General features: G+C 44.6%; 2 protein-coding genes across 2 annotated transcripts; one reads left to right on the forward strand and one right to left on the reverse strand.

The window, feature by feature from the left end:
* Positions 1–9,831: 9,831 nt before the first annotated feature.
* Positions 9,832–58,706, reverse strand: MIS12 (MIS12 kinetochore complex component). Its single transcript, XM_086950281.1, has 2 exons — positions 58,571–58,706; positions 9,832–12,317 (listed from the first exon to the last, which is right to left on the reverse strand). Exon 2 carries the CDS (start codon positions 12,285–12,287, stop codon positions 11,610–11,612), a length of 678 nt encoding a protein of 225 aa, XP_086806407.1. The 5' UTR covers positions 12,288–12,317; positions 58,571–58,706; the 3' UTR covers positions 9,832–11,609.
* A 475-nt stretch (positions 58,707–59,181) lies between these two features.
* DERL2 (derlin 2) lies at positions 59,182–113,821 on the forward strand. Its single transcript, XM_086950278.1, has 7 exons — positions 59,182–59,417; positions 63,424–63,489; positions 86,685–86,758; positions 93,128–93,221; positions 96,798–96,993; positions 101,420–101,510; positions 113,334–113,821. The coding sequence occupies exons 1-7, from the start codon at positions 59,325–59,327 to the stop codon at positions 113,437–113,439; spliced, it is 720 nt and encodes a 239-aa protein (XP_086806404.1). The 5' UTR covers positions 59,182–59,324; the 3' UTR covers positions 113,440–113,821.
* Positions 113,822–144,179: the final 30,358 nt, after the last annotated feature.

Here is a 144,179-nt window from a genome sequence, read left to right on the forward strand (position 1 = left end):
TGAATATGAAGCACGACCGTTCACGAGGCGGAACTGGCTGGTGCCGACTTCATTAAGTTGAAAGGCCAGGCTGTGAAGTCCACCAGGAAGTGAAACTGATGTAGTGGCAGGTTGTAATCGCACTCTATGGTGTGAAATCGCACTAAGCTGCTTCACCATCACCTGACAGACATGTCCCCATGTCAATTAAGTGTTAAGCACCAGGACGGTGCCCGAGAGGTAATAATCGTGAATTCGGCTGTAGTGCTCAATTATGCAGCATTGCTAATATTCACATAAAATGCCTTCCAAAGGAGCAGAAAATCCTTTAGTTCTGCTCGATTCCTAAATACCCTGTTTACACCAAGTGCAGTTTATTTTCTAATAAAACACTGATGGAAAATTACAGTATCATGTCACGAGCAAGCAGGGCAGTATTGTTTATCTGGTCCTAGTTGTGCTTACACATCATGCCTGTTCTGATAGCAGGGACATAAAATACAAATGCAAGACCTCGTCAAAAATGTTCCAGTCATACAGTTACTTTTGTTCCAAGCCATGCTGCTATCTGCCCTTTCCTACGCCATGTTCTAGTATGTTTAAGGTACAGCGGTGTACAAGATTACTGGGAAGAGTGTTTATCTGGGGCCGTACTCTAATATGTTTAAGGTACAGCGGTGTACCTGAGGACTGCTAAGAGTGTTTTTTTTGTTGCAGATTTGTATAGCGTTTACTTGACATAAAGGTATTGGAGCGCTTTACACGAGCACCAGTTACATTACACAAGGACACACTCATTTGGGCACTGGGAGATTACATGATTTTCTCAGAATTACAGGTTGCTGAGCCGCCGGGGGGTGCTGTAGTGTGTTTAAGGTACAGGGGTGAACCCAAGTACTGCGAAGAGTATTCATCAGGGGCCACGCTCTACTATGTGTAATGTACAGTAGTGTACCGGAGTACTGCTAAGAGGAAGTACTTTTTTGTGGGTCAAGTGCATTGATATTAGGTCGAGTAGAAAATTCTAGTCACTAGACCTGCAGGTCAAGTAAGATTTAAAAGATTTGTCGAGCCCTGCTGAATTTAAGGAACAGTCAGCCCGCATCAAATTGTATGTAGCTGTTAAAGGTGTCAATGTGTTGGGATGGCGAGATCAAGACAAACTGAGTATCATTTTGAACCCCAGGAGTAAAGAGCCGGTATCTGTTGTTACAGATTGTTTTCTCAATGTTGCTTTTTCCCAAGCTTTATCCTAACATTTTTTTCAGAAAAGCTTGGAAAGTTGGTTGGTTTCAGCTATAAAATTAAAGTCAAAGAAGGCTCTGTGCCGGTCAAACAAAAGATTAGAGGGGTGCCCATTATCGTACGAGAATAAATGAAGAACATGTTAGATGAGATGAATCAAGTGGGTATCATTGAAGAGGTTGAGTCCTCAGAGTGGGTTGCCCCAATTGTTTTAGCCCGGAAACCTGACAAAAGCTTGTGTGGACTTTAGAGCACCTAATGCAAACTTGGTCATTGATTGTCATCCTCTTCCTAATATCAATGAGATGGTATGCATGTTAGAAGGGCTCGTATTTTCTCCATGTGGATCTCCTTTCAGCGTATCATCAAATTAAACTTACAGAAGATTCCAGAAAGTTCACAGCCTTCATAACACCACATGGTCTGTTCTAGTTAAACGGGTGCCTTTTAGTTTGGCCTCTGCGGCCTCAGTGTTTCAGACAGCAATGCACCATATATTTAAAGGTCTGTGCGTTTTTGTTAAATGCTTTCAAGATGATTCTTATTTTTAATAAGAACAATGAAGAGTATTTAATTCATGTCAAAATTGTGATAGACTAGAAAATGTTGGTTTAACACTCATGGCTGGAAAGTGCAAATTCTTCTGTCAATCTATTGAGTACCTTGGTCATACTCTGTCAGGTAATGGAGTTGTGCCCAATAAATCACTGGTTAATGCTACTGTCAAGGTACCATCACCTACAATAAAGAAAAGCATTTGTCTTTTACAGGCCTGTGCTAATACTACAGCAAATGTATAGTTAATTTTGCTACCAAAAGAATCGTCTTTTCAGTTGATTAAGAGGGAGATCGTGGAGGCCCCCACTCTAAAAAATGTATGTCTTAACAAGTTGTGTGAGATTATGGTTGATGCGAGTTTATACGGTTTGGGTGCTGTGTGCTAAAGATGAGTGGTGTGTAGCGTTTGCTTCAAGAACTCTCCCAGAAACTGAAAGAAGGTATGCCGTTATTGAGAGAGAATGTTTGGCGTGCATTTGGGCTATCGAACACTTCAGAAATTATGTTGGGGTTAGCAGGTTCTTACTTAGAACTTAACACAAACCTCTTGTTGGGATTTTGTCACCTGGGGTAGGCTGGAATTCCACTGCACGCATTGCTTGTCTTACTTCTAGTCTTCAGGAATACAACTTTGAGGTTGAGTTTGTTCCTGGTAAGAGTAATGTTACAGCTGATTGCTTGTCGAGGTTGCCCTGCTCTGCTAGCCCCATCGTTCACACTGAACATGATTTTGATGATTGCTTCTGTCAAGGATTTTGTATCCTCTCAGTTTTTAGGCGTATCTGAAGTTGAATAGAGAAAATAAATGGATAATGATCCTGTTTGCTGATCCATTTTGCAATATTTGAGATTAGGTTGGCCCAAGCCCAGATGTGCCTCACCAGACTTGAGTCCTTTCTGTCAGGTTGCTGAGGAAACTGAGGAAAAGGGTGGTTTACTGTTTAAGGGTGGTAAGATTATTCCCCCCATAGTCTTGCAGAATAAGATTTTACAGCTTGCCATGATGGGCATTTTGGCATGTATTCTATGAAGCACCTCATTAGGGCCTATTTTTGGTGGCCTGGTTTTGATAGGATGGTGGATAGAACTGCAAGAGAGTGTTCTGTGTGTATTAACAATGACAAGATGCTCAGGGTTTTTCTGCTCCTCTCAAACCTGTAACTTGGCCTGAAACCCCTTGGCAAAAAAGTAGCTTTTGATATTTCTGGTCCTTTCAAATGTTTACCGTTCTGATGCTCGTTTTGCTCCTGTTATGGTGGATTACCACTCTAAGCGGCCTGAGGTCAAGTTTGTTGCCAATGCCACATCCCTAGTCATTTCAAAGAGGTTTTTGCCAGGGAAGGATGTCCGGAAATTTTTGTTTCTGACAATGGAGTGCAACTTGTTTCTCAAGAGATGGAGGAATTTTTCACCAAATGTGGGATCAGACATATCACCACTTCTCTTTATGAACCTAGGTAAAATGGTTAAGTTGAAAGATTTAATCAGGTTCTTAAAGAAGGGATTGAGTTGGTCAGTGTGTCCAGTGAGCCTTGGAGAGATATTTTGAGGAGATTATGGATGTGACGTATTACTCCTCACTCGGTGACGGGTGCGAGTCCTTTTAGACTTCTGAAAGGGAGAGATCCTGTCTCTGATATTTGTCCCAGGTGGATAAAGAAATCCAGCAAGCAGGTTGATGATATTGATTTGCATATCATTGCTGGTAGAGTGAGAGAGAAGCAGAATAAAATGAAGGAGGTTTTTGATGGGAAATAGAAGGTAAGAGTTCCTGATTTTGTTGATGGAGATTTGGTTAGGATCAAGAAACCCGGCTTCTTGGTCAAAGGTAGTTCTAAATTTGGCCATCCCGTTAAAAGTATGGAAGGTTTGCAAGAACAGTATGGTTACCCAGAATGGTAAAGTGTGGAATGTAAGAAGAGTTGTCAAATGCAGGTCCTGTGAAGATTTCAAGTTTACTGCTTAAAGAGTGAGCGCTCCTTTATAGGGAGCCAATGAAGGGTTTTGAGCAGAGGGGTGATGTGACTGGATTTAGGGAGTCTAAAAATGAGGCGCGCTGCTTGGTTTTGGATAAGCTGCAGACGACAGCATTCATAGGCTGGAATGCCCACATATAGGGCATTACCATAATCTAGTCAGGAGAGGATCATTGCCGAAATAATGAGTTAGAGAGCCTCAGCCGAGAAGTAACGTGAGACTTTCCGGAAGATTCTAAGGGAGAGGAAACAAGAGGAGACTACTGCGCTTATCTGGGGACGTAGAGAAAGGTCCTGGCTGACCTTGAGGCCAAGGGTTCTCACAGAGGCAGAGGAGGACGGGGGGGAACCGAGGATGGGGGGCCAAAAGACAGGGGACCAAGGGTTAGAGGGGCCACCGATAAGAACCAGCTCCGTCTTATCTGGGTTCAATTTAAGATGATTGAGGTTCATCCAATTATAGTTGAAAGTAAGAGTGGAATGAACCCTGAAAACTTAGTCGGGGGAAGAGGAGAGTTTAAAAATAAGCTGGAGGTCATCGGCGCAAACGCCGTGACCTCCATGTCCTGTAAAGCAACAATGAGGGGGTGTATGTAGAGGTTAAACAAAAGAGGGGAAAGAGAGGAGCCTTGGGGTACCCCACAGGAGACGGGGCGGGTGGGTGCAAGAAAGCCCTCCAGTACGGCCTGTTAAAAAGGAGGTGAGCCAGGACAGGGCTGGCCCCCGTAGGCCGGCACCTCGGACACGGTCGAGTAAGATGGAATGTTCGACCGTGTCAAAGGCCGCAGATCGAGTAGAACTAAGGCCTGGGGGGAATTGGTGTCTGCACTACGTCTAAGCTCATCAACCACTGAGAGGACCACAGTTTCCGTAGAATGTACCGGACGAAAGCTGGCCTGGTTGTCAGCCAGGAGGTGATGAGCTTCAACGTAGGTAGAGAGCGAAGAGGTGATATGGCTCTCTAGGATCTTGCTCAAGAGTGGAAGGAGCGAAATTGGTCGAAAGTTGGAGGAAACTGTAGGGTCGGCACCAGGTTTCTTTATAATGGGGATTACCATGGCTGATTTAAAAGCATCGGGTACAATTCCTGAAATGATAGAGGTGTTGAGCAAGGTAATAGGGGGGGCTGGACAGCGAGAGAAGATCTCCCTCAGGACATGCGCCGGGCAAAAGTCAGCGGGAGAACCAGTCTTAACTTTGCCTAAGAGGGTGTGAAAAGCTTCTTCTGAAATCAGCAGAAATTGGTCAAAGAAGGAAGGGGGCGGGGGAAGTGGAGAGCAAACAAACAGAGAGGGTGCTGAAGGAATATTCTGTTATATGGTAGTGATTTTCTCAATTAAATAGTCATTGAGAATATTGCAGAAGGATGGGTCTGGGCACCACTCTATTAGAGGCAGCAAGTTTGTGCACGATCGTGAAGATCTCTTTGGATTTGTTTTTGTTTGCCACCTGATTGATTTTCTGAGAGAAATACTCTAGCTTGGCGGTGAGTATCGCTTTTTTGTAGGCCCGAAGGAGGATCAGATAGGATGTCTTGAGGTCAGGGCAGTATCTGCAACGCCAGTGGCGCTCAGCCTGTCGAAGTGCCAACTTCTGATTTTTCAGGGCATTGGTAAACCACCTGTTGGCGTCGTGTAGACGGCGCGTTCTAATTAATCTGAGTGGAGCAACTGGGTTACAGGCCTCTGAGAGCCAGTTATCAAGGATTTCGACCTGCCTATTAGGAGGCAGGTCAGTCAGGGGAGGGGCGGAGGAGGCTAAGGAATTGCCTAGACCAACCAGGTCAACCCTATTCCAGTTGCGGGTGTATATATTTTTAGGAAGAGGAAGGGTGTTGGTCTCCCTCGAAGGGGCAGAGAATGTGATCAAAGAATGATCAGACCAGGCACAGGAGGCTATGGTAGGTGTGGAAATTGACAGATTGGCAGACCAAACCTGGTCAAGAGTGTGCCCGTGAATATGGGTGGGAGCAGTTATATGTGGCATGAATTTAAGACAATGAAGGGTTTCGGAAAAATCCCTGGACAGGGTGGTCTCATGAGGATCACCTGGCCAAAAATTAAAGTCACCCAACAGGAGGACGGCGGAATTGTTAACTACCAGTGTGGCTAGTAGGTCCTGTATAGCTGGAATGAAGTGGGGCATGGGTTGAGGGGGACGATAGAAGAGCACAATAGTGAGGGGGGGACGCAAGATTCGTGGAGCGCACCACTAAAAGGTCAGTTGAAATAATAGGATGATGAGTGAGAGTTTGAAATTGAAAGTTCGAACGTATCATCATTGCTACTCTGCAGCCGGTCTTCCCCTCCAGGCGATCGGCGCGAAGGATGTAGTACGAGTCAGGAAGGGAAGGGAGGATATCGGGCAGGGAAGCGGCTGTTTCAGTGAGACACAAAATCTCAGGTTTGAGGGTGTCAAGAAGGTCAAAGAGTTCCAATTGATGCTTGACCACAGACCGGGTATTAAGAAGGGAAACTGAGGCCGTGGGTGGAAGGTTAGCCGTGAGTTTGGAGCAAGAATGAGGAGACGCCGAGCGTGGCAGCTCCTTGTGGAGACTGGAATAATAGCGTGCAGGATTAGAGTAGTCATACCGGGCGATTTCAAGAGAAGTAATCCAGGTCAGTGTTGAGGGTCTAATGGGCCAATCGTCATGGTATGCCAGGAGTTGGTTAGGTAGGTAGGAAAGGGGACAGACAGGGTGGGGGGCCCCGGTGCCCGGCCTGGCGCAGACGGGCTTGCCTTTGGCGCGCCTTCGCTGCGCGGCCGGGAAAGGCACATAGATCTTAGCTGGGGCATTTTTGTTTTGTTATTTTATTGTATTGTTAATTTTGTTTTATTTTGTATTATGGGGTGAGCTGTGTAGCATCCTTATCTCACCGAGTTCTGCCTTCCTATGTCACACATAGAATTTATGGAGTATGCTTGTTCTTCCTGCCGTTCTTTGTTCTGCGTTCACTGAACTGCAGTTATCTGTTAGCGGTTTCCTTGGTCGGACGTTCTGTGCTCCACCACCATAAATCTTTACATCAAACTACTTAACAGCTTTGCTTCGTATATACATGTGTCTTGATATGATAATGTTCTCCAACATAAGGGGTGGGATAGAGGAAAAGAACGGAGGCAGTAATGTCCAATTACTTCAGGTAATGCACATTCTAGGCCTTGCTCCTTCCCACCCTACCTACTTTGAACAGCTTTATCCATAGGCATAGGCAGTTGTCCCAGGATGTGGAATGGAATATGGGCCTTTGTGTAGGGCAGTGTATAAGAGGGATTATAGATATTTTCTTTAGTTGGTACTGCTTTAAAGGTGCCTGCAGACAGGCGAGCCTTCTTTACAAGGAGGCCTGGGATATGAAAGAAAAAACAGTAGTAATGACTTTACCTCAAGTGATCTGGACAATACAAATTGGTACAAGGCCAACTTGGAAAATGGCAAATATACACTTGCAGTAGGCTATGCCTACTTAAGGGTTTATGGTATTTGTGAATGTCCATGTGCAATTTCTTGGCAGAAAATAAAGTGAAAGTTGTCCTCATCATTGGGTTAAATAAAAAACACAGATACAAAAGCGCGGAATGCATTAGGATGCACAATGAGTACATAGTAAATTGTTATGACAATGCAAAGTCAATAATCAATAACTGGGCAATGATTTGTACTATGACTACAAAAGAAGAGGAATAAATGTTACTGTGTTTCAAAACAGCCCCTTAAGAACTACACTCCTGGGAGGAGGAGCTACGACTGCAAACAAGATGGCTGCTTAGGTTCCCGGCTCCGCCGATCTCCGTATTCCGCCACAAGATCCTGTACGATATCCTGATCTTACACTCAGCCTCTGCCTGGATGAAGTGTTCCCAATTCCAGCGGTGAAATCCCCAAGCTTTTATCGGTTGATTTCACAGACTTACACAGTGTTAAAGATCGTGGCCTGTTCCAGCGGTGAAGCCGGGGCCTCGAGTGACTGCATGGCCAGGTTGCAGTGCAACAACATCGGCTGAGAGACCCCGGCAGGGTCTGGTCCATCGTAGTGGAGACTTTGTCTATGCCCGAATTTGAATCTGTTTCCTTGCCCAGCGTTGAGAGAGAGGTGACCAGCTGCTGCTGACTGTGTGTGGGAATCCCCGTTCCGCGGACCCGGTATTGATTCCTGCCGGGGTTTGGCGGTTCGGGACCCCGGACTGCGGTGCTGTACCGGGTTTTCCCGGCTGTGGATAACTACGGGTCGCCATCCACGCTTGCCCTCTCATTATCCTGTTCGCGCCCCCCCCCCCCCTCCCACAAAAAAGCCGGATTCACCCGGGGAGTCGATTGGGCCTGCTATCGAATTTGACATCATGGATCGAACGGCGTCTGGGTCAACGCGAAGATCAATTTTGGCAAAACTTTGGGCGTTTCAAGCACAAGTGGATGTGTTCATGACTAAAATGGATGCAAGTCTGACTGGGATTCTGTTCGAGGTACCGGACCCTGCCCCACGGTTGAACCAGCAAACAACAGCCTCTCAAGCCGCGGCCATTTTGACTTTGTGCGAGGACCCCGTATGGGACCGTGAATGGATGCTAATGTCGAATCCAACGTATGGCGCCCTGGAAGATGGTGTCCCCGGGACCATGAGTGTATCACCGTACTTTTCATCATCGTTGACTTTGGGGGTATCAAATGGCGTCCCCCACCACCCCCCCCCCCGAACCCTGTGTTGTAAACTCTTCCCTCATCTTGGGGTTTTATCCCCCGTTTCTTGACGTTCCACGGTTCCTGGGCAAGAAACATCGGAACGGTCCTATTTGGAGAGTGGAATTTTCCACGTGTGAAGTCCTTGTGGAGTTACCAGCGACGTGGGGTAACTTATTGACTTTCGATGCTTTCCCCCTCGTCTATGTCCTCATGGGTCTCGCTGGGGAGGGTTAGTGTGCTGATTCGAAAGGGACAAGGTTGAGTCAATTGAATTGGGATGGTTTGGAACACTCATTATGGAAGTTTAAATTGTAACCGTTTAACTACAGAGACTGGGCGGTGTATCACGGTGCACCTTATTGTCTTTTGAAAGAGTTGCTATACGTCTGTCTTTTGCTGTAAGGGGTGTCTGTGTTCTGGCGGGGGAGCCAAGGGGCCGGGAACATTGTATGATTATGCCCTCCTCTATTCTTCTTCTTCTCCCTTCTTTTAGGGTTTAGGTTAAGGGGTGACTGGCACGCTGCTAGTGGGGTTGGGCTATAGCCATCGGCAGGGGTGCAGGGTGAGGGGTTGGTTTATTTTTCCCTATTTATTTTCTATGGCCTTTTTCTCCCTTCCCATATCTTCCTTTAGGATCGGAATGGTTTGTGCTTTGTTTTGATTTCACTGTGACCTGAAATTAGTGTCCATGCTTCTCAGGTTAGTCAACTTTTTGGGCGGGCGGGCCCTGAGAACTGGCGTTCACGAAAATGTATACTGTTTTACTGTCTATACTGATATATGAACATTGATGCCAGAGTTCTGCGAATGGTAATTTCTACATGCATATCCTGTTTTCTCGGCCTGTCCCCCGTACCCTTTTGTTAGACTGTATGGCACCTTATCCGATCATTTAAATAATATAAAAAGAAGACCTTTATTTTATCATGTGACCTATCAATGTGTTTTAATACAAGATCCATCTTGAATCGCTGCCGGACCTCAGGGTTGTCGGCTGAAGAGCTGTGTTGGGTCATGACAAATCGAATTTTACTTCTGTTTAGCGGCCGGCCCCTGCGGTTGTAGGCCCATACTTGTATTTTATGAATGCTCCAATAAAGGTTTTCAAAAAAAAAAAAAAACTACACTCCTACAGTACAGAAAATATAAGCATGTGAGCACTTATGTGGACGTACTGCAATCCTGATTCAAAGTCTCTATATTTTAAAAGTAAACAGCAAACCTCTCAAGCTGTCTGCATGGGTGCCCAAGCTAAGGAATTTGTGAACACAGAAAGGAAACTATAGGTCTCCTTTAATTCAGCAGGCGATATGAGACTTAGTGGAAAGACTCACTCTGCAAGTCTAGCCTACATTGCACAAAGGCTTTAGTTAATAAAACATTCAAAATCACTTGAACAAAGTTCATTACATTTATTAACATAAATACTGTATGCAGCTTTGCTTTGTTAAGCATTATAAAGGCAGTCAATATGACAGACATATATATATGGAACCCCTATTTTTTATATCCACTAAAATTAATAAAGTTCTTGAGATGCCACAAATAACTCAAGTTTCATTAAAGTGGTTAACAATTAACATAACTCACCTTAAAAAGAAAAGAGAGGAGGCAAATAAAAAGTGTACTTGCTCCTGTAAATGAATTCTGGGATAAATGAACTTGATAAAATAGGTAGTAGCATTAATCATCCTCACTGTGCTTTGAAACAACTGCTCAAGTGAATGTTGCTTTGGAAGAATTTAGTATTGGTTGTACAGCCAAGGGCAAGGAAATGGCGCCAGCTGCATAAGTGGTACCATAACACTGTCCTGAAGCAGGAGAAAATACATGTTGGGAGAGCAGTATGCGGCACATGAGGTACGATGCTTGTCTTGAACAGCAAAACTCCACATACATGCAATGAAAAAAGATGGCTCCGTGGGTAGAGATCTGCTGCACAGACTTGCATGTACCCTAAAGCTCACAAGTGCAATGCCACCAGAGGTGACTGAGCCATCTCACCAACATCAGAAAATGTGTTGAAATTGTGTGGAGTACTAATAAAACCTATTATTTAAGCAGCAAGAGACAAATCATTTTATGGAGCGCCCTATGTTGTCATTATGATTTACAATTTAAAAAAAGGTTGTTTTGAAATGCTTTACCTTTCCTACAATGTTTACCAACGATCATTTTTATCAAAACTCGAGTTAAACATATGAAAACTTTAAGCAATGCTGAAAATGCATTTGGGTAATCGACATTAAATTTTGTAATTATTACTTAAAGGTCACTACCAATGTAACCAGTTATGTACTACCTGTGGTCACATTATAAATGGAATTGATGTATGCCTGTCTTTCTAACATAAATAATCACTGTTCATGATAGCAAACATTGCTCCTACATTCGACAATCCAAAACCTAAAAACAAGAACGAGAGAAATATATGTACAGCCTTACTGATATATCAGTGTTTTCTATAACCGGGTGTACACTCAGGCTAACACAATTCCATCATTTATTTTCTTTTAGACATTTGAAAAAATTCCTGTATCAATACATTCAGGATACTAATCATAAAATGTACAAAAAGTGTCTTTCGAAATGTTTACAAATTGTTTTAAAAAAAGAGCTTTTATAACTTAATGTAGTTAAACATTTTCTGGATCGTACAACCAAATATAAATGTGAAAACATTTTTGTATTGGATTCTTACAAAGAACGCCTTTCTTGAAACAAATTTCACATTAACTAAAACTTTGTTTTTTGGACGTCCATCATCGTACAATGAGGCACTGGGGCTGAAAATGATTTTCAATGCATGTTATTTTCATGACTTTGTTCCACTGTAAAGAGTGATTCTCTCTCATCACATGCCAGCGCACATATGCATTACATCTTGAAAATATTATTAATCAACTGTAGTCTCCAGGTCCCAAACACTAAAATGCACAGTGCAGGAGCGAACAATACAAATGTTCTTCTCATGATCTTTATTTGTTGTGTGGTCTGTAAGTAAAGAAAGCACTAGGTCATCAGTGCATCACTCAAACTGTGCACAGAAGCAAGACGACTGACAAGCAATGATTTACTCCATTTCTTTTCCGCTCTTGCCAGGGCCTGGCTGTTGTTGTACCACATTCAAAATAAAAAGGATAAATGTATTGTAACTCAAACACCAAAGTTTACTTTTTACAATCGTGTCTCAGAGGCCTTGTTTGTATGCTCGTTTGGCTGGAGGACGATTCATTACTTTTTTGTCTCTTGTTTTTAATGTCAACCTCTTCTCGTTTTTGTTTGAGGCTCCTAGAGGTTTCAGCCATTAAGAGTAAGCTTTCTTTCAAACTGCTCACGCCATGCTCCCTGCAAACAGTGCCGAGTCCATCCATCCACTGCACCATCTTTTCTAGTTCTGCCTGGACCACCCTCTGCTCTTCCAATTCAGCCAGAAGGGCCTGTTTTGCCAGCGTTTCGTTCCTGCATTGCTGCTGCAGTTCCTCGGTCTCCTTTTGGAGAACCTCTACCTGCTCCTTGGTATAAGGATAGCGCTCATGAACCTTGTCACCAGGAAGGAGAGCATTTGTAGGGAAGCTAAGCAGATTCAACAGCGCATTTTCCAACTTCCCAAATAAGTGATTAAAACAGTCGTTCATGAAGCAAAGATACTTCTCTGTGCTTTCTCGGACCTGGAAAGGGCTAATTTTGCAGCTCGGTAAACCTTCCAATTTCTTTAGGATCACTTTTTCAACCACCAACATTGTTTCAAAAAGGTAGCCCTCTAAGGCAATGTAGATTCGATAAACACATGTTTGAGGTGTGAATCCAAAAAACTGAGCCTCATAGCACATCGGATTCACAGACATTGTGCTTGAAAATGAAATCAAATACGAGACCTGTAAAGAAACAAGGAATAAAATAAATATTCGCAGTAAGCAAACAATTTCACAATGTACAAGTTTTAGTCTATTCAACAGTTTATAAAAAGCTTAACATGGAAACAGAAATAGCTCATTACTACTCCGGAATAGTACTACAGTAGGACTCCAGGCCAGTGGTCAAAATTTAAAAGTGAAAGTTTAGGAGGAGATGCCTCCGGACACCGCTTGACATGCAACTTATTCCAATGCCTATACCGTGGTGGTTCCTATTAAAGTGTGTTGCAAAGGGAGCGCCTTTTGAATGCATGTGAACATATCCTGTAGAATCATAAATTATTGCAAACTTTTGCTTTTGGTCCTTAAACAAGCTATAATCAAAACTTTAGCATGTAGCGTTCTTACATTCTAGAACCATGGTCAGTCGTGGCATCCTAACAAAACTGAGGATGTTAGTGGTGCCAACATACTGCTTGGTCTTCTTTGATGAAAATACTTTTGGCATACAGGTTCAACTCTCTTAAATGTGTTTCACCTCACATGTGTATGCCACTCATCCAAAACCTGGATGTTTTTCTTCTATTTGGAGGCGTGACACTCAATGTTGGTTCTCTGGGTGTTTAGGTGGTTAGAGCTCAAAATAAAGTAAAATCGATTTTTGAAGGAAAGAGCCAAACAGTCAGCAAATGCTGGTGACTTCAGCAATGACAAAGTCATGGTTTATGATACAATTTAAGGGTGGAAACCCAGCATGGCTGTCTCCGTATTTTTTTTTATTTGAAATTAATAAACAGGCTTTGAAGGCCAAAAGGTCTGGGATTGACTTTTTTCAATGCTTGTTTGCTGCTGCTTTTGCAAACCGTCCTGGCCCCTCACCAATACTAAAAAAGTTCAAAGGACAAAATATCCTTTTAGTCTCAAAAAGCACACATTTCCCTAGCACTCCTAGTATTACGGGTAGTAGTTTGTGTGTGGATGTGTTCCTTGTGAAACTGAACTGGGCAGACCAAGAGCCCCAACAACAGACCAACGGATTGAAGTGAATGATTAGCTCACAATAAAAAACAAAATTAATACACGCATCATGGTGCATCGCTAAGGCCAGCTCAATTAAGCACCATAGAACACTAACATCACATGTAAAACAGAAAAAGGCAAGCATGCAGATGTATTAATACCATAATAATTTGTGTACTCAAACTTGAAACAATCAAACAACTCAAAATGATTCAACGCTTCTGGCCCTCTAAAGTCGTCGACTTTTCAACTCGCCCAGTCAAAGGACAAAGGAGAAAAAAACAGCAAAAAAACACAAGGGTTATAGGTTCCTCCTCTCCTTGGACTCCTGTCCAGTTTTTAATTTCAGAGGAGTGTTTGCCATAACAATGAAATATAGCTAACAGGATGATTGTTGCATCCTGTCTGAGTCTGGGTGGTAAACTCCACTCCATTCGCAGAGTTTCTGCACTCAGCAGAGCACGCAGAGTTCCCAAAATCTCAGCTCTGCATAGCGGGGTGGAGATTTTTCCTCACTTGAGCTCCCCAACATCAAGTTGGCGAGCGCAAGCGAGGAAAATCCACCTCCCAGCAACATTTCTCAACGCAGGCGGTCGGATTTCTCAATGCGAGTAGTCGCAAACCCGCTCACGTAGAGAAACCTTCCGTTCTCGTTGAGAAAGTTGCCGCTCGAGTAGAAAATCTACTTGAGCAGCAGAAAAGAAGCAGCGCCCTCTTGCACTGCTCATACTGTCATTCGCATTGAGTTTCCAGTGCAGGACAAACATCCGGTGCTGGAAATCAACGCAAACAGGCGAGACCAAGATCACTCTGTTTTTGGGTCACTTCGCGAAGGTCCGCTCAGTATTAATTCTTTATAGGTTGGTTCAAAATCTTTAACATTTTTAATTTGATTTATTACAGAAATTTAAAGTTGTATTAAACAAACTGGGAGGCTGCTATTTTTTTCTATATTTATTGTGACGAATCCTGTTTCTCTTTTTATAGGTATTTTAAATATATTTTACGATACATTTTTGTATCATGTGCTTTTATATCTTTTAAATCAAATAGAGATTGTTAAACTAACTGAAATGAAATATATTGTTTTTGTTTTACTTATGTGATTGCAATGGCAGTGGCTGCTAAAACTACATGGGTAAACATGGATTTCACTTTAATTATTATTCCGTTGGAAGAAATCCTACAGCAATTATTGTGTATTTCTCCTGTCACTTTGACCCCCCAATTCACATTTTCAGTTGTTTAATCTCACAATTCCCTCAAACAGCATTTCGGATATTGATGCAAACATGCATTTCAAAAATGTTTTGTAGGAAATTGTTGTTTTAGTTGAGGGGCTAGGTGTCCACCTCAAATAATAACGACAATCCTAGTTAGGACGAATCACTAAAGTCAATACCTTAACCTGGCCTCAAATCCCTGGTAACTTTGGCACAGGGCAGCCAGTTTGAACTTACATATAATATGTAAAAGCATTCATGCAATACCAAAACAATAATAAGGTCAAAACATAACACAACACAAAAAACCCTAAACCAATTTAGAAAAACAGGTCATTTTTTAATAAATAAAAAGACACCAAATTGACGAAAATCAAATAAGGAGGACCGAAGATATACATTTTTCAAGTGTATGGTTAAAATAGCTCCAAAGAGTGATAAGCACCAACGTGGTCATCTGGTTGCGCTTGACCGGTAATTAGGAGCAAGTTAAGGCCCCGGCCTTGATAGAGCATGGGACAAACACAGAAACCAGGTTCAACACTGTCAGAAATTTTACCTTTGAACTTAGTCTCCGAGAAGGAAGTCAAAAATCCTCAGTGAGGCAGGGAAGCAGGCTTTGGCCAAAGAGGGCTCCACAACGTCAAACAGCAGCTGGATGGGGTCATGATGAAGCCATTGACTTTTAACTGGCAGCTACAAGCTGGAAACATATATTTTGTGCCCTCAACGACAAAATACTTTTACCACATTAGCCTGCTGCAGATTTTTTTTTTTAAGCTTAGATTCTTCCTTAACGGCTAATCTGCAGCTGATCCACAAGGCAGGATACCTTCTCTGCAAGGTACAGCTGTATCGGATTTGCTGCTACTGAAAAGCTCCGCATGGTACCAACCTGAATCTTAAGCCCAGAGGCAACACACTTTTGTTAGATTGACTTGGCAGGTTGGTCTCGATCATCCACAGGTCTTTGAAGCCAAAATGTTTCTACGTCTCAGGATATGTTAGGAGGAGTACACTTTGACATGGCCCCGGGTCCCAGGACCTCTTAAAACAGCACTTGGGGGTCAAGACTCACTCCAGCAGTAGCCAACAACAGGGTCCAGAGCAGGTCCAGTGGAACTGGTCAGCTGGACAGTTGCAGGAAAGACCTCTTGTAGATTGTGTGTTCCAGTAGCTTGAAGAGGAGGTAAGCGTAATGCCCCCTGGAGTCCACTTCTAGGTACAATGGGGAGAGCAGGCCAGTCTTCTAGGCTCTTGTCAGATCTCAAACAGCGGGTTCAGTCCTCTTCCAATATTCCACAGTCCAGTAATATTCTGAGGGGGGTACAGTGATTGCCACGTTTATGCCTGGCACCAGTTTTGTTGGTGTGGGTGATTACTGCCCTCTCCCATACCAATAGGGTAAACGTTGCCAAGGGTAACCTTGCCAACTTTTGCAGCACTTCCTGTGTGCCCTACAGAAAACAATTCCACAGTGTCCCTCCCTGCTTAGATATGAGAATGCGAAACCTTTCATCCCCAGTGCAGAGCTTGTGTGCCCACACCAGAGATGCGGCCAGGGAAATGAGCCACCCCTCCTCTGTAGTAACTCAAAACCACTTTTGGATGCAGATTCTCTTCCATTGGGATTGGGTCTTGCCTGACTAGGGGAACAAAGAATGTCCCTGCCCAGGTTTCAACCTACATTAGCATGTCACAGGGTAGGCTTCTTTGAAGTAAATCAAGTTCCTAGTTGCCACTAAACAAAGAACCACATTTCAGTGCTTGACTAATTAAGTATAGGAACCCAAAACTGAAGTTAGTTGCACTTCTAGAGATGCGGCTGAATACCTAGAAGACATAAATGAGTTTATGCATAGATAAAATTAGATCCTGCACATGCAGGGAGAATGGGACTCTGTCATAAACAGACCCCATCTGCTTGTAGAGTAGAGCTCATTCACAGATCGAGTACATTTTTTTTAAAAAAAGTTTTATATAGCACAAACTTGACCTGGAGGTAACGGGGTGCCTTAAATGGGCACCAGTTACATTCACATGGTCACATTAGTTTTTTAGGCATGGGGAGAATATGAGGCATATTTATCAAGGTTTTACATCTCCCTTGCTTCACGCAAGGGGGCACAAGGGCAAAGCAAAATCTAGAATTACAATTACCAAGCCACGCAAGGCTACTTTACCTGGCCTTGAATGGCTTGGTAAATGTGGAGCAACGCAAGAAGCTCAAGTCACTGCATTGTGTTACTCTGTTCCAGGGGAAGTGTTCCATGGGTGGAGAGTGGGTACTCTCACTTCATTTTCTCCTCTGAAAAAATTCTGCGTCTCTCCGATACAATGTCTCTTGCCAAGGTGACACGGACACCATTATAAATAACCTGTTCTTTGATTTCTTAAATTATCCATATGTTACAACTTATACATATGGTCAGAGGTTCTTCTGGGAATTATATTTGGTCTTCAGTCATCTTAGGTGTTATTTTTGAGGTTTGACAAGGGCAGCAAGCAAGGCTCAAATGGCACCTTTTCTGAATGAGTTAAGGGAACCTAACATTCCATGGAAGGATTGGGTAAAATGTTTTTGAATCCTATCTGATAGCCATTGGATGAGAAAAGCTCAGTCCCATAAGGACACAACATAGATTACTTCATAACTTGGGCACACATGACAGGAACATTTTTGATATACTACCTGATCCCTATCAGGGTCATAATGTAGATGGCGAGGAAGGTGATCTATACGAAGTTTCCCTACTTAGTTTAAAAAAACGTTGCTGATAAAATTAACATAGTCCTGGAAAGCTATAGATTTTTCAGTCGGTCCCAAGGAAAACAAGAAAGTATTGCTAGTAATGTAGCAATCCTAAGAGTCTTAAGTGAGTTGTGTGAATTCAGGGAACTCAACAATTCTCTCAAAAGAGAAAAATTGGTCCGATGCATGAACAATTCCAAGATACAAGAAAAGCTATTACAAAAACAGCCTGACCTTCACGATACTACAGAAATAGCAAAATCCATTGAGCATACAACCATGTGTATCAAAGAAATGCAAGCCACCTCCAATACTGAGCACATTTCGGAGATTACTAACCAATCAGCTGACAACACCATATGTAAAATAAAATCTGGCAAGTACGCCGCCAAACCCATGGTCCGAAAAGCAATAGCCTCAAATGTTACAGCTGTGGTAGCAGTAACCACTTAGCTAACCATCCCAGTTATCAAGCCAAATCAAGCATGTGCAGGAAATGCAACAAGAAAGGACATCTAACGAGGATATGCCGGAGCCTCTCCAGGAAGCCAGTGGTGAAGATAATTCTTCCAATGAAAAACCACAAACTGTGAAGTAAATAGTATTTCAAATACCAAAGCATAACGCTAACAACCAATTAAAACACCCTAAATGCAAAGTGTGTTTAGATAGCAAGCAAATTAAAATGTTCGCTGATTCTTGCTCCCCATTCACCTTAATTAATGCTAGTGATTTCAATTCCATCAATATCTGCAAAGAAAAAATTTAATGACAGCAGATATTGCACCAAGCGGATATACAAGGGACCCAATTTTCCTTAGAGGCATTGTTAGAAATTGGATTTTTGGTAGGCTAGGGCATGTGCCAAAACCAGGCAGAAACCACCACTCTAGTGAGGATAAGGGAGTTACACTCCAAAATTAACCCCTGCTCACCCCCTTGCTAGCTTGGCACGAGCAGTCAGGCTTATCTGTTAGAGCTCTCCCTAGCGGGAGGACTAGGGCTGCGAGCTACCTTCACGAGCATTATTAGAGTTTCTGCTGTACTTGTGCTGCCTAAATTGCTTTTTAGATCGCGTTTTTTAACCTTGAAGTGTTTTTATTCTGGGGGGGCTTTTAATCACTAAGACAAGTGGGAATTTATTACAGGCACTCTAACACCCCTACCCACACTACATACCTTCTGTGACAGCCTCGCCCAGCCGTTTTACTTTCCGGTTGAGGCGGCGGCGGGCGCCATCTTGGGTGTGGGCTGGGGCTGCGCTCTAGTCGCGCCGGCCTCCCGCCCTCCCAGACTACTTAGCAGGGCTCTTCCTGCTGCTCGCTGCCTGTTAGAGCTCTCCCTAGCGGGAGGACTAGGGCTGCGAGCTACCTTCACGAGCATTATTAGAGTTTCTGCTGTACTTGTGCTGCCTAAATTGCTTTTTAGATCGCGTTTTTTAACCTTGAAGTGTTTTTATTCTGGGGGGGCTTTTAATCACTAAGACAAGTGGGAATTTATTACAGGCACTCTAACACCCCTACCCACACTACATACCTTCTGTGACAGCCTCGCCCAGCCGTTTTACTTTCCGGTTGAGGCGGCGGCGGGCGCCATCTTGGGTGTGGGCTGGGGCTGCGCTCTAGTCGCGCCGGCCTCCCGCCCTCCCAGACTACTTAGCAGGGCTCTTCCTGCTGCTCGCTGCCTGTTAGAGCTCTCCCTAGCGGGAGGACTAGGGCTGCGAGCTACCTTCACGAGCATTATTAGAGTTTCTGCTGTACTTGTGCTGCCTAAATTGCTTTTTAGATCGCGTTTTTTAAACTTGAAGTGTTTTTATTCTGGGGGGGGGGCTTTTAATCACTAAGACAAGTGGGAATTTATTACAGGCACTCTAACACCCCTACCCACACTACATACCTTCTGTGACAGCCTCGCCCAGCCGTTTTACTTTCCGGTTGAGGCGGCGGCGGGCGCCATCTTGGGTGTGGGCTGGGGCTGCGCTCTAGTCGCGCCGGCCTCCCGCCCTCCCAGACTACTTAGCAGGGCTCTTCCTGCTGCTCGCTGCCTGTTAGAGCTCTCCCTAGCGGGAGGACTAGGGCTGCGAGCTACCTTCACGAGCATTATTAGAGTTTCTGCTGTACTTGTGCTGCCTAAATTGCTTTTTAGATCGCGTTTTTTAACCTTGAAGTGTTTTTATTCTGGGGGGGCTTTTAATCACTAAGACAAGTGGGAATTTATTACAGGCACTCTAACACCCCTACCCACACTACATACCTTCTGTGACAGCCTCGCCCAGCAGTTTTACTTTCCGGTTGAGGCGGCGGCGGGCGCCATCTTGGGTGTGGGCTGGGGCTGCGCTCTAGTGGCGCCGGCCTCACGCCCTCCTCCCACCTATAACATGTGTGTAGGGACCAGACGGCGCAGCGGGCTGGCGCAGCGGGCGCGCCGGATGCGCGCCGAAGCCGCGCCATAGCCAAGCCCGTCTGCGCCCGTCCGTGGCAGATCGGGGCCAGGGGCCATGCCCCCTGCTTCTCCATCGCTCCACCGGCTCTACTACACTAGTAAGAGGCTGAGAGATCTCTGCCCCCCTCCTCTCACTGCCTGTCGCCACATGATGGAGGCATTAGACCTGGGTCCATGTCCTCATTGTACATTCAAAGGGAGGTTTTTGCCGTTGGATGTCCCTGACCCTGAAGCGATTATAGTAAAAGGTGGGCTCTTAAATTGTAGATCCTTAAGCAAACACTCCCTCCAGCTGTGGGATCTTTTACTTGATGAGGCCCTGAACATATTATTTCTAACTGAAACTTGGTTAGGAGAACACTCTGATCCGGATATATTGAATGCAATACCGCCAGGATACATCCTCCATAGACTTGATAGAGAAAATGGAAGGGGAGGTGGTATTGCCATCATTGTTAAACACCCTATTGAGTGTGTCTTGAAACCGGTAAAAATGGACAACAGTGAAGCCGGCGAATTCAACATTAAATTGACCCAGCACGAGGCAATTTCGGGCATCCTAATATATAGACCTCCGGGGTCTCTGGGTAACTTTTGAAGTAGTTTACTCGAAGGGGTTACTCAGACTGCGATCAAACACAACAAAGTACTGGTGTTGGGGGACCTAAATTTACATCTAGAGGATCCTCTACAGAAGGAGGCAGCGGATGTTCGTCTAGTCTTAAAAGAACTGCAACTGGACTTGTTAAGTGTAGCTGCCACACATGAGCGGGGTCATTGTTTGGACCCTTTGTTCGCCAGTTGGGATATGATAAAGGCACTCACCCCCCTTCAGCTCCCTTGGACCGACCATTTCTTGGTCCCTTTCCATTTCTCGTACCAGCTACATAAGTCAACTAAGACTGGGCCTTGCAATGTCATGAGACGTAAATGGAGACAATACTCTCAAGAGAACTTTGTTCGAGCCATTCACAAAGCTCAACCACCGCTTGCCACTGATAGTGACCAGGCCAATAAGGAATTCAATCAGCTTGTGGCTGCTACCCTGGACGAGCTAGCACCCCTGAGTAAGGGTAAAGCCAAGGAAGGTAGACAACGTACTGCCCCTTGGTTCACTCAGGAACTCCAGCAAACCAAGTCTTACTGTAAAAAACTTGAAAGGAGCTGGAGAAGGAACCCTAGCGAACAGGGAAAAAATAGCTATAGCTTAGCACATAGAAGCTATCTGTATGCGGTACGCAGAGCAAAAGCTAAATATTTCCAGACACGCATTGAGGTAGCCGAGAGCTCCTCACGCGAATTGTTTAAAATTTACAAGGAAATATCGCTAGTTTCCAGCTCAAATATCCCTGTAAGTGCCACCACGGAGGGATGCAACAGAGTTGCTAATTTTTTTTCAAATAAAGTCAAAGCTATTTAGGCCTCCTTCTCTCAACAGCCGGGAAGGGGCATAGACTTTAGAGCCGTTGGTTCGCCTATGGCTCTTGACTCTTCCCTGCTAACCTTCGAGGTCCCTTCCGCTGATAGGCTAATAAAGATCTGTCGGAGTGTGAAGTCTGGGTCCCCCAATGACCCGGCCCCTCCCTGGGTCATTGCGGAGGGTCTTGCTGGACTGGAACCACACATAAGACATGTCTTACAGACCTCTTTCTCCACTCAACGAGTTCCAGAGGAGTGGAAGAAGGCTATAGTACTCCCAATAAAGAAAAAATCAAATGTAAGCATCGAGGTGTTGGAAAACCTCAGACCGATTTCATTACTACCGTATGTGGCGAAAGTGGCTGAGAAGGTGGTCAATGCTCAGCTCACTGAGCACCTGGAGAGAGGGAACCTATTTCACCCCTCCCAATCAGGATTTAGAGCGGGCTTCTCGACGGAGACAGCTCTCCTACGTGCCACTGAGACTTTAAGAGCAGGAGCGGATGCAGGACATACAATGGCCCTGATCATGCTCGACCTCAGCGCAGCTTTTGGCACTGTAGCTCATTCCATCCTGCTACAGTGTCTTAGTGAGGCTGGGGTCGCTGGTCCCGCGCTGTACTGGCTGCAGTCGTTTCTCACAGGAAGATGCTTCCAGGTACAACAAGGGGCATGTCGATCGGTAGAGATGCCACTAGACCAGGGAGTGCCTCAGGGCTCAGCTTTGAGCCCAACTCTTTTTAATCTGTACATGGCCTCCCTGGCGAAGGTGGTACAGGCTTTCGGGGTGGAATTGGTATCTTATGCCGACGACACCCAGCTGCTGATCTCTCTATCACAGAACACCTCCTATGCCTCCTCCAACTTTAAGTCCTGTATGCAGGCGTTAGCTGAGTGGATGGACTCCCACTGCCTAAAGCTCAACGGCTCCAAGACAGAGGTTCTGGTAGTGGGGGAAAGAGTAAAAGCTGGTCAGCCGAGTGGTGGCCTTCATGTCTTGGCCCTACTCCCACACCTTGTGAGGAGGCTAAGAATCTGGGAATATGGATTAACCCCACCCTCTCCTATGAAGGCCATATAAGGCGTCTTGTGGGCAAGTGTTTTGGGGTACTGAAGACCCTAAACAAAACTTTAGACCTGCTACCTCTAGCGGCCAGAAGGACGCTGACGCAGGCATTGGTGACCTCTCGGTTGGATTATGGAAACATTCTGTTCCTTGGGTCCAACGAGGGCAGCCTTGGTCGCCTGCAAGTCATCCAAAATTCCGCCGCCAGACTGGTGTTAAGGAGACCCAGGAGAGCTAATTCTCAGCAGGCATTGGATGCGCTTCACTGGTTGCCAGTGAAGAAACGCGTGCTGTTCAAATGCCTCCTCTTCTGTCACCGTATCGTCTGGGGCAGGTCGCCCGCCTATCTTGGGGACTTAGTCAGCCGATACGAACCGCCAAGGGCCCTCCGGTCGGATGGCACCGGGCTGTTGACAGTCCCAAGGGTAAGGAAGGCCAGAATGGGCGGACGATCTTTTTCGCTCCAAGCAGCGCAGCACTGGAACAAACTTCCTCCCGCCCTGAGATTGGAGAGTAGTGAAACGGTGTTTAGGGCTAGGCTCAAAACTTTACTCTACACTTTGTAGGGCTAGGGACTCTATAATGGTGGTTGTTAGTAGCTTCTCAGCGCGGGGACACGCCGGGATGGCGTTACTGTGCGCTTTATAAGCTCTTTATTATTATTATTATCTTAGAGGCAGTGTGTAAAGCATTGTGTCAAATGTCAAAAGTTCTTATATTGCGCAGCTTATCACCGTGAGGTATTAAGGCGCTTGCAGCATAAGAAACCAGATGGAGAAGTGGCAGTAAAGAAGAGCAGCTAGACAACAAGGGGAGTACAACTTGGGAAAAGCCAGGTTTTCAGGGCTTTACAGAATTGCTGGTGCTCCACAATGGAAAGAAGATGAGAGGGCAGTTTATTCCAAAGTGTCGGGGCAAGGCAGGAAAAAGAGCGCTGCCCATACCTAGAGGTGCGCGTGCGGGGTTGTGTCAGTAAAGACTTAATCCTGGACCTTAGGGACCTCTTCGGGACATACCAGTTGAGTTTTTTTTTAACCCCTTCGATGCTTGTGACGGAACCATTCCGTCATCAGTCACGGTTGAGCTGTGCTGATGACGGAATGGTTCCGTCACAACCACACCCAGTTATGGAATGTCCAGCACCGGGGGAAATCGGGGCAGCACGCAAGGTGTTAAGGTAACGAGGCCCTTTGTTGTACAGTGAGTTGAATTTAAATTGGCTTCTTTGCCGGATGGGGAGCCAGTGCAGTTTTTCCAGACACGGCGATGAAGCAGTTCTAGGCGGTAGGTCCAGCACTAGTCTGGCCGCTGTATTCTGCAAAGTTTGCAGTTTTGCCAGTAGGTCCCCATTCAAGCCGTGGTACAAGGCGTTACCGTAATCAAGATGGCTAATGATAAGGCCCTGCACCAAAGGTTTTCTGGCTTCAATAGGAAGCCATCTGAAGATCTTTCTGAGGCTGCGCATTATGCCGTAGCAGGTACCCATCACCCTAGCGACATGATTTTTCATAGACAGAGTGCTGTCAATTATAATTCCCAAGTTGCGGACTGCCAGCTTAGGGGTCGGGCATACCCCCAATTCAGCAGGCCACCACTCCTGCGTCCAGCACCTCTCTGCCTTCCCGAACAAGATAATTTCTGTCTCGCCCGCGTTCAGTAGGAGTTTGTTCGCCCGCATCCAGCTGCTGATCTCGACCATACAGTTTTTACAACGTGTGCAGGTGCCAGAGGAATCTACACCGCACGTGATCAGCAGCTGGGTGTCATCAGCATAGGACACAGTTTCAAAGCCAAACGATTTGATGATTTTAGCCAAGGGTGTCAGGTACAGGATGAAAAGCAACAGGCTCAAGATCGACCCTTGAGGTAAACCCAGAGTTACAGGACGACTGCCGGAAACCAGGGTGTCAACTCGAACAGTGGTAAGGCGGCTAGCAACCCAGGGCCCCCCCTCTGACACCTATCTCCCACAGCCGATGTTTCAAAATGCCGTGGGAAATGGTGTCAAATGCCGCGGAGAGGTCCAGGAGGATGAGAACGGCTGAGTCGCCCCTATCCACTGCGAGTCTGATGTTATCCACAATCTCCACCACAGCCATCTCTGTTCTGTGTGTGGCCTGAAAACCGGACTGAGAAGGGTCAAGAGCTCCACCCGCTTCTATGTAGGCCGCTAGCCGGTTGTTGACAAGAAGTTCCAACACTTTCCCAAAGAAAGGTAACAACGATATTGGCCGATAGTGGGATGGCAGAGTAGGATCATCAGATGGTTTCTTCAAAATTGGCTTTACTTGAGCGTGCTTCCACTTAGAGGGGACATGAGATTGCTGGAGCGATGCATTGAATATGGCCGTAGGGGGCTCGACTAGTAGGGGCATAATTTTCGTACAGCGGCATGCAGGGAACGGGTCCATAGGAGATCCTGATTTTATTTTGCTAAGGCCTTTCAGGGTCTCCTCGACAGTGATGGGAGTGAATTCAGTCAGTTGAGAGGCTTGGCTCCATCCCCCCCCCCCCCCCCGGGTGACGGCGAGGGGACGTAAATTCCTTCAATATCTTATATAGTTCTGTACTGGAGCTAGCAGAGGTATTTATACGCTGAGTCAAGTAAGCCTTCTTTGCCATTTTTATATTTTTCATACAACTAGAGTAAAGCAGCTTATACTTGGCTCTGTCCACCTCCGTTCTGGTTATCCGCCAGTGACGCTCTGCTAGCTAGTTTGGCTTTCTTTAGATTAGTCGTAAACCATGGGGAAGCTGCTGATTTTGCTTTGACGGTAGTTTCAGGGATGACTCCATCTAAGGTTTGTAAAATGGAGGACTCCAAATTAGTTACCCTTTGCTCTAGAGAGAGGGCCGGGCAGTTTCCAGGTTTAAAGTGGGCAAAAAATGCTTCCGGTGTGAGTTTATGCCATGGGCGGATCCGCCCTCTAATGTCATTCACGGGATTGGTCGAGATCTTATACGGAAAACTAAACTTTAAAAGATAATGATCCGTCCAGATCATAGGGAGAGGGTCTTCCATACTGAGTTTAGGAGAATAGGTAAAGAATAGGTTAAGGGTGTGGCCCGCACAGTGGGTGGAGCCCATGACTCTTTGGGTCAGACCCAGGCTTTCCATAGTACTAATTAGGAGACACGTCTCTGGATCTCCAGAAAGTTCCGCATGGTAATTAAAATCACCTAGTAGGATGAAATTCTCAGTGGCCAGGGCATGGGTGACTATTGTTTCTAATATTTGGTTAACAAAACCTGTTTTACTGCCCGGAAGCCTATACACTAGGGCACCGCGCCAACTGTCCGTTTGGGAGAGTTGTATATTCACTATCATGATTTCAAGCGTGGGACTGGACAGGGAGAAGTGTGGCTCACTGGTTAGAGCAGGTAGACCCTGAAGCAGAGGTCAGACCCGGGACCAGGGTTCAATTCCCGACGCGGCAGGGTCTTGATCTCAAATGTCCACGGACTTGATCATTCTCGCTTCGGTGCCTGACCTAATCATGGGTTCACACTCTGCAACTCTGGGCATTAAGCTTGCTTAATCTCCACAACGGCGCCCCGCGGCGGGATGCCTGGCTTTCACCTTGGGGATGCCCTGTAGGGGCTCTCTCACAGGGAAAAGCCAGGACGGGTTCCCAAGGCAAGCGCTTAGAGACCCCTGGGTGATAAGCGCTATATAAATCCAATATACAATACAATACAATACAATTCCAGTAGCTTGATCTCAATGGGGCTTCTGGCTGCGATTGCTAGACCACCTCCCCTCTTCCCTTCTCTATCTACCCTTGTTACAAGATATTCCGAGGGGAAAGCAGCCACTAAGTCCGGTGAAGCCTGACTGTGCAGCCAGGTTTCTGTGAAGAAGCAGATATCCGGTTTGTCTGCCTCAAGTAGGCTCCATACCTCCGTAGCATGCTTGGGTATCGAGTGAGCATTCAGGTACAGTGCCGAAATGATCGCGTCTTCTACCGGGCAATTCCTAGCAGGTATGGTTGGTGTGCTTGTTAGCTGGGTGGCCTTTGCTCTGCCCTTTGTTGTGGCTATGGGGGGGATTTATAGATGTCGCAATCTGGGGTAACCCAATGGACGGTGTTGATACCTGAGTTTGTTGGGAAAACAATTGTAACTCTCCTAATCCCCCTGAATTCAAGTGTTTCAGTTCCCCACTAGTGTAGGTTAGCATTGTAACACAGCTCACCTCCAGTCTGTACTGCCGACGTGAAGGAAAACGGGCAGGGGTTCCGGCAACAGGGGACAGTCTGGAGCAGACGGGCTTGCCTTTGGCGCGCCGCTGCGCGCGTCCGCGCCACTCGGGTCTTTAGAGGGGGGGCGTGGCCGTGGTATGACGCTGGCCAATCAGGGCCTCGATAGGCTCCTCCGGTATTCCTTGTCCCTCCGCTCAAACGGCACACGCCGCGGCGGAACGGGGACCGGAATGACGATTGATGGGTGTATCAAGTTTTTGCAGGTAACACACAAAATACAATATTAAAAGTCAGTGAAGTGAGTTTTAAAAGCAGCGGCCTCTAAATCAGGCACACATTAAATCAAACTCGATGTTATACTGCTGACCCCAAGAACGCTAGCGAAACAGCGGAGAACAGAAACAAAACAAATGCCGGTAACTTAGCTGCGCGCGTCCGCGCCACGCGGGCCTTTAAATGGGGAGGGGGGCGTGGCCGTGGTATGACGCTGACCAATCAGGGCCTCGATAGGCTCCTCCGGTATTCCTTGTCCCTCCGCTCAAACGGCTCACACCGCGGCGGACCGGGGACTTGGATACACTGCTGACCCCAAGAACGCTAGCGCAACAGCGGAGAACACAAACAAAATAAATGTCGGTAACTTAGCTGCCATTTGCACATAACCAACAGTAATACAGTGTAAGCACTAAAAAAGGACACCACACCAGTTTAGAAGAATATCCAATATTTTTATATAATTAAGACAAGACCAAAAACAATAAAAATCCACAATTCAGTACTTAAAAGTCTTCAGTTATCCTAATATGCTTGAAAAACAGTTCCTTGATATCGGTGCAGGATGGGGGCGGTGCGTCATGTAACTTTACGAGCGGTGCTCTCGAACCACGGTGCAAGCAGCGCCGTCGATTTCAGCGTGGAGCGTCGTCGTCAGGGATACAAAGGCGTTGTCGTGAAGCAAGGCGGTGCAGAGTCCGGTGCCCACAGGTCACGTACGAGCAGCGGCTCGGTGGTGGCGGCGTCAGCAGGCGTCGCCGGTGAGACCAGGGTCGCAGTGCGGCGTAGCAGCAGTGCCCTCAGTAGCGGCGTTGTAGACTGCATTGGGTTCCCATTGGGTTCCCAGTGCTGAGGGCAGAAGAGCTTGAAGTCTTTGTTGTTCCAGAGACTTCTTGAACGTGGAGCAAGCTCTACCTCAAGCCCTTGGAGAAACTCACAAAAGTAGATTGCAGAAAGTTCAGTCCAGTCCTTTCACTGCCCAAGACAGAAGCAACCACTGCAGGCCAACACAGCAAAGCACACATCAAAGTGGTAGTTAGTTCATCCTCACAGCTTCTCCAGCACTTCTTCTTGGCAGTCTTCCTGATCCAAAAGAGTTCTAAAAGTCAGGGGTCTGGGCCCCAATATTTATATGCCAAAATCCTTTGATCTGTTAGGCAGAGAGTGTCTGTGCCCAGATCCTTCTGTCATCCAAAACCCAGACAGGCAATCTACATTCCAGCAGAGGCACACTGGATGACTGAGCAAGAAAATACCTACTTTCTAAAAGTGGTATTTTCAAACACAGAATGTAAGAAGCATTTACAATGCAAATGCTGGAGCTATTGGCATTGTAAATGAGAAAATGTTTATTTGTGTTGGTTTTGAAAACAGATAAATAAATGGCATTGTCATTTACAATGCCAATAGCTTAATCTCTCGCAAATGCGAGACCTATTGCATTTGCAATGCAAGAGGTCGCGTATTTACGCGAGTTTGAGGTATTCACATTGCGAATAACAATGTACACAGTCAGAGAGCCATTCACACACATACACACAGAGCCACACACACACAGAGCCACACACACACACGTATTGAAAATGCAATAAGTCTCATCTTTAGTAAATTTAAGCAATTCTGTTTGTAATTAGGTGGGTTATTAGTTTTAAAGTTCCATGTACATAACATGCATATGTGTGCATCTATGTAAGCATATACTTATCATTCCACAGCAAGCATTAGGTGTCATTCGGCAGCGTACTAATATTGTGCTGCAACGGAGGTACGTTACAAAACAATGTGCAGAGATGAAAGCTTTTTCTCGAACGCCAACTCTAGAATGCTTGCAGCACAATATTAGTACGCTGCCGAATGACACCTAATGCTTGCTGTGGAATGAACGCGTGTGTGACAATTACATGAATGCGATTGAACGCGTTTAAAATAATTACACGAATGCGTTTGAAAACCGACACTTTTAACCACATGCCACTCGAACCAAAACGTCTATAACTTGCCATTTCCATAAAACCAATGGAATCATTAAAACCACAATGCCAATTACGAGTGAGTCGACCCTATTCTTAAAGTAGGGCAGTCAGTGCTAAGTATTGCCATTTTTTAGTTGCTACGCAAATGTGCGTTTTATATGTTCCTGGTGCATTCAACCAGTGTGATAGTCTTATATGTTCCCCCTCACCCTTACCCTTGTCTTCTATGTTATTTTTTGCAGGTACTTTTTGACCTCTTATGGAGCAACATAACGCTATGTTCCATTGAATCCCTTTTTTCCTTACCACTAATAGAGGCGTGAGAGGTCTCTATTTTCACACCACGGTCCTGAAGAAAGCCCACATGACCTATTAGGCATAATGAAGGGCTGAAACATGTCGACCTTTTTTCACTTAGTGTGAACGAGTCATAACAACTCGTGTTCACCTACTTAATTTTTAAGTCATTGCCTCCAAATACAGAACGAATAAATAATTTTTCTGATTAAGAGAGACAATTTTATGCCATCACTTTTTCACAATCACTAATCACTACTGTTTTTAACAATGGGTAATGCCTCCTGGATGGAGGTTGCATGACAAAAACAACCCAATGATTATGCACACACGTGCGAGGGACGGCGGATAAAAAGATATACCGCTCTATACCACACCTTTTACCAGCACGTGCATGAGGGTTAACATTGGGACGATTCGGAACAGTTACAGCATACCCAGAGTTATGCAGGACAAGTGATCCTTCCCCCCCCCCCCCTGATAAGTATATATAACTCAAGGAAATTGGTTGGATCACAAATTCCTTCTTTCCTCTACATTGATATAGGCATCTATGTAAGCATGCATTAAGATGTTTATGTTTACATATATATATGTATATATACACAAAAGAATTCTGCAGCACCTTCGGGCAATTGGGAATCAGGATAATACTTATCCTGTAGCGAGGCATTTTAAGTTAAAACACAACTCCAGAAGCAGTGACCTCAGATACTATGTGATTGATTGTGTACAGGCCAGTAGGAGAGGAGGCAACAGAGAAGATAAACTACGCCGCCTCGAGACGCAATATATCATTGAGCTTAATACCAAGCATCCGACAGGTCTAAATATCACAGAGGACTTATACACCTGCCTATGATAAAATGTACACACAATATGAATATCCCTCAATATACAATCTATTTAAATGCTATATGGGCCTCCTTAACATAGAGAAATATTTTAGACTATTTATGTCCTTTTGTACTTTTTTATCAAACATATCAATTAATTTGTTATTTTAACAAATCTATTTATATGAAGATTTTAGACATATAACTCATATTCATTTATTTTAGCCTCTTTCAAAAACAACCATTTTAAGGTTTTTTATAGGTTTATGTATGAATTATGAATGGTTTTATGTCTCTTAAATCACTGGGCTACCTTCGATATATTGTACAAATGGTTTTACATGAATGGTATTATATTTTATCTAGTACTGTACATACTGTTAATGTTATTATTGGTAGGACGACGAGCACTTGGGCAATATCATGTATTTTACAGAGATTATTTTTGTATACCTATGGTGCAATATCGTTGCTACTAGTGGAGAATGTGTCCTCAGATATTTGGAAGCTGTCCAGTTACTATGCATTAGCACTTTATAGCACTCTCCATGACTTTAAAGTCTGCATACATTACTTGGCAATGTATGAACATGTGGGGCTCCACATGGATACTTGCTACAATAGTATGGTTCCTATGATTAAAGTATTATACTGATAGTATTACAAGAACTTGAACATCATAGAATACCGCATTCTAACCGACAATGAATTTTAAATTGCTTTTCTGTCTTAATCCACAAACACTTTTTGGGTTTAAACTCACTGTCAATTTACCATCACCAAACATTTATTTTGCATGTTTCTTTATGTCTACAGTTGGTCATTTAAAATATTAAATGCTGAAATATATTCCACCTTTTATAAATGCATTAGCAGGTATTAAAGTAAAATGTGAGTAGTCCTTAGGGGGCTAACTCTTCTATTTCCATCGCAATTGTAGTCTGACCTACATTGGTAGAATGTATTTAAACGTGTGTCAGGTGATTACCTGTGTCATGTGATCAAGCGCTCTGTGAAGCGCGAAACGCGTCGTGATGACTATGGGAATACCACTTGCTGAATAAATCATCTTTGCACCGAATTTTGGGTTCGAGTCCGTTTTTGGGAGCTGACAGAGCTCTGCGCTACACCGGATTATTCCTGGAATATATGTGTGTGTATATATATATATATATATATATATATATATATATATATATATATATATATATATATATATTCTCCACAGCTCCCTCGCAAAGGAAACAAATGGGTCGCACTCCACGGGTTATCTTTTGCAGTTTTTTTTATTTTTTCCTTACATTCCACAGGCAGATGTTACGATCTACGCGTTTCGGTATTTCAAATACCTTGCTCACGTATTTGAAATACCGAAACGCGTAGATCGTAACATCTGCCTGTGGAATGTAAGGAAAAAATAAAAAAAACTGCAAAAGATAACCCGTGGAGTGCGACCCATTTGTTTCCTTTGCGAGGGAGCTGTGGAGAATATATTAGCAGCGTGGTTCAGCTGCAGGGCGCCGCACCCGTCTTGAGCACTGTCTAAGTGGCAAAAGGAACCGGCAATGGAAAATATATATATATATGCGCCACGAACTTCGCCAAATCCCCCAAGTCAGACTCCAAAGGAAATAACGAAACCGGACCCAAGTGGATGTTTTGCAAGTTGATTTATTTCATCCTTAGTGCACGGAACACGCCGCCATGACGCGTTTCGGGACCTCAGTCCCTTGATCACATAACATGGTCGGTTACACCCCCATCATCTTTAAAGTGCCAGTACATAGTCAGCTGACCCCACAGCCTGTGGAAATAAAAAACATACTTCAGCCTGGTTAAGTAGCGCTTACGTTTGACAGTATGATTGTGCATTCAACACCTCAACCACACTTAAATGGTAGTTCACCATATATAATAACAAACAAAACAGATCTAAAAGAGAATGTCCCTCTCGGCTCATCGGTTCAATTTGATGTTCCACTTAATTCATCGTGATTCATTCCCAATAAAAATATTGATTAAAATCTGTAACCAACAATTTTCTATACATCACATTAAAATCATGTACAAAAATATATTATTAATTTTATGTATTTTCTTCTTTTTTGTGCAAATCCGCTATATATTGTGCAAAATTCGCTAAACGGGACACCATCACTGGCTGAATGGGAACAAATGGTTTGGTGTCAAATTTCCCAAAATTTCAAAATTGTGCCCAAGTGGGCATTTAACCGCTACACATAACCACTGCTTCCACACTGCTGTATCGAGGGTACAAAAGCTGGTGCACTTTAAAAAGAATATCGCAAACATAATTATGATACATCATAAAAATGACTCTCTAATCAAGTGATAAAAATTGTTTTCGCTCCCTTCACCATAAATTGAAGTTAAAAACAGAAGGCAGACTGTTTACATGTTTGACTATGATACATATTGCCCCTCAATTTCTCTGCAGTTAATGACAGATTTTGGTCCAACTGGTCTAAATATTAGATCCCTAATAAAGACAAGAGTGTAAGTCTTCCGTTTGATTTAGACCATTGGGGGCCTTGGAATTGAGTTCTAGAATATATCGTGTTTCCAGAACTCTCAATCGGGCCTCCCTATCGCCGCCCCTACGAAGTGGCGGGACCATGTCAATCGCACAATACTGCAAGCATCCTATGTCCCCCCCATGGCACATATTTACATGTCTGGCGACAGGGTAAGCCTCGTCCTTGTTGGTCACTGCTCTAAGGTGCTGAAGAATGCGCTTGTGCACCTGCAGCTTGGTGCTGCCCACGTAGCGCAGGCCACAAGCACATTCCAATACATAGACCACGAAGTCAGATTTGCAGGTAATTTTCTTTTTAATCGAGACCACCTCCTTATTGAAAGCTGTCACATAGGTGGTCCTGTTCTTTCCTATCCTGCATGCCTTGCAGACTGCACACTTTAGGAAGCCCTTACTCTTACCCAGCCAGTTGTCATCGGCTACTTCCGGGCTACTCTTAACTATCATGTCGCTCATAGACCTCGCTCTGCTGTAAGTAATAGCTGGTCTCTCGGCAAGGGTCCCACCAATGACCGGGTCTCCCTTGACCACCTGCCAATTTCTGCGAATGATGTTGAATATTTCTTTGTGCTGTCTGCTGTATGCTGTTATTAGTCTAGGCTGACCTGACTCCTTCCCTGCGGTCCGTATGGGCCCAACATCTGTTATTGGACTGTGCCCTGATGTTAAGTTAACCAATAAACTACTAGGGGTTGGCTCTAATCAGTATGGCTGAGCCTGCATAGAACATAACAAAAAAGGAATTGCCAGTACTGAAAACACCACAGTAACATAAATTCGAAACACAGTACTTGAGAAAAAATTCAAGACTGGATGCTAGTTAATAGCTTTTTATTTTTATTGCTGATTTTATCAAAAGATACTTTTTCATTTTATGAAGACAGACATGTAAGAAACAATTCAATGACCAAACTCAAAACTAAAGGTAATCATTCATCATACCACTCATATCACAACCAGACGATAAACAATCATTCAAGGGGAGAAGGGGAACACTGGATAGAAGAACTACAAAGTTTATCAAAACATACAATATTTACAATATAATACAATACTATACATGAAACAAGAGAAGCCAAGTGTCTGCAAAGACACTTAAATAAATTCTTTAAATAAACAATCACTTTTAACGTACATTCCTATAACTAAAAGTATAAAAATACTTTTGGGTCTTTAGAAAAAGGGATAATGTACAAAGATTAGTGATAAGCAACAGTTGTTATAGCATTTACGCTTATCACTAGAGCAGACAGTAGGATGGCTGAGGCCTACGCGTTTCGAAACCCAATGATTTGTAGGGATTCTCTTCAGGGCCTTTCGGGTTCTCTACAAAAGTGGAGAAAAGAAGTGAGAAAAAAAAGGGAGGGATTAGAAGAAACTCAAGACACAAGATTCATTTAATCACAAGATCAACATCAGTCACATACACTCAGTGTTTACCCAGAATACCTCAGACTGACCGCTGGTTTATGCGATTACAACTGACTAATATTTGAAAGTTTTCTAGGGTCTTAAAAATACCGCAGGCGGAGATCTCTGTCGGAATTGACAAAGCTTTACTCACCTTCCGTGTTTATGAAGAAATGAGTAATCTCAGGCGGGGCTGAGTTGACACAGTAGAATAGTGGCGGACCTGTGCAGGAGGATGGAAATGTATTCAGAATGGGGGAATATGTATTGCATTTAAAAAGCTGACGGTGTTAAAAAGAAGTCTCACCTGGTAAAAAATGTAGAAAACCGCGTATATAGAAGCTGTCAAATTTATGTCATTGGACGAGTCTTTGAGAGAAATGAAAAAATGCAATACTCAGTATGACCTTCCACGACGTATGCGTGGTCAAAAGACACAGTTAATGTAACTTATTACCAATAAGCGTTGTTGTACAACGAAGTAAAGTAGCACTTGTTCGCGGGAAACGTCTGTCAAAGAGGGGCTTTCAATGCGTTGTTCATCTGAAAGAACAGCGCACAACATTAACCGCCAGCACGCATTGATTTTCGGAGAAATAGGTTAAAGAATGAATGGAGGCGGCGGCTTACCGGCATCACAAGTCGGCTACGTGTGACCTCGATGGGTAAAGCACACGGATATTCTAGTTTACAAACGCCTCGAGGCTGGAATGGGAAATGAAGCGCGTAAGGGTCAATTACATTACTGAAGCCGCAGGAGACAGGCGCGTGCAGCGCGTTAGTTAGTTAAAGCTCAGTTACAACGTGATCTCAACGATTAAAGCAACTCGGGGCTTACCAGCACATCTTTCTTCAACGTGGTCAGCGATAAATATTTAACTAGGAAAAAAGAAGAAAAGCCAGATTGAAAAACTACTTCTAAGTGTTTAAACTAAGAGTGGCTTTCGCGCATTTCCAGTTCTGAGTACTTACTAATTAAGTTGGGGCAAGTTTTCAAACGAGGCAGCGTCCAAAACAGCACTACACGGCGGCTCCTGCGCAGTAGCAGGCTGAGGTGAAACTGCTCTGCCTATATACCTGACTAATAAGCAGGGGAACCGCCCAGTCAGTGTTCAGGGTTACATGAAAAGACTGGACTGGATCCAAGGTGAACTATGGATCGGAGTTTCTCAACAGCACAAACAGCACCAGTCTTTGCCTGAATACATTACATTACAGGGCTAGTAGATAGAAATGATGCAGATCATTTACAATTTGAAGATTTCACTTAATTCGTTAAGTCCAGATACTGCTGTATCGAACTTCACGATAAGGAAAGCTTCACGTTTAGATAGCGTCAGATTTAAATCGCCACCCCTGGGATTTCGCTCTATTTTAGAGATTACTGTCCACTTCAGGTCACTCACGGTATGCTTAGAAAAGCAAGTATGTGTCACAACCTACTGCCCCAATGCCAATCGTCTAAAAAAGGTGATTAAACAGAACTGGCACTTGGTCAAGAATCTTGATGACAGTCTAGCAAATGAACCACTATTTGCCTTCAAGAAGGAAAATAATATTGCAAACCATATTGTTCGGGCTGCCATGCCCATTGCCAAACCACAAACGTTACGCCAAATGATGGGGATGCCACCCATCCTTGGACACCACAAATGTGGAAACTGTTTGTGCTGTGAATCTACTATGGAAGGTTCCTTGTTTCAGCACAACGGAGTGTCATGGAAACATGACACGATGAGTAACTGTAAGAGCAAATATGTGGTATATGGTATTATATGCCCATGTCAATTGCTATATATTGGCAAAACTAATCAAGAGATCCGACAACGGATCTCGCAACATAAATCACGGATCAATAGGAAAGTTGAAAATGCCCCCTTAGTGCAACATTGGACGCGATTTCAGCATACCGTGAGTGACCTGAAGTGGACAGTAATCTCTAAAATAGAGCGAAATCCCAGGGGTGGCGATTTAAATCTGACGCTATCTAAACGTGAAGCTTTCCTTATCGTGAAGTTCGATACAGCAGTATCTGGACTTAACGAATTAAGTGAAATCTTCAAATTGTAAATGATCTGCATCATTTCTATCTACTAGCCCTGTAATGTAATGTATTCAGGCAAAGACTGGTGCTGTTTGTGCTGTTGAGAAACTCCGATCCATAGTTCACCTTGGATCCAGTCCAGTCTTTTCATGTAACCCTGAACACTGACTGGGCGGTTCCCCTGCTTATTAGTCAGGTATATAGGCAGAGCAGTTTCACCTCAGCCTGCTACTGCGCAGGAGCCGCCGTGTAGTGCTGTTTTGGACGCTGCCTCGTTTGAAAACTTGCCCCAACTTAATTAGTAAGTACTCAGAACTGGAAATGCGCGAAAGCCACTCTTAGTTTAAACACTTAGAAGTAGTTTTTCAATCTGGCTTTTCTTCTTTTTTCCTAGTTAAATATTTATCGCTGACCACGTTGAAGAAAAATGTGCTGGTAAGCCCCGAGTTGCTTTAATCGTTGAGATCACGTTGTAACTGAGCTTTAACTAACTAACGCGCTGCACGCGCCTGTCTCCTGCGGCTTCAGTAATGTAATTGACCCTTACGCGCTTCATTTCCCATTCCAGCCTCGAGGCGTTTGTAAACTAGAATATCCGTGTGCTTTACCCATCGAGGTCACACGTAGCCGACTTGTGATGCCGGTAAGCCGCCGCCTCCATTCATTCTTTAACCTATTTCTCCGAAAATCAATGCGTGCTGGCGGTTAATGTTATGCGCTGTTCTTTCAGATGAACAACGCATTGAAAGCCCCTCTTTGACAGACGTTTCCCGCGAACAAGTGCTACTTTACTTCGTTGTACAACAACGCTTATTGGTAATAAGTTACATTAACTGTGTCTTTTGACCACGCATACGTCGTGGAAGGTCATACTGAGTATTGCATTTTTTCATTTCTCTCAAAGACTCGTCCAATGACATAAATTTGACAGCTTCTATATACGCGTTTTTCTACATTTTTTACCAGGTGAGACTTCTTTTTAACACCGTCAGCTTTTTAAATGCAATACATATTCCCCCATTCTGAATACATTTCCATCCTCCTGCACAGGTCCGCCACTATTCTACTGTGTCAACTCAGCCCCGCCTGAGATTACTCATTTCTTCATAAACACGGAAGGTGAGTAAAGCTTTGTCAATTCCGACAGAGATCTCCGCCTGCGGTATTTTTAAGACCCTAGAAAACTTTCAAATATTAGTCAGTTGTAATCGCATAAACCAGCGGTCAGTCTGAGGTATTCTGGGTAAACACTGAGTGTATGTGACTGATGTTGATCTTGTGATTAAATGAATCTTGTGTCTTGAGTTTCTTCTAATCCCTCCCTTTTTTTTCTCACTTCTTTTCTCCACTTTTGTAGAGAACCCGAAAGGCCCTGAAGAGAATCCCTACAAATCATTGGGTTTCGAAACGCGTAGGCCTCAGCCATCCTACTGTCTGCTCTAGTGATAAGCGTAAATGCTATAACAACTGTTGCTTATCACTAATCTTTGTACATTATCCCTTTTTCTAAAGACCCAAAAAGTATTTTTATACATTTAGTTATAGGAATGTACGTTAATAGTGATTGTTTATTTAAAGAATTTATTTAAGTGTTTTTGCAGACACTTGGCTTCTCTTGTTTCATGTATAGTATTGTATTATATTGTAAATATTGTATGTTTTGATAAACTTTGTAGTTCTTCTATCCAGTGTTCCCCTTCTCCCCTTGAATGATTGTTTATCGTCTGGTTGTGATATGAGTGGTATGATGAATGATTACCTTTAGTTTTGAGTTTGGTCATTGAATTGTTTCTTACATGTCTGTCTTCATAAAATGAAAAAGTATCTTTTGATAAAATCAGCAATAAAAATAAAAAGCTATTAACTAGCATCCAGTCTTGAATTTTTTCTCAAGTACTGTGTTTCGAATTTATGTTACTGTGGTGTTATCAGTACTGGCAATTCCTTTTTTGTTATGTTCTGATGTTAAGTTGGCACGTCTCATGGCACCCTCCACCATTTCTCGTGAGTAGCCTCTTTCAATGAATCTACTCCCGCTTGCTTTTTGTGCCTGTTCACAGCTCTCCTTTGTGCTACAGATCCTCCTGATCCTCAGCATCTCCCCATAGGGAATGCTTCGAATCAGGTGCGCCGGGTGGTGGCTGGTGGCGTGCAACACCGTATTTCCAGCTGTTGCCTTGCGATATATATATATATATATTCTCCACAGCTCCCTCGCAAAGGAAACAAATGGGTCGCACTCCACGGGTTATCTTTTGCAGTTTTTTTTATTTTTTCCTTACATTCCACAGGCAGATGTTACGATCTACGCGTTTCGGTATTTCAAATACCTTGCTCACGTATTTGAAATACCGAAACGCGTAGATCGTAACATCTGCCTGTGGAATGTAAGGAAAAAATAAAAAAAACTGCAAAAGATAACCTGTGGAGTGCGACCCATTTGTTTCCTTTGCGAGGGAGCTGTGGAGAATATATTAGCAGCGTGGTTCAGCTGCAGGGCGCCGCACCCGTCTTGAGCGCTGTCTAAGTGGCAAAAGGAACCGGCAATGGAAAATATATATATATATATATATATATATATATATATATACACATACATATATATACGCATATATCTACGCATATATATGCATGTTGTGTCCATGAAAGTTTGAAAAACAGTAATAAAGCTAAAGCTAAAAAGCCACCTGATTACAAACAGAATTGCTTTATGTGTAATAAAGATGAGTCCTATGGCATTTTGTTCACTAGTGCCTTTAGGCAAAGAGTAAAGGGTTGGAGTAAGGTCAGGTGTTTTTGCAGATTGAGTGATTAGAGAGTGAGTAGTACAGAGTGAGTAGAGAGTAGTAGAGAGTGAGTACTAGAGAGTTAGTAGTGTGATTAGTATAGTGAGTAGTAGAGAGTGAGCAGTAGAGAGTAGTAGTAGCAAGTAGTAGAGAGTGAGTAGTAGACTAATAGAGAGTAGAGTAGTAGTGAGTTGTAGGCAGTAATAGAGTGAGTAGGATAGAGTAGTAGAGAGTATTATAGAGTGAGTAGGATATAGTGTGTAAGAGATAGCGAGTAGTAGGGTGAGTAGTAGAGATTAATGAAGAGTACTAGATAGTAGGAGAGGGCAGTAGAGAGTGAGTATTAGATAGTAGAGTGAGTAGTAGATATTAGATTTAGTAGAGCGAAATTGTAGGGAATGAGTTGTATAGATTGAGTAGAGATTAGAGAGCAGTAGTTAGTGAGTACTAGAGAGTTCTAGAGTGTAGTAGATAGTGGTAGAGTAGTAGAAAGGGAGTAGTAGATAGTGGAAAGTGTAATAGAGTTGTGAGTAGAGTGAGTAGTAGAGAGGGAACAGAGAGTACAATAGGGTAGTAGAGAGTGAGTAGAGTGAGTAGCAGAGAGAAGTAGTAGTGAGTAGTAAAGAGTTAGTAAAGTGTACTAGAGAGTAGTAAAGAGTCAGTAATAGAGAGTATTAGAGTGAGTAGTAGAGAGTAGTATAGAGTGAGTAGTAAAGAGTTGTAGTAGTTAGTGTAGTAAAGAGTAGTAGTGAGCAGAGTAGTAGCGCAGGTATTATAGTTATTAGAGTTGAAAAGAGTGAGTAGTAGATAGTAGAGAGTGATTAGAAGAGTGTTATGAGAGAAGTAGAATGTTAGTAGAGAGTAGTCGAGAGAGAGTAGTAGAGTGAGTAATAGTGAGTAGTAGAGAGTGAGTAGTAGAGTGCGTAGTAGGGTATGTAGTAGAGTGAGTACTAGAGAGTAATAGAGTGATTAATAGAGAGTGAGTAGTAGTGAGTAGTAGAGAGTAGTAGAGTGCGTAGAGAGTATTAGAGAGTTGTAGAGTAAGTAGTAGAGTGATTAGTGAGTAGTGAGAGTATTATAGGGTGAGTAGGAAAGAGTGAGTAGTGGAGTAGTTGAGTGTGAGTAGTAGAGTGAGTAATAGAGTGAGTTGTAGAGTGAGTAGTAGTGAGTTGTAGAGAGTACTAGAGTGAGTATAGTGAGTAGTAGAGAGTTAGACCCTCATGCCGCTCCAGCGCCTCGGTCCTCGCTTCTCCTCCAAAGCCACTGTACAAAATGCCACTGCACTCTATTCTGCTGCACGTCACTTTAGTCTATCCCACGCCAATGTTGTGCAACATGCACAAATAACATTGCTACAGATGGAGTTCGAGAATCAAATCTTCATAATTAATGATTCGTAAGTTATTAATGAGAACGTGTAAACCGGTGTTACCATCTCTTAAATGACAATCTATGCCTGGAATGCAAATAAATGTTACTCAATTTGAACTGCAGTATTGTTCGCCGAGTGCCCAAACAGATAGCTCAAGTTCAAGTTCAGAGATTTGTATAGCGCACTACTCACCCAGAGGGTCTCCAGGCGCTTGAAGGAGAGGGGGGGGTGCTTTACTTATCGAATATCCAAGTTTTTAGTTGCTTTCTGAAGGCGAGGTGGTTCTGTGTAAGGCGGAGGTGGGTGGGGAGAGAATTCCAGGTTTTGGCCGCTAAGTAGGAGAAGGATCTTCCCCCCATGGTGGATTTATGGATGCGCGGAATAGTGGCGAGGGCTTGATTGGACGATCGTAGTTGGCGGGAGGGGGTGTAGAAGGACAGTCGCGTGTTGAGGCATTCAGGTCCTTGGTCGTAGAGGGCTTTGTGTGCGTGGGTGAGGAGGCGGAACGTTATTCTCTTGTTGACGGGGAGCCAATGGAGGTCTTTTAGGTGGTCAGAGATGTGAGCTTGCCAAAGGAAGTCCAATATGAGTCTGGCTGAGGCGTTTTGGATTCGTTGGAGTTTTTAGGTCTCGCGACCTATCAATGCGCGCATGCGCATTGAGCGGAGCGAGAATTCGAGTGCTCAAAATAATCGTGAAACCAAGGGTTTTGTTCGTGCGGTTTTCTTTGAGTTCACGTGAATCACGTGACCAAACAAGCACGCGCATCAGCCTCCCTCCCTCCCTCCTAATTGCATTTTTTTCAAGGACGCACAGCACATCAAAGGGCTTCTCCCAGCGTGTGCTGTGCGGCTTCTCCTCCCCTAATTATTCATGGCTGGCCGGTGGCCGGCCGTACTTTCAGTTTCCCATCATGCTAGTTTTAATCTAATGAAGCACTTCATCGTTTCGGGTTGGCCCTTATCACACCGGCTGCCGCTCATCGACATTTATAGCATCTATTCCAACAATAGTTTTATAAAAAAAGCTTGCGTCTTTATGGGGTTAAAGACCATCGCTAGCCTGTTTACCTTGCTTTACAAAGTGCGTACCTCTGGCAGCGTTTGTAGTCTATCCGTGTCACCGTTTGCTTACGTTGTTTTGTCCTTGAATAAGCTTTTGGTTGGATGTGTTGTCAACTCCAGTGTTCTGTACCCAGGATTGTCCGGGTTCCTTTCGGGCTGGCCCTTATCACACCGGCTGCCGCTCATCGACATTTATAGCATCTATTCCAACAATAGTTTTATAAAAAAGCTTGCGTCTTTATGGGTTTAAAGACCATCGCTAGCCTGTTTACCTTGCTTTACAAAGTGCGTACCTCTGGCAGCGTTTGTAGTCTGTCCATGTCACCGTTTGCTTACGTTGTTTTGTCCGTGAATAAGCTTTTGGTTGGATGTGTTGTCACCTCCAGTGTTCTGTACCCAGGATTGTCCGGGTTCCTCCCACTCTGCCTGCTTGTCTGTCTGAGTTTTAATTTGCAGATGGTTTAGAAGACCATTTCAGGAACGCCCTGCATGCCGCACATATTAATAAAGACAGTTCGCCCCAGAGACCACTGCATCTGAGACTGTTTTATTGTGCACATTGACATGTTCTTGGCTTCGGCTGCCTCCTCGCTTTGTTCTGCTCCTGTTGAAACCGTGTTTTCCATTCGAAGCAGGTGACTAAACACCCGCTGCGTTAAGGATTTATTTCATGATCTTCGTCTTTGTCAACCGCTTCTTTCTGCCCTGCCCAGCTTCTGTCATCTCACTGTCCTGATGTGTCCATGAACATATCATTCTTTAAATTTCAATGTGAACATAGATATCTGAACCGGAGACCGATTTTACAGAAACTACATTGAAACACTTTTAAAATGTGTATATGGTGCAGCACCATTATTTATTATTCCCACAGCGTCTCTACGGGTGTTTTACTCCCTCATTATTTTATTATTAATTTTACAGTATCATAAACTCAGTCTACACGTTCTTCCTAGGTTCTTTATCTTTCCCTGGTGTTTTATTCCTCAGTTCACTCTTTACTTGTAGCCCAAAGACTGCTGTAGCTGTTTGGCGAGGGCTCATGTTGTCACTCACACCATGATACGCTTTTGGCTAGCCCAGGCAGGCATTGGTTGCAACCATTCAGCAGGCTTTTGACAATGGGCAGCGGTGCTGTTCGTTGTTGCTGGAATACGCCCAACACATTTTGCAGATGTGAACACTTTAATAGTAGTTCACAAATGGAATGATTTTGTTCTAGTTTTTATTTTCTTCATTTTTGAAACTTTTTTTGTAAGCCCTGCTCCCCCACTCACTATTTGAATGCTTGTTCACTCCTCTCCAGCGCATCCTGCTCTGGGCACCCTCTCTGCATGTTCTTCTTTCTTTAAATGTCTCCTTCTTCGACCATTTGTGTCCTCTGCTCAGGCCCGCTGCTCAATCTGCATACGGTAATCGGCCAGCCCCAGTGAGAGAGCGGGAATGACACCTTCACCCCTTTGGTAAAACGGAGTTAACAAGAGGTCCATCTGGCTCCGGAAAGGCCTCTGGCAACATGGCTCGATTTTGAAAATAAAGTGCTTTGACACGGCCAGCACTGACTGGCCAGCGCATTCACTGTTCTGTGAGGCATGCTGTATTGAGGTATGGCATAGAAGCCCCGCCCATTTCCCACCCATTTTTTCAATTGGCTCCTGTTACTGTCCTTGTGAAGTCGCTGCTTTTCATTTATGAATAAGCTTAGTAGTTCCTCTTTGGTACCACCTTGTTCTATTTTGCCACTATTTTATCTACTTCGGACCATTGCCATTGTAAATTACAATCACTTTTATTTAAGTATTAATTATTTAAAAAAATTAAAAGCCATTGTTATTTGTAATATCAATACATCTAAGTCACGTCAATACAAAACATGTGGCATTACAAATGCTAAAAGTGTCACAATTGCTAAAGTTAAAAGTATTGGCATTGTAAATCACAAAACATAAATATAAAATCTCATTTACAAAACCAATAGCTCCAACTTTCCTACTGCGAGACCTATTGGCAACGCCAGTGCTTGTTTTTGTAGTTTGGCTGTGGTTCCGGTGTAGAGGGTGTTTCCGTAATCCAGTCGGCTGGTGACCAGTGCGTGGGTGACCGTCTTTCTTGTTTCGGTGGGGATCCAACTGAAGATTTCTTTGAGCATGCGTAGGATGTTGAAGCAAGATGATGAGACGGCGTTGGCTTGTCTGGTCATCGAGAGGGAGGAGTTCAGGATGAAGCCAAGGTTACGTGCGTGATCCGTAGGTCTGGGTGCGGTTCCCAGGGCCGGTGGCCACCAAGAGTCGTCCCAGGCAGAGGGGGATGATCCGAAGATGAGGACTTCCGTTTTGTCCGAGTTTAGTTTTAGACGGCTGTTCTTCATCCACTCAGCTACGTCTTTCATCCCTTCGTGTAGGTTGATTTTGGCGGTGTTTGGGTCTTTGGTGAGGGATAGGATCAGCTGAGTGTCGTCTGCGTAGGAGATAATGTTGAGGTTGTGTTGGCGTGCAATGGATGCGAGGGGACTCATGTATACGTTGAAGAGGGTGGGACTGAGTGATGATCCTTGTGGTACGCCGCAGATGACTTCAGTGGCCTCTGATCTAAAAGGGGGGATGCGGACTCTTTGGGTTCTTCCAGCGAGGAACAAGATGATCCAGTCCAATGCTTTCCCTTGTATTCCGATGTTGCTGAGGCGTTGTATGAGGGTGCTACGACAGACTGGGTCGAAGGCTGCGGAGAGGTCGAGTAGGATGAGGGCAACTGTTTCGCCGTTGTCCAGTAGTGTTCGAATGTCGTCTGTTGCTGCGATGAGGGCGGTTTCGGTGCTGTGTTTGGCTCGGAAGCCGGACTGTGAGGGGTCGAGGGATTTGTTGGATTCAAGGAAGGCGGCGAGCTGATTATTGACGGCTTTCTCAATGACTTTGGCAGGGAATGGGAGGAGCGAGATGGGGCGGTAGTTCTTAAGTTCAGTGGGATCTGCTGTGGGTTTCTTCAGAAGGGCGTTGAGTTCGGCATGTTTCCAGCTATCCGGGAAGGTGGCGGAGTTGAAGGAACAGTTGATGACATCGCGGAGATGGGGTGCGATGATGGAGTCTGCTTTGTTGAAAATGTGGTAGGGACATGGGTCGGTTGGCGATCCTGAGTGGATGGAGTTCATCAGGCAGATGGTGTCTTCGGTGGTGATTGGGTTCCAGGCGCAAAGGTTGTTAGAGTGCGGTTTTGGTTCGGAGGTGGGTGGAGTGGGCAAGTGTTCGGACTGGTTTTCAAAACTGTTATGTATGCCGGCGATTTTGTTGTAGAAGAATGAGGATAGAGAGTCGCAGAGGTCTTCGGAGGGAGTGATGTTGTTGGTGCCGGCGGTGGGGTTGGTGAATTCTTTGACGATGTTGAATAGTTCCTTGCTGTTTTGGGCATTGTTGTCAAGTCGATCCTTGAATGCTGATTTCTTGGTGGATCGGATCAGTTGGTGGTGTTTGCGGGTGGCGTTCTTGAAGGTGGCCAGGTTGTCAGTGGTTGGGTTTTTTCTCCAGGCTTTCTCGAGAGTACGACAGATCTTCTTGGATTTCTTAAGGTCCTCGTTGAACCAGGGGGCTTTTTTGCTACTTTGCTTGAAAAGATGGTTCTTCATGGGTGCTAGCTCGTCGGCGCTGTGGGTGATCCATTGTGTGAGGTTGGTGGCTGCTTGGTTTGGGTCCGAGGATATGGTAGCGGGGTTTTGGTGGAGCGAAGTGCAGAGCTGGTCGGTGGTGATTTTGTTCCAATTTCTTCGAGGAATAGGATGTGGGGGGTTGTGGGTCGTGGTCTTTTTGTAGCTGAAGTGAACGCAGCTGTGGTCCGTCCAATGGAGGGCTGTGGTGTGGTCGAAGGAGATGTGCTTGCTGGAGGTGAAGATAGGGTCGAGCGTGTGTCCGGCAAGGTGGGTGGGGGTGTCAACAAGTTGTTTGAGTCCGAGATTGTCCAGGTTGTCCAGAAGGGAGGTGGTGTTGCTGTCGTTTTTCTTTTCCAAATGGAAGTTGAGGTCTCCCAGTAGAATGTAGTTCTCGGAGGTGAGGGCATGTGGGCTGACAAAGTCAGTGATGTCTTCACTGAATTGTGTGCGGGGTCCTGGTGGTCTGTAGATGAGGGTGCCTCTGAGTGTGGTCTTGGGGTTGGTGTGGATCTGGAAGTGAAGGTGTTCGGCGTTAGCGAGGTTATCGTCGGAGCTGGTTGTGATGCGGATGGTGTTCTTATGGACAATGGCGATGCCTCCTCCTGTTTGGTTGATGCGGTTCTTTCGGATGATCTTGTAGCCGTCCGGGATGGCTATGGCGATGTCGGGTGCTGATGAGGTGTTCATCCAGGTTTCTGTACGGAAGGCGACGTCCGGTAAAGTAGTGTCGAGTAGGTTGCAGAGTTCAATGGAGTGTCTGTGGACCGAGCGGGTGTTCAACAGGATGCACTTCAGGTGGTTAGAGTCGGGATTATGTCTGGAGTTAGAGGATTTGGTGTGGGTCCTGATGCAGTCGAATTTGCAGGAGTGGCAGGAGAAAGGTCCATGGGTGTGTCCTGGGGCAGCTTGGTAGCATTGTGGTGTGCGGCCGGGGTTCAGGGCTGAGAGGGTTGCGGCGTTGTATGTTATGCGGGTGGAGTGGGTTTTGCGAGGACTAGGGTGCCTGGCGCTGGACGCGGTCCGGGCGTAGACGGGCTTACCTTTGGCGCACCTTCAGCGTGCATGGGGCGTGAACGCTGCGCGCAAAGGCATCTGTCATATGTGGATGGTGGAGGGGCGAGGGAGGAGCAGCTGGGAGGCGCGGGCGGGGTGGAGAGCCGGGCAGGGAGGCACAACAACAAACAACAAAATGGATGGCTGCGAGCCAAAAGCGAAAGAGGATTGGGGCACAAACAATTAAAACGCGAACAAATTGGCAATGGCACCGGCACAATCAGGCACAAGACATATAATTAGGCAAAGGCAGCACAGTACAATGATATTGAAAGCGCACTTTCGCAGTATAGCGCTATTATAGAAATATAATGAGCAGTCAGGCACTATTAATTTCGAGAGCAATGCGAGCTAGCAGATATTAATTTGGCAGTCTGGCGCTACGATACCAATCAGCAGGGAGCTGGGAGCAGCGTGAGGAGCGACCGCTTCTGATCGGATCAGGACGGTCACAGCGCTACCACGGGAGAGCGGAGCCTGCAGTATCAGTGGGAGAGAGGAGCAGCCTGGAGGCGGGGGCGGGGTGGAGAGCCGGGCAGGGAGGCACAACAACAAACAACAAAATGGATGGCTGCGAGCCAAAAGCGAAAGAGGATTGGGGCACAAACAATTAAAACGCAAACAAATTGGCAATGGCACCGGCACAATCAGGCACAAGACATTTAATTAGGCAAAGGCAGCACAGCACAGTACAATGATATTGAAAGCGCACTTTTGCAGTATAGCGCTATTATACAAATATAATGAGCAGTCAAGCACTATTAATTTCGTGAGCAATGCGAGCTAGCAGGTATTAATTTGGCAGTCTGGCGCTACGATACCAATCAGCTGGGAGCTGGGAGCAGCGTGAGGAGCGACCGCTTCTGATCGGATCAGGACGGTCACAGCGCTACCACGGGAGAGCGGAGCCTGCAGTATTAGTGGGAGGGAGGAGCAGCTGGTAGGCGGGGACGGGGTGGAGAGCCGGGCAGGGAGGCACAACAACAAACAACAAAATGGATGGCTGTGAGCCAAAAGCGAAAGAGGATTGGGGCACAAACAATTAAAACGCGAACAAATTGGCAATGGCACTGGCACAATCAGGCACAAGACATATAATTAGGCAAAGGCAGCACAGCACAGTACAATGATATTGAAAGCGCACTTTCACAGTATAGCGCTATTATACAAATATAATGAGCAGCCAGGCACTATTAATTTCGAGAGCAATGCGAGCTAGCAGGTATTAATTTGGCAGTCTGGCGCTACGATACCAATCAGCAGGGAGCTGGGAGCAGCGTGAGGAGCGACCGCTTCTGATCGGACCAGGATTGTGTTTAGCACTCATTACAGGGCAAAGAACAGTGTGGGCATAGCAAGTGCTGAGTGAGCTTGTATCACTGAAACTCTGATGCTGAGGAATGCGTGAGGTGTGACCGTCTGCAGCCAAAGGGGAGGGGGAAGGGAGTGAAACCGGAGCAGCCACTGCAGGAGTGCACTAATGCCCACCGTGCATCCCTTTCAAGGAGCTCAAGAGCCCATGAATTCACATAACTAACTATTTACATACCAATTCAACCAATGTTTTGTGTAGTTTTATATAGCTCGACCATGACCCGAAGGTATTGGAGCGTGTTCCATGAGCAATGGTTACATTAAATGATGCCACTTCTTCTTTTGGGGATGGGGGTATAGTTGGGGGATGCACAGTTTTAAGTGATTTGCCCAAAACCAGAGGACGCCAAGACTCTAACCTGGTTAGCCAGTTCCAAAGTCGGTGGGGGGAGGGGAGTATATGTTCCTTCATAGGAGATGGGATGGAGGAGAGCGTGGAAGAGGCAAAGAAGGGGAGGGAGAGATCGCGCCGGAGCTTGTTCTGTAGGTTGACTCTGCCCCGTTCTTCCCATGTCCCTGAGATGCGGCTACCTGGGAAAGGCCCTGCTCTCCCCCGGGATTCCGAGATGGTCGGCGGCGTGGTACGGTGGACAGAAGACCATGGATGGGGATGAAAAGAAGAGGCTAGCCCTGAGGCAACATGAGTCTGCAGCCTTATATATGCACGTGAGTGAGTCAAACAGAGATAACTTTGTGACTGCGGGAGGTGCATGCGAAGAAGCAGCACAGAAAGGGGTCATGGGCAAAGCGCAGCTGCAAATATGTGTGGAGGGAGTTGTAAATACGGCCTTTTTACGAGCTAGGGTTGTGTGGTGCGCGGAAAGAGGGTACTAACAAGAGAACTAAGGCAAGATGTAGGTATCCAAATACCGGTCGGTAACGGTCGAAAATACCGATTTTCGGCTGTTACCGACCGGTATTTGGATACTGAGATGTAGGGCATGAAAAATTACAGATTCTGTAATTTTACTGCATCTGTAATTTTACTGATTCGGTAACTTTACCGATTCGGTAAATTTACTGAATCTGTATTTTGAAATGTAGGTAGCACTGTAAACAGTGCTACAGGGCTTTATGGATTCGTTATTTACTACCAACTATTAGTTGGTGGTAAATAACAAATTCCTATGTAAATACAAATATGTGCATTTACACCTACCTACGGGCATGTATGTGTGCCACATGGCACACAAGCACTAATCAGGGGTGCAACAGGGTGTCAAAGTGACACCCTGCCACCCTTGACTATTTCACAATTTTACCGAATCGGTATTTACAGATTTCGTAATTGACATTCATTCCTATGGGTCTCCAGGCCCATAGGAATGAATGGCAATTACCAAATTGGTAAATACCTATTCGGTAATTACCGAATCTTAACGATTCGGTAAAAAATACCGAATAATTACCTACATAGGTTTTACCGATTCTAAAATACCGAATCGTTAAAATTCAGTATTTTAGAATTGGTAAAACCTTTTTACCTACATCTAGCCCCTAGTGCACTGCGGGAAGGACATGCGAAGAAGCGGCGGAGAAAGGGGGCATGGGCAAAGCGCAGGTTCAAATATGTGTGGAGGGAGTTGTAAATACGGCCTTTTACTAGTTAGGGTTGTGTAGTGCATGGAGAGAGGGTACTAACAAGAGAACTAGTGCAGAGTCGCATCAGGGGCAAGTAAGGAAGTTTAAGGAAGGGAACCTCGTTGTGCCACGAAGGAAGGTATCTTCTACATAGTGGAATGGGGAGTAGGAAATACAAGCTCAACTTGCAAAGTCGTACAATTGTCCCCTGACAAGGAATTGATGGCATTGCATGAATATTTTGAGCGTTTAATGCAGAAACAGACTGTTTTGAGCGAACATGAGTTTAAATCAGTACTTTAAATAGCATGAAAAAGGTGGGGTGGGCTCTAAACGAGGGGGGTGGGGGGCTGTGGGGGGAGAGGGGACGGCATGGAGGAGAGCGTTGAAGAGCCAAAGAAGGGAGGAAGAGATAGCACCGGAGCTTGTCTTTATGAGGCCATGTGTTTACAACACATGGCCTCATAGAGATAAGGCTCTGTCTGAAGTAGACTTTTTTCTTCCCCCGACTTCCTTCTGCTGTAAAAGGTTTATAATCATTATGGGGCAGGCCCCATAAAGATAACAAATCTTTTACAGCAGAAGGAAGTCAAGGAACCCAGTCTGAAAAGGACGGGGCTAAAAGACAAAGAAGTACGTCACTAACACCTCTTTTCTATTGGCTGGCCACTGTTTAGCATGAGCGGTGATGCCAGCCAATGTAAAAGAGGGGCGGGGCTTAACCTCGCTAGTGAAACTCACTCTAAGTCATTAAGTCTCGCCAGCAAGACTGCGCATGTCTGTGCAGCCATCGCAGGCCGAGACCTAAAAATCACCTTCACTAAAAGATGCATCTTTAGATTCTGAGTTCAGGCATACTAAACGTTATTTTCCTGCCTAACTCCCCGGGTCAGTTATATTTATAAGATGCTATAAACCAGGGGTACTCATAGTATGGCCCGCGGGCAGCCAGCACCCTGGCAAGCCTTCCTTGGCAGCCCGCCGGACCTTGCAGACATGTACCAGTTTAAAAAAAAAAATTCAAGACTTTTAGTAAACACCGCCGGTTGATGCAGCCTGACTTGGTGAGGCTCTGCTCTAGGGGGGCCGGGAAATTCCAGCCATAGAGTGGAGCTGCAGGGGCCTCAGTAGAGGTGAAACAGAACAAAGCCTCATTAACGATTTAATGGTCTTTTAAAGACCTGTGAAGTGCTCTGGCTGTGTGCGCGCCAGGCAAGCTGACTCATCCCGGGGCCGCCACAGGGGGGGGGGGGGGACAGGGGAGGGGGGATTGTTGGACAATTACAATGACCAGGACAAACCCTGTGACTGATTGAACCGAGCCGAGCATGAACTTGGAGATCACTCTGCGCAGCCTCGAGTAGCATTTGTTTTATCGACACTGAAGGGATGAAAGTCTGAATCAGCCCAGCCTTATTTGGAATCTCTGCCCTCCGGATTACACCTGATCTCTGCTGCAGTGGTCCAGCCAGCTCTCGTGCACCCTCTACATTAGGGTGTTACTAATAATGTGCTGCAGATTTTGGGAAGGCTGGGGAAGGTTGTTCGATGTGTGCAGCAAAGAGCTCTTGCTTTTCGTGATATTTCTAATAGAATTAATACACCTTGCCTAGACAGAGATAGGGAGACGGAGATGGAGGGAGAGAGAGAGAGTCAGGGGAGGGCGAGGGAGGGAGAGTCAGAGGGAGGGAGAGTCAGGGGAGGGGGAAGAGTCAGTGGAGGAAGAGACAGAGGGAGGGAGAGACAGAGGGAGGGAGAGTCAGGGGAGGTTCAGGAAGGGAGAGAGTCAGGGGAGGGAGAGAGATGGAGAGTGAGGGCGAGGGAGGGAGAGTCAGGGAAGGGAGATAGAGGGAGAGCCAGGGGGGGTGAGGGAGGGAGAGAGAGGGGCCTGTGTTCAACCTCATGGTCACAGGTTTTTTTTTAGCTCTAGCCCGCCCCACTCTCTCACTGACCACGCCCCCACCGGTCCGGCCCTCGGCCACAAACTACCCTGTAAATTTGGCCCCTGAGAGAAGGTTTGTGAGTACCCATGCTATACACAAACTCCTCATTCTGTCCTATGGGGAACAGGTAGCCCTGCAATAGCGAAAAACGAAATTGGCCCTAATTCACTATCAGGACATGCCACACACAACAGGGCAGGTCCGCCCTTTCACATACACTGAACCCGGCCCACAGGGGTATCTTGAGCCTACTGTAGGAGTGGCTGACATGTAAGAAAAGGGAAGGTGAGGGACTGGCACGTGTGTGTGTTGCTCAAGTCGACATGGCAGTTACAAACTGCGCACAGACTCTGCAATAGCGGGTCTGAGTTACCTTTTCAGGGCTACTAACATGGGTGGCACAATCAGTGCTACAAGCCCGCTAGTAGCATTTGATTCACAGGCCCTGGCGCACTCAGTGCACTTTACTAGGGAATAACAAGTAAATCAAATATTCAATCATGCAAACACCAATCCATAACACAATTACCACAGGGGCACTTGCACTTTAACACTGATCAGCAGTGAGAAAAGTGCGCAGAAACACTATGTCAGCCAAAACAGAGTCAAAACCAGGAGGTCAGAAAGCAAAAACTCAGGGGAAACACGCCAAAAGATGCCAAGTCTAACAGGAATGATCAGTACCTGCATCACATTTAAAGGCCATTCTATCCTTTGTAAGGTGTATGTAGTAGGGGAAGATTCGAACCTTCTAGGGAGGCAACATCAAAGAGTTAGAAATTAAACTAGGTCCTAATAACCCTGAACTGGTACTAACCATAGACCGCTCTATAACAGGCAAATCTGTATGTAATAAGTTCCCTGAAGTTTTCACAAACAAACTGGAACTCCTTAAAAAAAATCAATACAAAATAAAACTTAGACCAAAGGTCTAGCCAGTAGTTCACAAAACATGGCCCATACCTCATCTCATGCGGGAACCGTTTAAAAAACAACTTGCTAAAAGACATGGGTATCATCCATCCTGTTGCTCTGATTGAGATGCTCCAGTGCATGGGTACTCACAAACTTTCACTCGGGGCCAAATTTACATTGTGGTTTGTGTCCGAGGGCCGCACTGGTGGGGGCTGGATCAGTGGGGGAGGGTGCGGAGCTAGAGTAACAAAAAAAACTGTGAGCATGAGGTTGAACACAGGTCCTTGCAGCGGACACCTTCGTCCACTGAGCCACCAGACCCGGCATATACACATCTCTCTCTCTCTCTGTCTCCCTCCCTCTATCTCTCTCTCCCGCTGTCTCCCTCACTCTGTCTCCCATTCCCTCCCTCACTCTGTCTCCCTTTCCCTCCCTGTCTCTCCCTCTCCCTGTCTCTCCCTCTCCCTTTCCCTCTGTCATCTCACCCTGCCTGTGTGTGCCCGGGGATGAGACAGCTTGCCCAGTGCGCGCACACAGCCACACCCGAGCACTTCGCAGGTCTTTAAAAGACCTTTTTCATGTTAATCAGGCTTTGTGGTATGTCACCTCTTCGCCCCTGGAGCTCCACTCTATCACCGGTCACCCGGCGCCCACAGAGCAGCAGAGTCTCTCAGACTCGCGCTGCGGCAACCGGCAGTGTTTGCAGTGGCAGTGTAAAACATAGGTACGATGTCTGAAAGGTCCGCGGGCCACCAAGGAAGGCTTGCCAGGCCACGGGCCGTACTATGAGTACCCATGCTCCAGTGGTTATCGGTAAAAAAGCCCATGGGGATGACATTAGATTATTCATTGGCCTTAGGAACCTCAATAATAATATTTTCGTTGAAAAGCACCCATTAACTGGCGTTCATGAGATTCTACGCACGATGGGGAGAGGCGACCTGCTTTAGTGTCCTAGACCTTTCCATAGTGTATCAAATGGAGCTACACCCGCATCAGCAATCAAACCAAACTTGAGGAAAGGAGTCTGGAGATCCCATTTTAAAACTTTATATTCAAAGGCCCTAGATGGAGATGTAGCTGCCAGGGAACCAGCCAGAGATAATACCCCCAAAATATTAGCGCACCTCCTTGTACTATGAAAGAGGTTACTGTGGCATTGGGTAAATTGCTTTCAAGTAAAGCACCAGGGCTGGATAGAATTCCTGGTGACCTATTTAGAAATGAACAAGTAGTTTGGGTACCTTATTTAAGGACATTATTTAACACTATCCTTCAAGGTTTGGCATTGCCCCCGACCTGGGCAGGAGCAGAAATTATTCCTATCTATAAAAATGGCTCCCCGCTCAATCCGGTAAATTATCGCCCAATAAGTCCTATTGATGTCACTCAAAAGATATTTGCCTGTGTTCTCCTGGGCCGATTGCAATCATGGATGGATGAAAAGAACGTACTAACACCTTTGCAAGCTGGTTTTAGGTCTAAAACCTCAACTATTGATCAGATCTTCAGATTGCAATTGATCCATTGGAAAACTGTAATCTTGGAGGGTGGCAGTCTTTATCTAACCTTCGTGGATCTTAAATCGGCATTCGATATGGTGCAGAGTGATCAGGTATGGGGCCTACTCCACGACATGGGAGTACCAGCATACCTATGCCACCAGCTGAAGCGCTTACACCAGGATACGTATGCGAGAATAAGATATGATAAGATAGGGGAATTGACAGCTCCCTTCCTTGTAGAGAAAGGGGTCAGACCGGGATGTGTGCTAGCCCCAACCCTGTTCTCCCTCTTTTAAAATAGTTTAATTGAAACTCTACTGGCAGTAAAAGACATAGATTCACCAAGGTTAGCGAACCTTAAAATACCAGCTTTAATGTTCGCTGATGATACTCTGCTACTGTCCAAGTCCTCTATGGGTATGCAGCGGGTACTGGAGGAGTTCTGTTCATTTTGCAGGAAGAGAGATTTGGAGATAAACCTCCAAAAAACAAAATATATTGTCTTTCATGCTAATAATAGCAACTGCCCACACCCCCAAATGGAAGGCAGGCCCCTAGAGAGGGTGTTCATCTTTGATTACTTGGGTCTCACACTTAATGACAAGATGGACTGGGGGACCCAAGCAAAGAAAGTTAATTTAATATTGACACAGTCCATAGGGGGCATTCTAAAAGTACATAAAAACTGCACTCAAAAAGTGGTAGGCCCACCTGCAGAAATATATAAAATCCTGGCAAGGGGAGCGTCATTATATGGAGCAGAACTCTGGGGCCATTGCCCGTCCATTACATTATCTATAACAGAGAATATCTTCCTTAGGCAGCTGTTGGGTTCGTCTAAAGAGCAACCCCCTAACACCTTTTAGGATGGATTTGGGTATTGGCCCCATTGCTGATAGAATTGCTTTCCGACCACTTCTATTCTGGCGCCGGCTATGGAGCACGCCTGAACTAGAAAACTATAGGGAGGAATTGAAGGATGTTATGTCCATTTTGGGAGCAGGGAATATCCCATGACTGTCCCATATTAAGAACACATGTCACGCATTGGAGAGGGCAAATATGTGGCTATCACCGGAAGCGACTTGCCCCTCCATTCCCAAAAAGTACCCATTCCTCGGTTATAAAGAACATAAATTTGCCCAACTGTCGCAGAGCATCAACTCAGGCAGTCTGATCTCCAGGTTTCTGGATGTCAAACAGCAATACAAGCTAGAGCTGGCCCTGGATAGCATTCAACCTCTTATGGCAAAGAAATTGTTTCTGCAATTTAGACATGAGGTGCTCCCACTGAGTATACACAAATACATGGAAGGGAGCCACTAAACTAGACTGCCCTGGGTACACTCTGACCGAAAAAACAGAACTCCATGTTCTACTCTTCTGTCCTGCCTACAGAAGGTCAAGGTCTAAGTGGGTGCTCCAGCTTTGCAAAAATGAGGGGATTAGAGACCACACTGAGGCCTTTAGGCTATTAAAATATGAGACACACCCACTATTTGTACTTGCCACTTCTAGATTTTTATTTGCGATGTGGTGTATATGTAGAGGTATTATAAAGAAAAAATGAGTTTGGAAATAATCCAACTGTGCCCTCCTATTAACTATGTTGCTGAGCTAATGTTTGCACACTCTCCCAACTAGAAAAATAGCTCTGACTTTTCTTGCTAAGCTATTTTATAATTTTAATTATTTTTAAAATGTATATATTGTAAATGTTTTTAAATTGTGTACTTAGAATACCTGGTAATGGCTGATACCTAAGGTTATTAATTACGGGTTGATGAGTAGTAGTAGTGTCAGAAAACACTCTAAAAATCTGTAATATACCACCTCTCCCAGTTTTTTATGATACTATGTATTATTTTTAAGTGTGTAATTGTCATGTATTATTAGTTTTTGTAATACATGTAATGCTATAATCATTTGTGTTGTTATGGCTGTATAGCCGAAATAAAGTTTTCTTGACTGACTGACTGACAAAGAGGAAGAGTATGAGACACCTAAGTACTCCATATTGGAAATCCATTCTTGAGCCATAAACTCTACAGAGTGTTTGGAGAGTTCTGCCCATGATGCTACCTTAGTTCAACTCAACGCATACATGTTACAAGGTTGTTGAAAAACACGCAGTAACGTCAATGAACATTCATCATGAAATCAATTTGAACCAGGACCTTATATTAAGGAACGATAAGATAATACACCCAGAGGAATTGAAAGACAAAGTTGTAGATCTGGTACACGGAGGTCACGTGGGGAGGAGTTTCACAAATCTAGACTACAGGAACGCTATTGGTTTCCCAACATGGATTCATTAGTGGAACCAAAAGTAAAAAATTGCATTATATTTGCCAATAGCGATAGGCCTAAAGCATTCATAAGGTTCAGTTATCTCCAGTTTCCATACCGGATAACGCTTGGGAGAATCTCACACTAGACTTTATAGGTCCTTTCTCCAAAAAAGGCGTTGTTAAATGATTTGTATTTGTGTTAATCAATTACCAATCCCATTGGCTTGCTACAAGAATTCAGGGGTTTGGAATTTATTAAAATATCTACTTGTCCATGGGGCAGGCTGCTTCATAAATCTACTTGTCCTGTAACAAAATCCACTTGTCCCTTTGGTGCCGTGTAGTGCGGCGACAAATTATGGCAGCAAACTCATTATATAAGATATCTTATATAGCCTCTCAGATAATGCCAGGGCTCATACCATAGTAGTGTTTGAATACTAGCAATCCCTTTATGTTGCCACGTTTTTGCAGATCTACATACTGGGACTGAAGGTAGTGGTAAGCAATAGTCCCAGGGTTGGAATGTCCTTTTGAGTATGTGCAAACCTACTAACTTGCATGTTTTAAAGGTTTTCAACAACTCTTCTCTAATCTTTCCTCATACGGAGAAATGCTGGAAATGTACTCCTGATAATGGCAGACGTAAACCTTCTTCCAGAGTTGGGGAAAAAAGTGTTGGAGGGAAATAAACTGGCAAACACTCAGGTTTTCGCATGAGCAAATCTACCCATGCATATTTGCTCATGCTAAAATGCAGTTCACAAATATTTTCTAGGAGTACCATTTCTTGCTCTACGTATGTAAATTCTTGGGAATTCATGAAAGCCGTATAGCTGCACTTAATGTAAGGACATATACCATGGGTGCACTTTTGAGACTTTCTTTAATAATTGGGCCTGTAATTTGTTCTGGCGTTAACCATGACTTTTTGTGTTTATTGAAATTCTCTCTCTGTATCGGCTGGCTTCACTGTGAGTGACAGCATTCTGCTCTTTTTCCAAGGAGTATCGGCACACAGAGTAGTTTTGTTCAGTCCCAGTAACTAATGTGGCAGTGTGTGCTTTTTTGACACCAAAAATAATTGTTGCTTTTGCCAGTGTTTGTTATAATGGTGAGGGCCTTGCAGCTCTCACATCAATAAGGTTTTATAAAAACCATGCCAAAACAAGTCATGCATTGCCTAAACTAAAGGCTGACCACCATTTCAGACCTACTGGCATTGGCAATGCTTGTTTATTTTTGTTACTCAAAATCCTATTGAAACTGGTTACACTGATTTTCCAATATGGATATTTTTGGGAAATACTAGCATGCATCAACCCATTTTACTAAATGATGCTGCAAAGAAATGGTACCTGAAATTTTACAGTAGTTTAGCAAAATGTTTTTTTCCCTACTTTCATTTTTAGGAACATTTTATATTTAAAGCAAAGAATCATTAATCTTGCTTTCAAGCTTGTGCAAATATTTGCATCTAATTAGAGAGCATTCCGCTTTGCCTCATTTTGCTAAACTTTGAAACCGTGTGTACACATTTTTATACTGGAACCACTGTCAGTAGTGCAGTCAGAACTTAAATTTACTTAGAGGCCTTACCCTAAAAATAATGGCTTTCAATTAATGAACCATAAATACAAGTTCGCATAGCATTAAGAATATGCACACAAATATTAACTTAACTGCAGGCAGTGCCTTTCTCTGATCCTTAATGTGGTACTGTAAACTGGCAGCCAAAGGGTTTGTGCTGCAGGGGATTGGGCCTACTTGCACCAAGGACAAAATACACATTAAAACTTGTTACCCTTGACCCCAAACAATATGTCCAGGGCATCGGGCTATAGGAATTCCACATCCCTGTAAGAATGGTAAACCAGATCACCACTGAGACCCTAATGGACTTTCTGAGAGACACTTTCGCCACAGAGTGCGTTCCATCCACCATAGTTACGGATAATGGAGTGCAATTCACCTCTTCAGCCATAACAGACTTCTTATCCAAATTAGCCATAATACATCTCAGGACTGCTCTATATTGTCCATGTGCCAATGGCTAGGTTGAAAGAATAAATAGAATGGTTAAAGTAAACATTGAACTTGTGTTTGTCAATCGCTTACCTGTAGATCGGAGAATGCAAAAGATGTTGTGGGCATACCATACAAACCCTAACCAAGTCATGAGAATTTCCTCCGTTTCTTCCCTAAAAAGGAGGAAACAAAGTACCAAAATCTTCCCTAATTGAATCTGAGGAGGTGAGAGTGTGGAACATGATTTAACTATGGCTAAAGACAAGATTGCCTATCACCGAACCAAGTACAAGACTTTCTATGACCGCAAACATGGTGTCAAGCCTCAGAAATGGGCAACACTCCGTTTCTCCCCAGCAAAATCTGTGCTATAACAATGTAAACACATGCCAATCATCTTTTTACATTAAGTTATCTAGTTTATTCCGGTCTGTGAATGCCCCTTCCTTTTGCATTCTTTGTGAACCCCCTCATTTTCTGACATTCACTGAATCACCATATCACTTTCTCTATCCCGGTACATGTGCCACATCTTTAATAGGGTTCACACAAGTCTACTTCTCGATGCCTGAGTAGGGAACTTTCATGTGTTTACTGGACGATCCCCCATATACATCCTCTTGTTCCCTGAAGTATTTATTAAGGGGCTTATGTTGCTTTTTGTAAGAAAATACACTTTTACAAAAAGGCTTTCTTTTCTGTGTGACGTGCATACAGGGACAGGATTCAATGGGTATGAAACATCCTGCAGATGTCTAATGTACGCAGGCCTGCTGGATACTCTCGACGCTCCAGTACTGCTCAATGTATATGAAATTATTGGCAAAGCCAATACAATAGATCTAGCTTTAACGTGCTGAATCATGAAAATACGGGTGTGCACAAATGCTGTTCGGATAGCTTAGCCAGACTTATTGGTAATGTGCGCTCTCATACTGATTCTGAGAATGTTCGGTACCCATTTCGTGAAGTGGAAGCCCCACCACAGCCTCTTGAAAGTACTACCCCCAAATTTCAGGTCTAGTTGCGCCCCCACACCACGTTGGTGCAACCTGAAAAGACAACACGCTGTCTCTTTTAACAGAACGGAGAGTCGCAAACATAAAACATAATTTTAGAATGACCAACACAGCCGTAGCCTAACACTGAACTACCATATCTGCCATCGCCCTACGATCGTCTGTTATTACACACTTGTTAGACCTTACCTTTGGGAGTTGAGTGGTCGAAACTCATTTAAAGGCGACTTCCGACGTCTGCTGAGCGGCACCGCGTTCTACGTCCAAGGAAAGCGCGCGGAATAGTCCGTCGTCTTCGGAGTATACGCGGCGTCCATGTTAAAATGAAACACAACTGGGGAGATCCGTGAACCTGACTACATTTTATAAAACAAAGCACATTGCTTCTGCTAATAGCTGTTTCTAAATATAACACCCAAAATACTTATTTTGTCATTGTAATTTTAAAAAAAGAACGTTTTGTCTACTCATTTTTCAAACGTAAATGTTTTCAAACATTTTGCGGGTAATCTATGTAATAAAGGCGAGAGCTTTAGGATCTTTGAAATTTTAAATCGGGTTCACAGCTTTAAATGTTAGTCCTATCTCCTGATCATTGCGGCCGATGCCATTTTAGATTGGGGGTGTTGTCTCATGAAGCTGACAACGTTGATCCATTTAGTTCTTTACTTATGTGAACCATGGCAACCCCTTTTATTGACTGTGACATTATCCAATCAAAAGCCAGCAAAGTGGTTCGTTTACCAATGTTCCTGTCGAATGAAAACCCGCCTTGAGAAACACGCGGACCAATCGCAAATATCCAACATGTCCTTTTCGCATGGCTTAATCACACAGGCGGCTTTATGTGAGACCACGCCCTTTGTCTCAGACTGTCAGTGAGAAAACGTTGCCCCTAGAACTTTGAGGATGGAGCGCCGGAAGTAAAGGTGACGTGCCCAAGATGGCGTATCAATCGCTGCGGCAGGAGTACCTGGACATCCCTGTGGTGACAAGAGCCTACACCACAGCCTGTGTGCTCACCACGGCGGCCGTGGTAAGAAGCGTAAGATGGGGAAAACCTGGTGCAGCTGAAAGTGTTGTTGATTTTGTACCTTGGCCACTTGTAGCAGTGTGGAGGGCACGGATTTCCTCATTCAGAAGAGAGGGAACTGTTCTATCTGACTCTACACCCTGAGAATCGCGTATGACCTATTCGGCTATTGATCGATGGATGCCAAATTGCATCCCGTATGGCTGTCTGCTTTCTGGGCATTGGCAACCAGGCACCTCTCAAAGAGGTGCACTACATAAGTGCCGCCTGGGGTAGGTAAGAGAGCAGCTTCAAGGGTTGGAAATGAATTAAGATAACACCCTGATTGCTCCTGTGTGAAAGGTTAGGGTTGTCACAGAACAGCCCAGTTCTATTGGGATGTGACGTCTTGTGCTTAGTGTGGCATTGCTGTTTGTCTGTCTGTCGTTAGGGCTTCCTGCTGTGGTATGTGATGACACCATGTAATGGAATACGATCCGTAGAGGGTTTAGTGAGTAGTGGGACGCAGAAAATAAAATTACAAGTGTGACAGTGGTGGAGGAAACAATGCAAACAAAATGTGCCTTTTCTTTTGTGTTTATCTGATTTGCAGCAGAATGTTTAAGACTGTTCTTAGCATTAGACTACTTTTATAGTTTTCTGTAGAGGAGACATCTTAGAGATTTAGATACCAAATTTTGTCGAGGCATTAAGGTGTGGCGGTCTTGCAGCATTGGACTGTCCGTGGCGAACTTGCAGGAAGTCCCTGGAAGACTGGACTGACTTGCCATTCAGCAAAGCAGGCCATTCTAGGCAAGAGCCCTATGAAGATCCTGGCCACGAGGTGCCAATCACCGACGGATAAGCAGCATGTGCAAGAGCTGTATGTTTATGTTTATGTTCATGAAATGAGTGGGGCAAGATGCAGACACATTAATTAGCAAGAGTGCATGGCATGTTAAGGAATGGAGGGTGTATTACTCAATCGAATTAGCCATGCTGGAGACTAGAGAGATGCAAGAGGGCTGAGCAAGTCACGGATGATGATCACCCAACCAAAAGACAGAAGTAGGATGAGAGTGGTGGGGAGGACTACTGTCAAAGTAGCATACACAGGGAAAGAGTAGTCGTTCTGTTTTTTTTTTTAATGCTATTTGTACAAACAATGCAGGTGTAATGGCATTTGCAGATAAGGAATAAGTGGGGGGTTGAGAGCAGGTTGTCACTGTGCGTGTGGCAACAAAGGACTGCTAGCGTAGCGGGTGCATGGATTAATTTGGCAACACCACGGCACGGGCATCAGGCAGTGAATTGATAGGCCATTTGCAGATGATGGATCAAATGCACAGTGATGAAGCTCTGGTGGTTCTCGTAACAGTATTCAATAACATGTCACTGGAGCTCGCCGGTAGGCTTTCCATTTTCTTAAGTGCTCCCCTTTAAATGTATGCTTTATATTTGAGAGCAGAGAAAAACAGTCTGGTGTGGCATCCCAGAAGAGGAACTGTGTTCCAATAGCAAGTTAATACAAGTTTGCCGTAAGAGGTGTTGAAAAAAATGTGTCTATACGTTAAAACTGATAGCAGTGGTTGTATCAGGGACGTTGTTTAACCCCTTCGCTGCTCATGACGAGCTCAGCTCGTCATGCAGTACACTGGTCGTGTGCTCATGACGAGCTGAGCTCGTCATGAAATAATGTATTTCAAGGATCTGCAGCACAGCAGGGGAATTGCCTTAGCAGTCATGTGCCGCATCGCTGCTGCGGCGATTTTTGCGGTATGCTGCATTTTTCATTATCCCGCTTTACATGACGAGCTCAGCTCGTCATCAGCACACGACACCCGTGGCTGATGACGAGCTGAGCTCGTCATCAGCATCGAAAGGGAGAGCTTAAGGCAGTTGTTATTTTTAGCAATTCAAAAGGCAATCTAGGACCCAAGAACTGTTAGCTAATTAAGATGACTGACTCGTACCATTGTTTTGCTGGGCAAGGATTTTTTAAGAAAGCTGGATGCCTTGACGGGTGTTGTGAATGTGATTGGGCACACTATTGGGCTGCTAGTCATTCAGTTTTGCAGCTGGGTAGGAGAGACTGCGGTTGTGAGGTGCTATACCATGTCTCCTGCAAGTGCTGCTGATATGTGCGTTTTTCACTAGGTCAAGCATTCGAGACCTCTTGTATATACTTTAGTATATACTTATGTGTGTATGTACTTTGTGGGCTCTGCTTCCGCTTAGGGACTTTTTTTTCTGTTCAACTGCCTCTATTTAACTGTCTTGATAGAAAGCGACCAGTAGAGGTCAGTAAAATACCAGACTTGCTTTCTACTGAGGGACTTTCTTTTTTTAATTTTTCTGACAACCGCCTCTATTTAACTTTCTTTATAGTAAACAACCATCAGAGATCAGTAAAATGCCAGAATCACTTTAGCATTCTCTAGATTCCAGTCCATAGAAATTGTCTTCCCCAAGCACCCGTAGACAATATTTTTTTCAAATCTTTTATTTTCAGTGATATGACCACCAAAGGCCCTGATTTTATATTAAAAACAGAGTGATTTGGACTATACCATTTCCAGCTGAAAGGCAATACTTCTCTCAATGTGTTCCCATACCAGAAGTGTCGGGCAGTTTGGTGCTTACTTTCCCTCCATGTTAAAGAACAATAGATGTTTCGGCACCCAGCTTAATGTGCTGGATAGCTATATACATATAAGGTCCCAAAGTCGAGACCGATTGGATTGTTCCACAGTGCCATTTCAGACATGTCCCTTTCAGAAATCGGCTTTATTTCCTTCTACAGTCTTTCTCGTATGCTGCTTCTTGTCTGGTAATGTGTGCATTTTCAGACTTCATACAACTGTGTGCTTTGCGAAACTGCTTTGTTAAATTTATGGCAATACTGCTGAAAAGTATGAATAATGACCTATGAAGTGTGCGGCATCTCAACCCACACATTTGATAGATCACAAACTGATTTGTGTTTGATCCTGAAACAGTAAAAAAGGCCAGTTGGCCATAACTGAACTCCAGAATAACTTCCATGTAGGAAGGGGATGGAGAGCTAAGAAAGAGGGTTTATGTAATTATTTCAATTTCCAATAAAAAAAGGAAAATGTATAGAAAAGAAACATACAGCTCTTCCGAGAAGCTCATACTCTCCCGCTAAAAGTTTGTTTCTTCTGAGAAGAGCCAAAACTAGCTCGTTAAACGTTTGGAAACTGCTGAGCTGCCCTCACGTTGACTTCTTTAAGCCTAGCAGCATTGTGAGAAGTGCTCGTAGTGCTGAGACGCTCATTGCTGTCCCACTTAAAGTATAACATTTGTGCTAAGAAATTTACAGTTGGAAACCACCGTTCACTTTTGGCTGTATGCACACAGTTCTGTCTAAATGCTTAAGATGTGCAAAATGTCAATAAAAAAGATTCAAACAAAAACATTTGTGCTAAGAAATGCATGTATTGGCCACTAAAGTATTTTTGTTTGCGTCACTACATTGTAGCAGCACTGCTGAGAAATGCCAGTAGTTTCCATTACATTATTGCGGCTCTGGTGAGTGGTACTCGAAGTGTACAATAAATTATAACAGGCCTTCTAAGACATTCCACCAGCTTCCCAGCCCACTCCTATCTTCTGTGTGTAGTAGGGTACCTGCTGATTAAAGAGAAAAGCAGTTTAGACTGAGATAGCATATTTCTTTACGTTGCAGAATGTACTTCTATAAATGGATATTTTCTGTATGGGTGATATGCTGGAAACAATCCAAGCATGTGATTTCTTTCCTGCCCTAACTGTGTTTTGAGCTGGACCCGTACCTTCCTGTCACATGGCAAATGTGTGGCTTCTTTCTAGAAACAGAATTTGAATGTTGTTTCTTTGAAATTTGTGTTTAGCTAGTGGTAAAGTGAACTGTTCTCTCTTTGGAGGTCAGCAAGCTATTTAGAGAAAATGCAGGAATGCACCACTATGCTGTTATAACAAAATTATTTTAAAGCCAAGGCATTAATCATATTTTCTTTTTTGATTACAGCAGTTGGAGTTAATCACACCTTTCCAACTCTACTTCAATCCTGAATTAATATTCAGGAATTATCAAGTAAGTTAAGTTTGCATGTTTTCTCCATATATAGAAACAGGAAAATCTACTTGCTGCATAGCAACTTTGTTTGTAATATTTCTGTATTTAAGTTGATTTTGTTCAAACGTCCTTGTGACCATCACATTTCCACATGTGTTTCAGTCTGGTTAACGTTTTTCTCCTAATTGTTGTTGCTTTGACATTGTGTATGTGTGCCCATTAACAATGATGGATGGCCGCTCATTTATATGCTTTTCAGTATGTACTAGTTTGCTAACGTCTGCTTTCTTAAATCTTTTACTGGTACATACTGTCTGCTTCGTTTGCACAGGTGCAGCAAATTGCATGGTGTATCAGTCCAGCGTACTTTTGTAGGGATTTCTTCCTTCAGTGGAGTGAGATGAGTAGTAAAAGTATGGAGAGAGGAAATGTTCATGGGTAAACTGCTCTCCGGCTCTTTCTGCTAGCAGAAATAATAAAGCTAGGCGGTAAAACTGGCCAAGGGCCAGCTTTGTCACCTCCGCTTGCAGAGCTAGATTTTCTTTTGTAACGTCTCTACCCCTGCTATTACCATTGGGCACCACCCAACCTGTTGTATATCTCTATAGGTTAATTTTTGTAGATTGCCGATTGAGTTTTGGTTCAGAAAATGTGTGATGTCAGAACTTGTATATAAAGGAGCAGGGATTGGTAAAGTCAAGAGGTCTGGTTTTATTGTGCTAACACGTGCAAACCTACGATTACTCAAATGTGCTCAGACTATTTGTCCCATGCCGGTGTGTACTCTGCAGTCAACTCTAAAGAAACCTTCTTTGCCATGGAAATCAGTAATTGTTTTTATCCGGAAACCTCAGTTCATCATGGTAATGTAGGTACAAATCAAACAAGCTTCTTAGATGCTTTGTCTTCAAACATATAAGATCACCGCATAAGAAAGCAACAAGAAAGGCTTAAACAACTGTCACGACGAGCCCAACACAGCAGCCCGAACCCTACACAGATGGTTCTCCGACTGCGCCAACACCATAGTCCCCTCAAGCAAATCCAACAACACCCACGCCAAGAAAGCTACCTCGAAAAAGCCTGGAGAAACACCAAATCCACAGAATCTCAAGACAACTTCAAAGCCGTCACCAACACCCACTACCTACTAATCAGGAAAACGAGGAAAAAAACGATTGAAGACAGAATCTCCACACACGCACACCATAGCAAAGAAATATTCAACATCATTAACACCTTGGCTGCTAGGGGTTTTCCCCTCCTGTGCTGAAAATGCTTCAATACTATAGTTTCATGACCAGGTCAGCTCGTCATAAGCACAGCTCAACCGTGCCTCATGACGAGCTGACCTTGTCATGAGCATGGAAGGGGTTAAGGAGTTCGCCCAACCCACCAGCGAATCGACTGACATCCCCCTCACAAGAACTCTGCGACAAACTCAGCACCTTCTTCCACCACAAAATCAAGAGCATAAACAACAACTTCGACGTAGACAGCCAACACACAGAACCCACAACAACCACCCCCGAAACCCGTAAGCCAATCATGGACAGCTGGACAGCCCTCACCACCGAGGACACTCTGAAAACAATGAACTCAATCCACTCCGGGGCCCCCTCGGACCCTAGCCCCCACCACATCTTCAACAGAGCCGCCGACACCATTGCACCCATGCTCCGTTACACCATCAGCAGCTCCCTGGTGACTGCCTCCTTCCCTGACGACTGGAACCACACCAAGGTCAACCCCCTTCTGAAGAAACCCTCGGCGGACCCCACCGACCTCAAAAACTACAGACCCATTTCCCTGCGAAAGTCATTGCGAATGCCATCAACAGCCAACTTGCCACTTTCATCGAATAGCACAACATCCTCGACTCCTTCCAATCAATCTTCAGGAAAAACCACAGCACGGAAACCGCCCTCGCCACAACAGACGACATCTGCACCCTACTGGACAAAGGGGAAACAGCAGTCCTCTTCGCCCTCTCACCGGCCTTCGACACAGTCTCCCACCGCACCCTAATACGCAGACTTCACGACGCAGGGATCCAGGGCAACACCCTCAACTGGATCAACTCCTTCCTCTCTGGCAGAACGCAGCGAGTCAGAATCCCCCCCCCCCCGCCCTTTCACTTCATACCCTACGCCAATCTCCTGCGGAGTCCCTCAGGGATCGTCCCTCAGTCTGACCCTCTCCAACGTCTACATGGCGCCGCTTGCCACCATCGTCCGATCCTACGGACTCAACATTGTGTCATACGCTGACGACAGCCAACTCATCCTCTCCCTAACCAACGAACCAGACACAACTTCGAGAAGGCATGGAAGCCATCGCCAAATGGATGAAGAACAACTGCCTTCAGCTCAACACCAAGACGGAAGTACTCATCATGGGACCAAAACCCAAATCCTGGAACGATACCTGGTGGCCTCCGGCCCTCAGAAACCCTCCCACCCCCACGTACCACGCATGCAACCTGGGAATTATCCTGGACTCCGAGCTCAAAATGGTCCTCCATATCAACTTAGTCACGTCCTCCTGCTTCCACACCCTCCGCCTCCTACCTAAGACGTTCAAATGTATCTCCCCTGAACACTGAACTTCTCCTGTTTGGCAACAATCCTGCCTTATGGGGACCCTCTCACTGGCCTGTCCAAATGGGCACCCCTCCTAACCCTTCGAAAACAGCCCGTAACCTGGGAATAATATTTGATGACCAGCTGTCCATGAGACAACATGCCGTGAGAGTCTCTTCCATTTGTATAACCATCCTCAAATGGTTGAGGAAAATCACCTGGATGCTACCTCTGGAAACTCAGAAAACCGTAGTCCAGGCGTTGATAACATCTCGCCTGGACTATGGTAATGTTCTCTTTCTGGGAGCGGGCAAAGATGTAATCTGGAAATTAAAACGGTCCAGAACATGGCAGTCCGTCTATTGTGTAAATTACCTTATAAATCTTCCACATCCCTGCACCGTCGTAACCTCCATTGGCTATGCATTGACAGTCGCTGTAAATTCAAGGCTCTCTGTCTTATACATAAAATTAACACTGGCAAGGCCCCTCAGTATTTGTAATCTCTAATTCATCCGTACCTTCCCTCTCGCACTCTTCGCTCATCCAGTCAACATAAACTTCAGATCCCTAGGACGAAGAGAGCCAGAATGGGTGGTCGATCTTTTGCTTTTCTGGCACCATCCCTGTGGAACTCTCTCCCTTTGTCTATTCGGATTGAACCCAACTATCTAAAGTTCAGAAGAGATGTAAAAACTTGGCTTTTTGATCAATAATCTATGCAACTGTACACCTTCCTTGCTGGTTTAGCGCCGGGAAACCTCCGGGTAGCTGTGCGCTCTATAAAATTAAATATAAATAAATAAAACACAGGAAAACCGTCACGCACGTCTTGGTCACCAGCACCAGACTAAACTACGGCAACGCACTCTACGCCTGAATAAACAAAAACCTCACTCACAAGCTACAGAACGTCCAGAATACCGCTGCAAGACTGGTCCTCAACCTGCCAAAACACAGCCACATCTCCCAGCACCTTTGCACACTGTGGTGGCTCCCTGTCAAAGCAAGAGTCACTTTCAAGATGCTCACCCACGCACACAGGCCCTCCAGAACACCGGACCAGCATACATTAACAGCAGACTGAAATTCCATGCACCCCAAAGAGCCCTGCCATCAGCCCAGCTCCACTATGCCGTGGTTCCACGCACCAGAAAAACCAGATCGGGAGGCCGCTCCTTCTCCTTCCTTGCAGCCAAGGCCTGGAACGCCATTCCGCTCCACCTCAGACAGACAGCAGTGCTCCCCACCTTCGTAAGAAACCTCAAAACCTGGCTCTTCTAACCCCCCCCCCCCCCACCCCGCCGAGGCACTGGAGCCTGCTACCCCGCACCCCCAGCGCCAAGAGACCCTCACGTGTGAGTAGTCGAGCTTAATAAACGCCTGATTCATTGAATGATCACACCATGTGGGGTCTTACATCTATACCACCACAGACACCGTATGTCAATTGAAGCATCAGAATGTGTGCATAACAATGTGCGAATTAAACACACAGAATCCATAAATTGCAACACACAGTACATGGTGTACACAATTTGGTCCTATGAACCCAATCACCACTGAAGACACCATCCGCCTGATGAACTCCATCCACTCAGGATCGCCAACCGACCCATGTCCCCACCACATTTTCAACAAAGCAGACTCCATTATCGCACCCCATCTCCGAGCCGTCATCAACTGCTCCCTCAACTCCGCTACCTTCCCGGACAGCTGGAAACATGCCGAACTCAGCGCCCTTCTGAAAAAACCCACAGCAGACCCCACTGAACTCAAGAACTACCGCCCCATCTCGCTCCTCCCATTCCCTGCTAAATTCATTGAGAAAGCCGTCAACAGTCAGCTCGCCACCTTCCTCGAATACAACAAATCCCTCAACCCCTCACAGTCCGGCTTCCGAGCCAAACACAGCACCGAAACCACCCTCATCCAGCAACTGACGACATTCGAACACTACTGGACAACGGAGAAACGGCTGCCCTCATCCTACTTGACCTCTCCGCAGCCTTCGGCACAGTCTGTCATAGCACCCTCATACAACGCCTCAGCAACATCGGAATACAAGAAAAAGCATTGGACTGGATCATCTCGTTCCTCGCCGGAAGAACCCAGAGAGTCCGCCTACCCCTTTTAGATCTGAGGCCTTCGAAGTCATCTGCGGCGTACCACAAGGATCATCACTCAGTCCCACCCTCTTCAACGTATACATGTGTCCCCTCGCATCCATCGCGTGCCAACACAACCTCAACCTCATCTCATACGCAGACGACACCCAGCTGATCCTCTCCCTCACCAAAGACCCAAACAGCGCCAAAACCAACTTATACGAAGGAATGAAAGAAGTAGCCGAGTGGATGAAGAACAGCCGTTTAAAACTGAACTCGGACAAAACGGAAGTCCTCATCTTAGGTTCATCCCCCTCTGCTTGGGACGATTCATGGTGGCCACCGCACCCATACCTACGGACCACACACGTAACCTGGGCTTCATCCTAGACTCCTCCCTCTCGATGACCAAACAAGTCAATGCCGTCTCATCATCATGCTTCAACATCCTACGCATGCTCAAAAAAATCTTCCGTTGGATCCCCACAGAAACAAGAAAAACGGTCACCCACGCACTGGTCACAAGCCGACTGGATTACGGAAACACCCTTTACGCCGGAACCACAGCCAAACTACAGAAAAAACTCCAACGCATCCAAAACGCCTCAGCCAGACTCATACTAGACATCCCCCGCCAAGCTCACATTTCCGGTCACCTGAAAGACCTCCACTGGCTCCCCGTCAACAAGAGAATAACGTTCCGTCTCCTCACCCACGCACACAAAGCCCTCCACGACCTAGGACCCGAATGCCTCAACACGCGCCTGTCCTTTTTCACCCCCACCTGCCAACTACGATCGTCCAATCAAGCCCTTGCCGCAATTCCGCGCATCCATAGATCCACCATGGGGGGGAAGATCCTTCTCCTACTTAGCGGACAAAACCTGGAATTCTCTCCCCACCCAACTCCGCCTTACACACAACCACCTCTACTTCAGAAAGCAACTAAAAACTTGGATATTGGATAAGTAAAGTACCCCCCCCCCCCCTCCCCTCCTCCTCAAGCGCCTTGAGACCCTCTGGGTGAGTAGTGCACTATACAAAATTTGAACTTGAACGTAATTTACACTGGAAAGATGACCAAAAATAGAACTTTCCAACATAAATCCAGGAAAATGTTCAAGGTATCCTGTGTATCCCTAGAGTAACATTTACACTTTGTAAAACATTACAAACAGGACATAAAAATGGACGGTCTTGAGACAACTCTGAATCCAAGAGGAGCTGCGGAAAGAACTCCTTAAACTGGAAGCATGCATTATTCTAACATTTGAAACATGTCTTGATTATTGCTGAGAAAAGGCATAACCACTTCTAACTCGTACATCATGAAACAAGTATCTACATGCCTGATTTATTTCTTGTGTTTCCTGGAGTTATATGAAATGAAATAAAATCGTTTCCTGGATCCAAGAGTTTCAAGTCATACCGGGTGTGCCTTTGTTGAAATACACATTTGAGCAGTACAATGGTCCACTGCTTCTTAAACCTGTTAGCAGAACGTCATAAATAGATATTACAAAGAATTGGAGCTTTTACATTATATATGTATCTCTAATATTTAACACAAAAATAAAGTTTGTAACTGAACCCTTGTGTTTTCAAGCATACCTGATATACCTTTACTTTAATGAGGATGAATGTAATTATTGGTTTGGCTTTTTGTAACTGCATGAAAAGCTCCAGCAGCTTCATTGGAAAATGGCCTGGAATAACGCTAGTGATGTGTTAATTAACCCCTTCCATGCTGATGATGGGTCATGGCACACAGTGCTCGTGTGCTGATGACGGCTCCCAGCTGTCCTGACCACGCCCGCGATCGGAATGTGCCGCACAGGAGCGGATTTCCGGCCGCGGGCAAGGGGTTAACGGTTGGGCGAAGATAACCCCAATCTAGAATCAATCCTTCCTCTCAGTTTGTACATACTTCACTGGTGTCTCCGCCTTGCTAGTAACTGCTGTTGTCCTTTCTATGATGACCGCTGTGGTTCATGCTGTGGAAAAAGCTTTTATAATTTCTATAGATACTGATCTTGTCAGCAGTGTAATTTCTGTTTTCTTTATTATTGTTTTCACTGCTGTTGTCTCTGCTCCTCTTATGTGTAAAGTATTTTTGCTGTACCAAAACAGGAATAGAGTTAAACTGTAACAACAATAAACCCCAAAACAATTTGAAAACATGAAGTAAAATTTAACAAACCAAATAACAAAAATCCAATAAAGGGGACAGGAGATAGGATTTTTTTGTTTTGTTTTAAAAGAAAGTGTTTTTAGTAGGAATAGCACCAAGAAGTGGCAATGATAATCAATGGTCGTGATAGACCGGAATCTAGATGCAGTTTGATGCTGACCTTAATGGAGCGTGTGTTGTAGTCGAAAACAAGGATCATCCTGGTCAAAGATTTTACCTTCTGACTTTAGTTGTTCCAGTCCCAAGCTATTTGTTGGGAAACTCTTCTGGGTACACCCTAACCAATGGGGTAAAAGTTTCGAGGGCAACCCTGCACACTTTTCGCATTTTTTATTTATCTTCATGTTATTGTTTTCATAGAAACATACATTAACTCGTTCTGTGCTCATATCGGCCGACGCAAGCATTACCTGCCCAGTGCTGCGCACAACCTTTGGCTGACGCAGCCCCGCCCACTCTTTAGAACTTCCGTCCGCGGCGAAATTTGCTCCGCAGTTAAGGAATTAACATATCTTAGCTTTCTACCGCCATCCTGCCCCACCATCCAAAGAGCTCACTTCCAGTCCAACACAGCTTGTTACATTGAAGATATAAATCTTAGCCGCATGTATATGTAGACTGTCCATTCTCATTAGTCACTTCTTTACTGTGTATCACATTGGTCAACAATTAGAATTTTCATTTAACTAGTTATCCAGTATTTCCTTATCAGGAGTTCATTTTTCTGTCCCATCCAGCATCATATCCCATTCAATCAATCATGACATTTGTATAGCACGCTACTCACCCGGAAGAGTCTCAAGGCGCTGGGGGAGAGGGGTCCGCTACTGCTCGAAAAGCCAGGTCTTGAGTAGCTTCCTGCAGGTTAGGTGGTCCTGGGTTCGCCGAAGGTGGATGGGGAGGGAGTTCCATGTCTTGGCTGCCAGGTGTGAGCAGGATCTTCCTCCAGCGGTGGCTCTTCGGATGCGTGGAACGGCGGCGAGGGCGAGGCTGGTCGACCGTAGCTGGCGGGTGGGCGTGTAGAAGGTCAGGCGGTTGTTGAGGTACTTGGGGCCTTGGTCGTGGAGAGCCTTGTGTGCGTGGGTGAGGAGTCTAAACGTGATCCTCTTGCTGACGGGGAGGCAGTGAAGGTCTCTCAGGTGGCCGGAGATGTGGCTGTGACGGGGAATGTCCAGGATGAGTCGTGCGGAGGCGTTCTGGATGCGTTGGAGTCTTTTCTGAAGTTTGGCTGTGGTTCCGGCGTAGAGGGTGTTTCCGTAGTCCAGTCGGCTGGTGACGAGTGCCTGGGTGACCGTCTTTCTGGTTTCGGTGTTGATCCATCGGAAGATCTTTCGGAGCATGCGCAGGGTGTTGAAGCACGATGATGAGATGGCGTTGACTTGTCTGGTCATCGAGAGGGAGGAGTCCAAGATGAAGTCCAGGTTGCGTGCGTGGCCCGTTGGCTTGGGAGTGGTGCCCAGGGCAGGGGGCCACCAGGAGTCGTCCCAGGCGGAGGGTGATGACCCCAGGATGAGGACTTCCGTCTTGTCTGAGTTCAGTTTCAGGCGGCTGTACTTCATCCACTCGGCGACGTCTTTCATCCCTTCATGTAGGCTGGTTCTGGCGGTGACTGGGTCGTTGGTGAGGGAGAGGATCAGCTGGGCGTTGGAAATGATGTTGAGGTTGTGTTGGCGTGCGATGGCTGCGAGGGGGCTCATGTAGACGTTGAAGAGGGTTCGGCTGAGTGATGATCCCTGTGGTACGCCGCAGATGACTTCTGTGGCCTCTGATGTGAACGGGGGTAGGCGGACTCTCTGGGTTCTTCCGGCGAGAAACGAGATGATCCACTCCAGTGCCTTCTCTTGGATTCCGACGTCGCTGAGGCGTTGCACTAGGGTGCGGTGGCAGACAGTGTCGAACGCTGCGGAGAGGTCCAGGAGGATGAGGGCCGCTGTTTCCCCGTTGTCGAGCAGGGATCTGATGTCGTCGGTGGCTGCGATGAGGGCGGCTCGGTGCTGTGGTTGGCTCGGAAGCCGGACTGCGAGTGGTCGAGGGATCCGTTCGTCTCGAGGAAGGCGGCAAGCTGTCTGACTGTCTTCTCGATGACTTTGACAGGAAAAGGGAGGAGCGAGATGGGGCGGAAGTTCTTGAGGTCGGTGGGGTCCGCTGTTGGTTTCTTCAGGAGAGCGCTGAGTTTGGCGAGCTTCCAGCTTTCTGGGTAGGTGGCGGTGTTGAAGGAGGCGTTGATGATGTCCCGGAGATGGGGTGCGATGATGGAGTCGGCCTTGTTGAAGACGTGGTGGGGGCATGGGTCGGTAGGGGATCCGGAGTGGATGATGTTCATCGTGCGGGTGGTGTCTTCGGTGCTGACTGGGTTCCAGGCGCAGAGTGTAGTGGTGGTGGGCGTTGGATCGGTGGTTGGGTGCGTGGTTGGTGCGCCGAAGCGGTTGTGTATTTCGGCGATCTTGCGGTGCCATTCTACTCCCCCACTTTGGGCATTTCCAAGATGAAGAAGTCTTCGGCTACTCTAAACCTGGGCTGTGGGTTTGTCTGTCAGGAGGCGGGGTATGCTTGTCTGGGGAGTGTACTATGATAATCCTAGTGCCTTCCTACAGCCATCCCCAAAATCCAGTTTGGAACAATCCCTGTACCTCCAGTAAACCCAGCGATGAAAATCTGGTTGAACAAAGCAGTGTTTTCCTGCAACCAGATAGTGGTAACACAAGAGTTACTTTGGTGTCATGCTTCCCATCCTTTGAGGTGCGCTCCAAGTGTTATATTTAAAATCTTAGCAGGCCTGTCAAGCAGGATTCAACATTCAATCAGGGTTTGAAGCTGTAATATCAAAGGATGCTTACTGCCACACAATGCATATTCCGTCTGGTTCAGAGGGGTCATCGGTACCCATTCAGGTCCGCCTGTTGCTTGCTTCTAGGAGACATTTCTCACCTATTCACACCTATTTAGATGCCAAACAGTGAATGGAAGAAGCGGGAGAACGATTGTAAATAGTCCTACATAGGCTTTTTAACCAGGGAAAATGTAACATTCTGAAAATACCTTTTCCTTAATATTTATTTTTAAAAAATTGATGCGCAACATTGAATTGGATTCTTAATACTTATTAAATAATTGTTTTAAATATATTTCTACTAGTTTCCTAACCAAAAATATGCATTATTAGATGTAATATAACACAGTGTTTTTCTATGGAACAGTCAACCTTGCTACATTGAAAATAGCTTTTGGGCCTTTCACTCAAAAGACTTGTTTAACATTACATTCCAAAATGTCATACTTTTAAATACCGTACATGGTGCCTTTTGGACAATGAGGCCTACATAGTGGTGAGTTATAACTATTTAACAGAAAGATGTTGCCCTGTCAAAAAGTGTTATTTTGACAAGTGGAATTTGCAGTTTATAACTGCAACAGCCAGGCTACAAATCGCAGGCATGTAGTCATGTTTCCAATGTCACTGTAGCGGTTGGCACAACGAATGCTGCAGTTCAGTAGTGACATTTAACTTTGAGGCCCTGGATGCCCTTTGTACTATATATTACAGACTTACAGGTAAGCTAAATGTGCCACTCGGGTGTGTGCCAATTTCACCATGTTAAAAGAAGTTATCACTGGACAGCAGGGGTAAAGCTCACAGAGTTCTATAGCCAAAACAGTTGATGGACAGAATGCAGAACAATGTCATCCATTCACCCCAGTACAGAGATCTGGGCCTAAATCCATCTTTTTTTTTGCTCACCATGCCATTCCAGTTTGAACCCAGCCATATACAAATCAGTCTTGACCCTGTGGCCAATGGGAACAGTCCAGCCTGAACTGCCAAGCCAGGTCCTCCCTGGACTGGAAACAAGCATCCTAGGACCGGTTTCGGGCTTACAGCCCTCATCAGCCAGGATAGCTTGATTCCAGTGGCATGGAGAGCACGGGACTCACGTCTGAGCATACCCGTCCCACTCCGGGTGACAAATGCCAACACAACAGGGTGCACTCAACCAGTACAACCTCCTCACTCAGTGGCCAATCAAGTGGCTCCTGCTGTCCAAGGCAATAACCAACATACTTGGGCCATGACTCTGCGACCTGTGATTTGTGCTCCCTGATGCAGCCGAAGGCAAACTGGGAGCGTAGGATTCCGGTTTATTTTTGACCAAAGCCTGCATGGAAATGACACTGTCTCTGCAGGCAAGTCTCCTGTGAAGGAACGATCGCCCCAAAGCTCTTCTCACAAAAAGCGTGATAAAAGAGAGAAATCTTCTCATTCCTCTATGGAAACAATCCAATTCCTGAAACCGTTTGGGGCAATGTTGCTGTCCATCATCACCGGGCTATTCCTCAACATGAAGCTGATTCTAAATCCCTTACTTGGTTGGCGATGGCTGGAGTATGCTGAGCATTTCCTCATCTTCTCGGAGTTGAGATCGTGGGAGAAGACTGAGTCGACCCGCCTGCTCCGGACACCTGGCTGGCCCTGATCATCGGTGAAGCTTGGGACGGGGCCTGCTGGGGCGCTACCTGGAGCCCTCGCGGGGCCCCTGATCGCTCCGTCGGAGGCTGGAACAGAGCTTCTCTAACCATCAGAGGCGTTTGATACGCCTGTAGGTACCGCCACTGGGTCCGGCTTCAGGATTCGGTTTGCGGGCTTGCTCTACCACTGCGGTATCGGGGAGATATCTGCGAGGACCGGAGGGACGACGTCTGGAGCTGCCCCCATCGGAACCAGGAGTAGGAGGTGATCGGAGGTGTGGCGCGCGCCGCCACAGGAGCTGTCGGAGCGGTGCCCTGAGGCGGGCGGGAACGGGAGGGTCGACAAGAGCTGCTCCCGTCTGCGCCGAGGGCTGGAGGCGGACTGAGTGGAGGCGCCGCCGCTCAGGAAGGTGCCGGAATGGAGCCCTGAGGCGGGAAGGATCAGCGGGGTCTACGGCCATCAGGAGCTGCCCTTTTTCGAGGCGGGAAGGATCAGCGGGGTCTACGGCCATCGGGAGCTTGCCCTTTTCGAGCCGGGAGCTGGAGGTGACGGCGCCGCTCACGGGGGATGCATGATTGAGCGCTGAGGCGGTCGTGAGAACACAGGGGAATTGCAAGTAAGGGGAACAGGCAATCGGGAACCACGCAAAAACGCCCATCGAGACGGTTAGAGGCTGCACCCCTGCTGCTCTGCCATGCACGTTCACTATCCAGCAACCTGCGATGCACACTGCAGATGTTTACACTCTGGCTAGACATGTGATAGATAACCTTACTATCAACATCGACGTGCTTGTTGAGTAGCACCCACAAATAAGGTATTTATTTTCCCCACTCGCTTGCACACATTTTTGAAAAGCTTCCTTTGTTCAAAATGGCTGGAGCCATAACACTGTAGTTATAAATCCCATCCTGTACCTTCTTTTGGTCACGAGGCTCTGCAATTTAACTCCCCCACACAAGACCTCCACAGCAGAGATAAGACTCCCTCCAGCAAGCTAGGGACTGGACTGGCTTGAATAGAAACTGAAACTGCACCTCCCTGCTCTCAAAGCAAAACAACAAAAAGAGGACTATCTATCTTCACTATTTGGCGGCCATTTTAGATTGGTCTCTCTCTCTCTTTTGGGCGGCCATCTTGGACTAGTCATTCTCTCTATCTGACCATTCCCTAAGACCTGGCCTTGTTAGATAGCACACTTTACATAGCTTTGTATTTAAACCCTCATGGGACTAAGAGTCTACCTTTTATTGCAGTACTATACCTCTACTTGTATTTTCTACATTTTGTGTAACCTGCACAAACCTCCCTTTTCTTACTAGTAATGTACAGATCGCTACCTCAATTATTTCTGGCTGCTCGCTAATGTCATTTCTGCTTCATGCAGCTTTTGGTTGCACCGGTACCTTATATCAGTAGATCATTCTTTGATTTGTTTATTGTACATTTTGTAAGGTGCACCCATTTCACTTTTATGCCTGGATTGCAACGATTGATACCTCACATATACCATCATGCAGCTTTTTGGTTGCACCAGTATCCTGTCTCAGTACATCATTAGTACCATTCTTGTAGTTGTCTATTGTACATTTTTGTAAGCTGCACCTATCTCACTTTTATCCTGGAATATCTCACTTTTATCCTGGAATGCACCGATTGATACCTCATATATTTACGTATATTTTTGTACATTGTGTAAACTGTATCGTGTGCTACCTCATATTTTTTGTATCCTGCCCTTATACACTATCAGTATTATACCTACACTTACACCTTGTACTTTGTAATTTACCGTATATACCGTATGCTACCTCATATTTTTTGTATTCTGCACTTATATACTATCAGTATTCTACCTACACTTACACCTTGTACTTTGTAATTTACCGTATGTATTTGCTCTACTGCACACTCTTATACCCTGGTTTTGCTGGTTGATCACTAGTGCCACTTTGGTTTTTTATAACTTATTACTGTGTAACCTACTGTATGCATTTGTTTTCTGCACATTTGTACCACTATAATGCATTAGTGCATTCTCCCATTGTATCCTACCCTTATATACTATCAGTATTAGACCTACTCTTACACCTTGTACTTTGTAATTTACCGTATGTATTTGCTCTACTGCACACTCTTATATCCTGGTTATGCTGGTTGATCACTAGTGCCACTTTGGTAATTTATAACTTATTACTGTGTAACCTACTGTATGCATTTGTTTTTCAGCATATTTGTACCACTATAGTGCATTAGTGCATTCTCCCATACCCACCTAATCCATCAACGCAACATGGATCCTATCGGCAAACACACATACAAAATCAACTACCCACCATCACTCACCAAAAAAAGCAGCCAAACGCTTTAAACACAACTTCCTTAGATCACACCCTGAAACCCCCTTTGCTGACACCTACTTCTCACCGGTCAATGGATCCCTGAACACTGATATCATCTTCCACACCACACGCAGAGCTCAGTGGAGAAAAGCGTTCCTCACCCTACTCACCGTCTCCTCCACTAGGAAATCCGCTCACAGCCTAACTCTCTCCATCACACCATCACAAGTCTTTCCAGGCAGAGCCACCATCACTATTTACAATAACGGGATTGTCCTATCACAATCCACAGACAGGAACCTGGAACTGCTAGACAACTTGTTCCCCACTTTCAAAGAACTCCTCTCCATTTCACGGACCAACACTCATATCTCCTCCAGTTCCACCAACCATGACCTCACAGCTACATACTCCTCAATCAGGGACACACCTACCACCCCTACCACCCTTGACCTCCCATCCCCCACCCACAACCCCACTATCCCAATTCAGCACTCAATCACACACACTGATCGCTCCCCCTCATACACCACTCACAACCCCCGCCCCTTCCACCAACTCGCGGACCTCCACACATACCTTCAGCACTACTTTCACACCTACAGCGGGCATTAACACCCCGCTCCCCGCTGACAGCCCAGCTCCCACCAATAACACACCTAACTTAGTCCAGCACCAGAATAACACGCACTCCGACAAATCCCCCCTTTTATCCCCCCCCCCATTCTCAGTCCCCATTACCCTCTAACCAACTACGCAGAACATACCTCCTCTCTTAATTTAACTCCCCCTTCCGTCAACAGGACCATCTCCAATCCCACTTCCCCTCCTACTCTCAGCCACCATTATCCTCCCTGCACCCCCACCACGGCTATCAGTCTCCCAGCCTACACCTTGACCCCCCCCGCCTACCACCAATGCCCTCACTCATACCACCAACCTCCTCTCCTCCCTACCTCATCCACACCCCTCCCGCCCAAAACGTCTCGCCTCCCTAACTCCATCCCGCACACCAACACAACGCAGACCTGTTCGAACACCAGCCCTCTCTCCCACCTGCACACAAATTCCCTGGTCAGCCATTCACCCCTGACTGCCACCCCCACCTCCACCACCTACCCCACGATGGAATACATCATGGCCTCCCTCACTCAGATCAAAGAAGACATACACGCCATCAAAGAACTACTCTCCACACACCCCATACACCCCCCACCCCCCACCCACCTCCACCTCCCCTCCCAACTTGTCCCCTACTCCGCCGGCTGACTCCCTCATTCATCACGCCCCACACCGGGCGTCAATCCCTGCTCATAGGCGCAGCAACTGCCCTGGTCCCCCACATCGCCCCTGCAACCCCTCACACAACTACACCTCCCCGCCCAACTTGTCCCCCACCCCTCCGACTAACTCTCTCACTCAGCTATCCCCCAATCTGACCTCGATCCCAGCTCGTAATCGCAACAATCGCCCTCGTCGCACCCACAACTATTCTTCTGACCTCGACACACTCACCCTCCTCCGCTCCTATGACCCAGCCCCCCAAATTCACACAACCGCCCCACACCGCAACATTCCCACGATACACTCAAATCCCCTTAGACCACCCACACTAAACAGCAGATTCTCCATTCCCAATAACCTTAGAAAAGTCCCTCTCTCCCTAGAACCATCTACCACCCTCAACACACCCCGTCTCAAATGCACTCTTCTCAACTGCAGATCGGCCACGAAACATTCCGCCGCCATTGCTGACCTCCTCTTATCGCGGGACCTTGACCTAATCATCCTGACTGAAACGTGGCTAACTGAATCTTCGACACCCATAATGGACATTCTGGTTCCTCCCAACTACCACATTATCAGGCTCGACAGAACAGGCAAAATAGGTGGTGGAATCGCATGCATCTACAGGAACAACCTCTCTGTTCAGAAAGTCAATTCCACCTCCCTACCATCCCCAACATCCTGGGAATACATCTGCCTCAACATCATTAGTGAGGGCAAACCGATATGCTCTCTTCACAGCATTTACCACCCACCCAGGGACAACTTCACCTTTTCCCAACAAATCATGGATATGATCTCAACCAATTCCGGACGGCAGCTCACCCAAATATACCTTGGTGACTTCAACCTCCACTGGAATGACCGCAACGACGCGGTGGTAAATAGTCTTAAAATTTTCCTCGATGCCCTTAACCTCACCCAAATATGCAACAGCCCGACCCACGAGAAAGGTTCTACCCTCGACCTAATCATCTCCAAAGAGGACTCTATCCAACTCGAGTCCATCCAACCCTGTGACTGGTCAGATCATCATATTGTCACATTCTTTATCAATGAAAAAGTCAGTCAACCCGGCTCAACTCTCCAAGCCCAAAGTCTGGAAAAGAGACTCAAAAAAGCTCAACCCAGGCTCTTTGCCCCCTAACAGTTGCAATCTCCTACTCCCACCGACAGGCGCTACGGACGTCCAAACTCTGACTGACCACTATCTCAACGCTATGACCTCTATAATTAATGAGGCTGCACCTATGCAGCTAAAAAGAGTCTCTACTAAAATCTCCAAACCATGGTACGACGGGAGCCTCAATGAGGATAGACGAGACATGCGAATGGCAGAGCGTACCTGGAGATCAGCTCCCTCTGCAATGCACCTAAAAGATCTGAAGAAAAAGAGAAACGCCTACTTCAGGAAAATAAAACGCTCAAAATCGGACTTCTTCAGCCTCCAACTCGACCAAGCAAAAAACCGCCCGAGAAAACTGTTTGAGCTAATCAATTCACAATCCAAGGAGCAACCCCAACTACTCAACACTGGGCGTGAGGCACCCTCCTGTGAAGACTTTGCTGCTTTCTTTATCCAAAAAACTGACAAAATAAAAAGCGATCTCCTCATTGACGCAAGCCTCTACTCCAAACCCCAATACCTAGCACCCACTGAACCAAAAAACAATGCTACATGGTCAACCTTCGACACATACTCGGAAGAAGAAATTGGCAAACTGCTCAGCACCCTGAAACCATCCAATCACCTCACGGATCCCCTCCCTGCCTCCGCAGTAAAAGACTTTACCCCTTTGCTTCTCCCTCTCTGGACTAAAATTATCAACAGCTCTCTCCAACAAGGAAGCATACCTGACTCCCTCAAAGTTGGTCAGGTCACACCTCTACTGAAGAAACCTACAGCCGACCCCTCTGATCTCACCAATTACCGTCCCATCACCAATATCCCCACTCTCGCCAAACTGCTGGAAAAATGCGCACAACTACAATTGACTAAACACATTGAGCAATTTGATCTCCTCAACCCTCACCAGTCAGGCTTCCGAGCAGGACACAGCACAGAAACTGCTATGACTCACATAATTGACGACGCACTTCAAATGCTAGACCAAAACGACACCTGCCTCCTCATCCTTCTTGATCTCTCTTCAGCATTCGACACCGTTAAACATGAGAATCTACTAGAACTACTAAACACAAGAATGGGCTTATCTGGAACTGTTCTCAAGTGGTTCACTTCCTTTCTTCACAACAGATCTCAGAAATTCAAGAGCAACAACCTGATGTCCTCGCCAATACCTGTAACGCTAGTGGTCCCCCAAGGATCCTCTCTATCCCCAACTTTGTTCAACCTAGTCATGGAACCTCTCACCACCTTGCTACAAGCATCCAATGTACACTTTCACATGTACGCCGATGACACCCAACTTTACCTCAAATTACAATCCCCCAATGACATCCTGCTCCTGAACTCAACGATCAGATGCACCCAATCCTGGCTTGCCGATAATCACCTCAAACTCAATGCCCTGAAAACAGAGTTCCTTCTGATCTCACCTCCAGCGAAGATATCCACCACTCAAACTTGGCTTAAACTCCTAACCACACTCAATGTCTAACCCACCATCATGGACTCAGCAAAATCTTTAGGCATAACACTCGACACCAATCTCAACATGCAGCAACATATCAGCAAGGCAACAAAGGGAGCGAACTTCCAGATCAATACTCTGAGAAAACTTAAACCCTACCTCCCAGCCAAAGACTTCCAAACCGCAGTACAAGCACTAGTCATTCCACGAATTGAATACGGCAGCACCGCCCTCTGCGGACTCCCCCTAACTACAACCGCACCACTAAAAGCTTCTCTAAATGCTGCAGCGAGACTCATCACTGGGTCAAAAAAGCACTCCCACATTACCCCTGACTAGAAATCCCTGAATTGGCTGCCTTTTGAAGCCAGAATACATCTGAAAATCGCCTGCATGACACACAAGGCGGTACACCTAAACTCACCCGGCTACCTCGCTCAGAAATTGACAATCTCTGGGGGAATTAGAAACACGAGAGGCACAAACAATCTTCTGCTGAAACCTCGAAGATTCCGGAAGGAAAAAACATACAAGCGCTCCTTCTCAGGAATGGCGCCTAGGATTTGGAACTCACTCCCTCCCGAAACCAGGCTTATCTCTTCCACTACACTCTTTAAAAAAGAAGTAAAAGCTATCCTCATGGCTAAATACACCTGAACTACTATCTCGAACTCTGTTAACACCCTGCACCGATCTGTACTACATGTTTGACCCCTTTACTTATTTGTATGAGTTGTCTTATTACTCACAGGATTGGCTTTGCAGCCACCTATTTGTACTGTGTGATCTATTGATTTACTTGTATGACTATGTTCCCTCATGTACCCTTCTATGTAAAGCGCTCTGATATCTGCGAAGATCTTGTTCGCGCTATATAAAACTTTGAAAATAAATCAAAATAAATCTAAAAAAGATCTATCTGGAATTGCCTGCCCCATTTGCCGGTCTTGTTGGACATTTTTTAGGAAGGCACTGGAACACTCTGATCCACTGCTTTAGAGATGACTCGCTCCTTTGGGCTCGGTGACTCTGGCATCTGATACCTCTCTGCTTCACATCTCCATGGGCTACAGCAACTAGAAAGAAGTAACATTCCACTGCATTGCTCTCTGAGGGTGTTCTCTGCGCAGAGTTCAGATTAATTGCTGACACCACCCTTAAGAGTTTGCTGAAATTACCTAGCTGGCACAAAAGAAGGACAGAACTTTCCCTAATAAACCGCTTCTTCATAGGATACAGAAATTCTCCAGGGTGGAGGAGGTTTTTGGATCCAATTCCGAGATTATACCCATGGCTGATAGTCATTGTCCTCTGTGTGACTTTAATCTCTAAGGGTGATAATCTACCAACTCCATTTTGCGCTGATGCTGGGCTTTACCTTGAATTACAGTACACCAGAGGTCTGACTACCGCTCCATAAGTGGACGTTCCTTACCCCTCAGTGGCTGCAACAAAATAATTCTCATAATTTACCGTTGTGGTGCACATAGCTGCATAATCTATAGAATTAACTTTGCTTTTTTAAACACATAAGTCTAATATTTTTGACTACCCTCTTGTAACCTTCTTTCTGAGTTGCCAAGCCTTTGCTTCCATTTAATGAGGATCTACATGCACCTGTTCTGGCTGCCTCAGAAAGGTCCTCTGACCACAGATACATTACCAGATTATATAGCCCTGCTCTGGGTGACCCTACGCTCTTGACCTCTAATCCTATGCTAGAGAGCCTTGTGGTGCAGGTGTCATCTTTGCAGCTGAATCACAATGCCTTTCTTATCCTCCTTCCGTACAGGGAGTCACAACAGCTGGTTGCCATGGGCTGGAAGATTTTTGCACCTGGCAGTCTTAATATCCACATGGCAAATGCCACATTGCAACTAAGCCATTATGCCCATGCTTTGTGGAATTTAACCAAACTAGCAAGGGTGAGCCTACTGGATAACATAAAGAATCCGTTGTAGGATTTGAACAATAATGGCTTGGATGTTTCAGAGAAAATCCCGAATTGCAGTTTGAATTCTGCAAAGAGTCAGCCAGTCACTGGGCACCACTGTGGAAATTTTCAGATCGTACTAATGGACAAGTCCTTCAGTGGGGGGGGTGGCTGTTTGGTTGATTCCTCACTGAAATGCTTCAAGAATAGTAAAACTACGGCTTGCGGCTGGGCCTGGCCTAACTAATGAGGTTGTTCCATGAGTAAAATCGAAAATATAGGTGCTGCTCCAGATATCCGCAGTTCCTGCAGAGATGACCTTTTTAACTGGTCCAGATGCCCCTGAAAAGGTATGGCTCCTTTCAAGCCAGGGGGAGAGTTGCTATGAGCAGCAACTGTGGATCCAACCCATTCGGCCCACTGCTAGCTCTACTGCCTCAAAGCTTATCTGACTCTCGCCTAACTCCTCTCCCTCTAACCCCCCTCACCCTCCGCATTGACATCCCCATTGGAAGTGGATGGTCATCCACTTTTTCACCATTTGGAGATGATCATGAAGGATTGCTAGTTGTCTGGCTGACAATAAGGACTACACCCAACACTTTGTGTCCTTCCCTTTTGACCTGCTTTACTTTGGCCAGAAAGTGTCATCAAACACACACTTCAGCTCTGTAGGCAGAAGTCCTTGCTCTCTTGGACAAAAGGGTTATGAAGAGGTACCTGTGGAAGAAAGAGGCACAGAATTCTACTACTTTTACTTGTTGGTCCTTAGAAAATGAGCCTCAGATCTCTAGCTTTTTTTATCATCGCATTCACTGGACATGTCCAAGATGCTCACCTTGAAGGGCTAATGAGTGGCATCTCTAAATCTCCAGGGCATCTATTTCCATCTTCCAATTTTTCCCATTCACAAGAATTACTTGAGATTCAACATGTCACAACACTATCAGTTCAGTTGTGTTATTTTGCATGAAATCTCACCACGTGTTTTCATGTGAGTTGGCTGTTGGGGTGACTTAATAGATGGTGGGAGTCCATGTATTTCCATACCTGGGTGACTGACTGGTGAAAGCAGAGCCCCTGGTGCTGGTCAAGGGACATCTCCGGCATACAATCGCTGATATATGCAACTTGGACTTTTCCATCAACTCCCAACGGTTTTGCCTTGCTTCAAAGCAGTGGTTAACATTTGTAGGTGCAGTGCTGGACGCAACCCCCATGAAGGATTTGTCATGGAGGAGGAAGACCATGGATGTTCAACATAGGATTCCAAGTTATTCTACTGAAATGTACCTCCTTTTCTGCTTGGCTTCATGGACTTGTGCATCCTGTTGGTTCCGCCTGCCAGATGGTGGATGAAGGAGTGTCAGTGGCATCAGTGGCTCTGACATCAGGGGGAACTCCTGGCTCGACTGCAGATCTTCTGTTTGTTCTGCTTGGATCTGCACTGGTAGATGGTGCTCTCCAAGCTGGAGGTGGGTTATGCCTCTGCACGTGCAGGCTACAGAGGTCATGGATGGTTCCTCTCTGGGCTGGGGCACCCACTTTGGCAGCATGAAGGTGTGGGCCTTTGGTCCCTGTCTGAGTATTGTTGTCACATAAGTATCACCATTCACATCCTGTCAGGAAACTCTACAAACATCCATAATATATACAGACAAGGCAGTGCTGTGGGGCGATTCATCTGTTACAGTGGACTCCGCGACAGGGACGTTTCCCGGTTTCTGCCCATCTGCCTGGGTCCCTCAACATGAGGGAGGACACATTTACTCATCTCTCATTGGAGGTCCAAGAGTGGGAACTACACGACAAATTAACAAAAGTGATCATCTCGATATTGGAGTGTCCACATGTGGATCTCTTTGCATTGACGCAGTGCAAGATGTGCCCTTGGTTTTATGCCGTACACTTCCACTGAAGGGTTCCCTGGGGGACAAATTTAGGGTCAACTGGTCTTGGGGAGTGCATATGCATGTTAATGGTTTTTGCTTATGCCAAAAGTTGTGCCAGAGTATTGGGCACAGCTGATCCTGACTGCCCCAGATTGGTCAAGGAGAATCTGTAATGCAGATCTGTTAGCACTTAGCATTCATTCAGCTACTTAGTCCACACAGAACGGACCTGCTATCACACTAGAATGATCATTCCCCTAATGCTGTGACTGCACGCTTGGAGATTGCGAGGTGTCTGCTAGTCATTTTGCCTCCCAGGTGAAGTTGCAGATGCTATCTTTGCTACCAAAAAAAAAAAAGCTAGAAAATCCATTTATGTGGGTCACTGGAACATATTAGTGCAATGGTGTGAACCAGATAGCTAAGAGTGCAGCTTTCTGGCGCCCTCTTTTTTCCCACAGCAGGGTCTAGCAATTGCACATTCAAAAGTTACTTAGCTGCGATGGTGTGTTCATGTGTCTCCCTGATCAGTTGTCGTTTAATCACCATTTGTGGAACGTTAAGAAAAAGTTTTGTTTACTTGTTTCCTACCACTCAGTCTATTGCACTTCAGTGGAATCTGACCCTTATGCTGACTTTTTTTATGGCTTCCCCAGTCGAGCTTATGCTCTGTTGTCCTGGTTGACTTTTTAACTTGAACACTTTTGGTGCTAGTAACAATAACTACAGCTCATAAAATCAAGCCTCCCTGTTCGTCCCCTCTTCTACATTTTTCTACCTGGGCACGTTGGTCCTGCATACCTGCTCAAACTTCCTGCCCAGGAGGTTTCAGCCTTTCATATGGTGCTGTCTATCACTCTGCCATCTTTCTCCCCCTCGCTTATCCCACCACGGAGGAAGGGCGACTCCATAGACTGGATACCTACATCAACCATATTCAACACGACAAAGTGGATGATAAGCTCTTTGTGGGGTTTGCCGAAGGCAAAGCAGCGACCAAATTTACCATTTGGTGATGGGCAACCAAGAAAGACCCACCAGAGGGCATTTGTGCCCCACTACTCGAACCACTGCTTATTGTACTACTCTCACCAAAGAGATTCTGATATCTGACGAGGCCTGGGTGGCTGTGTGTTCATCCCTGCATACATTTGCTTAATGTCATTTCATCACATCGCAAGCTTGCAGTGATGTATACTTTATCAGGGTTGTGCTGCTTGACTACCTTGGTTGATTGGCAGAACTCGCACCGACCTCCCAAATGCTGTTGCTGTCGGATTCATTATAAAGGTGAGGAATTTGCTTAAAGACTTATTCATCAGAAGTAAAAATCTTCTCTTACTTTCTGTAATACTATTCTGGTCGATGCTTAATCTTCCTGCAGATACCCAAGTTACACACCCCCTCCCCTGAAGACCCTTAAGGTATACATACAGAATATTCTATTACTGTTTCTTTTGAAAATGCTGTCTCGGTTTTTTCTCTACGCCTCGCTGTAGCACAGAAGATGATTCAGGAACTGTCGTCGGTATGCGGGTTGGTGCCTCTTACACACTGGTTATGTCTTGATTCACAGTTGGAGACTTGACTGGAGCCGCATAGTTCTAACTGAAAACCTGCTGCTGGGGGAAAGGTTTTCTAGACTAGTCTGATGCCTGGGAAATATTCTTAAGGGAAGAATCGGCAGGAAGATTATGTAGCCATTAAAATATTGTTACTGAAAGTGAGTACATTTTACAGTAGTAGCTCAAGCATTCTTTTTCAGGGTTGATTGTATTAATAAATGTATTTTAATGATTTTTGTCTTTCTCTTTTGTAGGTATGGCGGTTAATTACAAACTTTTTATTCTTTGGCCCTATTGGATTCAACTTTTTTTTTAATATGATTTTCTTGTATCCTTTGTGCAATCAGTAGGATGAAGTATAACCTGCATTGTATTGATACTACATATGAAAACTTGTAGCTGTGTTTCTTTTGTGCACGTGAGCGCAGAACGTGCTGAACTATTCTTACTTCAGTGTTCACACATAGCATCACTGTTGGTAACCTTGTTATACTAAAGGAATAATTTTAAGTCCTTGATTTTAGAGAGACCATTACATCAGTCGACAAACTGGAAGCCAAGTAGAGGGGCATAGATGTCAATAGTACTAACTAGGTACTAATGAGGCCATGCAATTAATGCATTTTAAAGATCTTGCAGCCCAGTTTAAACCAGATTCTCATCTAGGAGCCAGTGCAGGGCTTTGCTGGCTACCGAAATGTGATCCCTATTTATGAGATCATTATTTCAAACTAGGTGGGCTACTTCATTCTGAAACCTCTGCATTAAAATTGAACAATTTTCAAGATGCAATTGCATTTGTTGACACACCGCATACTCAAACACTTTGACCAGGACCAGAAGTTAGAAAGTGACCTGAAAATGGACTAGATAGATAGATCTAAATTGGACTATTTTCCAGAAGGCAACGACTCTGCCTCTATTGATTTGCAATCAGAAATGGACCTCCAGGAAAGAATGCTTAATGAGTTTATGAGAATTGAAACAAACCGAGACAAGCCAATAGTCATTCTGGTGCAGGACCCTCATTGGAGTCCGTGGACTTGATTGACCTAAGCAACCTTTCAGTCATCCTCATTGTGATAGTATGCAATTGGAAGACTGGTGTATGTTCGTTCTACCAAGGGATCTGAACTCCAGTCAGTCAAATAATCTTTATACGGTCAGCAATATGACCATAAAAGCACATATTAAAACCAAATACAAATATACATACATCTTAACTCCCTAACCTAGACAATTTGGGGGTGGGGGTGAAAGAGGGTAGTGACATCTCAGCAGTCACTGTCATTCCTGCCATTATATTCAGCTTTCTTTAAGTAATAATTGGTAAGCAAATCACTTGAGGCCTGAAAGGGAAGAAAATAAATACCCCTGAAGGTGGCATTTGTAGGCAAACCCAAAAATAATTATGGGTAGGCTACATACCTCTGTAACACTAGACTTGTATTTTTCATGAATGCTGGCGAGCTGGCTTATTTGTTTCCTTTTAAGCATTAGAAAATAGACCTTTTTATCCTGTCCTTTTTGGTGTTTACACTGTTTGCTTTCAGATCGCTTATCGTTCCATTTCATGCCTAGAGATCAGGATTATATAACATTGTAGGGTACCCACAAATGTTAGTCAATTTTTGGAAGTTGACAAAGGCTTGGAAAACGAGTCATGAAAGTTGAGACAGTATGAACTTTTTAACAAGGAAATCTTTGTGTGTTCTTGCTAGTCTGAATGATAAACTAGCAATGGCAACGATCAGACCATAGAGTAGATGGTATCAGTGAAACAGGTTTGTATTTCATGGCCCCGGATGTTAGCAGACTGGTTACTAGGTGTTCTGCATTATCAGTTAGGATTGTGCGTGTGGCCGTTTTTTGTGTTGCAACGTTCACAAAGTCCTGCGTAAAATGTTGCATTTTCATATAGTTTGCAAAGTTTTCTTTGCTTCCTGTTAGCCGTGACGAGCTTAACTTTTGCTTCAATTTCCTCCTTTTAATGATTTGGCATAGAATGAGGCACAGATGTGCAAGCAGCATACATCTCCCATCATGGGCCACGCTTCGTTCAGTTCCAGAACCATGAAAATTATCATTTGTGAAAAATAAATGCTTGGGTGAAGGAAACTGTCACTGCCTTATTCTTCATGACTCGAGTAATGTACTCTTGCCTCCTTCCACACATTCTCTTTTTAATTTGTTTTGTCTCTATAATTCCCTCTCTTTTTCCTCTCCATCCCCTACCTTTTCCTCTCTATTCCATCTCATTTTTTCTCTCCATCCCCTTTTTCCTCTCCATTCCCTCGTCATTCCCTCTCTTGCTCCTGTTCAGTCCATCTCTTTTGTCACTTTTTTCTTGCATTTATAAATCTCTCACGCTTGGACCGCTGCACTTTCTATCTTCTCAGCAACCATTTTCTTCTCTCTGTAATGCCTAGTGTGCATCTAGTTTTTCTTTCCACATCCTCTCCACTGTCCACACTCTCTCTTTCCATCAAAGAGCATAAAGGGGAGATGACGGCCACCATGATGAGGGTAAGGAGGGAGTCCACCCCTCATATGATCTGCTATTTCCACCTACTATTCTACCCTAACTTCTACTGTTCTACATCACCATTCCGATGCCTCTCCCTCTGTTATTTAATATTACTCAATCAATTTGTTTTTCTCACCCTCTGTTGTTCATCTTTCCTCTTCCACAACGGTTTTGCCGTTTACCCTGCAATAGTTGCAGCCCGGTGTTTGCTCTAACGGGAAGATGTTATCGCACTGACTATCTTTCGTCCTAGTGTGTGCTCCCCGGCTCCTCAGAAGGGGTGAATTGGTCAGATGTTGCCCAGCACCCCTTTCTGGACCGCCTTGGAATAGACTGATGTGCAATGGAGCCGAACAGGTTGAGGTCAGCTGGTGTCTAAGCACCCTTCAGGTGCTACTCCTTGGGAAAGGAGTAAGCAGTCAGACCGGCCTGCTGGGTGCTTATCCTGGTGTTACTATGCAGGGCCACGCAGGGTTTAGGATGCTTATCTGCGACTGTAGAAAAACATTCCTCCCAGACCAGTGCAGGGCAACATCTGTGGGTCCTGGTCTCCTCTTGTCCTAAACCTGAGCCCCCTCCCTACCAACTCCCAAAACCTACCCGCAGGATCCGGGCAGACTGAAGTGTCTCCTTTGTCTCTGGTGATCTTATTGGTACCACCACAGGTTGATCCAACCTGCATCTGTTGGTGAACTTCTCATTTGTGACCATACTGAAACATCTTAGGGTCCATCTTGGTGAGTAGCTGCATGGCATCTCCATTGATATCCCTCCCCAAATCAGCGGTTTAAAATAGTCCGGTTCAGAAGGGTACCTGTACCACTCGGGTGTGCAGTGTCAGCTGAGGAAATTAAAGGAGCGGTGTGGGAGAGCTATCCAAAAGTGAGTGAAATGTGTGCACTCTTCACTTATCTAAGGGAGCAGCTTGGAGGTTGTTGGTCCTGGTTAGAGATCCGGAACCGAAGTCCCTGAACAATAACACACGGAGCTGACCACTAACATGTGAAAGAAATGGATTAAAGGAGGCTGATGTTCAATGGGTGCTATTACATGTATTAAAGTTAAATCGTAAATGACTAAGATGGTTTGCCTAAAGAAAGCAATGCAAAAAGACATAAAATACTCTCCTTTAAGCGAGATTGGTTTTCAGAGCTTTTACAGCTTTATTGGTCAATGATGCCTCTGGGGATGATGACCCCTCGCTGCTGGCTGGAAGGAGTACTTCTGATAAAGACTTGTGATGCCGAAGAGCATTTTGACACATATATCTCCATTTACGCGTCATTCTCACCTGTTTCAAATTCCATGTAACTGTTACGGGGTTCATGTTGGCACACCCAGATTAACAACCGCTCCAGGGTCCAGTCACACTGATTTCACATTCCGAACCAGAGAATGATGATAACATCGAACCCAGTTATTCCAGAATTTGAGAGAACGTAATTATTCTCCTCCCCTCCCCCCCCCCCCCCCCCCACTCTTAGTGTCCCTGTTCCCTTTTCTCTTCCCCCTCATAAGGCCACCCTCAATTTCCATCCTTAGGAGTTTGGTAAATTGAGCACTATCACAGTGGGAAATTGTAAATCTTGTTTTTTACAGAGCAGCAAATGGTCAAAGTGTGGCATGAAGTGCTACATGAACATGAACGCTTAATGTATAGCACATTAAGCATATACTGACTGTTTAACAGCGTTGCAAACTTCAGGTGTCACTATTACATCTTATAATCGATAAACACACACCTGACGCAAACCCCACATTTAAAAGACACTATTTACTAAAGACGAACAGTGGTGGGATTCTCTGTAAAACCGCTCTTTCACTGAACTGCTGTGCACACACAGAAGTGTGTAGTGTGGCATTACTCAACATTGTAAGAGGAGGACATTGCGCTCTGGGAAGGCAATCAATTTGAGGACTGTCTCAGATGCAATAACCAGGAAGCTATTTATGGCAGTATGTATGCAAAAAATGACTACTGAAGTGTGAATGGTTTTCATTCCATACCTCCAAACTGACCCAGTTCATCTTCCTCTTTTGATCAGTGAAGAACTCAAGTTTTAAAGACAGTCCTGTGCATAAAGAGGAAAGTGTTTGCTGGCGCTAAGGCAGCAATCTAACCTGGTGCAGTGGCGCAAAAATTCCTCATCCACATCATTTCTCACAAGTGAGGGGCACGGTATTGAGAACAGCGACATGGTCCCTCTGCAACATGCCTCGGAGTGCTCTCACACATGAACTGTGGTGCACAGCATGGACGGTGGGGCTCAATTGCAAATCAATTTGCCTTTATGTTGCTTTGTGGAAGACACATGTAATTGGCCTTTGAGTTTCAGACCTGTACACCCAATGAAACTGTCATGGAATATTATGAAACCTAAATTGAGTGGATGTGTATATTTGTGCAAGTAGCTGAGACTGATCAGGCGCAGTTCATGCCCCAATATTTGCAAGCCTGGTATGAGGAAAGCACTGACTGCTTCGTCACAAAGATGGGCACTTTGATGGGTGCTTGATTAGAGCTGGGAAGAAGCCTCCAATGAGGGATTGATGGCTGCTGGATAAAAGCTGGGAAGAATCCTCCAATGCCCCAGCATACTGGGAACTCCCTTTATATTCCAACTTGCCATTTCAATGCTGTAGACATTTAAGAGATGAGGAGAGTTGGTGCAGTGTGTCATGGCAGAAAGGACTGCTGAATTCCAGAAGTAGTTTGTTGACAATTAGAATCTTTGGCCAGCCGAAGTAGAGATGAAGTTTTAATGAAAAGCTGAGTATTTACATATTTGTAGTATTCATATTTGAGGGGATTTCCTGTAAGTGGAAATATCTAGTAGCCAGCTGGGCTCTGTAGGTTCAACTGTGCCCCCTTCTCATTGTTGATTAGCAGTTCTCTCTGAGTGTCAGTTTGTAAACTGGATTAACGCAGGCAAATATCTGTCTTAATCAAACGTAATTGTGTGTGTTACAGTGAGGAACAAAACATGTTTGTTTGAGACACTTGCCTATCCAAATTCAACCACAAGCCTGGGGTAAAAACATGTTGCTGCAGTTGTAGAATCATATCAAATAGTTTAGCATGAAACATGAAAACTTATAGTTTTCAGTATTTTGTGACGAACGTCAGTTTGTCTTGAAACATTGCTTTGGCAGTTCTATTAACTGAAATATGAAGTTTGTTGCAGTTTTGTTTATTTCATTACATCGTGTACGTTTGAAGTGAAATACCAATGTCATTTTTTCGTCCTTATTTGTTGCTTAAAACCTAATCTGACCAGTAATGAAATACTGTTGGTCAAGACGTCTTAACTGGCTAACTGGCTATTGCACTGTATTTCAGGTATTCAAACATTGCTGCTCTGTGGAGTGCACGTGTTAGTTCCACTTAGGATTTGTGGACACCAAACAAGCTCTCAGAAGATGCATGACCGCAAAATGAACCCTGTGAATAAAATATATTGTAACATGCTGATGGAACATTAGGGATGTGATTTGAAGTTTAACGAAACACTTAAATAGCATCAAAATGTTGTTGCTTTCCCGTTTCTGTTCAGTAAACTTCATGACTAACTCTGAGATTTTCTTTTTTACACCTCCTTTTGATTTTCTTTGTTCCAAAATCTATGCATTATTCCTTTTCAAAGGCAAGGGCATTTCATCAGTGTGACTGTGGTTCCATTTCTCTGAACAATTTGCCCTTTTTGCTTCTAAAACATAACATACAGCGTGGCACCTCAAACTCTCAAGCTCCTCAAACTCTCAAGCTGTGGTCAAAAGCTATGCATCCGTACAAAGAAATGTAGTTGTGATACTGCTGATGTCAGTGTGTTCATTACCTGCTCTAATACAAAGTCATGTTTAAAATAGTCTACTATCCAATCCCACTCCTTCAGAGTGAGAGGGACCCAATCACTACTTCTGTCTGGCATTTAAAGCCCTTTTGATTTTTACCTGCTTGCCAAAGTGAGCATGATATTCTTCTCCAGATGCTGTGGAGAATAGAGAGGAAATCCTTTATTTGCATATAAGCTACAAAGCCCGCAACTTCAGCCATCTGCGCTGCACAAAATGCGATATACGGAATACTACTAGTATTTGCTCTTCCTGAAACGTGATTGTGAACTTCCTGTTCAAAAATATTGATTGTTTCCTGAACTAGTTTTCCTTCAGATATCGATACTGTCGAATGCTGGAAGAAGGCTCTTTCCGAAGTCGGACGGCAGATTTTGTATTTATGTTTCTTTTTGGTGGACTTTTAATGACTGTATCCTTTTGGAATGTTTTCTTAAAATTAGAATGCCTCCAGAGCAAAAAAATGGCTTCAAAATATTTGTATTGCACAGGTTGTATGTATTTTTGTTTTACAGAAAAAGCCTACAAGTGTTGCATAATAATTCAGAAACAAATGCTTTGTATGCTAATTGCATTTATATAGTGCTTACTATCCTCGACGAGGCGTTAAATTGCTTTTAGGCGGGTTGCACGCTCCTCCGGAATACGAAAAGGATTAGTGGTGAATTAGTATAGGGAAACAAAAATACATTTTGAGCAGTGGAAATTTGAATGTTAGTTGGACTGAAAAGGATAATGGAGGGATAGAAGAAGGAAGAGTCTAGAAAATGTTTATTGGGAGAACATAGTAGTAGGAGGAGGTTTGGGATAAGTAAAGGAGAGAGGGAGGAAGGGTCTCTAGAACTGGATTAGGGAGATTATAGTAGTAAAATGAGGTCTCGAATGAGTCTTAAGGAGGGAAAATGATGTTTGGGGAGATGCAAGGAGGGATAGAGGAGGGGAGAGTCTAAAAAGAGTTATTTTGAAGATCACAGGGGTAGAATGAGGTTTGGGATGAGTAATAGAGTGGAGGAAGAGAATATATTGAGAGGTATAGAGTGAAACAGGGTAGTGCATTTGAGAGACGCAATTTCTGTATTTGTTTAATTTTTTTTACAGTATGAGTAAAGTCATAAATATATATAGATAAGTACATGGAGGTGTAAATCTAAAAGAAAGGTAATATATCCAGATTTAAGTTGAGCTAATTTATTTGTTTTTTCCTTTGAAATAATTCAATAGTGAAACAATTCTAGCTAAATATTATAATAAACATTTACTTGTCGTGATAGAAAAAATAAACAGAGAACCATAAACATCCAATCAAATGACCTGCATAAAAACTATGCAGTGACCTATAAACATGTTGCGCATAGAATCTAACTATTAAGTAATATATGTACATTTGTTAATCAGGCCTAAATATCTATATATATTTCTAAACATAATCATCATGCATATTTATACAAAGAAATAAACCTATTTATATACATACATACATATAATTAAATCAAATGTTTATATGCACATTTGTACACATATACTGAACATTTGTGTTCGAGTATGGTAGTTATGTAGGGAAGAGCCAACTCTTGAATAGTCTTCTGGAGATAAGATAGTTGTCCGATGATCTTATGCTTGGAGGTAGTGAGTTCCATAGCTTGGCTGCCTAAGTCTTTTTTCTTGTATATAAAAAATCTGTGTGGCTTGGGTTGGAGACTTAGGACTTTCCCTGACAGATTTGCGTTAATATTATTGATTCCTGTGATATTAGGCCGTTTTTTTCTTTTAACTAAGCAAAAAGTCAGACTCCAATAAAGTTGCACTTTTTCACATACCTTGGTTGCGTGGTCAGACTTTGGACTGCTGGAGGATGTACTTGTATGAGCTTCTTGATTGATATACTAAAGGATCTCTTTTATTGGCTCCGTTACATTACTGAGAAGCTTTTACTTCGCTGTGATCACATAAATTCACATTTGCTTTTGTTCATACTAATTATGTGGCAAAAATAGTGCCAAGGGGCATCAGTTAGTATTATTTTATGTACTTTAAGATATTTTCTTTTGTTTCTCGTGCTACAGTACTCCGGCACACATAAACTGTAACAATATGGGGCCAATTGCAAGCTCGATCGGAAAGCCTCCGACCAAGATCATTGGTTTCACTTCCAACTGCCTTATTACAATTTAGGTGGATGGAAGTGAAACCGGACAGTCATTCCCGCTTGATTCCAACAAGCTCGGAGCAGCCCGTCGACCAGTCGGAGACTGACCCGTAATCCATATGAGCTGCGTTTTATGGCACCCAGATTACGATGCTCTGTTCCTGGCAGGCTTTCCGTGCAGGGATTTCTGACTTGGAAAGCCTGTCGGAAAGCGAGTTTGAGGGCCCCTAGCAGGGCCCCCTTAACCTCATGGGTGCTGCTGACAAGCTCAGCTCGTCACGGCCGTTGGAACGTTCGCAAGCGGGGCTAATTTCCCCGCTGTGCTGAACGTTCCAAAAACGGGTGCGGCCGTGACGAGCTGAGCTCGTCATGAGGACAGCTCCGCTGTACTCCATGACGAGCTGAGCTCGTCACCAGCATGTGGGCGCTGCGCGCGGCCGCCCCCCCCCCCCCCCGCAGCGAAGGGGTTAAAACCAGAGGCCTACAGTTGGTGACCAAGGGGGTACCTATGTTGCCCCCTGTTAATCCTTGTACCATGTGGCTGGCATCACAAGGTGCAGGGATGAACACAAACGTCCTTCTGTATGGGAGCTTGTGCTGCAGCCAACCACAGCACAAGCTCCCATACAGAAAAGGAAGCTTGCAACCGCACCATATAAGGTTGTATTGTAATTCAGAGGTCAGGACCCATATCAGCGACGGCATCCGCCCGACATCATAATAAGCCCCTAAATGTAAATATTGGTACACTCAGACATGATTTATTCACTAGATTGATATTAATTTAGCTTACAACAAAACATAATAAAACTTTCAAACTTAGTCCCTGGTGGCACTAAACCCAAGTATTTATATAATATGCTTCTGTCTCTGTGTTGAACCAAATACTGTCATTGTAAAGTTTATTAATTGCCATAATTCTATCTCCTGCTCAGTCAGTTCTTATTCTTCATATGCAATCGCTTTTTTCTTGCAGACCCAAAGTGTATGTAGCAAAGTCTGAAAACAGCATAAACACATTAATAAATGAATTGGGGAGGAGCATTTTTAAATCTTTTGGACACTCCATTCTAAGATGTGTCCCTTTTGTACCAATTGTAGGTTGCCAGCATGGTTCTCTGCAAGACCTATTGCTTCCAAGACCTAAAGAGTGGGCTTTTAGTCAGCCCTCGTCAAACATTGACTTATTCTGACCAGCCTCATTCAGCCATTGGGTTGAGACCTTGTCAATCACATCTTAGATCAGCCCAGAGGAATATTCTTCTCTTTTCTTAATGCTATCCGTCTCATACATCATTCTGCCTGATGGCCCTCTTGTATTGATGAGGGACCTTTTTAAGGTTTAAAAAATGTTAGTTTTCTCATCAATGCATTGCATACAAGAAGCACATTTTTTTATTTTTTTTACTACAAGATGCATTTTTAAAATGTTTTTTTATGGCTTCAGTGCAAACTCGACCTCACATGGCCTCCAAAGTTTGTTTATCACATCAGGCGGTCAATAAAAGCCAACGAATAGGGATATTTGCAAGATGTTCACATGTTAGTATACATGATAATATGTGGTCACTGAAGTGGAAGGTACTACCCTAAAGACCGATATGACTCTGTGGATAGCCACCATAAAGAAGATGAAGCATTCTTGTAATCTCTTGGACTAATTGTGTTGCGGAGAATTTTGGCCTGAAGTAAAAACAAAATATAAAAATTAGTAAAATTGCATTTCCCTTTCCATGGAGAACTTAACTTAAATCGTATTATTGCAAGATTCATGCCACTGTAACTTAAGTTTGTAAGAACTTTTGTTATTGTTATGAAATATTCTTTAACTGTTTCCATCAGATTTTTGGTTTGTTTGTTAGTTTAGTTTTCTTGGGCCAAGCTTTTACAATAATGCTGGTCTATGTTTGGAGCCGAAGGAATCCTTACGTTCGTATGAACTTCTTTGGCCTTCTCAACTTCCAGGCCCCGTTCCTGCCTTGGGTGCTTATGGGCTTTTCTTTGCTACTGGGAAATTCTGTAATTGTGGATCTTCTGGGTAAGAAATTAAATTTGTTTTGCCATTACATTTAATTCCATGTAAAAACTATGTATTTTGAATTGTGTTTCTGGTGTATACTTTAACACTTGAACGTCTTCCTGAAATCACCTGAGGAAAATTGCCATTCAAAACTGAGTATTTTTAATCTTTTGCAAATGTAAGACGTTACTGGATTGCATTTCCTGTATTTGAGCATTTCTTCCTTTAGTTGATTATTGTATATTTTGTTACAAACTGATTATTTGCCTCTTTTTTAATGTGCTTTTATGTTTACTTTACTTAAATCTGTGCAGATCCCATTCCAGACTGTGGTTGTGACTTGCTCTTCACTGTCAGCAGCCCATCTCTCAGTGTTCTGATTTGCCCATCCCTCTTTTTCTAGACATAGGGCTCTGTAAAGATAGATCATAATGTTTCTTCCCTGGGCCACACCAAGCAACACTTCCATAGCGTGTGAGGGTTCTTGGGAAATGTTTCCCAGATTCACTGATCAAGATGGGCAAATTGTAAATGTATTTTGCTCTTCCTCAGACGTGATGACAGTCCTCCACTTTCGGACATCTTCCCTCCCTTAACAGGTCTTCCCACGTACCCGGTTTTGTTAATGAACCTTATGCTCCAAAAGATCAATTCTGCCTCAAATGTAGGCTGCTTCTGTACTACTTTATCCACCCTCTCACATTCCTGCACAACCTGCCACACAATATAGGCGTGTCTTCCAGCATTTACCTCCTCATCATTAAGAAATCTTGAAGCAAGTTCTGCCCATTTAATTCTTGCAGCAAACTCCTATCCCAATTGCCGTCTTCCCCAAACCTTTGGACCGCATCTTATGTGATCACTTAGTATAATTCTGTGCCTGTGTAAGCCAATTCACCCTTGTCCCTTGGCAGCTTCAGGGTTTCGAGCTTAACTCTGCTCTGTTTTCCCAGCCCAAGCAGCGACACCATAAGCTTTTCAGTCCCTTAAATGTATGTAGCGTCATGGACATAATTGATCTCTGTGAACCGTGGAGACAGTACGGGAGAAACGCTGTCTTCACCAGTATGACAGTAACAGATATTGTCAATGGTAACATATTTAATAAGTCCTCCTACGTCCTCAACCCCTCTACTTGTCCAACATTCAGGCAAAAGCATGCATCCATATATATATTTTTAAACGTTTTTTATTAATTTTAACTGACATTCAGGTATAAATTCAACAGGAGTGTGACACATATCAATGTAATATGCTTCTACTGGTTTACATAACATGCACCAATGTCCTCCCTCCAGACTGTCCTTTAATCACAAGTAAGACACTTAGTTGTTTAGATTCGTTTCTAATATGTAGCCCTAATGAGATGATTGTGCCTGCTGTTTGTACATAGTCTTGCATCATAAACTTATCAATATATAATTAGTTCAATCTCATCTGGTACACCAGAAAGACTTCATGCTTGCATCCATGTAACCTGAGCCCCCAGGTATCAAAATGTTTCCATTACTCTATGAAACTCCATCTCAATGAGGTACACCCTGTCCATCCATGTCAGGCGTGCTAGAGGGGGATAAACTTGATTTCTCCCAGTTAGTGCAAAGTCCCAATATTTCCTCAAAGGCATCAAACTTTGTTAATACGGTGGACACCAATTTGGCACGGTCTCAGATGAAGCAGTCTGTCATCTGCATACAAAATTTGTGCTATTGATCCCACTTTGATGCTCAAGTCGATGAACATGTTTCTCTGCCCATATACCAAAAGGCCTGCTGCCAGTGCAATCCGCATCTGCAACCGGGGACATCCTTGTCTAATTTCCCTTTGGCTTTTTCAGCTGTCCCATACTATGCCGCCTGTTTTAACTTTCGTATTTGGAAAAGAGTATAATAATTTCCCCTAGTTACCGTAAATTGCCCCAACAGATGCCTATTCCACTGAGTCAAAGGCCTCTCAGGCCAACACACTGTTCCCCTGATCTCTCATGGCTGTGCATAATATTTGTGGGACGCAGGGTACTCAATTGTGGGACAAACCCACACTGATCATCATGAATCAAAGTCCTGATGACTGTCACCAGCTGAATAAATTCAATATTTATAATGGAATCGGAGCAATGAAACTAGATAGCATTGGGTCTCTGTCAGGCTTCAGGAACAGTTCTCTCCCTCATTCTAGGTGGTAGGTTCCCCACCTCGTTTGCCTCCTGATACACTTTCAGAAGTTGATCCAATAGTCTCTTGCCAGATTCCTGGTAATATTTAGTTGGAAAGCAGCTGCATTCTGGCGACCATCTAAATATCCACCAACGTCTGCTTGCATTATGCTAGTATATGAGCATGTACCCGCTCAAAGTACATCCTACATAACTTAAATGCATTTTTAACCTACTAAATCTATCTGTATAGCTTTTCCCTGTTGATCAGCCCAGACAAGAGTCTCCTTGGTTTGTTTCCGTCCCCTTGGAAGCCCTGCTGATACTGCTTCTTGTGAATTTGTCTGACGTGTTCCCGGCATTTCCTTATCACTTCTGCTTCCTGTTTCTGCAAATACGTTTCTTGCTTAGTAAAATCTGTTGTAGCAGAAGCCTAGCACCATGCGCATTAGTCGAGCATTCGCCTCGGAGCACAATTTGAATGCCTCCCATTCATTAGCCCTGACCCTTGCAGTTCATGACAAAGTGCCGGTCTATAAGTCCTATAACTCTCCCACAAAGACTGGATCTAACAGCAATTCCACCTTAACTCGCCAGATAGGTATTCTCAGCCTACAATTTGCCATTGTGTACTGTACTTCCAAGGATGAGTGATCCTACAAACATCTGAGCAGGTACATGTCCGCTATGAAAGAAGATGCACACAAAAGGGGGCTGAGAGTAGGTTTAAGGACCTGCGAGGGCGAACTCCCTACTCGTAATACCATCACAAAAAGAGCTCACAGGTCCAGAACGTCAGTCTGAGGGGCATGTGAAATGTGACAGCCACGCTAAAGGAGGGTGTTCCCTTTTAAGGACAGTTCCCCTCACACACCAAGGGTGTCCTGCTTCATCATTGGGGTGCCTCCGCACGTTGAGAGCCTAGTATCAATGCGGGCTAAAAACCACTCCCTGCGAGGGAGGAGCACAGGAATTTTATATGGAAGACTGAGTTACTCTAAAACCCTATGCGAGCGTAGTGTGTGGTGGAAGGAGTGCAGTGCTGGAGGGAATTGTGAGTCAAAACGCTACGAGGCTAACCTACTTAGTCATTCAATCCACATTTTCACCAGCGCACAGCTACAGTATATCCCTAAGTTATGTTATTCCTATGCTTTTGTGTCAGGCATTCTTAGCTCTCACTGTGACCAAAAGAAGCCACCTTTGACTGTGTTGGAACTACATGTCTCTGTCGGGATCCCACCAAGCCGAAATGTTTTCAGTGGTCTACCCTCACTCTCTGTCATGGGATATAACTTTCAGTCCCACGCGGTTGAAAGGCTAATTTCTGTAGTTGACCTGTGAGACGAACTAGTACTCTCCAATCCAATGCTTCACACAAGTTCAGACCTCTAGACTGCTGCAGGCAGTTATCCCAACACAGTGGCAGTCTTTCACCATTCTGCTGTTTGAGACATTTTGCTCCTCAACACTCTAGTGCCTCCCTCATGTAGGCCTTTAGTTTGTTGCAGATGATTACCCCAGCCCAGCGGTTGTCTAATCCTTTCAAGAAGATAGTAAGCACCTCGTAATTTCGTTTTGCAGTGGAGTGTTCCTCTGCTGGCAACTTGTTTAATGAGGCAGAGCATCCTTTTGCCGATTCTCTCCTGCCAGTGTTCTGCAGCTCTGCACCAGAATCTCAGCCTCTACACCAGGGCGTAGAATCGAAGAGCAGCAACCTCTTCTCTAGATGCAAGTCCAATCTAATATGGCTCCTCCGGTATTTTGGGGCCCTCTCAATATGGCGTTGACCACACCAGACTCTCGGGCCTTGCCTAGGCCAAGGTCTTCGTCTTGGCTGCTGCAACCAAATGCCTTTCACACAGCACTGCCCTCTATAACCATTGACCACCTCATCCTTCCTGCTAGCAGAGATCTGTCCACCCTCCGATAATGCTCAGCTGGCTCGTTTTCTGGCTGAATATTTAAGGTAAAATATCACTACACTGAAACAATACAGTGTTCTGTGCAGCTGCGGGTCTAGCAGATTCAAGACAAGGTGTGAGATTGCATGCAAGTAGACCACCATCTTGCTCAACCACGCTTGTTTTTTTTCCTTCCAATTATTCAAGGAATTAGCCATGTTTCTTCCCTTTGAGGGTGGTTCTGTTTGTGTTTTAAAAAGTATCCTTTATGTTTTAGCATATTTTGTTCAAGTCTTTCTTGCTGAAATGTGTTAGTGGTTTATGTGTACCAAATGAATGTTTTTCACACGCCTAGGTTAACAGCAACATCTTTTTTGATTTTTAGGAATTGCAGTTGGTCACATCTATTATTTCCTGGAGGACGTATTTCCCTTTCAGCCTGGTGGAGGAAGAATCCTGAAAACGCCAAGTTTTTTGTGAGGACTTTTTATTTTGGATGATAATAAATATCATAAGGCTCTCAGATTCACATATTGTCACCCACAAATATTTAATCTTTAAAACCAAAATGGAAATGTAATGGAAAAAGTTATAATTAAGACTCCTGTTTCAGACGTTCATATCAGTATTATCCCACTGATGGTGCGCAGACCACCCATTGGCAATGAGTGGATTATGGCTATCAGCTTTCTGAAGTCGGCAATATTGTTGCCCCTTTATTGCAGAATGTCAGTGGCCATTGGCACTATTGACTATATAATGTACTGTGGTGTCTGCTGAAACTGGTAAAGTTTGTGACGGAGGGGCCTTCTCTTTCTTTACATAACCCTGTAACTGGCTATGAATTCCTATGCCACTTTCCCAGTTAGAATGCAATATTGTTTATCCTCCCAATGCTGAATAAACATCTGTTATTCAGCTCCTTGATACCTTTGGGCGATAAGTGCGCTTTACAAATACACGTTATGTTATAATGCCACTGTGAGGGGTGAGGAGTGAGTATTCAGGAGAATATTTTGGGTCCGTTTTTAGGTTTCGCTGCTCCTCCAGAGAAATCTGTAGTTTCTAGTATGGGTGACTTGAACACGCCCCTCTGCTTCATTGGCTAGCTCCATAAATGGAGGCTAGCCATTGGAACAGAGAGGCGTCCGTCAATGCCGGACCAGACACGGGGGCGTTCCCGAGATTCTTTGGCTTTGGCGACGTCACGCGACGCCGGGAACGCCCCCGAGTCTGGTCCGGCCGGGCCGTGCTTGCTGCTGTCCTGCCTTGTGTCCCTCCTCCTGCCGTCCCCACGTTTCCCGCCTCCCTCCCGACGTCCGTGTCGTTTCCCGCCCCCCTCGTCCTCTCCCGCCCGCCCCCCTCGTCCTCTCCCGCCCCCCCCGTGTCCTCACAAATAGTGGTATCCCGTCCCGCCCGGGGGTCAACCGGCAGCTGCTCGGCACCTTGGCCGAGGCACGAAGGGGCTGCGACCGCATTGGTGGCTTTTCGGAGGCTCGTCGGCAGAGGCGCGCTCTGATTGGCCGCTGCAGTGGGCCTGTCCCCGTGAGCTGCGCCGCCGTTGGTTGGAGCCTTGCCGCGTCATCAGGATCTGCCCCGGGAGCCGCGCTGTGAGTGGCTGACTCCGGGGGAACCCTCGACGTCAGCGGAGGCCAGTGGGAGCTGCGACGGGGGCCGTGCCAGAAGCTGGGGGAGATCGCCTTCCACCCCGCACCCGGTATTGACACCGGCTGAAGAGAGGAAGCGCTGGGGGGCTGTGCGCTCGCTCGCCTGCACATTAAATTTAAAGGTTGAGTATCAGCACTTCTCAGAAAGGGTGCAATGCTTTTAGTGAAAGAGTACGGGTACTTCTCAGGTGCTATGAGATGTCGAGTATCCCTGCACTTTTGTATTACTTTTAAAGCACTGGCTCACGTCCCTTCCCACTATCTACCTTGTTTTTATTATTTCATTGCACGGCCCGACCACACGGCCAATGCTTTTCCTGTCTCGTCCTCTCATCCCTCTCGCTAATCAGGTTTCTTTTCCTCTTGTCTCACGAGCCATATGAAAGTTCCACAGAACACTCCAGACATTTCCGCAGTCCTAGCCTTGTACTCTACAGATGTTATCAGGTTCTATATTTTTATCCACTGATTAAACAGCTGTTTTCATAACACAAAGTGGTTCCGTTCTGCCCGCTACTAGCGAAACGCAGTGTGCCGTACCCACACACCAACGAGGCACGCTCTTACAAATCCCTCATTTATCTCTAAGACTTACGTTAGGAATACGAACAACTAGACCGAAAGCCCTGGGTGAGTCAACGCTCGGAATAGGACCGACTATGTTTAGTCATGCTGCAGAATCTCGGAAACATTACATAATTACCAACATTATGTCAAAAATTACAATTACTGCTATGTCGTAATTGAGCCCACTCAGTACCGCAGTAGCTGACATGAAAATCACACTCCCGAATACAACCACCCGGGGCGGGGTCAGTCAAGCTGCCTTGCAATAGGGGCATCAACCTCGGCACACGCTTACTCTCGCCCTCCGCGAGCCTGACTACACAGTTTACAATGAACATGGAGGAAGACGGGGAGATAAACGTTTTGCGCCACAAATGGCCCCATACCATGTGGGTGAATTAAGCCATTACTGGCCTCTCAGATTGTAAATGAAACCAGAACCTATAGCCCCCCTTGGCCTCAGAGTGTCTGTCCCTTAACCCCAACAGGCACACCCAGTGGACCGCACCGTTTGCTACCTCTTGTATTTTGTTTGCCCACAATTGTCATTTTTGCCTCATGTAACTTAACGTTTGCTTTTGTAATTTGTTCACTTGTAGTGTTCTTCTCATGCATCAGTTCTGTTCCTATTGTGAAGCGCTCTGACACCTTTGGGTAAAGTCTGCGCTATATAAAAACGCATAAAATAAATAAAAATCCAAGAGGTTTACTCCACACAGTCTATATGAAAAACGGTAGTTTGTTTTAGTTTTAGTATGGCAACCATTCGTATGTCTAAAATGTGACAGTCACTCATTTTCTTTTATGGATTAATTTCGGATAGGAGAGAGCTTTAAAAATATCTTGGCGTTCAGTGATGCATTTTAAAGAACACCGAATGTCAGTCATAACCGCAAAACATAGTGCTTTAAGCTGATATATTTGTGTATGAAGTCAATCAATGGTATGCTACTGCCCACAAGGATACCCATTTCAAAAGTTTATATAGCTCGAGGGTAACTGTCACCAAGAACATTTCCAACGCCTCAACAAGACTGATGTGCAACATGACCTGTAGATAATCAGTTTGAATGCCGATAGCTCATTGTTTAATCCCACTGAGGCCGATAGTGACCTCGCCAAATTTTTTAAAGTAAATAGTTATGCCTCGGTTTAGAAACAATGCATCTACAATACTTACTTGTTTAATCTTTTGTTCACAAATATTGTCCTTGCGGTGCCTAGTTTATTCTGCTGGTCTGTGGTGAGTGTTCCCTGCACTCTGCCCGTTCCATGAAACCTCGCTGCGTCATGTTACCCCCGAGCTTCTCGCCTCTCGCCCCTCCCCCACACTACCATCACGCAGCCTAGCAGTGTGCCATGCAGGTAGAGTTGCTAGTTTCTCCTTCTGTCAGCACAGAAAAAAATGTATATCTGAAAAGATGGTGGGCGTACCTCTATGACCCACTGATAGTAACAACGATTGAAATGAAACTGAAATGCGCAGCTCACAATGGGGCACGGGGGCAGCTCGCTGGGCGCTGCAGCGGGTCCCCGCGGAGCTATGTGGGTGGCTTGAAGTGCTCTTTTGGAATTACAGGTGACCCGGCCCCGCCTCCATCTTGTGAGGGTACATTTAGCTATACACCTACCGCCACCCTGTCGGGCTTCAATATTGCAGTTTCCCGGGCATACACAGAGCTCCAAGGTCGGCGCATTAACCCACCCTACAATTTTACTAGAATTGGAACCTTTAAACCAACCGGCTCGCACAGAGCTCTGCAGTCGGCGAATTAACCTACCGAGATTGGAACAGGCGATCCGCTGAGTACACGTAGAACTCCATTGCCTCACCGCGCTCTCTTAGGGGGACCTAGAACTAACCCACACACGCGTTCCTGCAGATCGTGAAGTAACTGTTAAGAGGAGGGGCAGGCTCCCCAAACGTAGCCTCCAGGAATCAAAGTCTTTTGCACCCGAGCTCCACGGTTGAACCGCTGCAGCCTCTTTTGGGTGGCCGTAGTCACCTTCTCTACCCTCCTCCTGGGGCACTATTACACCGCAGAGGACCGCCGACCTCAAAGTTGGGGAACCAGGTTCAAGTCTCGGTGGGGACGCTAAACATCCTGTAATTGTATAAAAAACTGCAAAAAGCACAAATTTCAAATGTTATCGACCTTTGGAGGATGAACATCTATTCGACCATACCACCTAATTCCCCTTCACCCACCCAGCTCTAGAGTCAATGAAAATCGGTTCCTACTCCTTAAAATTTATTACAGCAGGATAGCTTTTTCATCGGGAGGGGAGGCAAAATCATGTAACCAATACAATGGGCTCACAGTGCATTATGTAATACAGTTGTTACAATAAGCGCTACCTCGCGGGCATCTTCTGACTCGGGTTTAGTGAGAACTTTCGGTGACAAAGGGCCCTTGACGCCGCCTCGCTGTGGGCAAAAAGGAGGTTTTCTATCAGTGTACCACAGTTCCGGTAAACTTCTGCAGACAGGCCTATATGTATTTAATACTAAAACATACACAACCAAGCTATGAACAACGGGGGTCACACACTGGAATGCGGTCATATGGCCAAGATCACACAACCTGTCAACTGTAGGCAGACCATGATGGGTGAATGCAAATGTGGTGCGGGGGCCTTTATCTGTACACCTTGTCTGGGTCTGGGTATGTGTGTTTATCGGCATGCGCGCCTGTGTGAGCATTAGTGTGCTTACCCCTGTGTGCCTTTTGTGTAGATTCATGTGTGTATGTCTTTTGTAGTTTGGTGTCTATACATATGTGCGTGGTTTGGAGTTTATGGACGCTGTGAGTTTGTCTTGATGCATGTGGTTCGGCGTGTGTGGCTGGTGTGTGAGTTTTAGCGGTCCAGTGTGTGTGGGTGTATGTAAGGACTAGTGTATAGTTGTTGTGCTTTGGAGAGTTTGATGTGTGTTGTGGTTCAGCGTGACTAGGGAGTGCTATGGAGTGCAGAGTGACTGCAGAGTGCTAGGGAGTGTAGAGTGACTGTGGAGTGCAGAGTGACTAGGGAGTGCTAGGGAGTTCAGAGTGCTAGGGAGTGCCGAGTGACTGGGGAGTGCTAGGGAGTGCAGAGTGCTAGGGAGTGCTAGGGAGTGCAGAGTGACTAGGGAGTGCTAGGGACTGCAGAGTGACTGCAGAGTGACTGCAAAGTGCTAGGGTGTGCTAGGGAGTGCAGAGTGACTGCAGAGTGCTAGGGAATGCAGAGGGAGTGCTAGGGAGTGCAGAGTGACTAGGGAGTGCTAGAGAGTGCAGAGTGACTGCAGAGTGCTAGGGAGTGCAGAGTGACTAGGGAGTGCTAGGGAGTGCAGAGTGGCTAGGGAGTGCTATTGAGTGCAGAGTGACTAGGGAGTGCAGAGTGACTAGGGAGTGCTAGGGAGTGCAGAGTGAGTAGGGAGTGCTAGTGAGTGCAGAGTGACTAGGGAGTGCTAGTGAGTGCAGAGTGACTAGTGAGTGCTAGGGAGTGGAGAGTGACTAGGGAGTGCTAGGGAGTGGAGAGTGACTGCAGAGTGCTAGGGAGTGCAGAGTGACTGCAGAGTGCTAAGGAGTGCTAGGGACTGCAGAGTGACTGCTAGGGAGTGCTAGGGAGTGCAGAGTGACTGCAGAATGCTAGGGAGTGCTAGGGAGTTCAGAGTGACTGCAGAATGCTAGGGAGTGCTAGGGAGTGCAGAGTGACTAGGGAGTGCAGAGTGCAAGGGAGTGCAGAGTGCAAGGGAGTGCAGAGTGCTAGGGAGTGCGAGGGAGTGCAGAGTGACTAGGGAGTGCAGAGTGACTAGGGAGTGCAGAGTGCTAGGGAGTGCAGAGTGACTAGGGAGGGCTAGGGAGTGCTAGGGAGTGCAGAGTGACTAGAGAGTGCTAGGGAGTGCTACGGAGTGCAGAGTGACTAGGGAGTGCTAGGGACTGTTGAGTGACTGCAGAGATTAAGCTAATGGCAATGTAAATGACAATGCCATTTATTTATCTGTTTTCAAAACCAACACATAAATACAAATTTTGTCATTTACAATGCCAAAAGCTCTAACTTTTCCAAAGGCGAAACCATTGCATTGTAAATGCTTGTTATGCTTACAGTCTGCATATTTAAGCTTCTTTCTCAGACACACTTTCTTTTCTACTGGAATTGGGATGCAAGGTCCAACTAGTACAAAATTCCATGCTTCAATCATCAATGTGCAGTTCTTACTGACGTACACCATTGGTATCAACCCATTGTGACCTACATAGGTTCTGAGTTTATTGGGCCCCTGTATTTGCAGAGAGATTTGTTCTACAGTGATTGGCAAGTGTCTTCCATCTTCAGAAGGGCCTGCCAGCTGTGAACAGATTCTATCTTACAGCCCTAGTGGTGGCAGTGGTGGAGGTGTGGAGTAATTGAAGTAAATGTAGTCCCTCTTAAATGCAGTAACATGATTTTGACACTTCTTCTGTGGGGAATCACAGATTCTCAGTTATGAAAGCTATGCAAGACTCACTTCTTTCGGCTCTCCCTGTGCCTGCATGTTTTAAATTATACAATTGTTCATAGATGTCACTCGAGCATGACTCTTGCCCACCCAAAGCTCCCAGGCACAATGTTCCAGGTCCAGTTTTTAGGTTTGAAGGATGATCCTTTTTGACAATTGCATTAGTGATGCTATTTATGCAACACACAATTGTGATATTGCGTGCATCAGACCTGATGTATAGAAGGTGACCATATACAGAAGTGCATAAAATTGTATTTGTATTATTATACAACATGTCACATGTGTAACTGCTATCTTGACTCAATGATTCTGTGGTGTTTTCTTCAGCTCAACTTCTTCCTAATTTCACACCTCTCCCATTCAAATAGGCCATGGCTCCCTAGTCCTCACTGCATAGTCACCACTGATTCAAACAGCCAGTCACTCCCATCCTAGCCCAACCCAAAACAGACACCCCCCTCCTAAAACAAAGGCTTGGATCACAAATCCGGCAAAGAAAACTTGGTGTGTAAGTTCTATGTTTGCACTATATTAGTCAAGGTAACCTTTCACACAGAGTGAATTGTGCCTCAAATTTGGCTCAGCCTGCACAGAACTGCGGTGCCACATTAAGGGCAGTAAAAAGCAATAACAATTCCTAGACTATACCAAATATCGTAGTACACATAATCGCATTATTTCAGACTAAAGCAAACTCAACCACCCTGCCGCACAGACCATTATCATTGTAACCAAAATAACCCCAACAGTTGACAACACTCCACTGAAGGTGATTCACCCCACACCTCACCATTGCAATGTTCGAATACAAAGCTCCTGCCACCAGCAAAACCTATCAAACAATCCATACAAAAGCAGCACAGTCACCATGTAGTTAAAAAAGTGTGACACCTTTCAATACCACCTCGCCCTTACTTCCAAACCCAATTTCCACCCCCATCCAGTAGGCCAAGGACATGTGAATACAACATACAGCTTCCTCCTAAACCGTCTCATATCCATCTATATAGGACACCACTCCCAACACCTTTTCACATCATTCTACATCTGCAACACTACTCTGGCATTTCACACTGCAGCGTTACACAGTACATTTAAACAACAAGTGAGGCACATAGCAAGGTTTATGTATGATGAGGAACATGGCCCTTAGGGGAGAAGGAGGGATTTGTGGGTGCACTTACTCCATCCATAGGGTTTGGGGGTCAAATGGCAGGCCATGTTTACCCAATGAAACATTTTGAAAACAGATTAGCAAATGTTGTGCTTCAAGCATGCTAGGTCTAGCAAATTGAATAACACTGTAGAAATCATTGTATGGGAGTAGACTCCTCTCAACTGAAATCCAAATGAGACCTTTTACACCGTGATGAAGCAGTAACTTTGGTGAAAACTGGATGTGGCTTGAAGAAAGAAAGACTTTAAATATTATCTCAAGAATTATGCTGTCATATTCCAAGCATATGTATCTCTTAATTGGAGAAACCGAGACTGATCTGTACCATGCCCTCTTTCAGAAGGATCTTAAATCGGATCACTTCAAGCCCATCTGGACTCCTAGCAATTAATTTCATCTTTTCTAAATAGTGTAAAATATCTTTAGATACTTAATTTTTTTTAATGCTTTTTACTTTGTTACAGTGGTTGATGCCTCCAGGCTTCATAATTTTTAGATGCATATATAAATAATAAAATTAACTTACTAGACTATTTGGTGCTTCCCTCCTCTCACCATCCCATCCCCATCTCCTACGAACTTTTTGAGAATGAGAGTCAAATGGTTGGTCAAGCAACAGAGTTTAAATTGAATAAAGTTAAAGTATGACATTTTGTGGATAAAACCCCAAGAACATTTAGGTAAAATAAGTAGCAGATTGTCTTTTAAAGCACACTGGATAATTACCTTAGATAAACCCTAAATTGACCGTGCAAGGATCTTTTTGGGAGATCTGAAGCCGGAAGAACTCTTCCCAAAGTATTTTTAGGGGAAAATGAGTAGCAAATGGTATGCTTCGAGGAATATGTTTTACCAGGGCCACACCGTAAATTAAAATCAGTTCTGAGTAGATGTTAAATGGTTAAGGGCTCTCCACAAGAAACATCTGGAAAACATGAAGCCTAAAGCTGCGTTTCACTACACATTTAAATGTAATGGCTAAATAACTGTTTATATAGCAACCTGTTCTAAAGGGGAACTGATGACATTTTCCATCACTGCCACAGCACTTACGAGAACGATTTTATACTTCTAGTTTTTCATGCAAGTGCCTGTGAGAAGCATGCGCACCCAATAAAAAACACAACTCCAAAGCATAATTATTTTATTTGTGCCAAAGGAGAAACTATGCCTATCTGAAAAGCTGCCAACTGTATTGAAAAAAGAACGCACATTTTAAACACTGTACCAGGGCACAGGACTCGTAGCTGTTCCTTTAGAAGATAATAGCCCACAGACATTTCCACACCAAAAATTAAAATACCATTGTCATTTATGCAACTAAGCAGTCGAGTGCTATCATCATATGCCAGGGCACATCTAAAGTAGGTTATGTGTTGGTGAAATATTTAAAGGTTCTGTTAATAATCAGATGTATGTCAACCTAACATGAATGTTAATCAAGTATGTCAGAAGTATGCCAGCCTTGGTCACTAATGCTCAAATATTGTCGAGGTGCTTAAAGTAAAAGGCTCCGTATGTTGTGGAAGTTAGGGGGCATGGATTAGTGCTCCGAGGCCATGTGTGGTGCTCAGAGTTTCTGGGCAGGTGCAGATTATATATTACCATCGCGTTACTGATCGTACAGGCTTGACTCAGTAGAATTACTTCTTAGGATTTGTTTACTGCCAGGATGCCTAAGCATGTCAACCAGATTGAGATAATGCCCTACCTGCCTGTAGTGCACACATTGCCTTGTCTTTAGTTAGATTCCCCACTATATGTAAAACGTATGTTGTCGTGTAGGTTTCATTTCTACTTTGACATTGCATTTTAAAGCGTAATTTCCATGTAGGTTTCCGCAGGCTGTGAGTATTAAGTTTCCCAACATATAAAAAACTTTTGAGATTGCAGTTTTTACTACGACCCTAGTCTGTAAAACACTTCTGTTATAGTTCTACTCCTTCTTAATCTTTTCCTCATCCTTCTCTACCCATCACCCTCACCACTTTCTCCGACCGTAACAGGTGCCCACTTGTGCCTGAATTTGGGATTTAATGGACAGAGCACTGTCAATTTTAATTCCCAGATTGTTTTACCGAGCTCTGAAGTGTGTTCAGGGGGACATCCTGGGCCCACCTCGATCTTCAGACTTCTGAAGGTGAATTACGAAAGAAAACAATCTCCAATTTGTCTGGGTTACATTTAAGTGGGCTTATGGCCAGCCAGTTGAACATCTTAGAGAGGCATGTTTTGATGATTTCACCTTCAAAATCAGCCCCTTTATCGCAAGTGAAGAGCAGCTGAGTGTCGTACGCATATATCACATCACTTGTTTGGCTCCACATGATGCAGCAAGAGGAGTCAGATGAGCATTGAATAGCTTGGGGCTCAATGCTGAACCCTGAGGGATGTCCACCTTCAGGTTCTGTATAAGGGATGCAAAAGGGGAAATACTTACTACTTGGCTTCTGTTGTCCAGGAAGGAAGTCAGCCACTTTAGGGTCAGGCCACCAATTTCGATATTCTGTAGCATATCCAATTGTCAATCATGAGGGATGGTGTTGAAAGCCGCCGAAAGATTTAACATAAAAAGACGGCCTTGCCCCCACAATCCAACTTATCTTTAAAGTAATCCGTCACCTCTAGTAAGGCTGTTTCTGTGCTACAGGTTGCTCTGAAACTCGATTGACTGGGGTACCGCAGATTGTTACTTTCAAGGTAACCTGAGATAAGTGAATTAACATGTTTTTCCAGCACTTTTGAGAAAGCAGGGAGAGGAGAAATAGGTCTGTAATTGGCCTGACTTTGTGGTCGGCCAACAGCTTCTTAAGTAGAGGAAGGATGTTAGCATGTTTCCATATAAGAGGCATTATTCCAGATGCTAGAGATGCATTTAAAACTTTGTTAGGCACTGGATTAATAGCCTGAGACACTTTGGCCAGAAGCTGGGACGGCAAGGGTCAGCGGGAGAGCCCGACTTCAGACATTTAATGGCAGATAGGGGCTCTTCCATGAGGGGTCTCGGAGTGTAGTTCCCATAGTTAACAACGTAAAGAAACTATCAGCCAATACAAAAATATTGTCTGGCACCCATGCGGTATCTCATGGACTGGTGCTGCCACTGCCTGACGTGGTGTACCGTGTGAGAAGTCTCTGAAGCCCTCACCCTATAGGCTACAACTGCTGCAGATGAGCACCCATATACACCCGGACGAAAGACCCTACTCTTCTGCACTTTGCTTGAAGGATACAACTGTTGATGATGAGGACCTGTCTGCACTCAACCCAGAGTCCGCAACAGTTGAAGATGAATGACCATCTACACCTGGCCTGGAAGCTGCAACTGACTAAGATGAGTACCTGTCGAGCAGGGCCACAGTGACCAAGTGAAAAGTGAGACCACCGCCCATCTACCCACATCACCACAGTCTTTGCCAAATATATGACTTTACAGATCTCACCACCCAGCGCTGTCCGAAATGCATCTCGATTTAGCTGCCGGAACCATGTCTCTATTGAGCAGTTAACGCTGGGCCTGAACCTGGAAAACTTCTTAATCCTGCAAAGTTGAACCAGCTGTCACGGTGCTTACTATGCCTAATGCAAAATATTGGCTTAATGAACTATCGAACTGAAGTACAAACTATCTAGAGAGAGAGCATCTAGTGATCTGTACATGTGCCTAATCAATGCTCGTTCCAGTACCTTTGCATAAGTTACCATAAACATTGGGGAACTTCCTAGAGTGGGGAGAGTGCACTGCAGTGGTTGTGGCGTGCACTAGAACTCTAGGTGAGGTCACTGTCCAGTAACTGTAGCTCCACTGAGATGTGTAGCATTTTGTTCCGCAAACATTGGGGAACTTCCTAGAGTGGGGAGAGTGCACTGCAGTGGTTGTGGCGTGCACTAGAACTCTAGGTGAGGTCACTGTCCAGTAACTGTAGCTCCACTGAAATGTGTAGCATTTTGTTCCGCTGGGAGATGTATGTACTTTTATTTTAACTAAAAGAGAAGCACTGGGCTGGACAATGTTTATTTTTTCTGTTGATTGACTGTTCAGTTCAGAGTTCTTATCGCCTATGTTGTGTTCCTTTTGAATGCTTACACTCACTTCCCCAATTGTCCATTCCAAAACGAATGTACTTGGCCCAGTTTGGAGAACCATAGTAAGAATGACCTGAGAACACCAGAGACAAACTACCCCAATCCCCAAGATGGGAAACCTATAGCTCCGTCTACAATGTGCTACTTACTGGTAAAAATGCATGCACTACTTACTGATAAAAATGTAACTAATTTCTCTAAGACAAAGTTATCAAAATGAGTAATACATTCAATTCAGGGTAATGATCAGAAAAATATAATCTTGTAGAAATATGTTTTGAAATGATAAATTAATACATGTTAATTTTTTGGCTTTCAGGAAAGCAATTTTTGATGCTCAAGAAGAAGATCACAATTATGATCCATTGCCTGAAGAGCGTCCTGGAGGTTTCGCCTGGGGTGAGGGTCAACAGCTTGGAGGATAGCACAGTGCCGACTCTCAAACTAAACCAGGAGGGACTAAATGGAATATGCCCTGTTGGGTTCACAAGCCCTTTTTTGCAGGATTTGTGAGAGCTTTACATCTGTCATTCCAGAAAGCACTTTATGGAAACTGTTCACTTACTGAACCAAGAAAACATTTCCAGCAGGCCAACAGTGCCTCTTCTGTGAGCTTATTCTCCTGGAGCCAAAAACTGGACGTCAAAAACTTGATTTACTTTCAAGTCCTGTAAACAAGATCACAAGCGCTTCTTTACTGTCTTCAGGTTTTTGGTGTGTGTATGTTTTTAAGTCCTTTGGTAGAGGACATAATGTACGTTTGGATTTCTTTAGAAAAGAAACAAAAATAAAACATTTTCCATCTTAGTTGTTGAAACAATGATAATTTAGGGGAACCGACTCATTATGGTGTTTTTTCTAAATTTTTGTAAGCATCTGCACAGGCATTACCGGTTCGTCTTTTTAAAATGTTATGCACAATGGTAGATCTGAGTCCTAGTCTGTGTGTTCGCAGCAGGTCCCCTGCTAAACATTCAATGTATTAAAAGAATATCTCGGCAAAGAAAACCATGTGACCAGCATTGTTTAAAGAAAAAAAATCGAGCTTCAACTTCAAGATGATCTGGATGTGGAGCTTTCACAAAGGCGTAATTTCATCTTAAAGTAGAACTAATCTCAATCTTGGGTTGCATTTCAAGGTGCGCTTTGTGTGTGTTGGCTCATATTGGAAAAGGGGCGCAAGATGATACATTTAAACCTCTAAGGCATTCCATTACTTCCATTTGAATCAAGAGAATATGATTTGTAGGATTGTTCCTGCACGATTTGGTAAATTATACCTCTGGAACAATTCTTAATGATGAATGTAACACGGGACCTTGTAGTTGGTTTAAGTTCAGCTGTAATGATTATCTTTGTTTACCGCCTAGTTCTAAGGGATATCCTATTTGGAGGCCTCAGTTGCGGTGGAACGGAAATCTATGTACAACTCTTGTGATCAGTTTTGTCAGACCCAATATACCTCTGTATTCATGTCCATAAATGCTCCAGAGGAAACAAGAACAGATATCCTCAACCATACTTTAGAATCTTCTCAAACAATGTTTGTCCTTGGTGGGCTGTGGATCAAGTAGCAACATTTATTAGATACGTAACCAAAATCTTTTAGGATTCAAGGAATTTGTGACTGAATTTGGAACGCTATCGGCTCTGCAAGTCTGTACATTATTCTAACAACAATAAATGCTCATTTGTAAAGTTGTTTTAAACTTGGTGGTTGAACCAAGGGCCACTAGAAATGGGGTTGGATTTGGATTATAACAGCACATTCTGCAATTTTATTGATTTCTATAATTTTGGCAAAGCAAAAAGGTGAACCTCATTGTGTATATTAATTGACGAATCATGTTTCATTGCATATATCTGAAATGGGAGGATCTGACAGGTAAATTGGAAGAATCTTTGGTTAGGTAACCTGTACTTTTTAGAGGTTACTGTGCAACCGCGTTCTATTTGACTTTGCATCTAATTCCATTTATGAATCTCGTACATCTGATCTCGGACAGGGATGTGCTTTAGGGTTCGAGATGTTTGAAAGGAACTGGTAAAAAAGGTAGAATTATAATTTTCTTTCAGTTTTTATAGTCCTTGCTTATTGCCTCAGCAACTCTTTGGAGTTAATAGCTCGGGTAATGTAATTCAGTAAATGGTTTTGGAGACTAAGCCATCCATCATCTTGATTTCTGAGCTTGTTGTTCAGTTCATGTCACCCTTGTGAACAAACGTGACATAGTTATATAATGGCCTCTCCCGGCTAACTTCACCCTGTTTGTGCTGCCTGTATCCAAAAACCTGGCTTGATTGTGAAGCCGTTGATGCATGTAGACTACTGCTTGAAGCAGAGTGCACCTTCTTTGACTTTACAGTTTAAGTGGTTTACAAGAAATAGTTTTGTGGGTGTAATTTGTAGTGAATTGTTGCTTCTTTTAGAGCAAGGGGCTGTTTTAAAGCATAGTGTTTGCATTTCTGAAAAAGCTTACTAAATTATTTTTTTTTACATTTTATTTATTGAGTTTCCAAACTTACATGAATGTGAAAGCCTATTTCAATGCAGCGTTTAAATGCACAGCAAGCTTACTAAAATGTGACAATTAAGTTATTAATAACACTACATTATGACTGTGAGAAAGTTATATTCCACATGTTAGATAATTACTTTTTAGACATAGTGTGAGCTGTGCATGATTAGTCGTTCACTTTGGGACAAGAAAAAGAGGAATTGGTGATTCCTTCTGAGGTAACGTTTTCACAGGTATAAGTAACAAAGAATGCATCCACCTATTGGTCTTATGTCTATTTTACTTATTTAATGTTCGATCAGTGTATATTGTGTTATTGTGTGGTGAATGAATGGCCGCTTAGATGCCAGCTTAAAAGCAGTTAGGGTTGGGGACCTTCAGGCAGCAAACGTGTAACTGACTAGGTGGAACTCTATCTGCATATCGGAGGCCATTTTGACAAATTTGCTCAATGCCATTCAGTTTTGGTGAAATTGTAATTGCTTTCTAAAAGCCATGTGGATTTGAAAGTGTCAAATGGATGCCTGCTGTAAGGTTCTGAAGGAGTCAGACTATTGGCTTAAAACACGACCATGCAAACACATGTATTACTGAGGCACAATCGTGCTTCTGTCCGGAATTTTGCCACAATGATAGCACAGTGTATAGGAAATCTGATGTATTAGTATGTTTGAATATTTTTAACACACGTAACCAATCTGGACCAAAAACAGCGTAAAAGAGGATACCTTACAGTGTGCCAAATGAATTGCAGATCAGTCAAACAGTTCAAAAGTTAACGGGGAGCTGGTGTCCCAAAACTTTTCACTTTTTTTTGTACACATCTGTATTTGTTCTAGAAGTATTTTTCTCTGTACTTAAGTCGCAAAAGGCTTAACTGATGGTCACCAAATTGAAATGTAATTTTCAGTTATTCAGTGAATTTTTCTCGCTTGGTAACAATCTAGTAAGCTATTTTGGAGACATAAGGCAAAACGTGAGCTACTGTGCACGTCAAAGTATGTCTGTTTTTCAGAAAGTTTGCAAATGCTGGTCCGTACATGCATAGTATTATAGATCATGGTGTAAGTTTACAAACAATGTGAACATTGAGGAAAACATCAGCTGGGGTTAGCATGAGGAAAGCCCGAGCCATAGCAGATATAAGGATATGTTTCCTGACACACATATCAACAAGACTTCTGGAGCTTTCGTTTGTACCAAATCACTTTGCACCATTTTTTGTTGGCTTACAATAAACAAACACACACAAGGGTTAACCTCTTAAGCGCTGCTGACGGCCAACGGTCGTCATGAGCGCTACCTCCCCAGTGCTGCGCACGACCATTGGACGTCCATTCAGCACTAGTTCCAATGGACAGCGCAGCACTGGGGAGGGATATTTGCGAAGCAGCTAAGGTGTTAAACAATGCATTCTTTGAGGTTGATGTGGGCTAAGCCCAGGCATTAGTGGATCATAATTACATATCTCAGAAACACACAACACTTTTGTTGGACATACGGTGTTTTACTTTGCGCCATTTGTTTTTGCTGCTTGCGAACAATGGACCTGCAGCGTAGACAAGTGGCTAAACGCACAGCTAAGTGTTAGTGTGGGCTTCGTTCATCTTTAGCGGACCCTTATTAACGTCCCCGGACACACACAACACCTCACTGGGTTGTGTGTGTCAGGGGGGGAAACTTTCATTTCTCACCAAGCAAATTTTTTTCCAAAAATATACAATAAACTGTAGATTCGCAATACACACTTCACTGTATTTCCCACCAAAACCATTGTGTTGGTGAACTTTCAAATAAAACTCACAGTAAAACGAGCAACTGATGAGCTACTGTTTGGTCTCCATCTACTTATATGTAGCTCTCCTGCTGCAACCCATGCTACTAAATTAGAAGCTTTTGCTTTGCTGAATTAATATATGTATTCGAAGGTTGAAAAACCTGTATTTGAAATGTAAATGTGTGCATTTTAAGAACTCATAAACTGATGTTTGGAGAAATATGGTTCAATGTACCAAATATTTGTAAAGTTCAATGCTTGAGTGATAAACGTATTACTAATATTACCTTGCTACCAGGGGGCTTGCTACTACGGCGGTCAAAAGAGGACTTAAAGATCTCGTTCAGAGTTTTGTCACTACTGTTGGACATAAAAGATGATGGTTAAATATTCACTTCTACTCATCCTTCTCTCACAGCAGTGCCCGGATAGAAAAATACTACAGACAACAGACACAGTGACATTAAATTCTTCTGTCAGTTGGTGCAGAATATTCTTCACCTTGTGTGCAGTTGTACCCGTGGGGGCTGCAACATTAGTGGAAGGTACACTTCCACTCTCTTTCTTTACTCTGGGATGGTTGTTTGAAAAGCAACCTGACTGACCACCTCCATAATTATTGTGAATTCTTCCTCCATGTGTCAAGATATACTACATAAAATGCACTCCAAGTGCTGCGAATGCATGCGTTGCAGCATCTGTTTTGTGTTTATATGGTATTCGCTTTGTTGCATATATTGCCAGCATGGTATACTGCCAGTCAATGTTCCACAATTGCACTTGATGTAAGGGCTCACCCAGGAGTTTTATGGGCTTCTTCGTTCATCCGTGGCAGCAACTCTTTCTGCTGCCAGGCGAGCACATGATCCAGCTTACTCTCCTTTCCTGTTTCCACCAGCCACTTTTCCCTTGGGTGAAACATACACGCACTCTCATGCAATGCTTCTGCAGCATTGGGTGGTCATTTTCAGTTCAATAATGGCAGCAATTTAAAATCATTATCAACAATAGAGCGTTCTGGCCCATAATCGGTAAGGTTTTTAAAATCCGCATATATGTACATTCTTAAGCAAAGCACATTGTTAAATACATTTGACAAAGGGCTAAAAACTTGCATTAGAAGTTGACTCGAAATTCAACACTGAATCAAAAAACGTTTTGTATTCAGAGCGGTATCCACGCACAAAAAGCGAAGCTGCAAATGTACTTTATCTTTAACATAGCCATGTTCCTAAATAAACATAGGGCGCATATTTAAATCATTCATACCAATCTATGAAATGTAAAAATTGTTTTATGTCATTAAGTAAGTAAAAGGCAGCAATAAGTTAATAAAAAATACTTTTTTTTAACATGCACTATTAAAGAACACTCCATTTCAGCTTCAAAACAATGTTCCTTTTCTTCAGAGACTAAATGCAGTAGTAGCATCACCTAACAGGCGTCATTTTTACTTTCATGGAAAGTAAACCATTTATATTTTGAACCATCTTCAGTTACATCATTCGATATTTGGAAAGCCAACTTTCATTAAGAATTAATCGGATATTACACAACTGCTAATGCAAGCGAGGGTGCACGGGGCAGGCAACCAGAAGAACCGAGGATAATTGTTACCTTTTGGTACAGATCCACACAAGTAGTGATAGTTGGTCATTGGACTGTCTGCGTTTTCAGAATGACACTATTTTTAATCTTTGGGTGGGCATGATTGCACCCATGCAGACGGGCCAATCTGATGAGAACATATCAAAGTTTGTGAGTTGAACTTCGGCACCAGCACAGTAAGACATCTCCAAACATTCCACCATGACCACATTTCTTGTGAAATATCCCTGCAGCTAACTTAAGGAAATAGAGATCACCGCGGTGGTCACAGCAGCTGCATAGGATGAAAACGAAAGTGTTGAAATCTTAAAGTTGGGCGCATCTACAACAGCTACATCATCAGTAGTACAGTCCTCGTAAGCTGGTCTTTCTGTTGAAGTAGATGCAAGAGTTACTGTCACTCTTACTCTATTCGTTATGATTACTGTGGCAAGTGCATATATTGTGATGGTCTAAGCAGTGAGGATTTGTTTAGTCATTCTAGAATGTTGTTCTGATAGCCCATAAACCCTAGTAACTTGGCATTCCTTCTTATTTTTATTATCTCTTCTGAAATGTCATATACTCTCTACCTTTCTTCACCTCACCATTTCCTTAGGTCCTCTCAGCGGCGGAGGAGCATCACCCCACTGCTCTCTGAGCAGTTCAAGAAGGAACAATAAAATGATAACGCAGCGTAATTATCATTTTATTTTTCCTACTGCAGTGGTTTAGTTGGTTTTGTGCAGGTAGAGCTGGGCTCAATGACTCCAGAGCACTGCTGGGGGAGGAGTGGTGAGCACACTCTAAGTGCGCATGACGCTTTGACCGGTCGTCTTGGGCTGGCCAAAGTGTCATGTGCACTTTGCATGTTCGCCACCCAGGCTGTCATTCAGCCTGGGTGGAGAATATGCCTAGGTTCCCACCAACTGTCTGAGCACTGAACCTCAGCTCTCAAACCAATCACAACACAGCATTGCAGCGTTGTGATTGGCTGCGGGCAGCCCGGGTGCCTCCTGTTGCCGGACTCGAGATGAAGAGGACAGGGGAGAGGCAGCAGACAGCTGGAGATGAAGAAGACAAAGTAGAGACAGTGGCAGGCTGTAGCCAATAACAAAGTCTTTTTTATTGCCCCCTCCCGTCCGGTAGCGGCCACTACTGGGTCCTCTCCTGGGTTACCAATGGTTTTACCTCGTTTTTATAGAATTATTTTTCTACGTGTTTAATGTTTGCAAACCTTTCAAAGATTCTACCACAACATAAGAAATAAATTAAAACTACATGAAATGGTAGGTCTTAGAAGATCATTTGGGATTGGTGAACAGATGTAAGTGGAGGTGACTAAGAAGCAAGATACACTGCAGTTTGCAAATTACGTAGAAAGACCAGCATTGCCAACATCAGTAAGATAGATAACTTCTCCTTGAGAATATTTAAATTTTCCTGTCTTACACTGCTGTGATAAATAATGTCAAATTGGTAATCTCCAAAATCATAGAACATTTGAAATTACAACAAACACTTAAGGTTAAAGCCAGTCCTGAAGAGCCAATGTGGGCAGTCCACTAGAAAATTAAGTATGTAGTATGTATTGTGATACATTACATGTATATCCAAAATCATTACCCCCTACTTGTAAAATAATTACAAGAGGATGGTGCAATTTCTGATGCTTACCTCATATCGTGCATCCAAACCATTGTACCTTAAATCCTGCACAACTCAAATGTGTCATCCACTTATACTCTAAACTAGGGCATACTGCTTTGCCCAACTGAACAAGTAACCTCCTACAATACAGACTTTGAAAATTGCGATAAGCCATCTTCACTGCTTCAGAAATAAAGGGATATGTATTTAATCACATGCTCACCAAAAAGGCAAATCACCCACAGCTGATATATCAAATATTTATTCGATAAGAACAGTTATGTCACAAGGGATATCCCTGGTGTATCGTAAAATTATGAATAACACCCTGAGCCCTTGTCAGTTCTCCACACTCTCTGGGAGAGGTACATGGGTTCCTTCAAAGATGAGGAGTGGTTGGAAGCAATGGCCTCGCCCACAGAGGTGGTAATACACTTGTATTTCAGGTTGGTGAAGCTAAAGATCCTACACAGAGCCAACTTCACATGCACCACGCTGGTGAGGATGGGGATAACCGACTCATCACTCTGCCCTAAGGGGTAAGGGCAGGATGGCACTTTCTTCCATATAATGGGTTGGCAACCCCGCCAAAAGTACTGGGAGATGATATTGGAAAATATGAGAAAAGTATATATGTTTGAAAGGACCAAGTCGCAAAGATTGTGTCTGTTGAATATATGGCAGGACTCAGACCTTACCAATAGAGAGCGTCTATAGGTAGCGCTAGGATTGATGGTAGCAAAGCACAATATCGCACAAATGTAGAGCGCAGTGTCTGCCCTGGCGTTGAATGAATGGAAAGCTGATATGTATTGGTGTATGCTTGCAGAGAGAGCAGTTTACGAGAGCAGAGGCAGCCCACACAAATGGACAAATGTTTGGGGGAAGTGGAATGAATATCGAGGGATGATATGCAGCCAGTTTAGAGACTTAAGACAAGATCGAGAAACAAGTGTCTAGATGGATGAAACGAAAGAGTGGAGAGGGGATGGAGTGGGGTAAATCAGCTACTGTATGATAATTGCACATTACCTACCGGTGTAATGACATGTCATTGTATTGTTGTGTTGTAAAATTATATCATTGTGAAGGCATAGTTGTTGTCTCAATTAAAAGAATAATACCAAAAAAAGAACAGTTATGTCTCAATAAAAACCTATCCAATTCAAAAACAGGACTTATTTTGCAACTAAACTTTTTTCCCATAGGGTTGTTTCCAAGTGTTGAGACCTCACTGAAAAATTAGCCAACAATAACTCATCAATGTACTGTGTTTGATTGGTAACTGTTTGCGAACTTTAAAAAGGAATAAAAAAAGTTAATAATTTTCTCCATATCAAAGATTCACACTTGTAAATCAAACAGCAATACTTTGTTTTTGAGAATGTATTACAATGGCTTAAGTTCACAAATATTAATAAACCATAAAACTCCAATAATTGTAATTTGTTTGAATTATAAAAAATATGAAAATACATATTTTACAAACTTGTGCTGCAAAAGACAACCAATTATAATGCATATTTATTTTAAACCTAAAAAGTCCACTATAAAAAAAAGTCCTGGAGTGTATTGTGTAACCTGTAAGTCTATATGACCAAATTATTTGAAATAAAAATATATATTTGGCAGCATTGCTCAGAAGTTCTATAATAATCGATTCTTTCTATTAAACACACTTTGATTGCTGCATTCACACTTAAATGGCAAAACTAAAGTTCACATTTCTTTGGAACCTCTATAAAGAGGTGTGTGGTGAGTGATGCTTGTGGGTATATATATATATATATATATATGTGAGATTTAAACTCTCAGCATGGCACCAATTTCTGATTGCATGGCCTTATTCTTAGCCCTTACCAAATTAACTTCCTGTTGTTCCACTAAATACAATTTTTAGCTCTGGTAGTTCCAGGATTCAACGTTCCGGCTGGATAATAATGTGAGCTAGGCAATCTTTTGAGTGCACTAATTGTGTGGATCAAATGAAAGCAGTGCACTCTTCCATCTTAGACCAAATCCACTTCTTACCACACAACAAAATATGCGAGGAAAATGGTAGAAGGGAAAATAATGGGTTAAGGGAGAAAACGGATACATTGGATATCACGCTTTGCCTCGTCATTCTAATGGACACATATGTTTGCAGATTTGAAACAATATCTAAAGGCAAATAAGTATTTAGTAAATGGTTATTAACTTCCAGCATCATCTTCGACAGTGAAAGGATATACTTGTTAAATGTCTCTGCCTAATCAAACTCTCTGACTCTGAATAGCCCATAACCCGGCCACTCTTCTTATCACTCATTGACTGTATGCTTAACTTTGACACTGTGCAGTGCTCCTGTGCCTTTTCGCTAGGTCGGTGCTATAGAAATACCACTTGCATACATAGTTCTCTTGAAACTGAATGTTGATTTAGAATCAACCATATCAGGAAGATAACTGCTTCTGAATTCATACATATATGCCTCCAGGAATAAGTTGTTTCTTTCTGATGCTGCAGTTGTTTAGTAGAAATGTTTCAAATACTAATAAAATGGTAAATCTTAAACAGGACCGTGAAGGTTTCCTGAACTACATTACCACATTTAGTAGTTGAGAATGGTTGGCCTGAACAGAAAAGAGTAAATCACTTTATCGTGAGGTTACAAACTAAATTAAAAGATGTTTTAGCATAGTCCCCCACCTAAGTGTGCAGAATTTATAGACTTAGTGAAATAGTTAGATCATTGCCGTACTTAACGCCATTCAGACAAAATAAAATCAGAAGCAAACATATTTGTTTTAAGCCTTCAGAAGAAAGTAAAGCTTTTGAATCTCCTAAGTCTGTGTAAGTAGAGGCAACATAAGGGCCCCTATGAGAAAAGGATAGAGAAAAAAACACTGAAATTGTGTATGTCATATGGTAGGTCCTGTCATTTTATGAAAGACTTGAAGTAAACCTACAACATAAGCATCAGTAACATCACATACATGAAAGCAACAATTGACGAAAAGAGTTCATGACGATGGAAGGAGATGTTTTGTTAAGTTAAAGCAATAACATCTCCAAAGTATGTAATCAATGCTATCCGTTTAGCCGTGGCTTCTATGATTGCTTCTATGAAAATGATTTTGTCAGATGGTCAGTAAAAGATTATTTCAGAACTTTTAGTTTCAGGAGTCTGAAGGAACTCCATGGACTGTAACTGACCAGGCCTTGACAATGGTAATGCTGATACTTCAGCCCAACAGAATATACCATTAAAAAGGAGTCAATTGGTTGAAGATCCACCATTATTCTTACCCTGGACGTTTTGTTTGATTGTTGTGGAATTATTTTTGGCAAAAAAATACATAAAGAACCCCAGTCTTTTAATAGAGAAAATTGGAAAAAGAAGACATATGTGAAAAATGGTTCATTGTTTCAAGCAAAAAAAAAAACCTGTTTGCCATCAGTGTAGTTGAGAATGCAATACCCTTGTTTTATTACTCCATAGCTGATGGATGTCTTCGATTAGCTAAAACAGTAGCAGCTGTCAGAAGGTATTTTTGGTTTTCAAGCTTATTCAGATAGTAAGAATTATCTACGAATGTGCTCCACCTATGCACAGTTTAAAAGTAACCTCAATAAACCTGTGGGGGTATTGAACCCTTTGCATGTTCATCTACAACTTGACATACGTTTTCAGTGGATTTTATTGTGTAATTACTTGAAAGGCAATGTTCTATTATAATTGTAGTAGTTTCAGATCATTTGCCTAAAATCCTAGCTATACTCTTTCAAATAAATTGGCACAGATTTTGCACATTGGGTTCAAATGCATTGCATGACAGAGGTTTTTATCACTGATACAGGTTCTCAGCTTATTTTAAGATTTTTGTCTTCGCCTGCAAGAAGTTGGATATGAATATGTCTGTCCACAAGTTATTACCCTCAAACTGATGGACCGACTGAGCGATTAAATCAATGTTTTAGACAGTTTTTAAGATGCCAAGCTTTGGAACAAAACGAGAATTGGAGTAAGGTGTGGTTGTCCGAACTAACATACAATAATGCTGAACACTCATCTACTGTATTTATATTGTCACCATTATTTTGTACGTATGGCCATCATCCTTGAATATGACCTTTGGATCAACCTTTATGTACATTAGTTTCTTCTGTGAAAGAACACTCAAGGGAATTGACAGTAATAGAGAAGTGCATGAAACCCTGGATAAAGCCAATACCGGTTCTATGCTAATTATAACGAAATCCAACTCCCCAATATGTTATTGGTGACAAAATATGGTTACAAAAGAATTTCAGTTAAAGAAATCTTGTAAATAGACACACAGATTTGTGGGACCATTTCATATTGGAAATATTATGAATCCAGTTGTAAGGTTGAAATTACCCCAATCTATAAAAGTTCACCCAGTCCTTGTGTATCTTTATTGAAACTTTGTTCTAAGAGCAGTCTTGCTCCAATCCTTTACAAGTAAATGACAATAGTGAAATGAGGTACATAACATTTTATGAGACCAGAAATGTGAGAAACAATTGCATTGTCAGGAGGATTGGAACCGCCTTCTAATCTTCGTGCACTACGATTCTTGCATAAACTTTATGCAAGATATTTTGACAAATCTGGAATTCTGCCAACAAGGCAGCAGTCTTTGGAAGTTGGGGAGGGGCCTATGGGGAAGCTGATCATGTTCTGGGGCGCTCTGACTACTGCAATTAAGGGAGGGCTTGCATTAAGTGCATAGGATCAGTTCTGCCTGGCAGAAGGTTTGATTCTCATGGATAGCACATTGTGCGATAGTGCCTCACCTGTGAAATACAAATTCCAATATGCTTGAACTCTCATTTTGCAGATGACCATGGCTATCTTGGATTACTGGTAATGACTCTTCTCATGTTTAAATTTGTCTTTGCTAGGCAATTGAGTGAGTTGCTCTGTTGCTGTAGCCAGGACCCATGCTTCATGGCTTTGTGATTGTGGTACATACTTTCTTGAGAGTTTGCGGAGTACAGCTAAATCACAGAGAGGCATCCTGGAAATGATTATGTTTCGGAAAACATAGTTTGTACTAAGTGTATTAGAGAGCTGAACTCTTGTTAGCATTAACGTCATTGATTTTTGTGAAGCAGCAATAGATATTTTTCAGCAGCACATATTGATATTATTATGTTTGTTACAAGTAATACGTTGTTACGTTATGTATATTTGTAGAGCACACGATCACCCAGGAAACTATGCTGAAGCAGGAGCAGTCTGGCCGAGCCATGGTCAGTCCTGATTGAAGAGCCATGTCTTCAGCTGCTTGTGGAATTGAAAAACTGAGGAGGCTCCTTTTTGGTGCAGTGGCAGGTGGTTACAGGCTTTAAGAGCAAGGTAGGAGAAGGCACAACCACCTTTCTAGTTCTGCATATGCAGGGATACGTGCGAGTAGGAATCTAGCTGAGTGGAGGTGTCTGGTAGGTTGTGGAAGCTGATGTTGTTGTTGAAGTATGCAAAGCCTATGTTGAGTAAGGCTTTAAAGTTGTGCATGAGAACTTTGAAGTAGCTCGTTTGTAGCTGGTGAACCTGAGGAGCTCCATGTGCGGTGTGATGTGCGTGTGCGGTGAAAAATTGAGGATGAGCCTTGCTGCTGAATTCTGTATGGTTTGGAGTCATCTGGTCAATTGTGTGTTGATTCCGGTGTTGAGAAGATGGAGGCTGCGATGACTTGACCGGTCATGGTGAGTTTGTTGTTGATGACTATTTGCAGATTCTTCAGGTCAGCATAGGTGTGGGTCTGAGTTTTGTTGTCCACCAAGTGGAGTCCCATGGTGAGGTGTTTTTGCCAAAGATCACATCTTGGCCGTGCTTAGCATGAGACCACTGTTTTTTTTTCCACTCAGCAACTTTGTTCATGCAGAAGGCGAAGCTTGTCCAGGTGATCTTCGTTTTGTCCAAAAGTGAGAATATGACTGGATAGGCGCAAGTTCAGACAGTTATTTGTGGGCACGAATGATGCTGGTGAGAGCGGTGTTCAAAAAGAGTCAGGCTGATCGATGATCCTTGATAAACATTGCCGATGAAGTTGAGGGTGTCCAAGCAGAAAGGGGTTAATCTGATCAATGATTGTGGCCTTTCAGAACAGGAGCAGATCCATCTAAGTGCTAGTACTTGGATGACCGCTACCTGTAGTTTTTTAATGCGGACGGTGTGGGAGACCGTGTTGAAGGCCGCAGAGACGTCCAGGAGTATGAGTGCAGATCAGGGTAATTGGAAAAACCCACTGATTCATAAATGCACTTAGGTAAGAAGTCAAAGATAGTTACCTTTCTGATAAGAGAGACACTGTCTGCATTACATTAGCCATTTACATCTTGTATTTCAGATTCAGGAAATGTCATCTTCTTATAAGGTAGATGCTTGGTTACACAGAGCTATTTCAAAGACCTATCCTTTCACTGTGAAGTAGATTGTACAGCAGTGATGCTCAAAGTATGGGTTAGGGGCCGCATGCGGCCCTCCTGAACTCTACATGCATCCCTGTGGTCTGCAGTAGCACTGGACTGCTGTTTCCTCGTCTCAGCACAATCATTAAAAATATGTATCTGATAGAGACAGTTAGTCGTAGATTCCTTACCTTAGAATTTCCCCCAGGCGTCAGTCTGGGCCCAGAGATTTTTTCTTCAGTAGTACCCCTGCGTGTCGCCAGGTGGCGTCAGTCAGCTCCGTGTCCGTTGTAGGCTCTGGGATGAGGTCGCGGGACCTACATAGACACCGCCCATGCACGCTAATATCAGTTCTTAACATGACTTTCCACATCAGAAGCGCAGAGCCATGAAAGACACTGACCACTGATGCATCAAAACTAGGGCCCTTTAGGGGAGTCCCTATCCCTAGAAATCAGTTTGCAGTGCAGGAAGGATGAGTGGGGCGGTAAGGAATTTACAACTAACATATGTCTCTGCCAGATACATTGTTACCGAAGGTAACTAATGTATGCACATGATAGGGACAGTTAGTTCTTGATTACTTTCTTTAGAACAGATACCCCAGCAATACCATCCCTGGAGGAGGGACTGCGAAAAAAGATCATACCACAAAGCCCTGGAGGTCCAAACAGGCAAAGAACCCATCCCTCAGACTTGGCTGCCCAGGCAGTAGTGTCTGGTAAACGTGTCTTAGGATGCCCAATTTGTGGCCTGACCGAAGTCAAGGACTGGAACTCCACATGCTAATGCCGGTTTTGCTGCTGTTGCTTTTGTGGAATGAGCACGCAACCGACAGGAGGGTCCTTCTTCCCCACCCCCTTTTCTGAATCCTTCTTCGCCAAAGCATAGGATATTTTGATGCAAAGGAAAACCCATCAGGAAATGGTCTGTTTTAGACCAGCTCGACCTTTCTTGGCACCCACACAGCCAACGAAGAGTTGATGATCCACCCGGAAGTCTCTTGTGTGATCAAGATAAAAAGGCCCAGGTGATGGAGTCTCTCATCCTCCTTGCAGGGGTGGGTGAAAGGTGGGCAGAGTGATAGATTGTCCCACAGGCAAAGGCGTGCAAAACTTAGGAAGGAATGAAGATTTGGTATGAAGCCCCGCTTTATGCGGATAGACAGATAGAAAAGGGGGCTTAGAAGACGAAGCTTGCAGCTTGCTCACACTTCAAGCAGAGGTGATGGCAACAAGTCTCTTCAAAATTCAAAAAGTGTATTCCATTAACATGCTGAACTACTTTGCCTTAGAACATTGGATTATATCCGTGATTTGAGCAGTATTTTTAAAACTGATAGTTTTCAAACATGAATTTAGAAACATTCACTTGTTCACCCAGACAGCAATGCCAATAGTGTACTAAGAGGCAAGTCAGTTGTTAAATGCACTCTTTAGGTGGCCTTAATGCCACCGCCTCTCACCCCCTTCCTGGATGCTCCTCATCCTGCCCGCCACCCTTCTGACATCAATGCTGCCCTCAGTCACATCATCGACCAAACTATTTAGCCACTGGGGAAGTGTTTGTGAGTACCCAGGTTCTAGAGGTTAATGACAGATTACTAAGTATTTTGGTTTTACCTTTGACTATCCATTTCACTCTGCAACTGCCTGTGCCCAACAGACTGATGACCTATTCCCCTTCCCGATTCAACTTATTTTCTCCTTGATTTTATTGGGGGTCAGTAGTAATTTTGGAAGAGTTTATTGCTTATGTTACATACAAGGTGCAAGGTTGGGCTCTCTGGCAGAAATTAATGAATATTTAATTTCTTTTTGGGAGTTTCAAAGAGATTTATGCATATCTTGTCAACAGTCTTTTTTTTTAAATCAGATTTAAGTCCAAATGAGAAGCCTAACTGAATATTGAACACTAAAGACCAATATATGGTACCACTTACCTGGGTATCGTGCAGCCGAAGCTAATCAGCGTCATGAAAGCCCCCAAAAACCCACACTTGTATGACAATATTAATACAAACCGTTCATCCATTTCAAACAGTTACCCATTAACAAAGTTAAAGATATTCTGTGCCATCTAAAGAACTACTTAATTGATTACATGGGAAAACTATTTTTATTTACCATTGAATATTGCAAGAAATGTTAAAACATTAGGACTTTAAAATATTTAGAATGGCAAACTTCCTGCACCAATAAACGGAGGTTCCGTTAATGACTGCAAAATCTGGCAACAATTTGTGGATGTAAAAAACTAGAAAATCGTTTATATACCTAATAACACATAATCCTTTTCTGCAAAGTAAAACTATCAATATAATATTCAATAAGCAAATATATACTATACAACAAGAAATGTGTAAAAGGCATCTAGAAATTAATTTAGGTGTAAAATCTGGAACATATTTGTGAACATTACTTAATACAACCATTACACTCCGAAAATGCTGAAAAAGAATATAAAGATTTACAAGCAACTCTGCTTAAGGAGACCCAATCAACATTTGAGAGAACTTTAGAAGCATGCTATTTCTCTCTGCTCTTACTAGCCAGACAAGAAGTCTGACCATAAGAAAGACCTTCAAAAATAAGTGTATCCGAATTTTATACCTCTAGTAAGTATTATGAAGAGTCACCATTTCGAAAATATTATAGTTAAATATCTAATTCCTTTAAGAATCTGAAATATCTGTTCTTTCTTATGCTTTTGCAACTTTAACATTTAGCACCACATGCCGTCCCGCAACTTACAAAAATCACTGGAAAATAAACACCATTGACTGGAGGATGACATTACAAGTTAGGCCTCAAAAAATCATACAATTTTCATCAGCCCTGAAGATCTAGTGACTTGAATAGTCTACTCGACCTAACTGCAATGCGCGTATCTCGTAAACTGATCTCAAATTGTGTGATCCTAGGTATTTAATTTCATCGGGTCACCTATTTCCTCATTATCACCTAAGAGAGCACCTTTGAGTATGGGAGTTCAGCATGTATGCTGTACAAAAAAAACTTTTGTTTGATTTAATAGTTTCAAACTTTTGCACCATATATGATCAGAATCCAGCCCACACATAGGGTACACACGAACCCTAACTTGACTTTTACTTCACTAATAGTGTCATCAGGGTGCAAGCAGACCGTTTTCTCAATTCATGTCTAAAAACTCTCACTTTTAATGAATATATTATTAAAGCATCACTTTATGGTAGGGTAAAGAAAAGTAAACCCCAATTTCCAGTATAAAACAAGCAATTTGTAGTAACGCATAAGCTGACGCTTGACTTCTGTTTAAACACAGCAAATGTAACCAGATAAAAAATGAGGTTTAAAGCCATTCACTTTCTCAATGAACAGAACACCTGTTCTTTGTCAGCTCGAGCTCTCTTGCCAGAGCGTGCCAGAAGGCCCTTAAAAAAGCTCATAAAATCTGACTCACCATAGCGAGTGGGCGAGTAGACTTCTTGAGGCCTGCATGTGCTTCAGCTAATGATCCTGTATCAAATAAAGATTGGTATTACAATGACCAGATGTTAGTTGTATTCTAAAACATTTGTAAGCTTCAACATGATTTCTGACGTTAAACTGTAGAATGTGCATGGGATGATCTCCATATTGTTATGCAAGAAGGCAATACAAACTTTCAAATTATTACACCTTAGTAGCTATGTTTGGTTGACCCTTAATTGTTTGCTTGACATTTGTCCTGGCATTATATACAATGTTAAACTGCATTTGCAACAAAAAATAGCGGCCCCACAGCTTAGAGAAGTGATACACTACTTTGGAAAAAGTATATCAAGGAAGATACATATCATAGGTTAAAGATGCACCTACATTTGGCGTGCACTCTGGTGTAACTATTTTACTTTTAATTTAAAAGTATGTTACTGGAAAAATGTACAAACCAAAGGTCTACAGTAATAACACCACAAATGCACTCCTAGCTGCAGAAGGAGTTGGAAGCAAAACAATTAAAACGGCAGAAGGTGCACATATGATTTCTTCTTTAGTGACTTTACTTATTGGTCTTAAAAAAACACCATGCGTCCACTGTCACGTAAAGAAAGTGAAATCCCTTCTTGATGGTGGGAAGTGCTCCGCCCCTTTCCCTTACAAGTACTTGTGGTTCCAGGTAACTTCTCTGTCAATCTGCAGTGGCCTCAGACGCATTTGACTGACCTCTTGCAAAAGTTCCTAAATGTACACCAGTGCATTTTGGCGGCAGACATGCATCTGCCTGACCATGCTTATCTTACTCACGGCAAATAGCTGCATGTCTCTTAGGCAACACGTGCTTTCCAATTGCTTGATGGACTGCTTGCGTGTTGAATACCTCATGCTGTATAAAAGCAGCAGTTGAAGTGGGCAGGTGTTCATACGAGGCCAAGGCGCAAAAGCAACTGTCCAGGTAGGGGCATATGCTCTCCACAATCACTTGAAGAAATTATCAACATAGGATGGGCCTTCTTTCCCTTGGGGAGGTCTGGTGTCATACATGCAGGGGTGAAACTGTATAATAAACGTACCACTAAACCACACAAATTTTTCTAAGGGAGTTTGGGAGGATTTTTTCCTCTTTTAAGAGTATTAAAATAAGCATGGCTAGACTATAAGTCTCACCTTGTTGATCTGGGTTTGCCAATATTGTAGTTCAGCAGCAACAAAAAGATGATGGTGTGCATCAACAAAAAGTATATCAAAAGAAAAGTCATGATGATTGTTAGAAATGGGGGTCTCTAGTTGGCAGTGGCTGGCCACAGTCCAAGGAGGGACAAGTAGGGACTGTAGCGCTGCTGTCCTCGAGGGGTCGAAACAGGTACGCAATACGCAGAAACCGCCAGGGCACTACAACTCCCAGAAGGACCTGGGCGCGGGCTAACCGGAAGTGGTTGTGGGACCAGAGATATAAGCAATCCTCCTGCGTAGCTCAGTGCTTATCAATCTTGCCATCGTTTCAGGAGAGAGAGAGCCTGTGCGCGGACGCTTGCCTTCCCGCTAGGAGGACGCCGGATAGAGTTGTGCGCGGACGCTTGCCTTCCCGCTAGGAGGACGCCGGATAGAGTTGTGCGCGGACGCTTGCCTTCCCGCTAGGAGGACGCCGGATAGAGTTGTGCGCGGACGCTTGCCTTCCCGCTAGGAGGACGCCGAACAGAGTGGTGCGCGGACGCTTGCCTTCCCGCTAGGAGGACGCCGCACCGTTTCCTTCTCGAACACTTAGAGGTAGGAACTTGTAAAGCACGGCCGTGCTAGAGAAACTGTTTCTTTTTGTCTCCCTTAGTCCAGAGGTGGCGCAACAGTCCTTTGTTGTCATACTTCGTTTACTACCTCCAGTGACAGTAACTAGTAGGTGCTATCGAAGCCACCCCTGTAATCCTTTCAGGGTACCTAGTGGTAAAGGAACTCTTGAGTCTCAGGATTACCGATCCGTTACTACATCACCCAGAATCCTTTTGGGCATCTCCCCTGTTATTTTTTGTAAGTACGGGTTTCTCCTTAAATCCTTTGGTAGTCTACGAACTGTAGGCAGGGAACTAATGGTCTGTTCGTTTGTGTTTTCCCAGTATTGTTGTGACTTGAAGACCTCCTTCCCTTATGACCAGACCAAGAGGGGTACTTCTCAACAACATCCTCCTTCGTTGTTCTCTCCCTTTTTCCTGGAGTGCCTTCTGTCCCTTGCATGTGTATAGTGCAGGGAGAGTGGGCATTATTTGGGAACTGGGATACTATTCTTCGCGCTGTGGTCCCCGCCGGCCAGTACCTGAAGGTTAGTGGCTTAGGGTTTCTCTTCGTGGGATATCTGTGGGTTGCTAACCGCTACAGGGACCCTTCTTCCTAAGTCAGAGTAAGGGGGCTACACCCTTTGATAACCCCTGCTCAACCCTGTGGTAACATAGCACGAATGACTAGGCTTATCTCAGAGGCAGTGTGTAAAGCATTTATGATCATACACAGTAACACAGTGAAGGACACTACAAAGGGACACCACACAAGTAGTAATAAAAAATAAGTATCTTTATATATAGACTTAACACGAGACCAATACCGGTAAAAAGCCACAATACTGAAAAGGGGGTTACTCTTGAAAAGCTGGAAAAAGAGTTCAAAGTGTTCAGATAGGGGTTCAGTTCAAAGCAGGGGTCTCTGCGATCCTTTTACTTACAAAGTACCTGGATTTCGTAGCAAACAAGCAAAATGTCGCAAATGAGCTGTATCGATGATTTTCGCCACGCTAGGCCGGCGATGCGTTGCAACCTTGCCGCAAGGGAGGATGATGCGCCGGGCTGCGGGTGCATGCAGGAGAAAGCGACAGACTTCTCCACGCTAGGTCAGCAATGTGCTGAATCCTTGCTGTAAGGGAGGATGATGCGCTGATCCTGTTGCGTGTGCGATCTTGTTGCGACGAAAGAAAATGGCGCCCGTGAGGGAGCGACCATACGGGTGCGATGCGAGGAAAATGGCGGACGCATGGTGCCCGCTCTACGATGTCGTGATGCGATGATCTTGATGCGACGATCCGGGGTTAGCGAGCCTTCAACAATCCCGCAAACGTGCGATGCGATGATCTTGGGGGTTAGCGAACACTTTGTGGCCCGCAAGCGTGCGATGAGATAATCCTGGGTTTGCGGGCGCTCGGCGGCAGCAGCACAACGACTTTGTTTACGCTCTTCAGCTGCGGCGGCTCGCAAACTGGCGTTAGCGATGATCTCAGCACTCTCTTCTCTGTAGTAGAACTAGAGGCCCTGGAACTCACAGGGGCCTTACCTGCAGAAAGAAATCCTCGCTGGGAGGAATCAGGAGGCTGGTGGGGGAGTCAGATGTGCCTGTGACTCCAGCAGGAGGCTAGCTCTCTTCTAGCCCTTGGGTGATTGCTTAGCAAAAATATAAGTCTCTCAAAAGTCCTTTTCTCTCTTCTTCTAAGTCCAAGGGGAATTACTGCAGGCCAATCCAAGAAACAGCCCACAAGCACAAGGACAGTCCTCTCCTGCAGATTCCTTCAGTAACAAAGAAAGAGGTTCCTCTTGACATCCAGGAGCAATACCAAATTCAGGGGTTTGGGCACAGATATTTATACCCCAAAAGTCTTTGTTCTCAAAAGTCTCTAGTCACTGAACCCAGCCAGAACCAGTTCTGCTCAGGCCTGGAGCACTTTGTTTACCAGGCTGCATCCTTCCTTTCAGTAAGAGGGGGTCTGCCATCAGACGCAAAGTAGGAGGTGGAGCCAGCATTCACCTTGCCAGGCACAGCTCTATTCAGGTCAAGGAGCTACCCCTCCCCAGTACTCAATGCAGATCTCTCTATTCAACACAGGTCGGACTCAGCCTGCCTTGCCCCTCTAAACCCAGACAGCCAATACACATAACAGCAGAGCACACTGGAGGCTTAGGCAAGACAATAAATACTTTCTAAAAGTGGTATTTTCAAACACAGAATGTTTCTAAAACCAACTTCAGTAAAAGATGTATTTTATCATTCTGAGTTCATGCTTACTAAACTCGAATTTCTACCATGTTCACTGAGTCAGATAGGACTATAAGATGTAATAGCCAGTCTGCCCCTTCTAGCCTATGGAGAACAGGTAGCCTTGCAGAAGTGAAAAACAAAATGGAGGGTAATTCACTACCAGGACATGCTACACATATCAACCCATGTCCTACCTTACACACACAATGCACCTACCATAAGGGTGACTGACATGATGCTAAGGGAAGGTTCAGGGGTTGGGAAGTGTGGGCACTTCACAGCCAAGTTGGCAGTTCTGGACTACATACAGACACTTCAGTGGCAGGTCTGAGGTACCATTTAAAAGCTGCTTCTGTGGGTGGCCCAAACCAGCGCTGCAGGCCCACCAGCAGCATTTGGGTTACCAGCCCTGGACATACATAGGCCACACTACTAGTGTAGCAGGGATTCTGCTCCTACACAGAACTGTGCATAGAGACTTGGAACCTCAGTGAATTAGGGTGTGCCAAAACTCACCTTAGTAGCCAAAATCCTCTACCAGACTAGCAATCGGTGTCTCATTGGTTCTTCCATACCCCCAATGATTAGACAACCCAGAACATGGGACTTAGAATACCTCAGGCAATGTGGAACACATGAACACTCTTACGTTATACACTCATACTAGTCCGTAACAGGGAGTAAATGAGGACACGTGCAAGTTTGAAATATTTATTTCTAATGCCATGTTCTCAAGCGCAGTATCTTAACTAATACAAGCAGACATATTGTAAGCAACAACATTATCAGCATAGTTACTATTCCATAAAATACAAAAGGAGAAAGCCTGTTAAAATGCTAAATGGAAATAGACTAGAATACTCTTAGATTTCATACTCCTTCACTATTAGGTTATTTTATATCTACAGAAGGTCTCTTGGGTTTACAATGGCGGCCCCAGACCTCTGGTCCTAGTAGAAATGCATCACATCATTTTCTACACCAGCTCTCTGCATGCGAATGTTCTCCAAAGTGTGTGTGAGCATGTCTGCGCAGTGCATTATTAAACGTGCCAAAATCAGAGGTGGCCACAGCTGCATATATGTTATGTCTAGAACGTGCGCTGATCAGACCGAACAACAACAACTGTGTTGAAGAAACCTTGAAGGCCTCGGCACTCACTGTTCAGACAAAGCTTACCAAGCAAAGCTGCTACCATAGGAAAACATATTATTCTCGTGTGAAGCAAAACACTTTGCTAGACTCTAAACATCTATAATAAAGTGTGTTGTGTGCAAAGGCAGCAGAAAGGAAAAATGGCGTTTAAACTTCTAATAATCTCATGCCAACTTAACACAGCGTAATGCAAGGGTCAATCCCCATGACACTAGGGAATAACAGGTAACACAAGTAAGCCAATCGGGGATATACCACTGTCAAAAAAATCAAGGAAGATTCATATTACCCTTAATGGGTCTCCGTTAGAGGTGGTGGAGGCATTTGACTACCTGGGAGTCAGGGTTAATAACAGAATGAAATGGGACTCCCACGTGGCCAAAAAGATGCTTAACCTCAAAAGAGTGTCGAGAGCTATTTTAAAAGACCAGCGGGCCTCTACAAGTAGACCAATAGCCCCTGCCCTAGTGGTATACAAGAGAAAGGCACTGGCCTCTGCAGTGTATGGCTCAGAATTGTGGGGGTTCGAGAATATAACCGAGCTGGCCAGAGCAGAGAACAAGTTTTTGAGAGATCTAGTCTCCCTACCACTTTCAACCCCTTTAAAGCCCCTTTTGCATGACATAGGTAAACGCTCAATCATAGACTTAGTTCGCCTTCGTCCATTATTGTTTTGGGTGCGCCTGAATTGGCAAACTATGCAGCAGCGTTTGATGAACTTATCGATTTGAACAGCTCGAAGAAGATCGCGTGGCTGAACAAATTGAGACAGTTGTCACAAACCTGGGGATGAGCGAATCATGGAGAACCCAGTCCCCCCCACCAAAACAAACTGTCAAGAAAATCAATTAGGAGTGGGTACAGGCTGAGGAATTGCAGGGCTCCAAGTGGGGGACTCTAACTGACCAATTTCTAGAGCATAAACCAGTGAGGAAGCTTGAACCTTTTTTAGATTTTATTCAAATTCCAAGATAGATCGCTCTTTTTAAAGTTGAGGTACGGGACACTCCCACTTAATGAATTCACTGAGAGTTGGAAAAATTATTTGTCCCATCAATCTACCTGTCCAGGTTGCTCATGCCCTAGAGAATCCCTACTGCGCTTTTTGTTTGCTTGTAAAGCTTACAGGGGGGTCAGAAGAAAATGGTTAAAACCAGTATGTAAAGAGCTGGGAGTCAGACAACATAGGATGGCCCTAGGTATCCTCACAACAGACACAACATAATTGACTACTGTATGTGGGGTTGCAGAGTACCTGGGAAAGGCCTGGCAGATACACTCAAAGATGATGAAGAACAAAAGGAGCCAGACAATTGCAGTTTAAATTAGATTGTATGTACTAGACTATATTGCCACAGTATTTTAGGCCTTTGGCTTCTTCTCTTTATGATATATAACTTTTTATCGTATTTATTGGTTGTAATCTGAATATATGAATTTTATCTTTTGTCTTATGAACGGTAATGTATTTACTTTTATGATAAATTTTATTGATTAAAGTATTAAAACAACGATATACCAATTCACAGTTACATTTACCCAGGGAGCATTCGTGCTGTGGTACTTAATGGCAGTAGCACAGTGCCCAGAGCATCTAATACTAGCAAAAACAGAGGAGACAACACCGAAAAATGGATGGGAGACCCATGCCAATGGTGCCAAGTCTAACACGTGTCCCCTCCAGCTGAAATGTGGGGAGAACTACCCATCTCCTTGGGGGTTCTCTTCACTAAGGCGGAAAAATCTGGGCAGACCATCAGCATTGGCGTGTTCTGTACCAGGGCGGTGTTCCACCGTGAAATCCATACCCTGTAGGGAAATGGACCACCCAACAGCTTTGGATTCTCACCCCTCATCTGCATCAGCCATCTGAGGGGCCTGTGGTCTGTCTGAACCCGGAAGTGAGTTCCAAACACATATGGTCTCAGCTTCTTCAGTGCCCAGACCATAGCAAATGCCTCACTCTCAATTGCACTTCACCTCTGAAGTAACCTCCTACTGATGAAGGCTACTGGTTGGTCTAGTCCCTCCTCATTGATCTGTGACAGAACAGCCCCCACCCCATGCTCTGAAGCGTCTGTCTGGATAGAAATTCCTTAGCAAAATTGGGCACCTAGAGGACGGGTGCTGTACACATGGCAGTCTTGAGGGCATTAAAAGCTTTCTGACAGGTGTCAGTCCAAATTTACAATCTTTGGCTGCTTCTTAGAGGTCAGCTCAGTCAAGGGAGCAACAATGTTGCCATACCCCTTGACAAACCTTCTGTAATAACCCGTGAGATCTAGGAAGGCTCTCACCTGGGTCTGGGTCCTGGGGGGCTCCCATGCCAGGATGGTTTCAATCTTAGGCTGTAGGGGTGCCACCTGGCCACTCCCAACCTGGTGTCCAAAATACACCACAGAACCCTGGCCAATCTGGCACTTACTGGCCTTGATTGTGAGGCCTGCTCTGCGCAGTGCCATCAACATTTCCCAGAGGTGGCGCAAGTGGTCCTCCCAGGAGGAACTAAACACTGCAATGTTACCAAGGTAGGCGGCACTGAAATCCTGCAGCCCAGCCAACACCTGGTTGACCAACCTCTGAAAGGTGGCAGGGGCATTCTTCATTTCAAAGGGCATCACATGGAACTGGTAGTGCCCATCTGGTGTGGAGAATGCTGACCTCTCCTTGGCCCCATCAGTTAAGGCGATCTGCCAGTACCCCGACGTTAGATCAAACGTGCTGAGGTACCGGGCAGCCCCCAACCAATCTATGAGCTCATCAGCTCTGGGGATGGGGTGCGCGTCGGTCTTCGTGACCAAATTGAGACCTCGCTAGTCCACACAGAATCTGTATTCAGAGGACTCAATCACCCCTAGGGAAAACATTTTGGAGACCTCCTCCTTAATGTTGACCCTGACCCGGTCAGTCACTCGGTAAGCCTTGTGCTTGACAGGAGGACTGTCTCCGCTGTCCAAATCATGGAAGCACCACTCAGTGACACCAGGCACCAGGGAAAACAAATCAGAAAATTGTCCCAACAGTTGGTGACAATCTCTCTGCTGCTCAGGGGTCAGTGTGGTGGAGAGGACCACACCCTCCACTGACCCATCCTTCTCTCCTGCACACAGGAGGTCAGGAAGTGGCTCACTCTCCTCCTCCATTCCTGCATCTGTGGCAAGAAGCATGCCCACTTCGGACCTCGCAAAGTGGGGCTTCAGGCGGTTCACATGCAGGACCCGCAAGGGGTTCCTGGGAGACTGAAAGTCCACCAAGTAGGTAACTGGACTTTTGCACTCCACCACCTCAAAGGGACCGGTCCACTTATCTTGGAGCGCACCAGGCCCCACTGGGGACAGTACCCAAACCTTCTGACCAGGTTGAAACTCGACCGTAGTGGTGTTCTTGTCGTGCCTGCATTTCATTTCCTCTTGGCTGGCTTCCAGATTTGCCTCAGCAATTTTTCTGAAATGACGAGTCTCGTTCCTGAAGGCAAAGATGTAGTTGAATACATCTTGGGGAGGTTTCCTGGGAGATTGCTCCCAGCCTTACTTGACCTGACTCAGAGGCACTCTTACCGGATGGCCATAGAGCAGTTCATAGGGACTGAACCCTAAGGACTTCTGTGGCACCTCCCGGTAGGCAAACAACAAGCATGGCAAGAGGACGTCCCACTTACGCCTCAGGGACTCCTCTGGGCCCATAATCATGCCGTTTAAGGTCTGGTTGAACTTTCCAACCAGACCATTTCCTTGAGGGTGGCAAGGAGTGGTAAACTTATAAGTTACCCCACACTCCCTCCACAGAGACTTCATGTACTGGAAGATGAAATTGGTCCCCCTGTCAGACACCGCCTCTCTTGGAAACCCCACGTGGGAGAAAATCTCCATCAGTGCACGTCTCACACCACGGGGGCCGTCACCGTCCTGAGTGGGATGGCTTCAGGGTACCGGGTGGCATGATCCACCAGGACCAGGATAAACCTGTAACCCATGGCTGTCCTCGGATCCAGAGGCCCCACAATGTCAATGCCCACTCGCTCGAATGGGGTACTAACAATTGGAAAGGGCTGGAGTGGGGCCTTGATCTTTCCCCCACTCTTCCTACTTGCCTGGCAAGTCTCGCATGTCCTGCAATGAGTGTCTGAACTCTTGCGCATTTGGGGCTAATAAAAGCGGGTGACGAGCCATTCAAAGGTCTTGGTCTGCCCCAGATGTCCTGCCAATGGAATGTCATGAGCCAACCCCAGTAGGAAGGCTCTGAAGCATGTGAGCACCACCAGCCCACAGGCTGACCCCAGCTGAGCAGCCTTAGGCTCGCTATACAGGAGACCGTTCTCCCAAAAAATTAGATGTAAACCAGACTGGTCACCTGCTGCCTGGGCTGCAGCCTGTTGCCGCATACCCTCAAGAGAAGGGCAAACTCTTTGCTGCTCACAAAACTTCTCCCTGGTGGGTCCTCCTTCCTGCTGCCAATGGGTCATCTCAGACAGGTCCCCCAGGTTGGCACTCTGCTACCCGGTAGGCTTCAGGGTATCCCCCTTGGGGTATACTACTTCCTGCCCCTTCTCTCTGAGACAGGGATCTGGGCCATACTCTCAGGTCCCAGATCCTTCTCAACAACCTCCTTGGCTGCCATGGACCTAGTGGTAGCACACGCCCACTCAGGCAGACCCAACACTCCGTCTGAAGCGGTCGCTCCACCCTTCCTCCTGAACCCATAGCGCTGCAACTGGTATCGTAGCGCTGATCCCCCACCACTGCCATAGTTTAAATGTATTTTAATCGAATTTGCACCCGCTCTGTTGCGTAGCGCTCCGCATTGCTTGGTGTGCTTAGAATAGTTAAACTGTGAACGCTCCGCATTGCTTTGCCTATTTTGCATATTTGACTTGTGTACGCTCCGCATTGCTTTAACATTTTATTTCATTGAAATTGTGCCCGTGTGTTCCACCGCCAGCTCGCATTACCCACATTGCCCCTGAGCACAATCGCTACCTGATTGTGCCCACAGCGTCCTGTTGCCCTGTTGTTGTATCATCCATTTTGTTGTGCCTGCAGCCCGTCCCTCCCCCTACGCTCCCGCCTCCCAGCTCCCCCTCCCACCCACTAGTCACCAGGAACGGCCCGGCTGGGGAAACTCTGTGACCAGCCTGACTCCGTGTGAAGCGGTCGCTCCACCCTTCCTCCTGAACCCATAGCGCTGCAACTGGTATCGTAGCGCTGATCCCCCACCACTGCCATAGTTTAAATTTATTTTACTCGAATTTGCTCCCGCTCTGTTGCGTATCGCTCCGCATTGCTTTGTGTGCTTAGAATAGTTAAACTGTGAACGCTCCGCATTGCTTTGCCTATTTTGCATATTTGACTTGTGTACGCTCCGCATTGCTTTAACATTTTATTTCATTGAAATTGTGCCCGTGTGTTCCACCGCCAGCTCGCATTACCCGCATTGCCCCTGAGCACAATCGCTACCTGATTGTGCGCACAGCATCCTGTTGCCCTGTTGTTGTATTATCCATTTTGTTGTGCCTGCAGCCCGTCCCTCCCCCTACGCTCCCGCCTCCCAGCTCCCCCTCCCACGCTCCGCCCCCCTCCACTTCTCCATTTATGTCAGATGCACCTACGCGCAGCGTTTTCGCGCAGCGGTCGCGCCCCATGCGCGCTCAAGGTGCGCCAAAGGTAAGCCCGTCTACGCCCGTCCGCGCCTGGACCGCGCCCAGCGCCTGTCCCCCTGGTCCCCGCCGCACCCAGCCCACTAGAATCACATATGATGTCGCAACTCTCCACGCACTCAACCCCGGACGCGCACCACAATGCTGCAATGCCACCCCAGGACGTACTCACGGCCCATTCCCCTGCCTCTCCTGCAAGTTATGTTATGTTATGTTAAATTTGATTTATAAAGCGCGCGTACGCCCGTAGGCTTCATGGCGCTGTAGGAAGTTTTCCAGAAACACAACACAACAACAGAAGGACAGCCTGAAACATCTAAGGATAGGCTTCTCTAAAGAGCCAGGTCTTAAAGGCTTGTCTGAAGGCCAGAATATCCTTGTGTGACCTTAAAGAAGCTGGCAGGGAATTCCAGAGGGAGGCAGCAAGAAAGTGAAAGGAGCTGCCGCCCTGACGTTGTTTCCTAACAACAGGCACCGTGAGCAGGCTTTTGTGACTGGAACGCAGGTTGCGAGAGGGGACATATCTAGCAAGCAAGTTGATGATAAATTTGGGGCCCTTTCCTTGTAGTGCCCTGAAGATAATGCAGCCGGTTTTAAAAGCCGCCCTCTGGGCTATCGGCAGCCAATGCAGATCTGCCAGGCCTGGCCTGATGGACTGCCATTTAGGAAGCCCACAGATCAGCCTGGCCGCCTGGTTTTGAACTAGCTGCAGCCTCTTGAGCTGCCCGGCTGGAAGACCCAAATATAAACTATTTGAGTAGTCCAGCCTAGACAGCACAAGGGCGATGGTCACCTGTATCAGGGCAGAGTGGGTTAGGAGATGGGCAATCTTTCTAATCTTGCGCAATTGAAAAAAGCAGGCGGAGACAACTGTCCCTACCTGACTTTTCAAAGAGAGGTCTTCACTAAAGGTGACTCCAAGGCTCTTGACCGTGCGGGATTTGGAAGGGGGATTCCCCATCTCCGGAGGCCAAAATTGAGGTCCCCAACTGAGTTCACTCTTCCCAGGCAAGATCAGTTCAGTCTTGCCTGGGTTGAGTTTTAGGTGGTTAAGGCCCATCCACCTCTGGATGTGAGCCATGACCTCCCTAAACTCAGTAACAGCGTCAGGCGAGCCTAGGGGGAAAATCAATTGCAGATCATCTGCATAGTTAAAGATCCACACTTTGAATTTCCTCAAGGAGTACAAGAGGGGACGCAGGTATATATTAAATAGAAGGGGGGACAGGGAAGAGCCCTGAGGGACACCGCAGTCGTTCTTAATTCTAGGGGCTGTGAAGGTGCCCAGTCTCACTGCTTGAGTCAGGTCAGACAAAAATGATTCCACCCAGCTCAGGGCAGCACCTCTGAGGCCTGCCTGCCCGACACGGCCGACCAAAATGGTGTGGTCGACCGTGTCGAATGCAGCAGACAGGTCAAGGAGTACCAGTGCCTGGTGGACGTTCCTGTCTGCATTACACCGAAGTGTGTTCTGGACTGCCAGGGTTACCGTCTCGGTCGAATGGCCTGGACGGAACCCAGCTTGATTGGGCTCCAAAAACCCAGTGGTTTCCACAAAGTTGGAAAGACAGTTGGAGACGTGAGCCTCCAATATCTTAGATAAGAACGGCAACAGGGATATGGGACGGTAATTTGATGAGTCCCGTGGGTCCAGACCCGTTTTTTTTATCAGAGGGATTAACAGGGCGTGTTTGAAACCAGTAGGTACCCTGCCCTGGGCCAATGATTTGTTTAGTAGAGGTAGGATACCCTGAGGGATAGTCTGACCGATTTCAGAGAAGATGTGGGGGGGGCAGATGTCATTTGGGGATCCGGACTTAACCCTCGCCAACAGTGAAGAAAAAGTTTTACCATCGATGGCCGGGAAGGCATCTAGTACAGAGGGATTATAAAAGGCGTCATCCAAAGGAAGTGACGTTGGGGAGCTAGCAATGCTCGACTTAATAATGACAATTTTTTCTCTGAAAAAATTATTCAGGGAATCACATAGCTTCTGCGTGGGAGCTATTGAGGGGGCTGTCCTGTCGTTGTCACAGAGTTCATTGACTATATTAAAAATGTCTTTGGACTTATTAGATGAAGATAACATTTTTGTGGAAAAGTAGTTAAGTTTGTGTTGGCTTAAAATTTTTTGATATTTTTTCCTAGTAGCGCAGAAAATTTCCCTATCCTGTGGGGAATAAGTGGCTCTCCACTGTCTTTCTTTCTGTCGAACCCCTAGTTTGAGTGCTCTAAGTTCCTGGGTGAACCATTTGTGGGCATCATTACCTCTAATGTTAGACAAGTGTACGGAGGGGGCGAACAGATCTGCTGCATGGAGGAGCCAGGAGGACAGTGCCCTCTCGTCTACCTCCAGGTCTTCGCCTGATAGGGGAAGGGTATTATTCAACATGTCCATGAACCCAGAACGGTCCATGGATTTCCATTTATGGAACTCTTTTCCCAAAGAAGGTTTGGCCTTAAACTGCCCTTGAATTACTAGCGGGAACTGGATGAAATAATGGTCTGACCAAATACAAGGACTTATAATGGGAGAGAATGGTGGTAAATTATGTGTCCAAATTTGGTCCAGGCTGTGGCCCTTCTGGTGCGTGGGTAAGTGGATGTGTTGGACCAAGTTTAGATCTGTAAGCAGATCCTTCAGTTCTCCAGCTTGAGTGTCTGTGTCTATTCTGTCGAACCAATAATTTAAGTCCCCCACTAGGACAGTTTTAGAGTACTTTATTACGTGAGAGGCCAGTTGTTCTGCCAAGAGTACTGGATAATTGGCCATGTATTGAGGAGGGCGGTATAGCAGAATTAGAGTAAGAGCCCCACTCACTGAGTCTAATGTGATTACCAAGTTTTCGGTGTTGGGGAGAGTGAGAGAAGGTAATTCCCGGAAATGAAGAGATTTCGAAATGATTGCTGCTACCCCCCCCCTCCGGCCTTCCCT

Source organism: Lissotriton vulgaris, unplaced genomic scaffold, assembly GCF_964263255.1.
Source record: "Lissotriton vulgaris unplaced genomic scaffold, aLisVul1.2 SCAFFOLD_686, whole genome shotgun sequence".
NCBI classification, from domain to species: Eukaryota; Metazoa; Chordata; class Amphibia; order Caudata; family Salamandridae; genus Lissotriton; species Lissotriton vulgaris.

What these genes read in the sequence shown, in the direction of transcription:
- MIS12 (XM_086950281.1), bottom strand. Translation starts at nt 12,287, where the DNA reads ATGTCTGTGAATCCGATGTGCTATGAGGCTCAGTTTTTTGGATTCACA.
- DERL2 (XM_086950278.1), top strand. Translation starts at nt 59,325, where the DNA reads ATGGCGTATCAATCGCTGCGGCAGGAGTACCTGGACATCCCTGTGGTG. An exon ending in TGCTCACCACGGCGGCCGTG is followed by an intron (nt 59,418 to 63,423) that starts GTAAGAAGCGTA and finishes TTTTGATTACAG; the next exon opens with CAGTTGGAGTTAATCACACC. An exon ending in CTGAAAACGCCAAGTTTTTT is followed by an intron (nt 101,511 to 113,333) that starts GTGAGGACTTTT and finishes TTTGGCTTTCAG; the next exon opens with GAAAGCAATTTTTGATGCTC.